Source organism: Wolffia australiana, chromosome 3 (genome assembly GCF_029677425.1).
Source record: "Wolffia australiana isolate 7733 chromosome 3, ASM2967742v1".
NCBI classification, from domain to species: domain Eukaryota; kingdom Viridiplantae; phylum Streptophyta; class Magnoliopsida; order Alismatales; family Araceae; genus Wolffia; species Wolffia australiana.
This window is the reverse complement of record NC_135837.1, coordinates 21,627,542-21,770,673: the sequence shown is the minus strand read 5'-3', so window position 1 is coordinate 21,770,673 and position 143,132 is coordinate 21,627,542. Positions and strand designations below refer to the sequence as shown.

At 40.2% G+C, this 143,132-nt stretch overlaps 8 protein-coding genes, 3 long non-coding RNA genes and 1 other non-coding gene across 23 annotated transcripts in view; 7 read left to right on the top strand and 5 right to left on the bottom strand.

Moving 5' to 3' along the window:
* The first annotated feature begins 35,298 nt into the window (after window positions 1-35,298).
* PANK2 (pantothenate kinase 2) lies at window positions 35,299-61,187 on the top strand. Of its 2 annotated transcripts, none has more exons than XM_078573080.1 (22): window positions 35,299-35,653; window positions 37,216-37,428; window positions 37,670-37,728; window positions 38,181-38,297; window positions 45,669-45,788; window positions 45,881-45,975; window positions 46,044-46,137; window positions 48,237-48,368; window positions 48,717-48,829; window positions 48,909-49,101; window positions 49,468-49,661; window positions 49,792-49,836; window positions 50,708-50,756; window positions 58,283-58,365; window positions 58,603-58,719; window positions 58,789-58,852; window positions 58,916-59,062; window positions 59,156-59,302; window positions 59,356-59,439; window positions 60,459-60,653; window positions 60,720-60,791; window positions 60,854-61,187. In XM_078573080.1, the coding sequence occupies exons 1-22, from the start codon at window positions 35,356-35,358 to the stop codon at window positions 60,938-60,940; spliced, it is 2,718 nt and encodes a 905-aa protein (XP_078429206.1). In that variant the 5' UTR covers window positions 35,299-35,355; the 3' UTR covers window positions 60,941-61,187. The 2 variants fall into 2 exon arrangements, with proteins under 2 accessions (XP_078429206.1, XP_078429205.1); XM_078573079.1 differs by having other exon boundaries at window positions 49,450-49,661.
* LOC144701302 (uncharacterized) lies at window positions 39,691-41,934 on the top strand. Its single transcript, XR_013580985.1, has 2 exons — window positions 39,691-41,337; window positions 41,679-41,934. It is a non-coding gene; the product is annotated as an uncharacterized LOC144701302 (long non-coding RNA).
* Window positions 61,188-63,228: 2,041 nt separating the features above from the next.
* LOC144701300 (proteasome assembly chaperone-like protein) lies at window positions 63,229-66,838 on the top strand. 10 transcript variants are annotated; one of them, XM_078573085.1, is made up of 9 exons: window positions 63,238-63,334; window positions 64,004-64,150; window positions 64,235-64,319; window positions 65,063-65,110; window positions 65,247-65,293; window positions 65,366-65,432; window positions 65,516-65,559; window positions 66,416-66,473; window positions 66,702-66,838. In XM_078573085.1, the coding sequence occupies exons 3-9, from the start codon at window positions 64,266-64,268 to the stop codon at window positions 66,750-66,752; spliced, it is 369 nt and encodes a 122-aa protein (XP_078429211.1). In that variant the 5' UTR covers window positions 63,238-63,334; window positions 64,004-64,150; window positions 64,235-64,265; the 3' UTR covers window positions 66,753-66,838. The 10 variants fall into 10 exon arrangements, with proteins under 10 accessions (XP_078429214.1, XP_078429211.1, XP_078429217.1 ...); XM_078573090.1 differs by having other exon boundaries at window positions 63,256-63,334; window positions 64,028-64,150; XM_078573087.1 differs by having other exon boundaries at window positions 63,259-63,408; window positions 64,028-64,150.
* A 429-nt stretch (window positions 66,839-67,267) lies between these two features.
* On the top strand, window positions 67,268-74,541 carry LOC144701296 (phosphoglucan phosphatase LSF1, chloroplastic). The gene is made up of 10 exons (XM_078573077.1): window positions 67,268-67,683; window positions 67,757-67,866; window positions 68,323-68,767; window positions 69,477-69,548; window positions 69,625-69,746; window positions 73,355-73,570; window positions 73,656-73,767; window positions 73,902-74,014; window positions 74,090-74,240; window positions 74,329-74,541. The coding sequence occupies exons 1-10, from the start codon at window positions 67,360-67,362 to the stop codon at window positions 74,446-74,448; spliced, it is 1,785 nt and encodes a 594-aa protein (XP_078429203.1). The 5' UTR covers window positions 67,268-67,359; the 3' UTR covers window positions 74,449-74,541.
* On the bottom strand, window positions 74,465-77,506 carry DEG1 (DegP protease 1). Its single transcript, XM_078573078.1, has 8 exons — window positions 77,029-77,506; window positions 76,824-76,946; window positions 76,083-76,254; window positions 75,862-75,899; window positions 75,198-75,396; window positions 74,964-75,116; window positions 74,761-74,895; window positions 74,465-74,631 (listed from the first exon to the last, which is right to left on the bottom strand). Exons 1-8 carry the CDS (start codon window positions 77,463-77,465, stop codon window positions 74,554-74,556), a joined length of 1,335 nt encoding a protein of 444 aa, XP_078429204.1. The 5' UTR covers window positions 77,466-77,506; the 3' UTR covers window positions 74,465-74,553.
* Window positions 77,507-84,017: 6,511 nt separating this feature from the next.
* Window positions 84,018-89,183, bottom strand: LOC144701295 (glutathione S-transferase zeta class-like). Its single transcript, XM_078573076.1, has 10 exons — window positions 89,033-89,183; window positions 88,813-88,906; window positions 88,591-88,647; window positions 88,331-88,416; window positions 88,191-88,262; window positions 85,227-85,280; window positions 85,080-85,155; window positions 84,781-84,842; window positions 84,509-84,568; window positions 84,018-84,313 (listed from the first exon to the last, which is right to left on the bottom strand). Exons 1-10 carry the CDS (start codon window positions 89,048-89,050, stop codon window positions 84,209-84,211), a joined length of 684 nt encoding a protein of 227 aa, XP_078429202.1. The 5' UTR covers window positions 89,051-89,183; the 3' UTR covers window positions 84,018-84,208.
* Window positions 89,184-102,847: 13,664 nt separating this feature from the next.
* On the bottom strand, window positions 102,848-103,008 carry LOC144701523 (U1 spliceosomal RNA). Its single transcript, XR_013581028.1, has one exon. It is a non-coding gene; the product is annotated as a U1 spliceosomal RNA (small nuclear RNA).
* A 6,453-nt stretch (window positions 103,009-109,461) lies between these two features.
* Window positions 109,462-112,227, bottom strand: AOR (Oxidoreductase, zinc-binding dehydrogenase family protein). The gene is made up of 4 exons (XM_078573074.1): window positions 111,806-112,227; window positions 111,414-111,737; window positions 111,183-111,342; window positions 109,462-109,923 (listed from the first exon to the last, which is right to left on the bottom strand). The coding sequence occupies exons 1-4, from the start codon at window positions 112,148-112,150 to the stop codon at window positions 109,658-109,660; spliced, it is 1,095 nt and encodes a 364-aa protein (XP_078429200.1). The 5' UTR covers window positions 112,151-112,227; the 3' UTR covers window positions 109,462-109,657.
* A 543-nt stretch (window positions 112,228-112,770) lies between these two features.
* LOC144700441 (uncharacterized) lies at window positions 112,771-114,602 on the bottom strand. 2 transcript variants are annotated; one of them, XR_013580770.1, is made up of 5 exons: window positions 114,400-114,602; window positions 113,769-114,335; window positions 113,664-113,691; window positions 113,382-113,595; window positions 112,771-113,064 (listed from the first exon to the last, which is right to left on the bottom strand). It is a non-coding gene; the product is annotated as an uncharacterized LOC144700441 (long non-coding RNA). The 2 variants fall into 2 exon arrangements; XR_013580769.1 differs by having other exon boundaries at window positions 113,769-114,468.
* Window positions 114,603-116,474: 1,872 nt separating this feature from the next.
* LOC144701293 (bZIP transcription factor 44-like) lies at window positions 116,475-117,449 on the top strand. Its single transcript, XM_078573073.1, has one exon. The coding sequence runs from the start codon at window positions 116,865-116,867 to the stop codon at window positions 117,285-117,287; it is 423 nt and encodes a 140-aa protein (XP_078429199.1). The 5' UTR covers window positions 116,475-116,864; the 3' UTR covers window positions 117,288-117,449.
* Window positions 117,450-118,620: 1,171 nt separating this feature from the next.
* Window positions 118,621-125,172, top strand: LOC144701292 (uncharacterized). The gene is made up of 3 exons (XR_013580984.1): window positions 118,621-118,812; window positions 124,165-124,251; window positions 124,934-125,172. It is a non-coding gene; the product is annotated as an uncharacterized LOC144701292 (long non-coding RNA).
* A 10,812-nt stretch (window positions 125,173-135,984) lies between these two features.
* Window positions 135,985-143,132, top strand: part of LOC144701291 (HECT-like ubiquitin-conjugating enzyme (E2)-binding protein) — an 8,231-nt gene continuing 1,083 nt past the window's right edge. Inside the window, exons 1-4 of the mRNA XM_078573072.1 lie at window positions 135,985-136,470; window positions 136,790-136,865; window positions 141,956-142,642; window positions 143,087-143,132. The exon at window positions 143,087-143,132 is cut by the window's right edge and continues 212 nt beyond it. Coding sequence (XP_078429198.1) covers window positions 136,056-136,470; window positions 136,790-136,865; window positions 141,956-142,642; window positions 143,087-143,132 — 1,224 coding nt within the window. The 5' untranslated portion in view covers window positions 135,985-136,055. The remainder of the gene's footprint in view (window positions 136,471-136,789; window positions 136,866-141,955; window positions 142,643-143,086) is intronic.

The following is a 143,132-nucleotide window of genomic DNA, read 5'->3' as shown; positions in this document are numbered from 1 at the left end:
AATTCGTAAGGGGATGAAACTACGTGATGCAATGAATCCTAAGCGGATGTACGTGCAGACCCCAACTCGTGGAGTTTTATCGAGCTCCAAGCTCTGGGGCAAGCGACCGGTGATGGTGACGGTGACTACAGTGACCGTCGTTGGAGCGATAATGGCGACTACGGTGTCAAGCGGAATAACTCTGTTGGCACTCGCACGTCATGGACGGGCTTGAGCTGTACCTAGGAAATCACTCAATTCATATTTTTTGATAATTAAACTCTCACCTAAACTGACCCAAGCGCGGTGGATCACAATCGACAATATACTAAAGAAGGACCTCATCGATGGTGTCATTCGTCGTTGGGGTCTTCGTCGGTGCAATGGGTGGTGCGGATGAGTGCGGTGACAAGTGTGCTAGAGACGAGTCCGGTACAGATCGATAGGCAGTGGATCGTGGCAATGGAGCAGTGGTGAGGGAGGGGATCAGGTACGGGAGGGCGGGGTAGCAGTGGCATGGCCCAGGGAAGTGCAATGGTGTGGCTCGGCAGTGCGGCAGTGTGGCTCAGTTGCACGGAGGATGCAACTGCGCGGTTTGGCTAGACATGGCTTTGCAACCGACTGCACAGCTGCATGGCTAACGGTTCGACCGGCTGTGGTTGGTAAAGCTGCCTGGTTGGGTCGTGCGGCTGGGCGGCTCGGCTGCACGACAGACAAGTCGTATGCACTGGCTGTGCGGCTGCGGTTGGTGTGACTGCGCGAACAGGCCGCGCGACAATGCGCCACGGCTGCGCGGCCGGTGCAGCCGGGCTGTGTGGCAGCGGGACTCAAGCAGCGCGAAGAGGGAGGGGGACGGACTCAAGCGGCGGTCCTGGTTGGCCGGCACTGGGAGCTCGCGAGAGAGAGAGATCGTGGGGGAAGGAGTGCGGCGGCGGAGTTTCCTTCTCGCCTCTCTTCTTCTCCTCCCACGTCCTCTTTATTTTCTTTCGTGGGAAGGCGGGCGACGGCTCCTTGGTGGAGTTTAGAGGGGATGTAGAGGGGAAGGCCACGTAAGGTAGGGGATGGTGGAGGTAGAAGGGAAGGCGGTCTGACGGTGTTTCCTCTCTCTTCTTCTCTTTTTCCCCAATGTTCTTCCTTCTTCTGTTTCTGCGGGAAGATGGACGGCGACGGTGGCGGAGTGCGCGTGCGCACCGGATTTGAAGAAGGAGAGAAAATGGGAAGGGGAAGGGAGAAAAAAATGGGCGGCACTTTCCTCTATTCTTCGCTTTCCTTCCTTCTTCTTCCTCTCTTCTCTTTCTTCCTTCTTCCTCTTCCTCTTCCTCTTCCTCTTCTTACATTTATCTTCTTCTCCTTCGTACGATGAACGACGGCGGTGCTTTCTCTTCTTCAAAAAAAAAATACGTCGTTAACTAAGATGGGTGCCCATCATGCCCTTATATAAGGGGGGGGGCATGATGGGCCCTCACAAATTGTCCAATATCCCTTTAAAGGGTCCAACATGGGGGGGGAGGGGGTCCATTAAAACAAGGACCCCGCTTAAAACATTAATAAAAATGTTGCAAAAGACGGGTGTCGATGATGAGGACAAAAACAACGATGGCGATACAAAATAAAAATGCGAGAAAGATATGGACGTGCTTTCGCCCACGGTATTTGAAATCGGGTGCCTTTATTTTCATCTTGGTGTGCTGGTCGGGCTGGACGCGAACCAGTGGGGCTGTCGATGATGAAAAAAAATGTCTCCGGTGGAGCGGACTGGCGCGCTCCATCAGGAGTGAATGGTGGATGGCTCAAAAGAATGGGTAAGAATAGGTAAGGGATGTCAGGTGTATAGGTAATACTTAGATAGCTTACTCCCAATAACAGATGAATGAGCAGATTACACCAGACATGCGTAAAGGATGATGATGATGATGAAAAATAATCTTCATAATGCTGGACTATTTAAGTGCTTCTCCACCTAAGCATGAGATGACACATCTCCTGATCATTAATTCCTCTAATAATATGGATATATGCTTCGGAACCAAGAAACCCACCTTTTTTCTTTGTATCTCTCTCTCTGTCTTCTGTGTACAGTACTGAAGTAAAATAATGGAAGCTTTATAAGAAAGAGGGAATAAGTAATCCCATAAACAACTCTTCTCATGCTTCTTAGAAAAAATGGCGAGATGAGATGATGTAAACGAACACAAAGGAAAATATAACAATGAGAGGATATCTGGAAACAATGATATCACAAAGAGAAAGAGGAGAAAGATATGGGCGTAAAGCTAATCATAAGTAATAAGGGATGTGATAAGCCAAAAATAGGAGGTTAATTATGCAATTTTAGACTCCCTTATCGTTGTTGATTTTAGCTTATACAATAAAATTTATAAAACTCTAACTTAAGATGTGTACTGATAAGTATAGGTATCGTCTAAGGGAAGCTAGTATAGTAATTCAATTGTGATCTGTGTGAATATTTTGACCCTAATTAGGATTAATTTAATTTTCAATGAAGATCAATCACCCTAGTTAGATGAAGACATTATAAAGGAGGGTAGAAGAGATGGGAAGACTAGAAGAATTATGGATCTCTAAATTGACTTCTTTGATCTAATAAAAAGGATCGGGTTGTTTTGGGGTTGAGAAGAAAATTTGATCTTGGTTGTTTTGGGGAAATTGGGAGTCCAAATTCACTAACTAGTATCTCATAAAAACAATCTAATCTTCCTAGAAATTAAACTTTAAAATTTTTTTGTTCTTAATTTGAAATTGGAAGAGTTATATCAATTCGATGCTTACTCCTCTTAATCCTAATAAGGAATTGTACATCTAGCTCAAGTCTAGCGATTTAGAAATTCAGACCATGATCAAGAAGAATAATAAAGAATTTCACTAACTCTTAATCCCAAATAACACTAAAATTCAAAAACAATTAAGTAAAAGGTACCAAATGGTGTAAATCCAGGATGTAGATCCTCTCTATCTTGGAGCTGTGAAAAATCCCCTTCCAGAATGACCTCCTAAACTTGAAATTCTGTTTTTATACTTAGGTTAAATGGTTAAAATTATAATTTAATCCCCAATTATTAATTAATTTTTATCCCTCATTGTAGGCTTGATGTGAATGATCCAATCATACAGAGAGAAAGAGGAGATCCAGACGAGAAAATCCATAAAATTTTGACCTCAATCCGAATTCAGGATCAAAAGTTATTAATAAAGGAAAATTGACCCATCTGAGCCGTTCAATGAATTTTCATTTATTTAATTTAATTTTTATTTATACACGCAATCGCGTGTTGATCGTTGATTGGATGTTACATTTTAAAATTCCTTTGGCTCCTCCTCTCTCAGCGTGCCATGTACCCCCTGCTAGAAATAAGAGAAAAAAAATACACGCAATACATTTGAAACTCACTTACATGTGTGTTGTTACTAGTGCTGCCCAATCTGAGTTTGCCATGTCACCCCCTGTGCACGCGCTTTGTATGCGCAGCATGGGCGGTGGACTTACCTTGGAGAGAGATTTCTTCTGATCTATTCAGTCCATCGGATTCTTTTTTGACATACAAGATTGCACCAGCTGTCGCCATGAGATTTAGGTCTTGGAAATTTGCACAAAAATCCCTGAATTAATACGGATGCGCAAATTGATGCTGACCAAAAAATAATTATGTGTATGCCCCTCTGATTTCTCTCTCCTCCTTATTTCCTAAACACTATACAAGAATCCCGATTAATCTGATAAAAACCCTACAAATATTTTAATCAGATCTTTACGCCTGCAATAGGCGAGCGGGAGCTGTTTTAAGGGCATATTTGTAACAAAAATATAAGGATAACCCTCCATCTTTAAAAATAGCTTTAAATTCCTTTTTTCCTCACAAATATGTCTTTTTTCTATTTAAATATTCATTTCTTCCTTCAATAAATTCCCAAAAAATCCAATAAAATTCTAGAAAAATCTATACAATTCATTAATTCATTCCCAAATTAATTAACATGAAAATTAATATCTAAACCTTCAATTTTCATTTAAATATAATTATTACAAGCTTAAATAAATTCCATAAAATTTAGAAATAAACAGGAAATTAGGAAAAAATCAAAAATTACTTGGAAAAATTAATTAACATGTAAATATATGATAACAATCCTATTTTGATCTCTTAAAATTCATAAAATTGTGCTAATTAATTGAATGAAATACCGAATTCAGGGTGTTACCAGAATAGTATAGAAGGGTTTCTGTATGGATAAACTAACAATCTTCCCCCCCTCCCCCCCCCCCCCCCCAAACTAAAATCTGCATTGTCAAAAATGATTCTTTAATCTTACATGCCACAAAGGTAAAGAGGAGAAATACATGGGACTAAAGCATATCATAAGTGATAAGGGGTAATGGTATAGATGGGTTCCTTTAGGGCTAAACTAACAATCTTCTCCCCCCACAGCTAAAATCTGAAAAAGTAAAAAGTGATTCTTTAATCTTCAATGCCATTATTGCATTGCTTTTTGCGATGCCATAAAGGCTTAGCTAAATGATTGGCTGTTTCCAATCACTAAGTGGGCTTAATGATTGGATGTTACTAATCATTATCACATGATTAGTGACACGTGGCATCGCAAAAATAAGGACTTAAAATTTTTTTAAATTCATTTTAAATAAAATAAAGCCCAAAATATAAAAAAATATCTTTTTGACTTATAAAACTAAGATATTTATGCATTTATGTTAATAATTTCCAAAAATATATATTCCAACTAAAAAAATTATATTCTTTCAGAATTTGATGTCAGAAAAGTCCCCAAAAAACATAAAATGTATAAAATTAAGAATATGTTTAAAAGAAATTTTATCATCTAAAGCTTGATATAGTGCATACATAAATAGTTTAATAAAAACAAACATGTAAATATGTTCAGATTAAGATACTAAAAAAACATGCTATCATAGTTCTTCCTCGAAACAATCAACAAAGATTTGACCTTTTATTTAGAACAATCAACAAATAACATATTTTCCTAGTTGAGTAGAGTTGGGAAGTTTGGTGTTCGTTGGCAAATAAAATATATATTTTGATGAACAATAGATCTCCTTGAATGAAAGAAGGACAAAAAACATGTTTGCGTTGCTGTTTGATTCATTCAGTAACATTAATGAACATTCGACTGTTTGGTGAGAAATTCTGAGTGAACATTCCTCTTATCAGTTCATAATCTAATCAGCTCAATATTGTTCATGCCTCTTATTTTGACAATTGCTCATATATTTATTGATATCAAATTATATGGATACTTATGTTGGTAATTCAGAACATCATACAAGGGTTATGTACTGACCTAATATAAATGTCAAAAATAATCACACATTAGAACCTAAAGTATGGAAATATTTAGGACAGATAAAAATGAATAAAAAATAGTCCATGCATCAAATGTAAAAAAAGGCGTACATTACCCCTACAAAAAATGCGTCGGCATTTCTACGTATTACCTTTCATTCCATACTATAAAAAAATTATAAACTGAATATTTTTATTGAATAATTGTAATGTTATCACTGGATTCCTCAAAATGTGGACCTATCATCAAAGTCCCTCTGTCCATACACAATCATTTTCACAAATTATTGCCTCTTGTTAGTGAAAATTGTTCACATGTTTTTTTTGGCCTTTTGTGTTCATTCTCCAACCTTCCCATACAATCGAATTCTCCAACCTTTGCATGTTTGAAAAAAAAAGCATAATTTTTCCCCTCCCTAGAATCAATGATATGATGAATACCTGGTAGTAAAGATATATTAAATAAGGAAATCATCATATGTGAAAGCAGGTGTCCAGGAGAACAATTTTGGAAATCATCATATGTGAAAGCAGGTGTCCAGGTGTCCAACAACAAAAATGTCATAGCTTCAACCTGGAGTCCTTAATTAAAATAGATGAAGCAATCAGGGGGATGTGTTCCAGAACTAATGGGATTTATAAATATTTTTTTCTTACTTGTTTTTGATAAAAATTCTAAGGTGTGTATCATAAGGATCTATAGAGTAAAAAATGTTCATACAAATTATAATACAGCTAATTAATGAATCTCTAAACAACCAGGAGAGGGGTTGAGTTAGGTGATTAAGTAACTTTTTGAAATTTCATTATAGTTGTGTTGTAAAAAGTCTTATTATGTAATCCCAAATGATGAAATAGCAATAAGATGGCAGATATATTTTTGACGATCAACATTATTTTATTTGTAACCACATAAATTTGATTCTACCTGGAGAATTCGATTATCAGAGTTCCTAAGATTGATACCTTAATGAATTTGGGTTTCTAACCTCAAGATTTATCTTAAATAAATTTATAAAAAATGTACATGAAGAAATTTTCTATAATCTATGGGTTATTTTTCTTATAGTATCATCTGCCATCAAGAATATGTTGCAGTTTCAGAATATTTGGTGCCTTAAAGAGCGTGCAATTGATAAAGTGGTTCTTTGATAAAGAATGTAATTGTCCCATAAAAAAATGGTTGGACTGAACCAAACTGACAAAGTCAGTTTTGGCTCTTTTGATCTCATTTTGGTCCCAACTTTTAGACTGTATTGATATTGGACTAAGCTATTTCTTCTAAATTTGTAAAATATCAAAATATATCTCTCATACTGTAGTGTTTATCTCTTTTATTCTGGTATCTTCTGTCCTTTTATAGTTCTATTCATTATATCCTTCTCTCTCCTAGTCTCATGATTTCCCTCTTAAAAATTTATCTCTCTAGTTCTAATCACTATCTAGTATTTGTCTCATTCTTTCTATCTCCTGATCTTTTTATTATGATTCTTCTTTCTTTATTCATTTATATTATTACATTTTTGTGCTATAACTCCTGACATTTCTGTATTGTGTTTGTTTTCTATCCTGATCTTTATCTCTTGCTCTCATGATATCTCTCTCTTTGATTCTACTATCTCTTTATTTATTTTTATACTTCTGTCACTGTAATTCATGATATATTTAATTGGATTATTTATATTTGGCATCTGATATACTTATTAAATAATTTTAACTTTTATATTATTATAGTTTTCTCTTAAATCATTCCCTATCATATATCTCTATTTATTAAGTCCAATAATAGAGATATATGATATGTGGGGTTCTTTTTTAAGTCATCTCTTTATCTATTTTTAATCTTTTTTTTTTTTGGTTTTTGAAGTTCTTAATAATTATTCCCCAAGATAACAGGTTTGAAGGCAGGTTTGAACCCCACATATCATTTTTAAGACATGCTAATTCATGGAAGGCACTGCCTTGTTATACACCATATTTTCGTTAGAATTGGGACATCAACATGGAAAGCACTGGTCAACATGGAAACATGGAAAGCATTGGTGCTGATAATACAAAAGCACAAAAAATCTCAAATTTATTTCCAATTATTTATTTGTATGTGTGTTTATGTGTGTTGGTAACCATTGAAATACATGGATATTGTGATGTTTTCCTTAGGCTTTCTGAAAAGATGAAACCCACGAATTTTTTTTTAAACACACAAATTGGTATTTATTTAGATTTTAATGGTTAACAGCACCTTAAGTCTTTGGTAATCTCAAACATATGAATGATTATTCATAGATAGGAACCGATGATAGTAAACGTTCCATGAGAGATTTGATATACTGCTTTGTATTTTCCAGCAAACAAGTGCAGCCTGACACCCCACAGGCTGGAGAATAGACCATCAATATGGTTCACTTTATCCTTAAATAATCAATCCATATGATAATATAATTAATTAATAATTATATCAATATATATTATTGGGATGTAAAAGTTATTAACTAGTCTGAACATTATCCTAGAGGATAAGATGTTTGGACATTAGAATATATACACGTTTTTTATCACTTAATAATTATTTTATGGAAATTATTTAATTTTTTTGGTCTTATTTCCTGCCTTGCCAAGTGGAGCCATTCGATCAACAAATGATTGCAAAAGGGTGCCATTAAGGCATCATAAATTGTGATTGCATACTAACAGCTAATGACTAGATAATAAAAATTGATTTTTAATCACAAGGGAGATATGGACCAATAGAAAAATATGTGACTAATGTTGTAATAAATGAGGATGCAGATAGTGAGAAAGAAATTCTGTAATATTCCTAACTTTATTAAAGAAAAAACAATACTTGTGGCAATGCTACATCATGTGTATGCAATACGCACACACGTAACCATTGCGCACATGCATATATGTGGCCCTCATTTGCACGCACATGAATGAAGGAAAATAAAAAAGTATACATGGGCACGCGTTGACACATTTCCACATCGCGCCATTATTCATGTAATCATTGTGTGCCTCTCTTTTTATATCGTAAGAATGATGTTCATCAGGATCCCATGAACTAATTTTTTTAACCTACTAGCATGGAGTGTGGTGAGACGTCACTACCTCACACATTAATTACTATTCTAAAATTCCTTTTTCCTTTATTTGTGAAGGACAGTTATTGTTCTCAAACAAGCCAATCGTGAAAATATTGTAATGAAAAAATCATTAAAAATGGATTTATAGGAGTTTGAAAATCATTAATAAAAAATGATGAATGAAAATGATGTAGAGGATGATAGAGAATATTGAATCAAATGGACAACGATGATTACTCCAACTTCAAGGCCTTATATATGACAATCGGGAAGGCCACTTCAGTTGAATTTTTAAAAGGTATTTAGATGTTTATCCCATCTTTCCTTTTGTTCAGATCTATCAACTGAGACATGGATGTGTATAAAGATAATCATTAAGATTGATTCCCACATTTGTGGCCTGATTGAAAGAGAGTGAGCTTCTGATATCCATAGAGCTAGTTCTTGGTATCCTGGGTGTTTGAGAATACACAACAGAGAAGAGGGGAGCATACTTGGACTTGCAAAACACCGTGGACCTGGCAGAATGTAAGGATGTATGGTAAGTATCCTCACCATACATTGTTTCTTTTCAGCATCATCGTTACCCTTCCTACTTCCATCATGACAACTTACTATCATCATTGAAGTATTTAATTTCCTTCATGATCATGTCTAATACCTTTCACATCAGTAAATGATCACCATCTCAAGGGAACTCCATGACGATACCTCCTTACATCATCAAATCTCTATGTAATTATTTATCTTCTTATCACAATATTGTCCCTTTCTTCTCTGTCTCACTCACTATTTCCTATACTGGATAACTTATTTTTAATGATGTTAATATTACCACCTCCTTGACTCATATTTTCCTCATCTTTCTATTTTTTTTATTGGTATCTCCCCATATCTCGTTAATCATTATTAAGGAATATTACATCTTTAGTTACTGTTCCCTATGGATATGATCTATACTCATCATTAGATAAATTAATTTTGTGAGTACAGGTTTATTTTTTTTAACTAAGCTCAATTGCCAACAATGAAAAATTAAAATCGATTTCAGTTAAGGAACCCCATATCTTCTCCCCTCCCCATAATACCACCATTTCTAGTTTCCCTCAATGGTGACAAGATTTTAAAGAAGATATTCAAGAGAATCAATAGGATGACCATCACTTAAAAGACCATGTGGATACATATAGAGGCCAAATACATAAACGGCTTGAGAAACTCATGCGATGAACCATGTTGTTCTGGAACCCGTTTCACATTAGGTACTGCAATCAGTCATGATTTAGAAGCCAATCTAAATAAACTTGTTCATGTTTCCGCTTCCAATTTTTTAAGAGAATAAGTCAAGCCAAAAGAACTCAACAAAACAATCATCTGGAACAATCTTAAATATTTTTTAATGACAATCATGCTTTCATGCAAAATTTTAGTATTTTTTAATGAGGATCTTGTGATTGATATCATTTTATTTTGAGAGAAACTGTGACATATCATATTAATATGTAATCCCTCTTAAAGTAAGATAAAAATTTCCCGATTGAAAATAATCTGCACTTGTAAACTAATCTTTGACCTAGGCCATTTCAAATAGACATTTTCATCAATATTAACAAAAAAATAGTGTTTAAATGTGGTGTTTTGTTGAGTTTAAAATTATTTTGGATTTTTTAAAAATCTTTCAATTTCTTTATATAAAATAAAGTAAGCATGAAAGTCAATAGGACATTCATTTTCATAATTTCCCTTTTTAATATTTTTTTAAAATAAATCCTGCGCTATATCATTGGAGGGTAATATTGTGCCACCATTGCCTATGTATTCCAAAATATTGCACAACTGTGATATTTATGAATTAAAAATTATATTCTCCGTAATAATCTCACATTTGTGTTTTTTAATATCCATAAATATGTCTTTATATAATTACCTCCTATTGAAAAATGCTTACTATATCTTTAAATTATCAATTTAAATCCACGTTTGTTTGTTTATCTTTAATTAAAGAATTTCTATTACCATCTATCATAACTCATTATTATTACATTATTTCCTTCATACATTAATATTTTAAATTTCTAATACCTATGAATGGTTAATCCTCTATGCCTATTTATTATATCATATCTTAGTTCATGTTGTTCCTATTACATACCACTAAAACAATCTTACATAAATCAGTCATGTCTAAATTATATCAACTACTACTAATTATCGCTCATTTGAAATATAAGTAAACTTTATAACTAATACAAATCATATCTTATATAGTAGACATTTTATTCTTAAGCCTATGATTTGTTGGTCAACACATTTATTGACACATGTTTAGGTTATTCACGCCATGTTATCCATAAGTTATTCAAAAAAGGAATTTATCCTCATTTTTTTCTCATATCTTTACGTTCACAAGGTGAATGGACAATCCAATTGTAATTTGAGGGGTTTGAAAAATAAAATAAAAATTGTATTGTAATATGATTTTTCTTGAATAATCTAACAGTAACTTAAAGAATATATCAGTTTCGTAAGTCTTAAAATATTCATTTAATATTTTTCAAAATTATATTTAATTTAATTTTTAGGTTTTGTAATATGGCGTGCCATACGTCATCATTCTATTCTTTGAGTGACAACCAATCAAAAATTCTGTAATGATCAACATAGCTAATTATTGCAAAAGTACCATTATTGCATCACAAATCATGACGTCAGAACAGCCAATCATTACTTACACATTTGGAAAAAATTTAAAGAGATGATGGGACCCAATTAAAAAATAAAGGATTCAAAAATTCAAAAAATCTGTTGCAAAATTCAAGAAAAGGGAGATTAAAATATTCATTCATTTATTATTTTAAAAGTCAAAATTAAAAAGCTACATGTGGCAGAAGTATTTGTTTTGTCTTGATTGGATTAAAAAGAAGAGAAGGCTGATGTGGCACGCAAAAGGGGTTGCTGCAGTATGCTGAATAACAGGTTCAATGATTTATCTTGTTTTCATTGCTTTCACAGGTACAGCTGGTAGTCTGCAAATAGACCTCATATTTGACGCGATGTAGTGCATGGAAATAATCTGCCACATTATGCATTTAACATTTTATTTTTGTCTTTTCGGTGCATGGATATGTGGTATGTTGTGAGCCATCGACGTGATAGAAGAAAAATATCACCAATGATTGGATCAATTTTAAAGACCCTAATGAAGAAATCTCATATGTGACGTTAGAGTGATGGGGAGGGTGAGGATAGAGAAACAATTAAATCAAATGAATGTCTAGAAATCTCCCAAATAGAAGCTTGATATCTAAGAATCTAGAAGGTTGGCTAAGATGAAATGTTAAGGAAAGTTTTGTCTTCATCTCCTGGATCCATCCATATAGCTGTACAACTACCAATGGATCATCCAAGCTAGTAAGTACAGAGGTTACGTTGGGTAATGATCTGAGATCTCTTCCCAGATGTTTCACTCCCTTGGCCAAGGTCTTCATCACATCATATATCTTGAGCTTTCTCCTCTTACATGAATGGTATACAATCCCATATTGACCACTCAATCCTTTTTCTAAGCTTCTTGTTGCTCTCGAGATATGAAAGCTCGGAATTCTAAGATTAGGAACTTGTAGCTCATTGTCAAAGTATAACTGTGCACCCACAAGATATATTTCATCTCTCAACTTTAAAGACCATTAAACTGTTGTAATGCATCAATCAGATTGATAGTTTAGTATAATATCATTTGGTGATCTATATGGATTAGTTTATTTAAATATTTCTCCTAAGCAACACTCCTTGTCTGTCCCGAGTGTGTCCACACCAGTGGCTAAAGGGCTGGATATACTCATCATTTTATTTCGATATTTTGGTGTCATTCTCAAGTATCAATCAAATAAGTTTATTTAGACCACATTTAAAGACCAGGGATTCATGTATTATGATCTCATTATAATTCATGGAAATTTTATTTATGGGCCTCATGTTAAACACCACATATGCATTATAATGGATATATTATTTTCGTGAACATTTAATGAGATATGGATTGTGTGATTCACTTGCTCGATAAATATATTTTCCATCATTTTAAGATTTAAAAAGCTTAAAAACACTTATCCAAGCTCAAAAACTTGTTATGCATAAAATGGTATAAAATATCAACTTATGCACTAAATCGAATAAAGATTATAACATGCATTATAAGCTTGGTCTTGATAAATTAAAATTACTTAATAATGATAGGATTGAAATTCAGGACACATGTTATCAGTAATTTAGTTGTACTATGCAGCGATTTTATTCTTTTTTTAATATTTGGATGTAAAACACCACTAATAACTCTCCATTCCATATTTAACATTTTTGGTTTGTCCATAAAGTTCTAGATGGTATGATGTACTTAACTTGAGTTGAAAGCCTCCTAAATAATCTCATTCCTTCAGGAATTAATTAGTTAAGAGACTTCTTATGTATGAATAAATGGAGTTAGATATAGCACGTAACCTCACAAATTATTGAGTAAAAAATTATGAAATAAATTTGGCAGAATAGATGTTTAATAGTTAAATAGTGGCATATTCTCTGACTTAATTAATAATAAACATAGTGGTATTTCACCCTTCGGACAATGGAAGACCTTTAATAAAGTTCAAAATTATTTCTTCTCCTATTTGATCCATTATTGGTAGGGGTTGGAGTAATGCTGTCAGGGTCAATGTTTTTCATAACTTACCAAAATTACTGTTGGTAGATAAGTTTGAGTGTAGAGTGAAATCCCCCATGTCTCCTCAATCTGGTATCATAAAACTCCTTCAAAATAACAATGGTTATTCAAGAATATGATGATACGAGCGTATGAACTTTGTAATAGACCCCATACTTTGCATTATTATTGATTTTGTAATAAAATTTGTATCCATAAAAATATGATTTATAATAGAATTTCAAATTATTGCTTCCTCCTCCGTTGATTGAGATAACAAGTTGAAAACCATATTTATTTTAGGAGACTTCTGGTTGATGTCAAGGTCAAAACCAAGAAAGTTTTCAAACCAGTTATGGTAATTTAAGGGAATTTGACTTAATTCTGATAAAAAACTGTTATGTTAAGATGAATGTTTCCCCCTTTAAACCACACACTCCACATAGATCAGTTGTATTTCATATGCCGGTTCAAGTCTTAATATTGATGCAAAGCTTGGCAAAAATAGGCATTAGGTTGCAACTTTTGGAGCAGCATAACTCCCAGTGCTACACGAGAGCCATCTGGTTTAATTTTGAATGGAAAATAAATCAGGTAAGATCAAATTGGGCAAAATATTACACCCATTTAAATATCAAAAAAACTATATCTGTTTCATCATTTAATAAAATTGAATTATTTTTCAATAATCTGTTATTAGCTTTGCCATGAAAAAATGCTTTTCAAACAAATTGTCTATACCATCCTGTTAAACCCCCTAAACTACTATAGTGTAGACTTTTCCCATTGTATACTGGCCTCAATATTTGGAGGAATTAATAAAACCTAATTGTGATATCCCATGACCCAGATATTTGGTGTATTAAAAATACATTATTTTGGATTCATATGAAGTTGATGCTTGGAGAGAAGTTCTAGAAAATTAAATATTTTTGTCATGTGGTGATTATATATCAATATCTCGTTACAATACTACAAAAAGTGGTCGTGACTGTTGACTGAGTATATAATCATTAGACACATGAAGGTGATGGGGCATTTGATTATCCAAATTGCATTATTTTGAACTAAAAATTGTATGTGTTTTAAATGATACTGTATGGGCACATTTTGGGAGCATCCTCAATTGAGAGTACACGGATATTAATCCAATTTCAAATTATGGACATTTCATACAATTCTTCCAATAGCTCATCCACAATGGGAATTGATAAACATTTTGGTGTGATAATCTTATTAAGGAACCAAAAATGCTACAAAGTCAAAACCCAACAAATAACTACTTTTATTGTACAGCAGGATTAGAGAAATAACTATAAAAAGGCTACATAATGTTTTGTTCTAGTATATCTTGTGTCAGACTTTCCACCATATATTTAATGAAGATGGGACATTGAATGACATGAAAGAAATTATAAGATGGATCTGAAGATCACAATACTTGAATGAACTTGATATAATATAACCAAGACTTGAGATCAAGGGAGAGTACACCCCAGCTTTTCCTTCTGTTTGATAACAGGTAAAAATGCGTACTCTTTGATAGATAAATTCCACTATTTGTGAGCATGATCCTTATCATAATACTAAAACTTTGGGTTTTTTAGTTTATGCTCAGCATGAATTAAATGAAAAATGTTTACCCTACAACCTTGATCATCAAGTATTTTCATTTCAGGAAAAAAATTCCAAGGTCATTAACCATAAAATTCCAAATATAATAACAGGATTACCAATAAAAGGCATACAGTTTTCATCAACTGAAATACCTTCAAGTGAAAATGTCATTGGTACAAATGCCTTTCCTCTTTATGTGTGCCCGTCCCCTAAGATTATGGAAAACTTGTGACAACAATGAAACAGAATACATAAGGAATTTTTAAATTTCTGGTTCGATAAAATTGTACATCACTCCCCTATCAGTTAACACCCTTGTCTTAAAGTTTTACATTTTATCTCCATAATGTGGAATAACCATGTGATCTAATAGGGGTAGTTCGGGTGAAAGCATTCATTGAAAATAATATGTATTCATGTGATACTGATTCATCAATCTGCATCAAAGCTTCTCTATGATAGGGTGGGTTTATTCCTCATCTTCTTCATGGAAGATATAGATGCAAAGATTCATCTAGCATCTATGTTCAATCAAATTTTTTACATTACAGTTATAACATAACCCTGCCCCTTTTCTTGCAAAAATTCCTTATTTGATGAATACTTGAATCTGTATATTTGAAATTCCAAAATTATTTAAAATATGTGAATTTCTCTCAGCCTCATTGAACATTCCATGATTTCTTGTATATCTGAAGTTCTATACTTATTGATTTTAAACTTTTATTTCGGAAGGTAAGTGCGAAAAGATGCAGCCAGATCGTCAAATTCTGACCTGGCTTTTGACATGAAATTGGTTTTTTGACAGTTCATAAGCTTCATACATAGTGACTTTGATGCAAAGTACAGCACTTTTTGAAAACACTGGCATAAAACGAACCAATTCAGAGCCAAATATACATTTGGTGCAAATAAACAAGCCATGGACAGACCCATGTGGAATAATAATAAATGTAATCTATTTGAATCTACCATTTGATCTAATGTAATCAATTTTGCGCTGCATGCTATTGGAATTGGTAGGTCAACTTCCCACAAATTCAGTTTATGATTAGTCAGCACGTCTTGATTTACTTGAATTAATGCATATCTTTGAGCTCCGTGAATAGTGAGTGTTGAAAGAAGGAATAACACCTAATAACTTTAAGTTCATTTCCTTCAACTGTCTCAGATATTGGGTAGGACTTCTCATGCATCTTTCAAGCTTTTCCTCGCTGCATTTCCATGGTTATACATATCTTAGGCAGGTGTAAAGATGTTTTACCCTCAGAATATATGATTAATTTTAAGCTTAGTCAAGTGAAATCTGAGCAAGTGACCTAAAAAATGTTGTAGGAATAACAATTATGATTTAATACAGGTTCAAATATTATTAAACTTGAAGGTAGAGGGTTGGAATTAAATTTAGACATACATAAAGATAGACAGTTAGGATCAAAGATAGAAGGGCTTTTTGTGATATACGATATTTTTATTAGAAATAAACATTTTTGTCTCTGAAAAAAATGTTTATTAGAAATAAACATTTTGGAGAATACAGTCTGAGTAATGATGGTCCTCTTGTCACTCCTCTCTCTTCTTTATTCTCATACTATTTTATCTGGTTCTTGACATTTTTCAGAGTTTTTTCAGCAGAACCTTTCAACATTGGTACCCATTTGATGCTTCTAATTTGTATCAAAGATCAACAAAATTCTATGAGGAACATCTTTATAAACATGGAAATTTAACTTTGGATATAAAATATAATCACAATTTATTGTGTAAAGATTGTGGAAATTTAACTTTGAAAAAAGCTGTAGAAATAAAAGGCAAAATCCGATCTATAGAGAGATCTTCCTCTCGACTACAGCTGCTCCGGCTCATCTGGTATCTCAATTGCGTGGAATGACTCCAACTATTTTTTCAAAAATTATTTTCCTCTTTTCTCCCACATGAGTTTCAGATAAAAGCTCCCGCACCACGCATATGGGTTTATGCACTCCTTTTTCTAACTAGGCACCCTGCTCTTGTGGCTCCTTTGACTCATATTTGAAAAAAAACATATCACCTTAACTATTTGATGTTGCGCAAACTAAAATCATAAAAATAAAACTCTACTAAACCCATGGTGAACCCAAAATAGTTATTATTTACTTGGATTGTCAGCTAATGATTAAAGGCATCAGAAGTAAATTTTTTAGAAAATGAACATAGAAATTTCTACCTTGTTTGTAAACACATAAAATATATTATGCTTGAGAATAAACACTGACAGAAGTATATTAATAAATGAATGAATCACAAACACAATGAAAGTGATCCATGAACTATCGCAATACCCCAGATCTTGTCACGTCCTTGAATCATCACTACCAAGAGAATATCCAATGCACAAATGGAGAGAAAGAGTCTCCTAGTTCAAGGAATAAATTTCAAAGGAACGCTAATAATAGGGTTTAAAAACAGTATGAAACTAAGCCTTTAAATAAGCACAAACCAAGACCTTAAACCCCCCCCCCCCACACACCAAAATAGGCATGTTCCTCTTTTCTAAGACTTCAGTATAGCAATTTATTGGTCAACCCCTCAATCCAGTAGTAGCAGGCTGGAGGGTTGAAATATCCAGAATGTAAGAAAGTCATAGCAGAAGAGAACAAAAAAGAACGAGTTGACAAGGGTAAATAATAGAGAGAGCAGAAGAGAACACAAGAGAGAGCAGACAAGAACACAAGAGCGAGAACACAAGGGGAAAGAATAGAGAGAGATCAGAAGAGAACATAAAAAAGAGAGAAAATGGGGAAAGAATAGAGAAAGAGCAGAAGAGAATAGAGGAGAGAGAGCAGAAGAGAATAGAATAGAAGAAAGAGAGAGAGCATAAGGGAATAGAATATAGAGAGCGCAGAAGAGAATGGAATAGAAGAGAGAGAGAGAGAGAGAGAGAGAGAGAGAGAGAGAGAGCATAAGGGAATATAATATAGAGAGAGCGGAAGAGAACAAATGAGAGAGATGTCAGATCCGCAGGATGCTTGTGCATGTTGTTGAGGATGAAGAAAATCATACATGAATGCAAATGAATGTAAAACATACCTTGATCCATCCCTTTTTCCTCAATGCAATAAAACAGTCATAAGGAAATGCCTTTTGGATTAGGACATGATGACTTTCTGAAGTCTATCTGAGTAATGGGATACTTAGGATAAAAGTCAAATAAACCTTACGACGCAATGACATGGGTCCTATTTTATCAGAAGAGGTAGGTCTTAATCCTCTTTAATCAATCTTAATAAATCCCATCATTATAGTTAATACAGACTTAGCCTCAGCACATTTTATAACCTTACTTACCGTTAGAAACATCTTAATGCCATCATTATAATAACATCACTCATATTAATTGGGATTTTCAATCGATAGCTTAATAATATGCAGTTATACTCATTTGTACGTGATTCTCCACCGATTAAGAATGTGAGGTGAACAATTTTCACATTAGGTCATCAGCTGACAAACCATTGGCTGCATGACAGGAAATAAAAAGGTGAGCTCTCGTCGGTCTAGACCAACATCATTTATTTTGTATCTGTCCTTTCTCTCTCTAACCACCTCTGTCTATTTGATTTTATATTCTGCTCACACTCACACTTACTGTCTCGTGCTAATCATCTCTACCTATTTTCTCTCTTTCTCTAACTAATCTTCTCGATCTGACTTTTTAATCTCTATTTAACTACGTATATCCATCTCTATCTTTTGCTAACTTGGGAAGAGCATGCATGATGATATGATGGCGTGCGGCAGGCAGAGTCCCTAGAGGCATCTTTGGAGATGCTGACATCATCGCTAGCACCACCGCCGGTTCGCGTTCAACCCGTCCAGCATGCCAAGGCGACCGTGAAGGACCATTCTCCCCTCCATCCCCTCTCTTATGGTCTTCCTAGGGCCCACTTACCTCTCCTTTATAAGGGAAGGAGGGCACCCTAGAGAGGTCGGACTTGTTTTTTTGAAGTATCGTATTAACCTTTCTAACGCATATTCTGTCGTACCGGCATGGCCCCACTGATTTGTTTTCGATCGGAGCATCAAGCAGCGCAACCCGGTAAATAAGGAACGAGATGAATACAGAAGTTAAACGAGCATCCCCCCCTTGAAGAAAGAAGAGGAGGGGTTTGAAACAGGGAGGAGGCGCCCAAGGTTGGCGTTCCAAGAATAGATCTCTCCGGCTGTGAAGAATTTCTGGTGCGAGATTGATCCTCCCTCGCCTACTCTGAGCAGGCCCTCATCCACCTTGCTGCACTCCACCGTCAGTCATCATCTCAGCTGTGGAGTTCGATTCGACGAACCAGACCGGATCCATTGAACTGTGTCGAGATGATCCACATTCCTGATCATTCTTCACTACAGTCTACGGTAACATATCTCATTTTTCTGACTCTGTGGGCTCCGACGACCATCTACTGGGTTACTCTATGAAGAGCCACCATTAAACGGTCTTGCACCGACCTTGGTCAACGGCGCCTTTGGCCCAACCGCCACCGCATGCGAGATGAGGCCAGGTTGTCGAGCTGACTACGAGGGGCTCCGTGTGCCATCCCCGGGTTGGATCGGGTGCACCCATGGACTCCCAGTAATCCTGACCTCCATCTTGAGTCCGTTCCTACGGTGCTGTCGATTGGCTCAGCGCGTCGCGAGCCGAGCCTTGTTTTGGACCACCGCGCCGTGCAATTTTGGGCCAAGAAGACTCCACCCGAGGAACCCCTGACCGTGTGGCCTCCTAGGTGCCTCAATTTCCAGGTGCTGCTGCGCAGCGATTGACCGAGCCCACCTCACGCGGCCAAGCGACCGCCCTGCCAGAGCCGCCACAACCCGGCGTCCCCCCGCCTGGTCTCGCCCCCAACTCCACTATGCTCCTGCCTCAACTCTCCATCGCCTTGCGACCCGTCGGACCATCCCCGACTGGTCCCTGCTCTCGCCGCCCTCCAATTGCGCAGGCCATCTTTGACGCAGAATTATCCCGGCGAGCACGTGCCAACAAGGTATGTCGCCTCCCCTGCTCGCCAATTATTTTTCTTTCTACAGTCTATCTTCGGTTGCCTCCACTGCACTCAGGCTAGGTAGGTGAGAGAAGAATTGAGCATAAATTATGAGAACTTGAGCATCTATTGGTACGGGCCGAGCCCACCTGTTACGTGTGGGCCACTATAGACAGAGTTCCATTCTGCGCCATACTCATCTTCACCCCTTTGAGGAGGTTCGAGAGGCCATTGTCATCGTCACCCCAGTGACCCCTTCGAAGCTCGAAGCTCGGCATCTCCCTCGAGTCGGGGCCTGCAAGTACGACACGTAGGACACATTCATTACATCGTAGTTACATTACCCGTTAGGGTTTATCTATCCGTCAGACGACAACACTGTCGACATCCGACATCACTGTCAAGGTACTGAGCAACCGACACGACACCGACCAAACGACGTCCTAGACGACGTCCGGCATCATGATAGCTTAATAATATGCAGTTATATTCATCCGTACATGATTTGCTGCCAATTAAGAATGTGAGGTGAAGACTTTTAACATAAGGTTCATTAGCTGACAAACCTTTGGTGAACACGTAGGGGGAAATAAAAAGGTGAGCTCTCATTTGTCTAGAGTAACATCATTTCTTTTATATCTGCCCTTTCTCTCTCTAATGACCTCTGTCTATTTGATTTTATATTCTGCTTACACTCCCACACACTGTCTCGTGCTAATCATCTCTACCTATTGTCTCTCTTCTCTCACTAATCTTCTCAATCTGACTTTTTAACCTCTATTCAACTATGTATATCCATCTCTATCTTTTGCAAACTTGGGGAGGGCATACATTTTTTGAGACTGAGTTTGTCACATGGATACCACATGCCAGACTCTGATCTTGAAAGCCATAGTCCACTAGGTGCTCATGCTTTCTGGCACGCAAGCGCGGTAGATTTGGGCAGGCCACACGTGCAATCCATGGCCGCTGCGCACATAGGTAGCCGAGGATGCATGGGTACGGACGCTACACACTGTGTTCATAGGTCGCACAAGCTGAACAAGCAGGCCACAAGCCACACGCCCACGGGCTGTGGGACGGAAGCTACACACTATGTGTGCATAGGTTGCACAGGAGACTAAGGTATGATGTAGATAGCACCAAAACAGCTGTAGGGAGTGGGACTCCCTACGAGTAATGATGTGATGCACATGCACAAAGGCTTGGGGCACCAAGCACAGAACCAATGCACACTAAAGCATTCGAGGTGTAAGCATGGGTGTCGGTGGCATGTGGAGTTTCAAGGACGGGACCAAGGACAATAGGGGTGCGGCGGATGGACGTCGAGGTCTGTGCTATGGCTAACTGACAGATGCGCTGAGGGCCAAGACCCACGGTTACACGACACCTGGCTTGGAGGCAAGCTTGTAGCGGCAGTGCCTACAAGTGTGTGTGTGGGGTTGTGGGTCTCAAGGAGTGGGAGCGCCACTAAGTAATGACCATTGCCTCTGATGTAATCATGTTTATGTAATGTCCCATTGATGCTAATGGCCTATCCTTTCCCTCTCTCCTTAACCACCAAGCAATCTAAAGCTACCCAAAGTGACTTCCGCTGCACAAGTGAAGACTGCTCAATGTTCCTGCCCAAGTGTTGCGGCTGACACATGTTCAATCCAAGCATTGTTCATAGCTTCAGATTTGACCGTGTGACACTAGCCAATACATAAACAGGGAATGTACATTAAGGTGAAGATGGGATAGCATTGATTTTTTTCATTGCAAGAAGACAAGTTAGGACTAAAAATGAGCTAGAGATCCTTAGCTTTTAGACAGTAACTAGCCAATTTAGCTAGATCCACTTTTGGACATTCTTCCCCTCTTTCTACTTCTACTCTACTATCTCTAGTTTGAACTCAACTAGTATAAGAATTTGTGCACGGAATTCTTTTGATGCAATGCGCCTTCGGCTGGGATCGATCGGCGCGCGTTGCAACACAGGGGACGTCAATTTCAATTCGCAGAATGGTAATGTTAATGAAAAATGCGCTTTGCCAAATAGACAACGAGAAAACACAAGCTAGCCACTAACTTGGGAAGAGACTCCGCTAACCCGTCGGGGCGGGACTAGAGAGGGCCAAGCGTCCTAATGATCCGAGGAATGTCTCGAGGCCTCCAGAGCAGATTTCCCAGGACAGGATTGAAGCCTTCACTCAATGTTAGATTGGGTAGTTTAATTCCCTTACCGGAGTGATTCCATTCCAACAGGTCTCTAGCCACTACCCAACTTGGCTAGCCAACGAGGGAGGGGGGGAGGGGCAAGGAGAAACAAAAAATGGCTTACGCTTAGTTGGTGCGAGGAAGGAGGTAATAACGCGAGAGTTAAAGGGGGAAATTGCAAGCTGACCTGGGGGGACTAGGTCCCGGCGGTTGTGGTGCGAGGTGAGACCACGTTGGAACAGGGTCAACCGTCGACTTCCCGTTGGGCAGACTGGCGATCGGTGTCACCTACAGCTGAATGCCGGTAATGGTCCAGGGGAACTCCAGGAGATGGCGACCGTTGGCCGGTGAAGGGATCATAGGCTCCTAGGGAGCTTCCCTTGCTCTTGTCTCAGACTCAAGTGGCCATGGAGTTGCCGCGCTCTAAGGAAGCACGCCGACAAGGCTCAGCCACGGCGCGTCCCAATCAGGGATCAGATCAATCAGACCAGAGGATCTCCATGGAGAGGGTCGTGAGGGAAGGCCTGGGCGCGGGTCCTGGTGTGTCAGCATCGACACCTGTCTACGAGAAGACCTGCGGCCGAAGGAGTGAACCGCAAGCCTGGATCAATCTGAATCAGAGACCTGGAGCAACAGCGAATCAATTTGGAATGGAGACTAGGATCGGCTGAGTCGGGAGTTCTGGTTTGATAGCAGAGCAGCTTGGGTCGGAGATCGGGGCCAGCCTGATTTGGAGTTCCGGGCTGCAGCAGTTCAGCATGGGACGGAGGTCTGGTTTGGAATTCTAGAGCTGCAATAGGTCAGCTTGGATGGGATCAAGATCGATCTGGGCTGAAGAACATCGAGGACGACCCCTTTCGACAATGAAGGGTCGTCCCTCCCTGCCTCTAGCGTCGGTAGGGCCCTTGATTCCTCTCGGACGACTGAGCGAGGTTCCTCGATTCTCTTTCTTGGTGTTCCACGCAACGGATGGTGGTGGTCAGTTAGGGTGTCAGTGGCTTCCTGCTTGATGAGACAAGGGAAAGAAAGGAACGGCATAAACAACAGCACATGCACTATCCCAATGGACGAGGATTGAGAAGAGAGGGGAGAAAACGATGGATCGAAGATAGGGAAGGAGGAGGGAACTTCTCAAGAAAACATTCTTGTTCTTCTTCAAAGTTCCCTTAAAAAAAAACGTAGGTCGCCTCTTCCCTCTTATAGGTGGGGAAGGGGTTGCCCTAATCTGGCCTGTTAGGGTGTCTTTTAAAGTAACAATGCCACCATAGTGTCGACATCGGTCCTGAAAATAACAAAGAGGAAAAAACGTGCGCAGAACCCTTGAAGACACGCGGGTAGTCCTAGAAATAAAATGAAAATAAACATAAAGTGAATGCGCAGCACCATAAACATAAAGAAAACAAACCTCACGCCTTGTATTTGAATTGTGGATCCTTTGCGTCGGCTCCGGTTGCGCGGTGCAGTTGCTTGGAGCCTGGTGCTGGTTCGCTAGGATGGTCCTCCATCAACTAGCCAATTTAGCTAGATCCACTTTTGGATATTCTTCCCCTCTTTCTACATCTACTCTACTATCTCTAGCTTGAGCTCAATTGTATAAGAATTTGTGCACAAAATTCTTTATTTCTTCTTTTAAGCAACAGAAAGAAATTCAAGTTAGGACTAAAAATGAGCTAGAGCTCCTTAGCTTTTAGACAATAACTAGCCAATTTAGCTAGATCCACTTCTGGACATTCTTCCCCTCTTTCTACATCGAATCTACTATCTCTAATTTGTGCACGGAATTGTTTATTTCTTCTTTTGAGAAAAAGAAAGAAATTCACATTTTCTTTTAATAGTCTTTTCTCAAATATCTAGTATCTTATCATCTTCTTGGGCTGATAACCTACAGACTTTTCCTCCATTAAAGTGAACATAGTGTCTGAGGTACATTATTCTCCTTATCCTAGTCCATTAGTCCTAAAGTGCAAAAAAGATTTCACATTTCTGTTCTCTGATGTTGCATTCTGCTCGTCCACCATTTATATGAAATATCTCAGATACCAAAAATAAATAACTTAAAAATCCTCAATTATGGATCCAATCTGGATTCTTCCAATCATAAAAAAAAGTATGGTGATGTGGAAGACCCTCAGAGTGTAAGTTTCAAGATCTGAACTTGCACGAAAATGATCATTTTCTAAGTGTGAATTGAATCTTCCCTCTTGTAATAAGTAATTTGATATGGGAGCCCGTAGATGGATAAACCTCAAGATCAGAACTTGGGCAAAAAATTTAATTTCTCAGTTAGATTCTTAATTAACTTGACTGTGTTTGGGCTCAGGAGATTCCCTTAATGTCAAAACCAGATGAGACTTCTTGAGAGATGGATTTCCTCTATCATCTTATTTCTCTTCTTCACTCATGACTCTTGATGCTCATGGTTATAAACATTACATTGTGGATGTAATTCTAAGAAATCATTAGAATTCCATGGATATCATCTCACAGTTTCACTTATTCCCTTGCTTATCTAAGATTCATTTGGTTATTAGCATATGTCCCAAGAGGATTCCCATGGTCCCACCAGATTCAGCTAAATACATGGGAACAATTACGGTGGCTATGTTATCACTTATGTATTTTTTAATTATTTTTAATGATCGCTATTGTGTATGAATTCTTATTTTCTTGAAATGGCCTTCCAGAACACCTCTTGAAATGATGGCACATGACTCCTTTGAAAGAATAAGGCAGTTTGTAGATTTACAATTTAGGATTAGGGGCTAGGATTTGGGATTTTAGGTTTGATGAATTTAGTATCCGGCTACTTTACTTTTGGAACTAAAAGGTCGTCACATTCTAAAGGTAATGTGATGCATGGTGCCACTTGGTATCCAAACTTTAAAATGTGAACCTAGATTTGCCTAACATTCGGTATTCCCACATATTCTAAAAGCTAGATAGGAATACCTCATTCCATTCAAAGTAATTTTATTAACACAAGTGGTTCCTACAAAGGAAAATAACAGTCTCCAGAAGAAAAATCTTTATGGCGGCCTTGTTTCCTTTTTGATGTGATTATTTCTCATAGACTTTGAGGCATGATTACTCTTTGTTTTTATAAGTGGATTTTTGTTGGTTAGCATGATTCATATTTATGTTGGATTAATTTTCTCAAAATTCAGGTCTCATGCAATTCATCATGAGACAAAAGTACACTTACTCAATTAGGATTGCTTCCACTATACTTAGGACTATGATATCCTAATCATGACTCATGGATAACTATGAACTAATGTTTGTGAACAGAATTATTGGTAAATTAATTATGAATTTTATTTTTAGATACATTGTATACCTTAATATGCTTAAATATGATGGAAATATATGTGGCCGGCAAGCCAATCACACATTCCACATATCGTTCGATGTTCATTGGTAGAACATATTCATTATAGTGCACGTGTGACGCTTATAATGAAGTCCATGAATACATGATCAGACTTAGTAAATTATGATAAAATCGTAATACGGAGATCACTAGTTTTTAAGCATGTGTTCTAAACATTTCTATTCGAAGGATACGGGAGAAGGACATCAAAGTATCTAAATAGAATAGCACTATCTAGCCTCACTCATATGATGAGTATGGCTGGTCCCGTAGCCATTTGTGTGAAGACACTAAGGATAGATTGTGGGTGCTCTTTAGTGGAAAGAGTTCACTGAATTGATCTGTATGAATCCCTGAATGGTATTATACCAAACTGTCAACCAGGTTGATTCACGTCACGGTTGTGTAAGTGGTCGTTAGACCTGAGACACCAAAGACGTCTTGTGGATGGACGGTTGCACTTTGACTATGGCCAACGAGTCTCTAATCATGGGATTCTAAACGGTCTTAGTTTGGGTACATCACAAAGTTTATGAAGATGATTGAGTGGTCAAGATGGGACCGACCACCCTCGGTATAAGAGGTGACAACTCAAGGAAGATGATGTGATGAAGTCCTTGGCCAATGCAGTGAAATATCAGAGAAGAGTTCTTCGATGATTTTTTAATGCATTAGTACTAACTCGGATGACCGATTGGGATTTGACAGTTGACCATACCCTAAGTCATCTAAGGAGCATCAAGTGGATGAGGGATTATACATACATGGTAACCAATGACGAACAGGTTCCATGGAGTAAGTCAATACACACTCCTTTGTATCTTCTATAACATGAGGTGTAGCTTGGCACCCCACGTGTTGGAGACTCGACCTATCTATTGGGTTAGATCGATCGGACATTAATTAATCTATATGATGATATAATTAATTAATTTGGAAGGCCATTAAAGGTTATTGGGCCGTTGGAGTCGTTAACTAGACTGATACATGGGCCTAGAGGGTCACACACAAATGATTTTTTGGACGGCAGAAGATATACTTAAGTTTTGGGGGTTTAAAGAAAAATACCCACTTAGTACAAATAGGGGAAGGCTCTGAACGAAATTCACCCAAGACAGAAGATCGCATGGATACATCTAGATCCTCCTCATTGACGCACCCAGAATGAAATTTCCCCTTCTTCTCCCTTCTCCCACACCCCTCTCCAACCCTGATGCGATCAGGACGTCATAACGACGACGGCGGAAAAAGAATGAGGCTCATCAATAAGGAGGAGATTCAACTTGCCAAAGATCGCATGGATACATCTAGAGGCTGCACACTTGAGCATCTTGATTCGTCTCACACCGGGATCCAAGAACTCATGGATGTGATCCGTGCAGAGGTACTTCGTTTCATGTTTTAATGATGTCGTATGATTTCGCAAAAGTCTTCCGCTACGGATCGTTTCCATTTGTTCACTCAGATCTAGGCCTCGAGAACCAAACAAACTCATGGATAACTATGAACTAATGGCTGTGAACAGAATTATTGGGAAATTAGTTATGAATTTTATTTTTAGATACGTTGTATACCTTAATATGCTTAAATATAGTAATTATCTTTTATGTTGGTATGATTGAGTAACATGAACATGAAGTGTGACTTTTAGTCTTAAAAAATTGTGAATGACTTACTCTCATCAGCATTGTAATTGTGTTCATCTTGGGTCAGTATTTCTATAGGTCCATCTTTACGTGTGGTTTATCTAATCCTCATAGTAGATCCATCAAGATGGGTGAAATAATTGAATGCAATAATAACTAAAGAAGGTGAAACTGGCAGGAATTCAGACCGAATGGAGTAAATGCTGATATTGAGGACAAACAGATAGAAGGGAGACGTTCAAAGAAATGAACACTCAAGTAACCTCACAAATAAAGCACCACGGGCAGTAATTGGAGGCAATGTGTTATTTTGAAGAGTTCAAAATGAACCACTACGAATCTAGGGTGGAGATGGAGAACAACCCTCCAACCACTACTACTATTGAGAGAAGCAATAATGTCATACCATATATGTTTTGGAGACAGTTGCAAAAGAGGCATCATGACCTTCACAGCTGTTTCAAAGAGAAATGAGTCTAATGTGATGGAGCCCGCCAGCCCGATCCACCAGAAACTGTGTCATAGCCACCATCGTCATCACTGAAAGCCCTGTCGATTTGCATCCAGCCCGATCGACACGCCAAGGCGCAAGTAAAGGCACCCGGGTTCAAATGCCCGGGTGAAATCATGCTCGTATCTTTCTCATATTGCCTTCATTGTTTTTTGTCTTCATCGTCGTCTTTGTTATTTTCATCTTCGTCATCACCATCTATCTTTTGAATCATTATTATTGTTTTTCTAAAGGGGGTCCTTGAATGGACCCCTCCATGTTGGACCCTTTTAAAAGGGCTAATGGACCCTCTTGTAAGGACCCATCATGGCCCTATAAAAGGCCATGATGGGCGCCAGACAGATCCAGATCTGGTTGTTTCATTTGGAAGTTATGTTCAACCTAGATCTCAAGAAGAAGAAGAAGAGGAAGAAGAAGGAGAGGAACAAGAAGGGAAAAGGAGAAGGAGCAAGGAAAGAAAGAGGAAGAAGGGAAGAATAGATCAAGAAGGAAAAAAAAACCTCGTCAAACCGATCGTCAAGCACCGCTTGCCACCGCCAGTTGCATCGACGGTGGATTGTTTGCCATCCTTCGATAGCACAACGTGTGCCTATTGCACCGCGAGTTGACCGTCCTCCGCCGTCCTATTGATCCGCTGAGCACCGCCACCGCTCTGTAGAGAATGCTTTGGATCACCGTCGGGTGCTCCGTTTTCTCCCCGAGACCTTCACGGACCACCGTCGGTTGTTCCATTTGCTCCCCTGAGATCCCCATTAATCACCATTGACTGCAGTTCACTACGTCGAATCGACCACATCAAACGCATCCCGCCCGAGCGGGGTGTTGCCATGCGCCCCGCCCGTCCGGTCTCGCGCAACCAGCACTCAGCACTCCACCGTGCTCGGGTTAGTTTAGGTGAGAGATTATATCGTGAAAACTATGTCTCGAGTGAATTTCCTGGTATAGGTCGAGCCAGTCCTTTACGTGTGAGCGTCAACAGAATTATTCCGTTTGATGAGATAGTCATCGTCATCACTCCGACGAAGGTCAGAAGGTCACCGTCACTATCACCGGTCCTCCACCTTGGAGCCCGGAGCTGGGTGAATTCCCACGAGACGGGGCCTGCACGGATATTTTGCCTAGGAATTATCACCTCACGTAGTTACATATCATAGGGATTTATTCGTTAGATGACGTCATTTGACGATGTCCAACATCAAAAAGATTGAGGACAAACTTAGTTTCGGAGGTGAACAATCTATTTTTAAACTATTAGTTTCACCATTAGGCGTGAAGGAGTGAATGTGATATTTAAACTCAATATCACATTTCATAGAACCAAGGAGCTGCTGACAGAATATGTTTATCTTACCGATGAAGCACAAACTATCATCGATGACAAAAGTTTTAGAGAATTGTTGCTTTATTGTGCACAACATAAGATGAGAATATTATTTTTGAGGACCATTCATTACTATGCTAAGGTATTCTTCATCAAAGAGAAGAAAAAGTTGGTAGAATTTCTCTCAATAGTTATTAGTATTTACCTAACAATTGACCCGTGGACAAGTCATAACATGACTCTCTTGATGGAAGTTACTATGTGATGGGTTACTAACAACTAGTGAATAGAATAGTATGTCTATCAACTGTAGGATTCACTTTTCTTATGCACCCATCAATGCTGTAATCATCAACCTATTGTTGTTTGTGTTGCTCGTGGTAAAACTGATAAAATTTTCCTATTGGAAGTCCACCAAGACCTTTGTTCCTAGTTGTGTGAGATACATCTTGCTATGTGGACTTCAAATTTTCTATATCTCCAAGACATGTTATTTTGGTCTAAAGGAATTGGGAATTCCACCACCACTTATCCTCGATGAGGCAACATAACTAGTGGATCAGAAGTTTGAAGATGCATCTAAATGATGGCTTGGGAAGTCTAGGTCCTTAAGAGATTTGTTTACAGGGGTGTGTCAAATTGTTGCAGAAATTCATGTATAAGATGATAGGTGGAGCTATGTTCAATGGTGCACACAACTGAAGATGTGTGCCAGAAGAAAATTGTTGTTAGATGTGAGGACTACATGGAACTCCACATATGAAATGTTTTAGGTATCATATCAAAAGATGAAAGTGTTGTACAAGATGACATTTTTTGGTTGGCCTACGTGACAGAGAGAAGGTTCATGAGAAATGAAAAATGAATGGTAGCTGGAGGAATATTTTATTTGAATTTTAAATACATTTTTGTGAAGAAACATATATTGTTTGATGTTCAAGACGTGTTCTGGAAAAAATAGTTCTATCATTGATCAAGGTTCTTGATGGAAGCCTTTTCAAACATATTGATGACACTGACCAATGATGCATTTTGCCCAATGGTTCTTTTCCTCACTATGGAGCAACAAGCAGCCATTCAGATCACATGTAGAGCCATTAGAGTGAAGATGTCTAAGTACAGGGCTAATGTTTAAAGAAATAATGCATTTTCAGCTGCTTCATTTAAATGTCGTGAAGCCTTGGAGGCATATGTTTTAAGACTAGTGAATGCCATTAATGAAGAGGAAGTTTGGGATTTGAGAATGAGGAAAAATATATGATACAAAGGTGGCCGACAAACCCTTGTCGAGGATGGAAGGGTCGAAAAAAGCTTCCATCGTGACAAGGTTTGCATGGGTGTTGCGACGTCTTAAAAATGCCTGATGTGTCAAACGATGCTCTGTTATGGTGGCAAGGTGAAAGATGTAAGATATTCCCTATTATTTATATTTTGGCCCGAGACTTCCTTCCTACTTATGCCTATTGTGCAGCAGTCAAAAGATTCTTCTCCACTAGCCAAGGAATTTGTATGTACAAACTGTCAAGGCTTTCAGGCAGAGCATATCATGCATGACGACAATAAAATGTTGGTTGAGGCAACATTATCCTGACAGAAACATGCTGGAGCAATTTCTTGAGATTGAGGAGATCAAATTGGTGGAAGGAGACTTGAATAATGATTCTCCATGCAAAGGAGGGTAGACCAAGAGGTACAAAAAAAAGTTTACATATCTCATGCTGATGGGGACGATTATTAACCACTTTTTTCGTCTCTGAATGCACACCATTTTGTTATTCGAGGAGCGAAAGGAGCCCCAACCAAGACAATGAGTTATAGTTGTAAGTTCTTTTCTCTCTCTCATGAATTATTTTCATTTTTTATTAAAAAGTATGTTTCATGAATTGGACATTACATAATTACTTTTTAGTTGTTATGTTTCTGTCTGGACTTTTTTCCTCTTTTATGTAAATTTTCCGAAAGCTTTTTAGCTCATTTTTATACAAAGAAAGCTTTGTAATAGTTAAATGTTTTAACATATTTATCTAAACTTTATTTAATCTCTATCATTTCCATAATATAGTATTGGCTAAAAAAGGTTTTCCTTTCCAAAAAAATGCAGGCTTTTGATAAATGCCATTGGAAAGGGCACCATTTTTCAGAACAAAAGTTGAGTACTGAACTTTGTATTTTACTTCCATACTCTGGACGTTAGCAACAGTTGGGAGAGTGTTAAGGATGAATATTTTATTGATTATATTTAGAGGTTTGTTGTTAGAGTCATTTCACTGCCAAAACTAAGTTTATGAATAATTATTTCTTTTCATCAACCTGACTTCACCTAAGATTAATGTTGAGATAAAGCATGATCCTCATTCTTTCTGATTCTTTATTTTTTGCACAATTTAATTCATTCCCGAAGCTTCCAATGAGTTATTTCACTTTAATGCATCTGCTTGATTCCCCATGATTCTCATCTTTTTCATTGGATTTTATTCATGCTCCATGATTGCGATCATTTGTTTTTTAGATTTTTTAGTGCATTCTCAGTGACTTAAATTATTTCTATTCACTTATTTGATGTTACTATCATGGGAACAATCACTTGGATTGGTCTGACATGAGTTTTTTTCGTAATTTATTACCTAAAATGGTAAGAGCATTACTGTATTGGTTGATTAATCAAGAACGATGCAAGAAAAATAGCAGATATCAAATTTTATCTGTATTTTCTCTGATCACAAGAAAATGAATGGGTCTGAGATAAATAATGAGAAGTAGATTCATATTTTCATTTTTTTCTTTCATCGGCAAGGGAGATGCTTTGGAAAGAATAGAACAAAATTATAAAAAAGGAATGGAAGATCTCGAAAATGTATCTTAGAAGTCCATTAGATCTGATTAATGATATTTTACAATATGGAAAAAACTATTCGAGATCAACACAAAAATCTTTATAGTATACGGTGCAAGGAAACATAGTCATGAGATCTTCAATATAATAATCAAATTTAATACGTACTTTACATCTGTAAAATAGTTATGAACCCCTTTTGTCAGTAGAGTAGAAGTAAATGAGGGGTATGGGAGAAATAAGAAACGAAGATAAGATGACTCCTGCAACCTTATCTGCACTGATCATGTAAGTTTTTTCGATGCATCTAAAGGCAACAGAAGAGGGAAAAAGAGAACAGAAGAGAGAAAGAGAGAGAGCAGAGAATAGATGAGAGAGAAAGAGAATAGAAGAGAGAGAGAGCAGAGAAAAGAGAGAATAGAAGAGAGAGAAAGAGAACAAAAGAGAGAGAGAGCAGAGAAAAGAGAGAATAGAAGAGAGAGATAGAGAACAGGAGAGAGAGAGAGCAGAGAAAAGAGAGAATGGAAGAGAGAGAAAGATAACAGAAGAGAGAGAGCAGAGAAAAGAGAGAATGGAAGAGAGAGAGAGAAAGAGAACAGAAGAGAGAGAGAGCAGAGAAAAGAGAGAATAGAAGAGAGAGAAAGAGAACAGAAGAGAGAGAGCAGAGAAAAGAGAGAATAGAAGAAAGAGAAAGATAACAGAAGAGAGAGCAGAGAAAAGAGAGAATGGAAGAGAGATAAAGAGAGCAGGAGAGGGAGCATAAGAGAGAGCAGAGAAAAGGGAGAAAGAGAGACAATGGAAGAGAGAGAAAGAGAACATAAGAGAGAGCAGAGAAAAGGGAGAAAGAGAGAATGGAAGACAGAGAAAGAGAACAGAAGAGAGAGAGCAGAGAAAAGGGAGAAAGAGAGAGAGAGTGGAAGAGAGAGAAAGAGAACATAATACAGAGCAGAGAAAAGGGAGAAAGAGAGAGAGTGGAAGAGAGAGAAAGAGAACAGAAGAGAGAGAGCAGAGAAAATGGAGAAAGAGAGAGAATGGAAGAGAGAGAAAGAGAATAGAAAAGAAAGCAGAGAAAATGGAGAAAGAGAGAGAATGGAAGAGAGAGAAAGAGAACAGAATAGAGAGCAGAGAAAAGGGAGAAAGAGAGAGAATGGAAGAGAGAGAAAGAGAACAGAAGAGAGAGCAGAGAAAAGGGAGAAAGAGAGAGAACGGAAGAGAGAGAAAGAGAACAGAAGAGAAAGCAGAGAAAAGGGAGAAAGAGAGAGAATGGAAGAGAGAGAAAGAGAACAGAAGAGAGAGCAGAGAAAAGGGAGAAAGAGAGAGAACGGAAGAGAGAGAAAGAGAACAGAAGAGAAAGCAGAGAAAAGGGAGAAAGAGAGAGAATGGAAGAGATAGAAAGAGAAAAGAAAGAGCAGAAGAGAGAGAAATGACGATGACAGAAAAGATAGCAAAAGAGAGAAAGGAGAACAGAAAAGAGAGCAAAAAAGAGAAAAGAGAACAGAAAATAGAGCAAAAAAGAAAAAGAGAAAAGAAAGAGCAGGAGAGAGAGAGAGAGAGATGATGATGATGACAGAAAAGAGAGCAAAAGACAGAAAGGAGAACAGGAAAGAGAGCAAAAGAGAGAAAAGAGAACAGAAAATAGAGAAAAAAAGAAAAAGAGAAAAGAAAGAGCAGGAGAGAGAGAGAGAGATGATGGTGATGATGATGACAGAAAAGAGAGCAAAAGACAGAAAGGAGAACAGAAAAGAGAGCAGAGTGAAAAAGGAGAAAAAAAAGAGCGAGATAACACAAAAGAGAGCAGGAGAGAGAGAGAACACAGAAAAGAGAGAGACAACACAAAGGAGAGCAGAAGAGAGAGAGAACACAGAAAAGAAAGAGAGATTAATGCAAGAGGGGAGAGAGAGGTAGGGAGGTAAATGCAACATTATCCGTTCAGTTCGGTGGGGACAAAGTGGGATCCCAAGTCAGGATCGTCGTGACCTTTAAAAACCGGATAAGGACCCCATCATTATCAATTCTTTCACACCTATCTATCACATTCGGTTCACTGTTTAGTCCAAACCAACTCCCCTTGTCAACGTCACACAGTATCCACACAAAATAAAATCCAGCAAGGGCAATAAAGTGATAAGTTGATCACTCTGGACGACGGAAATCAGTGATCCTTTCGGATGACGATCCCTTGTCCATTCTGTCTCCGACCGTCATCTGTTGATTACACTCCCTCTTTACCATCCGTCCCATCCAGCCCTTGAAGGTAAACTAACAAAATAGACCGAAGTGTCCTCCCTTCCCTTTCCGTTGGTCACGCTTGGTCATCCGTCTAACTGAATTTTAGTGGACAGACATAGACAGGACGATTTTTTCATCCACAGACGAAAAACCATCCGCGGCTTCAGACGTCAGACGAGATGAAAATTAGAAGATTTATTTCGGGACGAGAAAACCATCCCGTCTGCTGGAGTTGGACAGGACACGGGAGCAATGCATTAAAATATTCATTTTATGATTTTTTTCTCGAATTTTAAAACATCCTTTATTATTTTCAATTCCTGGGTGTGACTGCTTCCTAAATGGACGGTTTCTAGACGGGACAATTACGGGCGGGATAGTCTGTGAGGGGCCGGTTTCGAGGCCTGCAGTATAGTTCCGGATCGTCCGGAACGTGGACGTTGGACGGGACGGGACGACTATCGTCCCGTCCGGCATCCGTATACTTCAGAATCGTCAGAACTGTCCCGTCCAGGAATTCGTCCGCAGACGAAATAGTTAGTCCACGTCCCGAGTCTGCCAGATTCGTCCCGATTTCCTCATCCTGAGAAAAAATCGTCCCGTCCCTCGTCCTGGACGAAAAAAAATTATTTTTTTTTAAATTTAGGCATTACTCTGGCTCTCTGGCCCTCCCCCTCCACCCAGGAATTTTTTTCGTCCGACAGTAGAAAAACCGTCCTTTCCGTTCGTCCCAGGACGAATTTCCGTGCCGGTTTTCGTAGAATCTCGCGGACGGGACGATTGTTTCGACCTGGGACGAATTTCCGTCTCGATTTTCATAGAATCTCGCGAATGGGACGATTGTTTTGTCCTAGGACAAATTTCCGTCCCGGTATTCCAATCTCACGAACGGGACGATTTTTTCGTTCCGGGATGAATTTTCGTCCCGGTTTTCTTCCAATCTCGCTGACGGGACATTTTTTGTTCCAGGATGAACTTCTGTCCCAGTTTTCCTCTAATCTCGCGGACGAGACAATTTTTTCGTTCCAGGACGAATTCCCATCACGATTTTCGTCTAATCTCGCGAATGGGCCAATTTTTTCGTTCCAGGATAAATTTTCGTCCCGATTTTCGTCCAATATGATGGACGGGACGATTTTTTCGTCCCAGGACGAATTTCCATCCCGCTTTCATGCAATCTTGCGGATGGGACAATTTTTTCGTTCCGGTACATATTCCCATCTCAGTTTTCGTATAATCTCGCAGACGCGACGATTGTTTCGTTCCGGGACGAATTTCCATCCCGGTTTTCGTCCAATCTCGCGGATGGAACGCTTTTTTCGTCCTCGGACGAAAAAATCTTCCCGTCTGCGTCCCAACACTAAACCTGCAGTTATCACTTTATTCGCCCGGACAGATTTTATATTGTAGAAAACCCTGAATAGAACCGACAGAATTCGGTATTTAGTTAGCTGCGGAGAGCAGAGATTGGGAGACAAGTGTTGGGGGTTGTTGGGAATTGGGAGAGGTTGGAGAATTCAATGGCATCAGGAGCAGGCGATTCAAACTGCAGCACTAAATCGGAGGACAGCGCCGACGGGACCGGTACAGGGGAGGCTGGGAGGTATATAAAGGAATTGGATGGGGAAGAAACGGATCGCAGTCCGCAAACCGCCTCGGCGTCTGGTAGTTCGGCGGTGATCATGCACAGGTCCGGATCTCGGCCGCAGCTGGACCTCAGCGGCGCGGCGATCCAGGGGAATTTCGAGGAGCGGAATCCGACGATTCTTCTGCCGAATCAGTCTGATGATATCTCGCATCTCGCCGTTGACATCGGCGGTTCGTCCTTGCTAGATTTCTCCTCCGTTTCTGTTGAATGTCTCAGTCCTTTTGCATTGTCGCGGATTTTTCGGTTCTTTGAGCTTTCAAGTTCGGAAGTCAGGAAGTTTGTAGTTAATTTTGCGGACAAAGAAGCTACGATTCTGTTCTACGATCTTTCTACACTTGTATCGCCGCCGTTTTTGTCGGTTCTGTTAGGTTTAGTGTTTTTTTTGTGGACGAAGCTTCAATGCTTGTTTATAGTCTTCCTCCACTTTGATGTCGCAGTACTTTGGCCACTGCAGTTTAGTCTGCTGTGTAAGAGTTTGAGTTCTGAAACTTATCATAAAATTTTTGGACAAAAGTACGATCATATTCAACGATGGTTTGTAATGTCGTTTAGCCACTTTGTGAAAGTCTCAGTACTTTGCGTCGCGGCAGATAGTCGGCTGTGTAAGAGTTTGAGTTCTGAAAAATATCATAAAGTTTGTGGACAAAAGTACGATGCTATTTTACGATGGTTTGTGTGATCGTTTAGCCACTCTGTGAAGGTTTCAGTACTTTGCGCCGCGGCAGTAGTCGGTTCTGTAGGATTTGGAATTCTGAAGTTGGGGAAGTTATAATTAATTTTGTGGGCAACGCCACAATGCTGTTCTCTTGCCAACTTGATCTCATAAAGAGAACGTAACGTTTTTCTTGTTCCGTTTAAATAACCCACTAGCTTAATTTCAAGGAGATATTATGCAACATTTGCGGCCTTGAAATTCTGGATATAGATCCTACTGTGGAGCATTTTGTTTGAGATGAGAATCAACGAGGGTAACGGAGAGCTGCTCTTCTGGATAAATATAAATATTCAACATGATCAATTTCGAGTTCCTCGCTAAGTTGTGTCTCCAGGCTGCAAACTATCGTTTCTGCTCCAGTTTGGACGTGATTCTTGTCCTCTTTTTACCATATAACAGACAATTTACGGGTTATACCTGATTTAAGCCATGAGTTTTGAGACAAGATGGTAGGCCATCTTTCAGTGGATAAGCTGTAGCCCATGGCTATGACTTAATCTCTAGAGATTCCGATCCATGTAGCAGATCTATGCTAGATATTTAACTGTTTGGCAAGGCCTGTAATAATATATCTTTGTTGTCCACGGTGACAAACGCAAGTATGTGTTGTCGTAAATATTCCTTGAACCCGCAGACAAGATTATATTCAAGTCCTGAGACGTCACTTTGAGTAAACACCTTGAGCGAGTTTATTATTGTCCCAAGATTATTTTTATAACTTTGTAGGTCAGACTCAGCATTTCTTGTCCATCAATATGGTTATAGAATAAAATTATCGACGTAAACTTTTTCATGTGAATCATTAAAGAATGGCATAAGCTGGTAGATCTATATTTAATCATAAGCTGTTTCATTCTGCATTTTTTAATGGAGTCATATTGTTCACTTATCAGACCGGTTCTTGCGTAGCTTTTCAGATTCACATGTAATTCATTATATTTTTATTTCAATTTCCAATAAATCGTCAAAACCTATGGTTCCATGCCTACAGATTCAATTTTTCATTTTATCTGCCAGGATCTCTCATAAAGTTGGTTTACTTCTCGAGACATGAGGAATCCCCATCAGATGACAAGAGGAAAAGTATCGCCAAGCAGAGGGCTAGATTTTCAAATGGTCTGGGAAGGAGGTTTCCTGTTCTGGGTGGGAGGCTCCACTTTGTGAAGTTTGAGACAGGAAAGCTCAATGAGTGCATCGATTTTATAGCATCAAAGCAACTTCATCGTGGAAGTGAGTTTTAACCTTTCTTGTATTCTGAGCTATTTGTTAATCCGTTTTGAAACTTTAGGTAAATATTTGAATTTACCTGAAGTTTTATTTTGTGACGTAGCAACTGCATTCCTAGATACTTTATTAAATAGCTACAGCATCAAACTAGCAGTGTTTATATGTTAGTTCTATCCATCTTTGGAGGTTGCTCTTTGTTTGCAGAATTGGTAATTTTTAAGTCTCTGACAGCATTTCTTATCAGGTGTAGATTCACCATCTTGGCGTTCTGGGAGTCGTCAAGATGATAACATAATAATTAAGGTACAAAATATTTGAATTTATCCTTGTTCTAATTCTACGAAAAGGTAAAAATCATGAGAGATCCTTCTTTGACGCTACTTTACCTTGACAGTGTCCTTTATACTTTTTCTGTCTTCATTGGCATCTGTGAATATAATTAATAGTGAGATTTCTGTTTAATAGAATTTAAGCCGAACAGTTTTATTATTCAATGCTAAGTAACAGTCGGTCCATGGCACACCGGCTAGGCCATCTATTCAATGTTAAGATATTTTTGACACTACTTTTCTTCCTTTCAAGTTAAACTGCATGTGTAAAAGCTCATTAATTTTTTTCTGTGATGAAAACATGGCATAATTTCAAATGTTTGGTTTTACTGTTTCGATGATTAGCTCCGTGTTCTAGAACTAAAAACATATATAACTTCGTTATATTTACATGATGGTATAATTCCTTTTGATTTTATTTACAAGGCAACTGGTGGAGGAGCTTTTAAATTCGCTGATGTATTTAAAGAGTGCCTTGGAATTAGTCTTGATAAGGAGGATGAGATGGGTTGCCTAGTCTCTGGAGCAAATTTCTTGCTTAAGGTTTGTGCTTCCTTGAAAATTATAATAGATTATACTCTTCTTCACTATGCTCTGCAATCAGAGATGTATGGCAAGTTCTTAGCTTAGTTTGTTTCCCATTTGCGAATAATCAAAAGAATTTCAAATTTCTCATCAATCTGGTGATTTATGTGGATGAGTTGAAGGTTACCGGGTTTGTAATTTTCATGCAAAACAAGATCAAAGTAAGACTGCATAATCCGTATGCATTGTTAATTTTTATTAATTTTTCAAGTATGAATATTATTAGGCAAAGAAGTTCATTTTTAAAAAAAATTAAGTTGGAAGCACACTCATGAACATACTGGAGATCATGAACAAAGGGGGGTGGAATGATATCACCACAATCGTTGAAGTTGCTTAAGGAGTAAAACCCTGAGAAAAGTCTTGGCAGTTCTTCAGATAGCTTCTGTGATCATTTGAGCATATATTGGCAAAGGAATGTAAAATAGTGAATCAGGAAGAGAGAGTCTTTGCAGAAGCCGAAGCAGCACCAGGAGCTTTAGGTCGCCATGAGAGAGAAGATTCCAGAGGAGAATGAAAGAAAAAGGCATAAGACAAGGACATATACACAATTACAAGTTTTAGGGTATAACTGTAAAAATCCCGTGAAAAGAGGTGTCTTTGCCAACAATTGATTTAATCATTGGCATATCATTTATGTGGCCTGTGAAAGCTGGAAATAAATCTCTGGAGAATTCTGGCATCTAGATCTCAGTTAATTTTTTTTCTATCAATCTTTCCAATTGTAATCAGCCTTTGAGAGTGTGGACATTGCGTATTTTATGTTATCTGCATGTTATTCCCTAATATAACCCTATTAGGGTTATCCCTATAAATACTTGTATCTTTCCTTTGGAGAGTGTGTGTGTTGTTTTTCTGTTCACATGGTATCAGAGCTCCAAACCTAGATTCGACCTGGGTTGAGCTACCTATTCCACCGCCGGAGCTTCTTCCTCCACCGTCTGCACCGTCGGATCGCCGGATCCTCTTATGCCATCGGACTCCCAGCGGCTTCCGGCGGCTTCTTCACCTTCCACGGCCTTTTTCACCTTCCGCATCGACTCCTGGCGGCTTCTTTAGAGCAGCTCGGTACGCGGACGCTCCGCATCAGCGGGTTCTTTATTTTTCGGCATCGGCAGCTTCTTTCTCATCGCAAGACTTGTGTCGGCAACTTATCGTCTTCGCCTGGAATATTTCCGTGCGCAAGACTTGTTTCGGGATTTCCTCGTGCGACTTCTCTCTTCGGGAGTCTCACCTTCCTCGACGGTCTACCCTTGACTGTCTTCGGGAGTCGACTCCACTTCCTTAATCCTCTCCACTTGTGGTCTTCTCAGTGGTCTCCTGCTGTGGTCGTGTTCAGACTTTGCTTTGCGATGAGCATGGAGACCCCTGAGACTGTCGAAGCACAGGCCTCAGATGTGACACCAGCCAGTTCTGTCTGGTCGCCTCCTGCCCCAGGGTCGTCTCCTGAGCTGGGGAATTGGTCTAATACCTCTGGACCATTTTCTCTGCCCAAGATGCCTCCAGATGGGGTGTTTACTGGCTTCAATTTGCTCCAATGGCGCCAGTACGTTCAGATTACTCTCAAAGGTCGTCTGATGCGTCATTTGCTTGAAGATGGACCACCCAGGACAGATTCCAAGTACTATGACTGGCTGGATGTTGAAGGGGTTGTTCACCGTTGGCTACTCGATAGTATTTCGCCCACCATTAAGGGCGAATTCTTGTCTCTCGAGTCGGCTCGGGCAGTGTGGGAAGCTGCTCTTGAAAGTCACTCCAAGAAGCATAACATCGCCACGTTGTATGAGCTCGTGCATCGGGCTGCCAACTTGCGCCAAGGGGACAGATCTATTATGGGAGTATAGCACCGAGCTTATGTCCTTATGGAATGAGATCGATCATTACATGCCACCTGATCCTCATTCTATGGACCGAAAGTACACTCTTCAGCTCCGGGTCTTCCAATTCCTTATGGGACTTAACCCAGAGTATGAATCTCTCCGTGCTCAACTTATTCACCGGGAGAAAGAGCTTACTTTCAAAGATGCGCTCCGTAGTGCTCGGATTGAAGAATCCCGTTTCCGGCAAACTCAAACCACGGGTTCGGCACTTGCTGTCCAGTCGTCCACCTCTACTCGACCTCCGATGACACCTACTTCCACTGGCGGTGGTGTTCCCACTCGGACTGAGGACTCTCCTAAAAATGACCCTTCGCTCTTCTGCAATTACTGCAAGAAGCGAGGTCACTCGAAGGAGACATGTTTTAAGTGAGAAATCAGTGGGGAGGAGATAAAGAGAGAAAGAAGAGAGAGAAAGTAGAGAGGGAGTGAGAGAGTGGAGAGAGGGAGGAAAAACTACACACAAATTAGGGGCCAAAAAAGATCATTTTTTAGATCAGAAAAAGACCCCTTATTTATAGCTTTACAATGAAGAATCAAAGGGAGGGAGGTGACCATACTAGGGAGGTGACCAGACCCCTTCTAACGGCCATATATTTTTAAAAATATGGCTGTTAGAAGGGCCTGTCCAACGGCTATAAATTTATAGCCGTTGGACAGGATGGATTTATTGGGTCATTTAATGACCTAATATCCACCTTTAGTGGGTTTAATATTGGGCCCATAGGGACCCAATATTAAACCCTAATCGGGCCCACTATTGGGCCCTTAGTGGGCCTTACGTGGACCCTTAATGGGATTTGGGCCTGCCCTTTTCCTGCATTTATCTTGGTCTTTTTTATATGATTACAATGGCCTTAGGCCCACTTAGTTAGTTGTTTCATCTTGCTTCTTGGGCTCATGATCTAACATTAAGCTTCAACGAAAGAGACTGCAACAAAGCAATCTTGCTACTGTCGCATCTTCTGCGAGCCAAGTGCCCCAGCCTGGTCAAGTACCTATGCCGTATGGTCTTCTACCAACCAACGCCTCACCTTCGAGCTTCACCCCTGAGGAAATGGAACGTCTCTGGCGGTTGCTTGATCCACCCGTCGTGGGCTCGTGTTCCTTAGCCCACGCAGGTACGTCCACCGTTCTTCCTATTCCCTTGTCATCCTCTCGGCATTCTACTTCATCCTCAACCTGGCTTCTTGACTCGGGTGCCACTGCTCACATGACACCCAATCCTCGCCATTTCTTGACCTATGAACCTGTTTCTGGTTTTTCCAAAGTCAAAACTGCATCTGGTGATCTCCTCACTGTCGCCGGAATTGGACGTGTCGCTCTTTCACATACTTTGCATCTTCCTAAAGTCCTTCATGTTCCTCGCCTGGCTCACCATCTTCTCTCTTTATCCAGTCTTGCTCGTGATCTAAACCAGGCCATTACCTTCACCCCTAATACCTGTTTTTACCGTGATAAGGTGTCGGGGAGGACGATATCCATTGCTGAGGAGCATGAGGGCCTCTACCTTGTTCGACCCCCGTCGTCTTCTCACTCTGTTGCTGCTGCCGCTGTTTCCCTTTCGGCGTCCCATGAATGTTTGTGGCTTCTCCATCGACGTCTTGGCCACCCATCTATTCACACTCTTTACCATTTATTTCCTAAACTCTTTCACGGTCATTCTGTTGATCGCTTTGTTTGTGACGCTTGTCGAATTTCTAAACATCATCGTACGACGTATCCTATCTCTTCTTCTCACTCTCACTCCATTCTCTCTTATTCATACCGATGTATGGGGACCAGCTCCTGTCCACAGCGCCTCTGGAGCTCGGTGGTTATGCATTTTTATTGATGATGCCACTCGCTTCACGTGGGCCTATCTATTAAAACATAAATCCGACATATCCCTTATGATCCTTCAGTTCTACTCTCTTATCCACACCCAATTCTCTACTCCCATTCGTCGCTTCCGCTCCGACAATGCTAGAGACTATGTCAATTCTACGTTAACCACGTTCTTTCAACTTAAAGGCATTATCCATGAAACCACTTGCCCATACACCCCCCAGCAGAATGGTGTTGCCGAACGCAAATTCCGTCACATTTTTGATACCACTCGCAGTCTTCTATTTCATATGCATGTGCCCAATTATTTCTGGGGCGAAGCCTGTCTTACCGCCATTCATCTCCTCAATCGTCTCCCGTCTCGGGCGCTTGCTCATTCTACTCCCATTGACCGTCTCCAGCAATCCTTTCCAACTCTTTCCCTTCGCACCAATCTTCTCCCACGTGTTTTTGGGTGTGTTTGTTTTGTCCCTAATAATGCTCTTGGTCGTAACAAACTCGCTCCTCGTGCTCTCCAATGTGTCTTCGTCGGCTACTCTCCCACCCAAAAGGGCTATCGGTGTTATCATCCGCCCTCTCGTCGCTTCATTGTTACCAAGGATGCCACCTTCGACGAATTCACTCCGTATTATCCTTCTTCTTCTTCTTCTCCCGACTCCACTTCCTTAATCCCACCGTCGGATCCTCTTGAATTTCTTATTTTTCCCCCGCTCCTTCGGCCCCCTCCCCAAAACCCTCCTTCCTTGCCAGTCCCGTCTGAAGGTGAACCTCCAGCTCCCACCGTGGATCTGTCATCCTCTGTTCCTGCTCCCTCTTCGGCTTCTCCGCTTAATCCCCCCGAGGATGTTCCTTTAGCCCCATCCACTCACCCCGGGGATCCCTCCTCCGACCTATCTCTTCCTCCTCGTGCTCCTTTCCCTCGACACCAATGCCCTCCTGAAAAACGGTATGGTCTCTGTAGAACTGTGGAAATTCGGAGGAGAGAGAAAGTAGAGAGAGAAAGTAGAGAGAGAGAGAGTGCACAAGATTGGGGCCAAAAGGATCATCTTTGCTTCACCAGAGTTCCCCTTTTTATACATATATTTTTTTATCAAAAAAGTCCTTCAGAAAGTAAAGTTAGGGGGCTTACTTGTAAAACAAGTAAGCTTACTTGTTTTACAAGTAGGCTTCCAACGGTCCTCTTTTTAAAAGGGACCGTTGGAGGGCCTGTCCAACGGTTATAAAAATAACCGTTGGATGCTGGGCCTGTCTGGAACAGGCCCAGACAATATCAGGCCCACTAATGGGCCTGATATCTCCGCCCCTAAAGGACCTGCACTAAGGAACCAGTCTAGGTTTCTTTGTGGGCCAGTAATGGTCCTTAAGGGACCATTACTGGGCTGCTAATGGGCCTGCAGAGGGTCCATTTGCAGTCTACTATAGGAGTTAGTAATTTTATTATTCCCCTAGGTTAATCTATTACACATTACATGGCTTTGGGTCCATGGTTAGTATAAGATAATCTCATCAGTCTCACACTCGCTCGTCGCAAATCTCATGCCACTTCCACTCCTCCTTTACCCTCCTCCTCCTCCACTACTCCAGAACATTCTCCCTTAGCCCTCGTCTCTTCTACTCGCCCCTCGCCCTTATATCCCTTAACCGCTTTCGTATCCTCCCATCGTCTCTCCCCATCCTTCCATGCTCTTCACACCTCCCTTGACTCCATCTCCCTTCCGAAGACGGTGGACGTTGCCCTATCGCTTCCTCATTGGCGTCGGGCTATGGAGGAGGAGCTTCACGCACTCGCTCTCAATGATACATGGGATCTGGTTTCGCTTCCACCTTGCAAGCACTTGGTTGGCAGTAGTTGGGTTTATGCTGTGAAGCAGCATTCTGATGGCTCCATTGAACGGCACAAGGCTCGTGTTGTGGCGCAGGGTTTTACACAGAAATATGGCATTGATTATCAAGAAACGTTTGCTCATGTGGCTAAGATGAATACTGTCCGAATTCTCTTGGCCTTGGCTGCCGACCGTGGCTGGACCTTGCAACAGTACGATGTCAAGAATGCTTTTCTTCATGGTGCCTTGACTGAGGAGATCTATATGGCTCTACCTCCTGGGTATGCCTCATTAGTTCCCTCAACCTCGAGTTCGGTTGTCTGCCGCTTGAAGAAAGCTTTATACAGCTTGAAGCAATCTCCTCGTGCTTGGTTTGGCCGGTTCACTATGGCCATGCAGACCCATGGATATCGCCAGTGTAATGGCGACAACACTCTCTTCTACCGTCATTCCACATCAGGGGGAGTTGCTATCCTTCTTGTCTACGTGGATGACATTATTATTACGGGTGATGATAAGGAAACTATCGCCCAGCTGGCTGCTTATTTTTCCTCGGAGATTGCTATTCGTCATCTTGGTCCGTTACGGTATTTCCTTGGGATTGAAGTGGCTTACTCGTCCAGTGGAATTTTCATCTGTCAGCGTAAGTACATGATGGACCTTCTTTCTGAGCTTGGCAAGGAGGACTCCAAGCCTATCTCGACTCCAATTGATGCAAATCATCGACTTGGTGTTGATGAAAATGAAACTCTTGCTGAGCCCGGACAGTATCGCAGACTGGTGGGAAGACTGCTTTATCTCACTCACACTCGCCCCGACATCGCGTACTCAGTGGGTGTACTTAGTCAATTTATGCAAAATCCTCGAATGAGCCATCTACATGCTGCTCATCGCCTTCTCCGTTATTTGAAGGGGACGATTGGCCGTGGACTTCTGTTCCGCCGTCATAGTGGTCTTCGACTCGAGGTATATACCGATGCGGATTATGCAGGTTCGGTGGTTGATCGCCGGTCTACCTCCGGGTACTGCACCTTCTTGGGAGGTAATCTTATTACTTGGAGGAGCAAGAAGCAGACGGTGGTCTCTCGATCCAGTGCTGAAGCTGAGTTCCGTGCATTAGCGCATGGCCTTTGTGAAGCACTTTGGATCACCCAGCTCCTCAGTGAGCTACGGTGTCCAGTTCCTTCTCCTGTTCAGCTGTTCTGTGACAACAAATCAGCTATAAGCATCGCTCATGATCCTGTCCAGCATGATCGCACGAAGCACATCGAAATCGATTGACATTTCATTAAAGAGAAGCTGGAGTCGGGAAAATTCTGTATGCCATATGTACCGTCAGCAGATCAGCTTGCGGACATCTTCACCAAAGGGCTTCATGCCCCGAGGTTTGAGGAACTCTGTGTCAAGCTGGGTGTGGAAAACATCCACGCCCCAGCTTGAGGGGGAGTGTGGACATTGCGTATTTTATGTTATCTGCATGCTATTCCCTAATATAACCCTATTAGGGTTATCCCTATAAATACTTGTATCTTTCCTTTGGAGAGTGTGTGTGTTGTTTTTCTGTTCACAGAGAGTTTTAACTGAATTATCCAGGTAAAAGTGTTTTGGCTAACTATTGTCAGAATGAATCAAGTTTTGGTAGAGATATCCGTGAAAAAAGCGGATCATAGTTTCCCATCTTTCCCAAAATGAGATTGAGGGAAAACACTTTTGACAATCTCTTTATTTATATGGTGAATTTATTTTTCTTTTTCTGGCTACAATATATATGGAAAACACTTTTGACTTCTATTTATATCCAGGCAATTCGTCATGAGGCTTTTACCCACATGGAGGGCCGAAAGGAATTTGTTCAGATTGATCAAAACGATCTCTTTCCTTATCTCCTAGTAAATATTGGCTCAGGTGTTAGTATGATTAAGGTAATTGAATGTCAGGTTATCTCTCAGATTAATACACTGATCAGTTATGATTCAGTTGATACTGACAAGTTTTGCTTCTTAATGTGAACTAGGTGGATGGCGAGGGAAAATTTGAGCGAGTTAGTGGGACAAACGTTGGAGGTGGCACCTATTGGGGCTTGGGAAGGCTCTTGACAAAATGCAAGAGGTAATTTTTTAGGCGATATTAATTTTATTACATTTTATCAAAAATAGTAAGGTTGTTTCTGATTTCAGTTTTGATGAGTTGTTGGAGCTGAGTCAGAGAGGGGACAACAGTAATGTTGACATGCTAGTTGGAGATATTTATGGTGGCATGGATTATGCCAAGGTATATCTTTAGAGGATTTAATCAATAACTATTACCAAAAATGGCATTCAATTCATAACTTTTGGTGCAATGCTGTGTACTCTTTAGGGTTCAACAGATACTGCTGGCATCAGTGGGTAGTTGATACTCCCGTGGTATCGAAATGCAATATGAACCAACTGAATATCAATATTTTGCAAGAGTTTTCCAAGAAGATGAAATGTATCTTGAAAATGTTGAAAACCACTGAAATGGATCTTGACGGCTCCCAGGTGTAGAAGCTCCTTCACGATCCCCGGTGGCTCCTCCTCTCGTCGGCGAAGCTCCTCCCTCCCGATTGGCAGCGGCTAACGATTCCCTGCCTCTCCCCTTTTCGACCTCCGAGCGTCGACTCGGACCTCAAGAGAACTGAGTTGTAGCTCAACATACATATAACCGAGTTGTAACCGAGTTGGACTTCAACCTGGTAGCCCTTTTATTTATAGGGGCGCGGCACCTCGCCCTTCCCTCCTTTCTATTCATTTGAACTGGTCAATGGACCGTTGACCAGTTCTTGCTTTCCTCCTTTGGTATTTCTTATAGTAGAGTTTATCAGTAGTATTATTTTAAAGTTAAATGAGAGATATTATTTCATACTTAGGTTGTCCTAGTAAATGAAATAAAACTAAAAAAATTGAGATTTTAATTCTACGTAGGTCGCGATTTGCTTTGTGCTTTTATGAGACAAATTCTCCCCACAGTTGCTGTTCTCAAGTTGCATGCAAAACAAATTTTTTTTCAGTTGCTAAATCTGTGCCTTTTCCTCCATTGGCTGTTCTTTCGTCACAGTTAGTGACTTTGTTGCATTAGTTAGGAGTTGGTTGCAGAGAAACCACTGTCATCAAAAAGCTGATTGAGCTATATTATTATAATTATGGCATATAGATGATTCCTATGATGGAGCTGAACTCTAGCACTGAAAGCAGACAAATGTGTGCTACTTATGCATTCCATTGAGTGTCATGATTGGTGGAACTTTTGAAGCCTTTGTGTCCGTAGACCTTTTAGATGGCAGCTTCATGTGTGTAATAGTCGCATAGATACCCTAAGACTTCTCAAATTCTGGGAAAAAGCTTACTGAAGAAAAGTGATAATACTACAATTGATGATCTGCCGTCCTCTCAAAGGAAGACAGGTTAATTCATGTGATAGAAATGGGCAGAGAGTTAATGATTCATCTCATCCATGGGTCATAGATGCAGCAGGGACTGTATGGGCAAACCCTTCTCCGTCAAGGTGCATATGTACAAATCAGACAAAGACAAGCAGAAGAGGAACCATCGATCAATAACGCAAGCCAAGTTGTGTGGAAGGTAAAGATCCCTTTTAAATGCGGCTATTTGGGTGGCTGCTCCTTAGACAAAGATTGGTGATGCAAACCATCAGGAAGAGATGGCTTTCGGAATCCCCGACAGAGTGTGTTATGTGCACGGAGGGTGAAGAAGACTGTTCCCTTGTTTTCTTTGAATGCATGCTTGCTGAGGTAGTGTGGGCCAGCCAATCTTTGACAAGGGTGACTGTCTCTACAGAGGAGTCTTCGGACTCACTAGGGGATGGGGTACCCAGGGGCGGAGAGGAATGGGGATGGTTGTTTGCTGTGAGCCATATGGCAGCACCACAACCAGGTCGTCTTCAAAGGATAAGAGACGTTGCTGGTCAGCATAGTGCATCATGTGGAGAACTTATCCTCAGATTGGGAGCCGTGAATGTATGGTGTGGGGACCCTTTGTGTTTAGGCTATTTATAACTTTCTCTTTATTAATCATATAGGGAGGACCACCGATCTCAGGTGACTTTCCTCCACTTTTTTCAAAAAAATCTTGTCCATGGGTATATCAATGTTGAAAGAATGGACAGTAAAACCTATCTTTTCTATCGAGAAATTAGCAGTAATAATATTTTATATGACATAGTACTTTTCATATTTACGTGTATCTTTCCCTCGATTTATAAATGTATAATAAACTTCCTTGACATGGTCATGATCTCTTTGAAATTTTGGAAAATCCCCACTAAAGTTTTTTAGTTGGAATAACCTCAGTCATCCTTTTTTCTGTGAATTGAAATTTTAATGGTTTCAGATTGGTCTTTCTGCCTTAACAATCGCATCAAGTTTCGGAAAGGCAATAACTGCAAACAAGGAGCTGTCCGACTATAGACCTGAAGATATTTCACTCTCCCTGTTGAGAATGATTTCCTACAATATTGGCCAAGTATGTTTTTAAGATATTAATATCTTGATTTCACGAGATTGCTCTTTCCTAGTGCATTGCCTTTTGCACTAATGACATACCAGAGATTTGTTACCTCATATAGGAAATTCACATCTATTGGTGTGCCATTGGTGACGTGTTTTCTGATTTTTTTTTTTGAAGAAGATTGTCTTCTGAATTGTTATCCTTTCACGATTTGAGAATTATTAAGCATTTTGACATTATAGAGCATGGGAAATACTGTTCTATCTCATTCAATTGCCATGTACAAGCCTTAAGTTTTGAAGAGTCTTAATTTTATTTTGTTTATTGAAGGCTAATTTAATTTAATGGAGAACACTGGTGCAGATAGCATATCTTAATGCACTCCGTTATGGACTCAAAAAGATCTTCTTTGGTGGATTCTTTATTCGTGGTCATGCTTACACAATGGACACAATATCCTTTGCAGTGCATTTCTGGTAAATATTCTTCACTTATAAATGTATGTTTCATTGGATTTTGTAAGGATATTATCAGCCGATAAATCTGTTTCTCCAGGTCTAAAGGACAGGCGCAAGCAATGTTTCTGCGACATGAAGGGTTTCTTGGAGTTTTGGGTGCATTTATGAGCTATGAGATGCATGGCCTTGATGATCTGATGGTTCATCAATTGGTTGAGCGCTTTCCCATGGGTGCTCCATACGTGGGAGGAAAAATTCATGGCCCGCCTCTCCAGGACCTCAATGAAAAGGTATGAAAATAGTAACTTCAACATCCTGCATAAGTTCCTCATGTTTTCTCTGCCGGACACTCTAAATACTCTTGAAGTGAATGTGCAGTTCACTCATCAGTGATCTATGGGTCTAACAAATACACATGTCATTTGTGGTTATTTCAGTCATTATGAACGATAATTCTATGGAATGTTATAAAGTTTTTTTTCTAGATATTTAAATTTTTCGGTACCTAATGTAGGATTTTTTGTTCAATTTAAAAATAAAACAGACGAACTAAGATTTTTGGTTTTTTTGGAGATTTGAATAATTCATATCTGATTAGTTTTTCTCTGTATCGATGGGGAATGTGATTTTCTTTAAAGATTTCGTGGATGGAGAAGTTTGTACAGAAGGGACCTGAAATTTTCGCTCCTGTCCCTATGTCACCATCTGGAACCACTGGCTTGGGAGGCTTTGAACGACCTTCATCTAGAGGGGAAGCTCTACGATCAGATGCTAGTGCTGCGCTAAATGTTGGAGTGCTCCATCTAGATCCTACTCTTGAAGTGTTCCCACTGTTGGCTGATCCAAAGATGTAATCAATCTATCTTTTTATCTTATTCCGTTGGCATTATCCTAACATTGGAATTGATGGGGTCTGGTTCCACAGATGTTCTTCCAATTTTGATTTTTCTATTGGTACTTGACATTTCTCTTAACTGCAGGTATGAACCAAATACCATCGATCTATCAGAGCCTGGGGAACTGGAGTAAGTTCATTTCCTTCTTTACAAAGAAAACACATTATGGAATATCTGTAATCAGAGGAAAATAAATGAAAACATGATAAAGTAGAGGTCTACATGTCAGGCATGTGTGATTTGTGGATTGAATGAAATACATACCTCTGGGCCTATAGAAGTTTACCAGCTTAGATTATTTTCTCTAGCATGGTTTTGATTTCTTAAATCAAATACCTGGAGGCAGCTATTTCATTGTATCCTTCAAAAAAAAAAATTAAGTATTCCGTTTTTTGGATGCCTGTATTGTTGACTTTCCCCAGGGACTTTGAGGGTTATAGGTTTAGGATGGGGAAGACATGTGATAGGATTTTCCAAGGTAACCCGGCCAGAGAGAAATACGAGCAGAAGGTAATGGTGAGATCTTCATCCTGCTGGATACAGCAGGTTATCTCCTGGCTGGGTGCAGCCTGGAAGATGTAGAAACCACCACCAAGTACTTCTTAAGCAAATCCAAATTTTTCTTGCGGGCAACTTATAGCCAAAATGAGAGAGAGAGAGAGAACCTATTGGCCCTTTGGCTGGCCCATGTCCAATGGTGATCCAGGCACAATCCAGTGAACCCACGCAAAATCCTTTGCCTTATTTATGATAAGTCCACCAAAAGATCTTATCAACTTTCATGTGGTGATTAAAGCTTATCCCTAGTTGAAAATATGGAATTGTAGGATTCTTGAACTTCACTTGATTGTGTGCTATCTGTACTGAGGGAAACAACATTGAGATATCAAATGCATCCAGCTTTGCTCTATTATGAATGCGGATGTGAATTTATTTTTCTTCTTTAGTTTACAGTAATCTATAAATGGTTGATCTGTTCATTCTCCATGCTCTTGTATAGGTACTGGTTGACTGTGCTATCGGAACATTTGCCAGACCTTGTTGATAAGGTTAGATCCATTGCCATCAATAAGGGACCTTCTGAAGTACAGAGGCCACTAGTCTGCTAAATTCTTGCCTGTAAATTTATTGTTTCGAGGTTTTAATCTCATTATGATATTAACATTTTAGTGTTCAAAATACAACCCCTGTTTCACTCTCTTCAACTACTATGAAATTCGAAAATAGTTCATGCGTTAGTTCTGAAGTAAAATACTAGTGTTCAAGAACGTGCTATGTTTTGTTCTTTATTTCTGATGGTCATTATTTTGTTATGAAAAGAAAGAAACTTACCATTTTTTTTGGTAGAATGCATGTATCCGGCATCTTTGATGGGTAGTGCCTGATCGAGCTCCTCTATCTCCTTTGACAAAGAGCAACACTTGATTCTTTTGAAGTTACTGTTGGAAAAGGGAAGACAGAAAGGATCAAATAATATGAAATTACTTATATTTTGCTAGAGTGTTCCCCCTTTTATACATCTTGGTGTCAGATACAATGTAAGCTTTTTACAAAAAATAGGTCCAATGTAAGGTGGTCAAGCCCATTTTACAAGTCTCATAAGGGAAATTTTGGAACTGTACGAAGAAATGGTTTAGACATAAATACAATAAAAGAAGTGATATCTGACACTCACCCTAAAGCAAGTGGGTGGATGTCCTCTGTTACCTGGTTGATAATGAGTTTCTGCCGCAGTGGACCATGGACCCATTTAGCATAGATGTCTGCATGCTATTCTTATGACTAAAAATGGGTGTAGATAAGATGTGCTATATCCCTATCGAATTCCACATGATTTGCTTCTTCATGCTTCAAAAGGGTTGTGGAATATATCAGCCTCATATCCCCTTGGGGGGAAGCTCAGTATTTTACTAAAAAAGTCATTGTAAAGCAAACAATTCAACTTCTCGAGCTGAAGATCGAACCCACTTTTACATCTGTTGCCAATTTGAAACGAAACTCTTACTCCATTTTTTAAGAAAGAGTGGAACTCTAGTTTTGGATCATATGGGCTTGACCAAACCGAGCAGTCCCCTGGCTCATTGCTCGACCTTGATTCCTTGTACTTTGACAAACTTGACCTTGACCAGGACGTAAATTGGATAAATCTTTAGAGATGTGCCCATAATGCTCAAGATTAGCAGTCTTTTGTTGGTGGGAGTAATGCGGGATCCAAGGAGCCACACAGGCGATGTCCATAGAGAATATTCTCCTATGTTCCCGAGAAGTGATTGTACAGGATACGAAGGTGAGAGTGTGGAGGTTGGAGGCGATATATGGCAGGTCTTGATGCTGCGTCACAACTGTGCAAAGGAGCAGGGGAATAACGTTGTTTTCATGGTCTTTGCTACTTATTTATACGGGTAGCTAAGAGCTGTCCTGGCATAAAACCCAATTAACTGAGGCCCATTTCAGAAACAGGTTGGTGGATGGGAAAAGTAATAAATAGGGTCAGATGATGTGAAATCCCCTGACAAATACCACAAACAGTAAGGTGATTAGACATGGAAAAGGTATTGTAATGTTTCACGGGAAGGCAAATAGCTCTCAGACTAGGCAAAAATTCAATCATGCCCAACTCAAGCAGCCGTTATGTTGGAATCATATTTCATAGGAGGATGAAAATTCACTTTCCTTCAAATGTTTTTGTTTGCCCTCCTGTGGTACAACTACTGCTTGTGTTGGGAATGGGTATTTTTCTTGCTCTCAAGGAGCTCCTCACTTTCCCTTGCTATACCGCAAGATTTTTTCTTACAGAATGGTGCTAATATTTTTCAGGGGTTTTCTCATTATGTGACTGTCTTCTCCAGTTTTCTCGCCCTGCCTTTTTTTGGAGAAGTGGGCCCCAATGAGTTGGGTTATTGATAAAGGATGTCTTGGCTCCCTCTGTAAATAGTCACCACTGTGTCCATGGAGAAGACATTATCCCCCTTGTTGGTACATGTGGATTTCATGCAGCTGTAGGACGTGATACAGTAGATCCTCCGGGCCTGGCACTCATACATTTATGTCCTCTGCAGGGACAATGCAGGCGTATCCTTGGCCTCTTCTGCTTCTTGGATCCTGCAACCCTCCTTGCTAAACAACATTGGACTAGAGGCACATTATTAAATGCTTAAACAATTAACATTCCAAATTAGCAAGCATTTTTTAACTCCTGAAAGACAGTTCTATCTGGAAGGTTCTAATCATCGAGGGCATATTGTTGAAAACTTACCTTATTTAAATAATGATCTGGTGAAGCATTCCTTGACTCCTCTAGCACAACTCTATCTCAAAGGTCATGGAGCTCCAACTCTAGCACAACCCTGATAATCCAATTTTTTTTCTGGAATCATATTACTCAATTTCCTCAGAAGCCATTAGGTTGTCTGAAATCATACAACCCTCCTTGAAATCCTTCAAGAAAACACAACATTGTCTTGTATTAAATCCTCCCAGAGACGTCCAAGGAAAGTGGCGGAGATAAAAAACAGGGATAGAGGTGGTAGGCAGAAGGAATGCTGGGAGGTGCATTCGCCGGACTTGCAGAAAAGATCTTTTGCAAGGAGGCTAAGGAGGGCTAGAGAGGGGAAGGGACACAGCTGTTGAGAGGGGAGGAGAGGGGAAAAAACCTCCAAAGGTCTGCACTATTTGAGAGGAAATGTCAATTACATAAAATAGTCATTGGAGGCAATGGGGATTTTATCCCTCACCTCTAGAACCTTTGACGATCCACCATTATCACGCAAGAATCTCATTTTGGTCGTCAGTTCCTAGATTTTCTTTCACACTTCGCTTTTCAGTAAATATTAGGTAGTAACTCACCTTTGAAACTTTACCATTGTTGTTCCAGACTACCTGCCCGTGCCTTCGAAACCTTGAGGTGCTTTCGTGATTGACGCGAGCTGACTTCATTGAACAACCTCTCTCAATTAAAATGTGGATCTCCACAAGAAGGATAGAGAGAGAGCTTCCAACGTATAATCAGGGCGGAGCCCACAGGCATTTTTACACCTCCTGGCCATTGTCCCCTTTCAAGTCTTGTCCAAAGCTACCCCGTATTCCGAAGTAGTTTCTCCTTTTTCAACCCTTATGTGGTCACTTCTTTTGGTTGTTGTAGGTCCTTGGTCAGGTTGTACCAGAAAATTTTACATGATCAATAGTTTTTACTATCCAATCTTTGGTCGATGAAATAGCATCTCTCCAAGGAAACACCTGCCTGAAAAAAAGAGAAAAATTCCCTTTTATTGATGTGATACAATCTTAGTGCAAAAGCTATGCAAAAACTATTAGTAATAGTGCAACTCCTCCCTACAAGTACTTCAGAGTGCTCACCCTCTGAGGATTCTGGTATTATGAAACTTTGTTGACCAACTCCTACAACAATCAGTGCCCTTTACAAATCTTGTATGGCCTGTTACAATTTCTATAACTCCATTGCTTACATAGGCTTTGCCCAATGGGTGTTACAGTACTCACCAGTATGTTGATCTTGAGATTTTCATCCAAACCCTGGCTCTATTACTATGTGGGACATTGCCACATTGAACTCGTTATCCCTTTTTACCAGACGGCAGCATTTTCTTCATGTGAAGTTGTATGCCTCCAATAGATGTATCAATAGTGAGAGTCAAATCGAAGGGGAATTGTACTGAAATGATCTCCACAGGAGTAGAGAAAGAGAAATAAATATTGAAAGAGGCAGAGAAGATAGTTCACGCAAGGAAGTTAGAGAGAGTTGTGGAAAAGAATTCGATAAGTAGATAAGAAAGCCAAATTATCTGCCTTCCCCTATGGAACGGTTGGCTCTCTCGGGCTCTAGCCATGTCACAGCTGTGATCACTCCTGAATGAACTCATCCTGCAAACTTCTTGGATCTGGTAATTTCTTTGTATGAACTTATCTTTTTGAAAGTCATGTTCCAATTGGTTGGCTCTTGTAGCTCCCAGTTTTGTTGACAGGTCCTGGTGAGATCAGCAGATGGAGAAGAGAAAAAAGGGTGTGATTCAAATAAAACTTTTTGTATTCCCGGGAAAGGATTCCTCTTCTTTTTATAAATACTGGTATCGGATCCAATGGGGGGAAGATTACTGCCTAGCTGTTTTTCATGGTATTTGCTTCATAATTGCAACTTCACAAATGTGAGAAGACAGGGTATGAATATAAATTACAGGAGAAAATATGTTGCAAGCCTTCAAAAGGCAGCATTGGATATCTGTCTTTTCATGTGAGACTGTGCTCTTCATGTCACGCATAGAATTGACCCTGCTGCAGCTCTACAAGCAGGAAAATGATAATCATTCTGGATTGAGTCTTGATGGGAGAGTGCATTCTAGATGGAAGTGAAGGTGTTTGGACTTTTGTGGAACTGGAGAATCCTATTTTATCTTTTCTTTTTCTTTGTGTTATGTTCCCCATCTTTTTTCCCCTGTTATAAAATGATTGGAACCCCAGAGTTCCTCTTGGCGAAAGAGGGATATGAGAGAGTGATAGAGGTAATGATCTGAGATAAAGGAGGGGGTTGATACAGAGGGAGCTGGCTGAAATTCCGGTGAGGCAATTGCAATGAGGCAGGTGATTGCTGGAAGGTCGAAGGGGGAAGGGACCAGGATGCTGGGGGGAGTAGATGAAGGTAGGATTGGTCAGGGACCCAATTCTCCAACTTCTGTTCATTCTTTTTGGCTACTCTCCTAAGGAGACGCCACCACTGGCATTCAGCCATCTGGATATCTGATGTCAGACCATATGATATCCAATATCGGACAATGTGATATCCGTATGCAGGTGAAATCCAGATGATTTCAGATGCCGATATTGGATATCGGACAGATATCGAATATGATGACAGATGCCGAGGGGTCAGGATGGTGGCAGATGATGGTACCAGATATCAGATTCCAATATTTGTACCACATGGAAAAATTTTAAAAAACAGTGCTCTATACATTGTTTTATTATCCAATTAAAGCTTTGTCACAAATGCGTAGTATCCCAGAACCTGCACATAGACCTGTTCTTGCCTTGTTTCTAGGATGGTCAAAGTCATCCACTTTTACATGTCCTCAGTCTATGGGCGTATCAATTAATTTAATTGGATTCCTTCTTAGACCATTTTACATTTAATGACCCGTAAAATAAGAAAAAATATTTAAATGATTAATTTGGATGTCAAAAAATGATATCCCATATCATCTTGCAACCCCACAAACGAAGGCGCATGCCTATCTTGGGACAGGTCAATATAAGATATCGGTATGGTAGCCACCGATATCCAATATTGTTATCTGTTATCAGATATTGGTCTTGGCGGATATCAGACTTCCTCTCTTTCGATTTCCAGTTCTGCAGCCATACAGATATCGATACAATATAGGCCTCTGGATAGGCGAATACTAGCTACCACTATTAAAGAGAAAATAGAGAAGGGAGAGTTGTAAATACCCGATCAGAGTAAATTACTAGAATACACGCTGGTAAGGACTCAAGAATCGTATCACAATCCAGGATCATAAACAATCAAAGATGGTTTGTAATAGAATCTTGCATCCATTGATTGAGGGAGCAACGGCGATCTTAGAGGGGGAGGAAGAATGAGGGACACTACTGTCCAAGAATTATTACGTTATAAAAATACTCTAAATTCCTCATGTTTGTTTTACTCCTTAAGAGAGAGCTACTCTATTCGAAGGGAATGCACCTTAGATATGAATGACCAAAGTGCCCCTAATGGGATAAAGTGGCAAAGATACCCTTGGAGGTATAGGATTGTGCCAGTATGGTTCAGAATAAGTAGACACCTAATTACAATGAAAGATGCAACGAGCGAAAGATTCATTCTTTCCTATGTGATAGGTTCCCATGCAAGAACTTCTTGGGATAGAGATTGATATTGGAAGAGAGATGAAGATAGAGGGCAGTCTTCACCCTGACAGATGCAGCGGGCCGTCTCCCATCCAGATACAACTCAGGAGATGGGAGATCAAAACCGCTGATTGAGTTCCTCCAAAACCCAATCATCCTTACTAGGTACTTATAGCATCCAAAATAAGAAAAGCAGATAAAAAGAAGGTAGATAGTGGGCCTCTAGGTTGGTTCTGGCCCAATGGTCAGATGGGTCCCATCTGGTGGGCCTGGATGTGCTTCCTTGCATTTCTGACGATAACACCTTATCAGAATGATTCCAACTCTGCTTTCAATGAGATACGATACAAAATTACGAAAACAATCTAAGGAGTAATGTGGTGATAATTTTACCTGGGGTGTCCAGTTCTTTACCTGAGTGCTACCTGAAAGACAGGGAAATAGAGGCTTTGCAATAATGAAAGTCCATGCCGTTCCTTCATTCTCCAGAATCAGAATGGCCTATTATTGTACTAGAACAAGAGAGAGAGAGAGAGAGAGAGATCAGAATCATAAGGATCAAGAGATCCTTCCCTCTGGATTCAGACTCCTACTCTCCTGCCTCTGCCCATATTGCAAGAATGGGAGCTAACCACTTCTTGAAAAATATGTCTTCTGTCTCTCGTCCCGTCCTACTTATATGCTCATGTGCCTCACTTACTCTCTGCGTGCTGACATGGACCTGCCTCTTTTCTTGGCTCATCTTTGGTACATTGTTGAGAAGAACGTATCAGGTAATTGTTTTAATCTCCCTCGTAGGATTAATATTACTTATTAAGGATAGAGACCTCCTGAGTTCATCGCGTTTGGACTTTATTTTTATCAACTTCCCGACTCCATGCATTCTCTTCACTCACTCATTCCCTCCTATACCTTCTTTTCCATCTCTCTCGTCTCCGCCTTTTCATCTCTTTTCCCAAAGTAGCCCAACAGATGTCAACTCTAGATGTGTATCATAACCTTTTTGCGGGTCATGTCTTTTCCCTATTGGAAATACTTTCTGTTCATCTTTACTGATTAAGTTCAGGGCAGATTGATTCCCTGTGAAAACCCTGGATGGTTGCTAACTTGCTATGCCCTTGTGATATTGATGTTGTTTTCTCTGACTTTGACTTTTGAAACATTCGGATGAAGTTATGTGGCCTGGAGGAGTGGAAAGAAAGAAATTAATATGATATAAACAATAAGAGCTACGGTTTTATTCAATATTATATTAATTAACCATAAGCGCATCCAACCGTGTGTATGTGTTACGCACGTGCGTGATATGATATCACATGCGCTCGAGTGAGCTCGTGCGTCATGCATGTGAGGGTGTATACATGTGCGTGTGAGCACGGTATACGTGTACGAGCCAGCCCTCGACCCCAGATTTGGGCACTCACCAAACCCCGAACATTAAATTTTGTTTTTACAAACTGCATCCAAAACCAGAGCTTCTGTTTCTAATGATACAAACATCATTTGGGGTCGAAAACGCTGGTTCAAAGATGCTCATGCTCAGAATCTCAAAAACTCGAGATACATTCACTGTTTGGTTTGATATTACATCCGGTGCATCTTTTTCCCCTTGGTTTGGTTTATTTTTTGGCGCCTGGTCTATTCATTCTCAACCCTTAATCCTTTGGCTAAGACATGTTGGGTCTTTATGCAGGCTGTTGCAAGTGAAGGTAGAACAGAAGATGCCCATAGAAGGGGTGACGCCTTTGCGCGAGCCTTCTCTGCCCATTTGACCAGGTACTCAACTTCAAAATTTTAGCAACCAACTATGATCTAATTGCCCAAACATTTTAATCCAAATTAATTATAAAATATGAATTCAGAAAGGTTTAAGAGAATGAATAAACTTTTTTTCATCAAAAAAGATTCAACTTCGTCTCGGCGGGTCCCACCGAATGACACCCTTATCCTTTGATCTGGACGAGCTAATTTCTTTCGGAAAGAATTATTTATTTATTTCTTCTTCTCGTGAAGGTTGATGGAAGAACCCGCGGCCTACGGAAAGTTAGGCCTAGCTAACCTGCTGGAGCTGAGGGAGGAATGCCTGAGGGAGTTTCAGTTCAAGGACGCTTACATCAGCATCAAAAAAAGGTAAAATCTCCGAAAATCGTAAATTCCGGAAATCCCATAAAAAACATTTAAATGGATGAGAAATCCCAGGGAAAACGAGGCGTCGCTGGCGGTCCTGCATGATCTTCTAATGGAGCTCGATAGAATGAACGAGGTGAGAATTCCACGTCAAATTTCTCCTGCCGCGGGCAAGCCCGTTGACCGCGCACGTGCGCAGGAGGAGAGGCTGCTCGCGCTCATCGAAGGCGTTCTGGCGGCCAATATCTTCGACTGGGGGTCACGTGCGTGCGTTGAGCTTTACCACAAGGGAACCATCATCGAGATTTACCGTATGAGCCGCAAGAAAATGCATCGTCCTTGGCGGGCAAGTCCCTTCTCCCAACAAAATAAAAAAATCAAAAAAATAAATAAATAAATAACCCGTCTTTTTTTTTTCAATTTTTTTGGGTTCGCGCAGGTAGACGACTTCGATACGTTCAAGAGGAGGATGCTGGCGAGCGATAAGCCGTACCGGCGGGCGCTGCTCTTCGTGGACAACTCGGGCGCTGACGTGGTCCTCGGCATGCTGCCTCTTGCAAGGGAGCTCCTGAGACGCGGAACCGAGGTGATATTACTAAACTGCCATTCGTGAAAATCAGAGAATGACGTCACTCGCAGGTGGTTCTGGTGGGCAACTCTCTCCCGGCCTTGAATGACGTCACCGCCCACGAGCTCCCCGAGATCGTGGCCGAGGCCGCCAAGGTGAGCTCCTCAAGTCGCTCCCCTATATCACAATTTTTAGAAGTTAGTCCCAATCGTCCCGTCCAGAGTTCGTCCCATCCCTAGTATTTTTGTCCACTTCCCGTCCCATCCAAGATGTTTTAGTCTAGTCCCGCCTCCGAGACGAAGCAATGCATTAGGCCGCTTGGACTTTGACACGTGGCAAAGCATGTGTCTAATTCCAGCTGGAGCTCTCAAGCTCAGCTTGATGCAGAAACCGTCCAAGGCGGCAGGCAGTTATAGTTCTGGATTGTCCCGGACATGGATGAGACGGGACGAACTCCGTCCCGTCCGACGTCCGGATTCAGTGTAGGGACGAAGGACAGGACGAATTTTCGTCCGACGGTACGAACACCAACCCGTCCAGTCCTCCTGGGATGAATTTTTGTCCCGTCCGGGGAAAAAACTGTCCCATCCCTCGTCCCGGGAAAAAAGAAACGTTTGATATTTTTAATATATTAATATAGATTTTTCTAGGTTTTTTAGTGAGAGAATCCAAATAGACATATGTACAATTATTTCTGAGCGGCGTCAGTTTGCACGTGCAAAAAAATACAGGGACTTTGATGCAAATTGTCATAGCGAGGCCACGTGGCTATATCTCAACCGTTGAATGTGAATCCGGCAGTTTTCCGTCTACATTTGCCGTTCATCATCCGAGACCTCCGGACAAATGGTTTGTTCGTCCCATGGGACGAAAACCGTCCCAGCCCGGAGGTCCCCGGGACGAATTTTTATCCGAATTTCATCCATATCCTTGGACACGACGATTTTTTCCTCCCAGGAGGAAAAAATCGTCCCGTCTGCGTCCCTGAACTATACGGACAGTATGGTTATTCCTTCCATGGACGAAACAATCATCCCATCTGGGGATGGGCAGACTATTCTTCGTCCCGTCAATCGTACGAACTCCGAGACGGGACAGTGTTTTCGATCATGGATGAAATTACCGTCCCCCCATTTTATCTCTTTAACGCTGACGTCATGGTTTGGGCATGCAGAACTGCGACGTGCTGCGGAGGGCGGCGGAAGCGGGGGGGCTGCTGCTGGACGCGATGACGAACGGGGAGATGGCGTGGCGGGAGAAGCCGGCGTCGGCGCGGTTGATGGTGGTGGAGAACGGCTGCGGCAGCCCGTGCCTGGACCTCCGCCAGGTCAGCTCCGAGCTAGCCGAGGCCGGGAAAGGCGCGGACCTGGTGCGTGCGGCTCAAATCACTGGCTTCCTCTTTGGGACGATGTGATTTAATTGGCAGGTTTCTCAGGTTATTCTGGAGGGGATGGGGAGGGCCCTCCACACCAACTTCAATGCAAGGTTCAGCTGTGACGCTCTTAAGGTGAGCTGGTCTCTTGCGCCTTCCCTCGTTGCGGGTGTTTGTTTCTCACCTTTCTTCTTCAGCTTGCCATGGTGAAGAACCAGCGCCTGGCAGAGAAGCTCGTCCAGGGAAACATCTACGACTGCGTCTGCCGCTTTGAACCCGCCTGAGTGTAGACACCCATGAGGAGGAGAGGATGATATTTGCAGGGCCTGATCTTGAGGAACACGATGGTGGAGATCAGAAGATCTCTGCTAGTGAAGATCTAGTAGTGACCTTGCGGAAAAGGAATAATTCAGTGTGCAGAAGTGAACCGATGAGCAGAGGTGGTGCGGTGCGGCCCAAATTATCGCCCCACTTGGGGTAAAATTATGAGGTGTGGTGCCAAGTGCGATGTGAATTTATGCACAAGAGAAAGAGATATGTGTGTGCGAGTGTGTGAGAGAAAGATAGAGAGAAGAGTGAGGGGGAGAGAGAGAGAGAGAGTGAGCCGGCGAGATAGAGAGCTGAGAATATAGTTATGGATTGTCCGGGATGTGGATGATGGATGGGACGGGACAAAGATCGTCCCGTTCGACATCCGGAATCAGTGCAGGGATGAGGATGGAATGGTTTTTTCATCCGAGACCTCTAGACAGGACAGCTTATCATTCCATCCGGACGAAAACCGTCCCGTCCGGAGGTCTCGGGATGAATTTCCATCCTGATTTTTGTCCAAACTCGCGGACGGGACAGTTTTTCGTCCTGGGATGAAAAAACCGTCCCGTCCACGTCCTGCACTATAGCGGAGAGTAGCAAACAAGAGAAAGAGGGAGAGGCGGTATTTTTAAATCCCCCATAATTTCTGGATAGCTCAAATTTGGGTGAAATTTTGAATCTTTTAATCCCCGCATTCTGAACTTGGGACTGTCCCAGCGGATATTTCTCCATTTTCAAGCAGTGTTTGCCCATCCAATATCTGATATCAGACAATCCAATATCTGTTATCCAAATTAAATTGAGATGATTTTTAGGTGCTGTTATCAAATATTGGGACAGATACTAAAGGGGTCGGGGCGGTGGCAGATGATGGCAATGGATATCAGACACTAACATCCAGATATCATATATTGGAACCTGTGGCAGATATAACATTGGAGATCCGGATATCAGTTTGTTTTTATAATCTGACATTGTCCTATGTGGAAGAAGACGAACAAAAATTTGCATAAGTATGATACGTTTGGAAAACACTCATGTAAAAAATAGCATCTAGAAAGTACATGTAAAATATGATGCGGTGAGGACCTGGCCTGGGCCAATAAATTCCCTTGTTTTCTTTGACCATTAGAGTCTTGCTTCCGTCTCTCGGTAATCCTTAAATGATTTCAACACGTTGGGCATAAACACTTGCAGAAGCGTACCTGTATGTGAACAAATGCACATATAGTGAGAATGCTCAATGAGCCAATACTAGGAAAACACCAGAGGCGTAGTCCTACACCTCGTCATGTCCCCCCATCATCACCGTTTAGAGAGCACTAACTCCAGGAGGGAGAGTGAGAGCGAGAGGGAGGGAGAGAGAGAGAGAGAGAGAGAGAGAGAGAGAGAGAGAGATTGGAGAGAAAGACCTCTAGTTCAAAGGAACTTTTAAAGAAAACTTAATTCAATGGGATCAAATAGAATGCAAGAGAGAATGAGAAAACAAAAGGAATAGGGGAACTTTTATAGGGACAACCAATGGCCTAACTGCCCCATTAAAAACTAGACACAGTCCTAGAAAGTAGGCACAATCCTATTTTTGAGGATCTGCAACTGAATATTGCATGTGCCAAGTCAACCCCGACAATCCCGAAAAAAAGGGCTGGGGGGTTTGACATTTCCAACACTCACTAGTCGAACTGCTGGCATGAGTGACCATCTCTCGGCCTTCACTAGGTAACACCTATGTACCTTTCCCTTCCTACAACATGGGCGTGGGCGAGTAGGGTTCGTGTGTAATTGGGACATGTACACTCGCTCCATGCCCAAAAACGATGAAAAACACTACATTTTATCAATAAACACCCTTGGGTGGCGTCCAGGGCATGGGTGGATCGGTCTACAGGCACAACCGCAGGGTTGGACGTACCCCGCACCGTCATTTTACCAATGAAAAAAAAAAAAAAAAAAACCTAGTCGAACTGAAGAGAAGAAGATGAAAGTATTATTTAGAAAGCGAAGAAGACAAAATATATATATATTATTTGTTCAAAAGAGAAGAAGATGAAAGTATTATTTGTTCAAAAAAAAAAAGAGAAGAAGACGAAAGCCAAAAAACTTAATTAAGAACTTATAGGTTTGATAGTAACAAGACAAATTATCTAAAATAATATTTCAATTTACATGTCAGATAATCAGAAAAGCCAGATACCTTCAGATATTGGCCTGTGGGACCCACCAAATTTGCACTGGACTGGGCCTAATAAATTAGTTATCGGGCTCTAATAGTCTCACATTTGGTATCTCCTAAATAATCTCTCTCGTATTCTGTAGGGGAAGCGGCCGAGCGCAGTAGAGATGGGAGTGGCTACTGTCTAATCGCGGTAATTCTCCTTACAATTCGGGTTATCGGATGTCGGAACTCTGAGTCGATACCGGGGATTGAGGCGACTAGCTCGTATGGTTTTGATCTTTTTACATTGTTGTTTACAAATGATTCTTCTGTCCGTCATCTACTCGACGCTGTGTTCCTCGTCATCGTTTATGCAAGGATGCGCTTTTTATTGATGTGTTTACGCAAGAACAACTTATGAGTATCATCGTATCTAGTGGGCGCAGAGTGATCTTTCTTAAAAGTCAAATCTGTCTCCGATTGTGCCAGTGAGCCTGCCAACAATGCGTTTCGCGCGATTGTCTAGATGCCACTACTCGATTGCTTATTCTGGAAAATGAAATTTAATATTTTTAGGTTAACCCTTTTCACTGGGTAGCGTGCTCTCTGATTGTTTCATTGGTGCATATATTACAGTTATCTAGGGATATTATGGCACTCTATTAATTTATACTTAAGATTTTTCCCGTGGACATAATGGATATCTTAGTTTTAATGTCTTCCTAATTTGGGTTAGTTACCTACTTCCATGTCTTAAAGCAAGAATAACTAATTTGGGTGAGTTACATAATGGATATCTTAGCTCAGAGTTCATTTTAGCCTTCAAGATTTGGCATTCTAGGGAACCAAAAGCTCGCAAGTGATCTCATGTTTTTTGTAGGATTTTCCAAATTTAAAACTGAAGCATACGTTGTTCGTCCCATCATCTATTTTCTCTTGGAGACCCGTACGAGTCAAAGATTGGTCTTCATCTGCCTGCGAGAGGGCATCTCTGCTGCTTCCTTTTTGTATATTTAGTTAAAGATTGGTAACTGATGACTTGTAGCATTATTTCTTCTTTACATTTGTGGTTTACATCTGAAATCTAATGGTTTGTGTTTTTCCTTGTCAGGCTGCAAATTTTTGTTCTGAAATTTACTTCAATGGAAGGCCACACATTTCCGGTGCCACACAAAAGCATTTCCTCAGATATCAATGTATATTCAGTCTCATTTTCCTCGTTGTACTTAGTATTTTTTTCAAGCTTCTGCAAAAATACTTCATCAACTATGATATCTTTTTACGTCTGGAATTTGTCCGCATAAAAATCAATTCTGCCTCTAATCACATTAATTTGAGCCAGTATATTTGTCGATCCTCCCTTGCTTCTGAAGACTACCTGATACGCAGATCTGTATTCATAAATGCTTTGAGATGAAATCTTGAAACAATAGTTCAATATAATCAAACCAAACTCCAAATCCTTACCAATCACATCTCCAATTTTATCCAAGAAGAAGGTACGAAAGAGAGAAATGCTTTAAGATGATCAGAAACTTCCACGATTGCTGCCTCCTCCGGCTGCGGTGGCTTCCCACTGCTCCAGTCTCCAGTTCTCTGACCTCTTTATTTTAAGAATTTTGAAGATATGCTTAATCCCTCTCCTTCACTCTCTGGTAATTTAATTAAAAGGGTGTTGCATGTGCAACCTTTCCCGAACATGACTCCAGCAATTGTGCTTTTCGCTTAAGTCTTCTTCGATCTGTTCTTGTAAAGAACATATTGATACTTCCCCCGTGAAAGTCCTATTTTAAGCGACAAAATGGTCCCCAAGATAAATGACTATTTTTCCCTTTTCCACCTGTATAATCCTATGAAATAGCTTCCCTCTTAAGTTATTCTCTTTCTTCATACCCATATGGTGATGGAATTTAATATTTTTGTTTAATCACTAATACAGGGAACTAAAACGGCCATCGTTATTTCCAGCTATGAAGATCATTTCTTGGTAACTTCGTGTTCTTGTCAGCAAAAAAACTAAATCTTTTTTATCAGTTTTTTTGTAAATCGGATAGTAGACATGGATTAACAAATTCCATGTCAAGGATATCTCGTTCTTAATCCTCCGTATCTGTTTTGTTCAGGTTGTAGTAACCCAGATTGGAAGCATGGGAACCATAATAAGGGCCAGGTAAAACTGATATCAACTTTATTCCACCTATATTGGATAGCGAACATTATCATGTGACTATTTCTTTATTAGAAAAGAGGAGAGCTTTTCGACAGATCCAACGTTTAATGTCTCCGTAGCATTGGGCAAACGAGATGAGGTTAGTCGATGATATTTAAATCTGCATGATTTGGTAAACTGTGGACATTGGATCCTGATCAGATGTCTATGGTACCTCCACAGCCATTGCTAATAGCATGTGCCCGCCAGCTGATCGAACACATAAGGTAAATAATCCCCCCCTCTATCTCTCTCTCCCTTGATCTGCATTTATCTATCTATCTACATTCCCCTCTCTCTCATCTACCTGTTGATCTCTGTCTCCTCTCTCTCCCCCATCTATCTATCAACCTCTCTCTCTCATTTCTCTCTATCTCTATCGATCTATCTATCTACCCACCTACCTTTATATATTTATCTCCCCCACTCTATCTCCATCAGATATTTATCTGTCTCTCTCTATCTATCTATCTATCCATCCATCTATCTATCCATGAATCTATCAATCTAAAGATCTATTTCGCTCCATGCCTCACTCTCTTTGTCTATATATCCATCCATCTATCTATCTATCTATCTATCTAAAGATCTATTTCGCTCCATGCCTCACTCTCTTTGTCTATATATCCATCCATCTATCTATCTATCTAAAGATCTATTTCGCTCCATGCCTCACTCTCTCTGTCTATATATCCATCTATCTATCTATGTCTATATTTCCCACCCTTTCATTTATTTATCTCTCTCTGTCTCTATCTAAACATCCATTTCACTCCCTGCCTCACTCTCTCTGTCTATCTTAATATCTATCCATCTGTACTTCTGTTTATACATCCGTCTATCTATATATCTATCTCTCTATACATATATACGTCTATAGAGTGATAGGGAGATGCATGTCCATCTCTATGTATCAAGGAGAACTAATCGAAGTCTGATTAGTCTTTAGAAATTTCTCACCTCATTTCTTGCTCCATTTTTGTCGATCTCAGGCCGACCGAAAAGAAGACAACATGCAATCTCCCTCTCTCTCTCTATCTCTCTCTCTCTCTCTAACATGATATTTTTGTTCTTCCCTTCCAGCAGCTCTGGCTCTCCCAAGCACCTCATGCTTTCCTTAGGCCTCAAGGATCATCACCCGGTAAAAATATTCTCTCTCTAGATCTCACTCTCTATCTATCTATCTTTATATCTATGTATGTATCTGTCTGTCTATCTATCTATCTATCTATCAGTCTATCTAGTTATATATATATATATATCTATATCTAGATATCTATATATACCAGAACATGTTTATTGGGCTCTATTTGATAATGTTTATCAACAGTGATATGAGTCATGGATGATGGCATGATGTTTGTTTCAGGAAACCGTCCGAGCCGTCGCCTCTGCCGTGATCGATAATCGAATGTGGTGAAGCTTTATAAGCATTGTCTTCATAGACTTATTTTAATATAATATGTTTTATCCGATGGGGGGCCCGGATGAGCCCAACCAACCATATATTTCCACGTGTCATCACACCCTAACAAGTAAATAACCGCATGCGTGAAAAAATACTCTAAAAGTAGATTTATAATATTTTTCTTGTATTTTAAATCCAACGTTGGGCCCGGGTGGTCACGACGCCTCATCGGCCCATTTTTCCACGTGTCATTACACCAGCTAATAAGGAAATAATCGTGCGCAGCGAAAATACTCTAAAAGTGGATTTTTAATATTTTTTCTTGTATTTTAAATCCAATGTTGGGCTTTTTTCGGGTGATGGCGACGCCTCATCGACCCATTTTTCCACGTGTCATCACACCAGCTAATAAGAAATAATCGCACCTATATTATTTTTTATTTATTTTCCACGTGGCGGCCAGCGAGTGGTGGTCCGTTCTAACGGCTTCCTGCCCGTGAAAAACGAGGGAATAAATAGAGAAGAGAAAAAAAGGAAAAAAAGGGGAGAGGAAGAACCGCGCCAAGCATGAAGAGGCGCTTCTCCACGTCGCGATCTGGTCCTTGGCTCTCTCCCAGCCATGTCGCTGCACAATTCCTTCACTCGTCCTCTCTCGCAATCCCCGATTTCGTCTTCGAATCGCCAGATCGTCGTTCGATCTCGATCTTTCTCCAATTCTCTGCAATCGATGCATTTCCGGAGTTCCTACGGCGGGGGATCGCGACTCGGATTCCGTGGCTGCGCCGGCCGGAAGGTTTTCAAGGTTTTTAAGGTTTTTGCGGTTTCTGATCCGTTGAGCAAGATGAATTTCAACGAGTACATGGTCACACTCGATAAGCCGCTCGGTATACGCTTTGCGCTCTCGCTGGATGGCGCGATTCTTGTCCATTCGCTGAGGAAAGGGGTAAGCTTTCCTGTGGTCGTGATTGTCGCTTTTGATGTTGACTGTTGGTTGTTTATGATGTGGTCGTTGTTAGGGAAATGCGGAGAAATCTAGAATCATTATGGTGGGGGACGCATTGAAAAAGGCGGGCCATGTTTCCGAGGAGGGTGCGATGGTTGACATCAAGAACCTTGCTGATACACAGTATGCACGGTCTAACTTTATTTGATGCTCGTTGTGTTTGAAATTTACGTTTACTGCCGATTCTTCTCAAATTACTTTCAATTCGTTGGACATCAAGAACCTTCATGATACACAGTATGCATTGCCAAAGTTTCCCAGTTCATTATGTCTGAAATTAATGATTTCTGTCAATTCTTCTCTATTGATATGACTGTGATTATTGTACAATTAATTCCTTGTATGACAGCTAAGTTGACACCAATGATCTCGCAGATACACAGTACTCATTGTCAAACTTTCTTAGATGTCCATCACGTTTGCATTTATGATTTCTCCCGATTCTTCTCAAATTGTATTACTGTCATTGATGGAGAATTAATTCACTGGATGATAGCTTATCGGAGAACTTATAAGATTTCAGCCTTTAAGTCATTACTCTTTATGACTTTTCTCTACGATTTTTGAATTATCTTTCAGGAAAGTGCTGAAGGCGACGTCTGGGTCCTTCAGCTTGATTCTCGAGAGGCCGTCCTCTCCCTTTCCCATTCAGCAACTATGTCTTCTCGGGGACCACGACGTTATATTTAACAAAGGTCGAGTTCCTCTTAGTACTTGGAATTCAGCGGTCCATGGAGCTGGTATGGGAAACCCTGGCTTTATAATTTTCTCGCCAAGACTTTTACAACCGAAAGGATGGGAGCTTCTCTCTAGAGAAAATCATGAAATTTCTGATTTCCAAACTTTGAACAACGGTTTCATGTCGAAGCAGAAGACTGAATTCGTTGGGATTTTTGCTGAGGAATGTTCCGAAGAAGTTGAATGGTCGTTTGGCAGCTTTCCTTTAGATGAATATCTCAAAGCGCTTGATCGATCAAAAGGAGAGTTGTACTATAATCACTCTCTAGGCATGCAATATAGCAAAGTAAGTGATTCCAGAGTGTAATCATAGATCATTGCTTTTTTTTGCATCTACGTGAGATATCGTTTATTCCATATACTAATTTCCCTCTGGAAGGTTGATTCTCGATTACCCGGTAGTGTTGATCTTTTTTAACCGTGGGTATTTAGAAAAATATGTCAAACAAGTGAACAGCATATGAGGAAGTTTCTTTAGGCACTAAAATGTCGAAAGATTAATAATTTTTTCCTTGATAAAAAGAAAATCAAAAATGAATTTATTCAATTTAGTAAAACCTTTACGAAATTCACGCCAGTAGGGCTGCCTGAAACTAATCAGTTTCAAAAATCGGAACTGGAAAAAGTTTATTGTGTATTCCTTCCCTTAGAACCAGCTCTCTTGTTCATGTAGATTGTGTTGCTTTTTACTGAATTTTTCAATGTTTGACCTTGGATGGAGAGGATCAAAGAGGCAGGAGAAGGAATAGACTCAGAAACAAAATAGACTCTTGTTTATTTCATTTAGGTCTAGTAATATATAAAGAGTTGTACTGGGCTGAGTTGGTCATGGCCCAATAAGAACTCGCGATGGCTAACTTAACTGTCAGTTGGTGCGTAAAACTGTATGGCACACGTGACCTATCCGTATAGGTCATAAATCGGTAACAAATTTATCAGTAGTTGTGCTGTAGTTGCTCATTTTCTTATTTAACGCATTTTCCCATTCTTTTCAGATCACAGAGCAAATATACATTGGCTCGTGTATGCAAACTGAAAACGATGTACAGACTTTGGCAAGTACAGTGGTAATCACCAATCTTTCTTTATGTTTGAGAGGTCTCTTGACCGTATATTTGCTAAGAGGGTGTCCCTCTTTGACAGGGCATTACTGCAATTATAAATTTCCAAAGTGAAAGTGAGCGTGTGAACTGGGGAATCAACTCGGAATCCATCAACGATGCTTGCCGTCGCTATAACATTCTCACAGTCAATTACCCGATACGGTAATTCCTAACCTTTTTTCGTTCTAATGTTGAATACCCTTAGCTTTGTCATGCGCACAGAAACGTTGTTTTATCAAATCCAATGATTTTTTCATAAATAATTCAATGGTCGAGTTTTTAAGAAAAAGATCTTTGTAGAAGTCGCTGATAGGGATAGCATGGACAAAATCTTATTGATATTTGTAAAACTAAAGTTGTGTTATGATGTTAAGAGCTGCTCTGTTTTCTTTGAATATTAAAAATGATACGCTCCTGAAATGTGTATCTTTGCCTACCAAGACAATAACTTGAGCAACGCTGAGCAAATAACATAACAATGTTAATTCTCTCAAGAATCCAAGAAAGTCAGAACTGTCGTCTCAAGAAGGTATGAGATTTACGGAAAGAACAGGTATACAGTAAGATAACAGTAAATCGGGGTTGGAATGACACCATTCTCCCAGGAGAAGCAAGGATCTCTTGCAATCCCGGCCTGGCCACAATGCCAATCTTGAAGAAGAAGTCCCTTTTTGACTTGTCCGGCCATGTTTTATTTGTATACAACAGGCAACTGATATAGTCCTCTTCAGAAAATATCGATATGCATTGACTTCAGAATTTCGATTTCAAGAAATGTCAGAATTACCGGATTTGCCATACTCAGAAATCACGGAGAGAATTGATCCACGTACAATGTAGCTCCAATCAGAGAGAGAGGTATAGAATTGATGGAAAAGAGAAAAGAGTAGTGATAGACGAGGCGGATCTCTCTCGTCTCCCTCTGAGGAGGAGAATCTCCCGCTCAGCCCGATGTTGACGCCAACAAACTTCAGAAGTCCCAGAGGACTTATTTCCCCCTTATTTATTGGCGGGGGCCTCCGCCTATTAGTGGCCTTACACGTTGTCAGGCGTGGTAGCGGTTAGTCTTCTTTTCTTCTTCCTCTTCTCCAGGTAAGTCTGAGGAATCCCCGTATCAGCAACCCACCATTTTCCTAGTTGAAATGTCGTGTGCAGGCCTGTAGTGGTTGAGGTCTTGTACTCTTACTCTTATGATAGGTCCATGATTGGACTCTATCAAAAACTGGTAGTCATGAATATTGGTGTATTCTTTACCAAATCAAATGATTTTAGAGACTTAAGTATTTTATATTTTTACAATATAAAATAGGACAGATCCATGTAAATATTTGAATGTCAATAGCGGACTAGGATTGTATAGAGAAAACCAAGCATATATTTTAATACAACAATAGTTACGCTGCGTTCTTTCAATGTGAAAAACTGACACCATTCATTAGTGGCAGTGTATTCTGATACAGTGTGGTACCGTAACTCAATGATTCAATCAACTTCAAGAAAAATAACCTTCAGTATTCTGGTACTCCCAAACCAGAAGATAGATCGGTAACAAGCGAACCTGGGGTTATGGAGAAATCGGTGAGAGATTAGAAGAAAATAGAAACGTAGAAGAACTAGAAGTAGAGAAAGTAAGATGAAGATTGAGAGAGGATGGAGATCCTCTCCCCCTTTATGGTCACAGGTGGCTCCCGCTCCCAGCCCTCAACCCGACTGCCCTCTGAATAACAGAATCTTGAAAAATGTCTGCCCCCGCCTCTTCTCTGCCTCAGTTGCTTATAGAATCTCCATGGACTGGCTTCCCACGTGTGAGATCTGGCACATGGCCCGACTTATCGGGCTCTCTTATTGGTATGACGCCAATACGTCTTTGAAAAGAATGTATCATACGTCTTTGGTATGATGACGGAAGCTCGTATTCTATCGGCATTGCTTGATCTCTTTGCTGACTTCTGGGGGCTGCAATTTAATAGAGCCAAGTTGTCTTTTGTGGGCTTAGGACTTTCTTCGGAGGAAGAGGCACAATGTGTTGGAGCTTTAGGCACACCTTGAGGCTCGATCCCAATGAGTTACCTGGGTCTCCCACTGACGGGGAGACGTATCCTAGCTGCAGAATGATAACCGGTGGTGGAAAAAATGGAAAGGAGGCTAGAGGGTTGGCAGAACTAGACACTTTCAAAAGGGGGTCGGTTGGTGCTCCTGCGGTCGGCGCTGTCAGCAATCCCAATATTCTACTTATCAGTATTTAAAATACCAGCAGGAGTGGTAAACCGACTGGAGGGGTTGATGAGAAGGTTCTTTTGGGGAGGCAATGGAGAGGAAGAAAGCAAGGGGGTGCTTCTAGTAGCATGGGAGATACTATGCAGACCTGTGAAACAGGGAGGGTTGGGGATCCTTCATCTGGAAACCATGAATATGGCATTGTTGACCAAATGGGTGGAACGGATTATGACATCAGCGGAGGGTCTGGTTTTCAGTGGGAGAAGCGTTGGGCTAGAGTCAGGGGAGAGTCCCCCTTCTAGAGCGTCTGCATCAAGCCATTCCTCGCATTCGGGAGTTTTTTGAGCCCAGATTGGGGGACGGGGCAAAATTTCAGTTTTGGATCGACAACTGGTCCAACCATGGCCCCATGAAGTTGAAGTTCCCAAAGCTATTTTCTTAAGCGAGGCACCTAGAGGTCACGGTCAGGGAGTGTTGGGACGAGGCTTGGGTCCCTATCCTGACTGGAGCATTAGCGGAGCCACAGTTCAAGGAGCTGTCGAGGATGCAAGAGACACTTCTACCAATCAGCCTGTCAGCTGAATTGTGTGATGGTTGGATGTGGTGGGGGTTGTCCTTCTCGGTGAAAGATGCATCTTTGAAGATCAGAGGGGAAGCGAGGGACGACTTGGTAATCAATAAGGCATGCCACATGTTGATGAAGCACAAAGTTCCCGTTAAAGTGTGATTTTTCAGCTGGTTATTGAGGCTGAGGAGGCTGGTCACACGGGTCTATCGGCGGAGATGGGCCCCCACGGCTCCCACTGATTGTATTATGTTCGCCAGGGGGGAGGAAGATTGTTCCCACCTTTTCTTCACATGTCAGTTCGCCCAGGGAGTCTGGGCATCGCAGCAGGTTCAGGGGGTGATTATCTCATCAGACGAGGCCTTTTGGGCTTCAAAGATAGACGGGAATTACAGAAGTAGACTGGAATGGGAGCGGTTACTCGCGGTGCTCTGGGCAATATGGCTACATTGAAATGAGGTTTTGTATAAAGGGAGGATGGCTTCGGTGGAGAATGTCATGTATGACGTGGAGGTGCTAGTGTCTTTCCGGTTTCGGGTGGTCATCCGTATTTTCTTTCAAAAAAAAAAATCATTTTCTCAACCAAATCCAAATTAAATATATGATTTTCTTAAGAAAAGATGCACAGTGATACAATCCCTCTCCTATTGTAGGGCCGCTAGGGGCCTTTTTGTATTTTCATTTCCCTTCTTGCATGCCCTTTTTAATTATTTAGTCCTTGTTGGATATTGAGTATTAGGTGAATCTACCTTTTGATAACAACGTCCACTTCGGTCCCCATCCTCCTTGGCGACATTTACTCCGTCGGCCTTCCTCATCTTCCTCTCCCTTTCTCATTCACGATTCACCCAGGCAATGGACTGCATCTCACAGATCCCTGTGAAGACGGCCGACAGAAATCTTATCGATGATCATGAAACAAAATAGATGTTCGTGGGTTTCTTTTGAAAATATTAATAAAACAGGTAATATTGATGGATTGTTTCAGGGAGGTGGACTCGATGGACCTGAGAAGGAAGCTTCCTTTTTGCGTGGGCCTCCTCCTCCGCCTTCTTAGAAAGAACTTCCGGGTTTTTCTCACGTGCACCACGGGATTCGAGAGATCCCCCACGTGTGTGATCGCTTATTTGCACTGGATCCAGGACACTGCTCTCCACGCTGCCCACAATTTCGTCACCGGTTTGCACTCCTGCCGGCCTGACCGGTTCGGTCATTTCTCCCCTTAAAACAGTATTAAAATTTTCCCTATTACCAAACTATGCACATTACCCTTTTTTTTTACATTGCAGGGCTGCCATTGTCTGGGCCACGTGGGATCTGATCGCCTTGGTAGAGCTCGGCATGTCCGACGGGCCGCCCACCCACGTCGTCACCTTTGTCTGGACCAATGGCTGCCAAGAGGTCATATTTTTCTAAATTTTTTTTTGAAGAAAAAAGAGAAGGTCACCCGGGATCGGTGATCAACTCAATATCTTTCTACAATTTGATAGATGTAAGCGAAGTAACACCCACATTTTTTTGAATTGGGTTTTCAGGGTGAGGAAGTCCATCTGGTGGGGGATTTCACTGCAAACTGGAAAGAATCTGTGAGGCTGGGCCATAAAGGTGGCCCCAGATTCGAAGCTGATGTCAGACTCCGTCATGGAAAGTACGGCCCCAGATCCCGAGTCTTGCCCGGTCAAACTCCCTTGATCGTTGACCAAGCTTTGCCATGTGTCCTCAGGTACGGGTACAAGTTTGTGGTCGGTGGGCACTGGCGACACTCCACGTCGTTGCCGACAGAGACCGATCAGGCGGGCAATGTTAACAACGTGATTAGAGTGGGAGATATTGCTCGTATACGTTTCTTCGGCGGCGGCCAGCAGTACATCAAGGTTAGTTAGTTAGTTGGTTAGTTAATTAGTTAGCTGTCTCTCCTTTTTAAACAATTACTTCGTTAATTACGTGATCGACCTGTGGCAGGACCCTACCGTGGTCAAAGTGATCGAGAGGCCGTTGACTGAAGACGAACGCTTCATGTTGGCTTTTGCTGCCCGGCGCATCGCATTCGCGATTTGCCCAATCACTCTGGCACCTAAATGAATATAAATAGAACTAATATCCATCTAAGTTTGCGCCTTTCCTTAATGTCAATTATCATTGAATAATCGGTGTGAGGACAATATTTACAGGAAATCCACGGCGAGATCACGTCTCGTCGGGCTTGGGCTCGAGGACGACGGGCACCTTCTCCTTCTGATCCCCCCGCAGCACCTCCACCGTCACCTTTATTCGTACCCCAAGGAAGAAAACAGAGAAGCAGTTGACTCGTCAGTGTTGACCAGAAAGTCAAACATGAGGATGAAGAGCATAGACCATAAAGTCAAGCATGAGGGTGAAGAACATTGACCATACCGTGTCGCCGACTTTGCACTGGTCCAGGATCCTATACAAGTCACTGCCGCTGGTGACCTTCTTGCCATTGACTGAGGTGATGATGTCCCCCAAGACGAGGCGGCCGTAGCCATCACGCTTGGTCGGCTTGAGGCCCTGTGAAAGGTTGACCTCTACGCGTCAGTGGCCAGTCAACAGAAGGCGGGGAAAGGAAGCGGATATACCGCTTTGCCTGCCGGCCCATTAGGGGGCGCATCGAGGACGAGCACCCCGCTGACCCCGAGCTGCTCCACGGACTGGTCCGGGGCGAATTTGATCCCTAGAATGGGCCTCGTGACTTTCCCAAATTTGACCAGCTGGTCCACGATTCCTCCAACCTGGGGTTGACATAAAAGTCAACAGTCAACAATCAAACGGCAATGGTCAACTAAATGTCAGTGAATTGAAGTGAAACCCACCGTGTCTACCGGGATGGCGAAGCCGACGCCGGAGGAGGCGCCTGAGGGGGAGTAGATGGCAGTGTTGATGCCGATGAGGCTTCCAGAGCTGTCAAGGAGCGGCCCGCCACTGTTCCCCGGGTTGATGGCAGCATCCGTTTGAATTACATCCTGGATTGGCCGCCCAGTTGCGGCGGAGCTGATTTCTCTCCTCAGTCCACTGCGCAACAACAAATGAACATGGATTGAGGAGACAAGTAAGTCTTTTTGATTTTTTGATTGCTGATGATGATGCTATGATTAATTTCATTCTAGGTTTTCATGATGATTATGCTAGTTCTGCTGTTGCTGCTATCATGATGCTGAGATTTGTTTTTGCTGTTGATGATGATGCCGATGATGATGATGTCGTTGAGGTTGATGATGAGGTTCTAGGTGTTTTTTTTTTTGAAGATGATGTCTGGGTGTTGTTTCCTATGATGACGTGCACTACTGTTGGTGATAATCTTGTTGATAATGATGATGATAATTGCACTGCTTTAATCGTGCTGTTGACGGAGAAGATGGCGCTGCTGTTCTTACTGATGATGATGATGATGATATCGCCAATGATACTACACATGATAATAGTTAAATGGTAATATTGGATAGCTCAGACTCCAGGTTAAAGATTATTCATTCTTACCTGATGACGCCTGTGGTCAATGTGTGGTCCAATCCAAACTGCATGCACACCCAAAAAAAATAGAAGCCATGACTCAGATATCCTACAACCCCATAATTTCCTCAAAAGATTTGTCCAAGATTGCGAGCCATCTACTCAAAATACTTATAAATCACGGCCAGCGATCGGTGGTCGATCATGTCTGATTGAAAGATTTGATGGATATGAAATGGCACACTCACAGGATTTCCAATGGCGAATACTTTCTGACCCACGAGAAGATCAGCAGACATGCCAATCGGTATCGGCCTCAGTTTATCGCTCGGCGCATCAATCCGAAGCACGGCCACGTCTTTATCTTGATCATATCCTACGATGGATGCTTCGTACGTCGATTGGTCAGCGAGCGTGACCCTGCATGAAGCTAGCCAGTCATTCGTCAATTTCATAACAAAATATTGATCACGAGAATCAACCAATAGATCAAGAGCACCTATCAAGCCTTTCAACAATTTGATTCCGGATGATTGATCATGAGAATCAATCCATTTTTTTGTCAATTTCATTACAACCGACTGACCATGAGAATCAATCAATTGTTTAAGAGAATCAAACAAGCCTTTCTTCAATTTGATTCCGGCAGACTGATCATGAAAATTAAGCCAGTATTTAGTCAATTTCATTACAAAATATTGATCCTGAGAATCAACGAATTGATCAAGAGAATCAAATAAGCCATTTGTCAATTTGATTCCGGCAGACTGATCATGAAAATCAAGCCAGCCTTTCGTCAATTTGACGGCAGAAGATTGTTCATGAATATCCACCCAGTGATCATGCAAATCGAGCTAGTCTGCCGTCGATTTAATTGCGCAAGATTGATCATGTCAATAAGAAAACTGCTGCTTCTCCCTTTTATTTAGTTAACTTCGCATCATCCATTTTATTCAGCTACTTTTGCAGAAGGAAGAAAGCAAACCAACCTGAGATCTGATGCCCCCCGGATGACGTGATAGTTGGTGACAATGTGACCTTCCTTGTCCCACACGAATCCAGATCCAGACCCTTGAGGCACCTCGAGCACATCAAGAGTGAACGCATCTTGCCTATCCAAAATTTAGCCCCAAATCAAGCAAAATCAAGACTTGATTTCCGAAATCCGCGCCGAAAATCACGCGAACCGCGTACCTGACGGCGAGATTAGTGATGTAGACGACAGAGGGCGTGTTATCCTCGAACAGCCGGACGGTGGCGAGCTCATCCGACTGAAGCTTCCGAGGAGCATTACTCACGAATCCCGAGGCGGCATCGACGTCGACGGCGAAGATCGAAAGGGAGATAGCGAGCGAGGCGGCCAACGAAAAGAAAGAATTCACCGCAGACGAAATCAAGCCTCTGTTCAAGCGCATCGGATCGAACCTCGCGATGAACAATCTGTCGATCTTGCTGCTGCCATCACGGCCGGCGCAGCGGATAAGAACAGGCAAAGATCTGGACCGGAGAATCACGGATCTTGGAGGGATGGCGGAGATGGCGGATGCGGAAGCGAGGCGTTGTACAGCGAGGAGCTGCGGCCAGGGCGAAACCCTAGGCGAAGGTCCGCCATGGAGAGTAGCCGAGATCATCCTCGCCCACACAGACGCGATCAAGGAGGTCTACTATTCTGTGTAAGACGGCTGAAGCTTTTATACTATCCGTTGCCCAAGCGATTCCCACCACTCACAAGAGGCAACTCCAGTGACGTGGGGCCCACCCTAGACCTGCCTTTTCAAACGGAAATACTCCATTTTGTGTGGAATGTGGTGGTGTTGGGCCCACCCGTTGTTCGTCACCCCTAGGGTTGGATCGTCTCGGTCCCGTCCCGGTTTCTAGCAAAGACCTAAACCTTACTTAAAGCTCGGACTAATCATTGTGTGGGATGTGGCGGTGCTTGGCCCCACCTATTGTTCGTCACCCCTAGGGTTTGTTCGTCCTGGTCCCGTCCCGGATTCTAGCAAAGACCCAAACCTTGCCTAAAGTTTGGGCCGATCATTGTGTGGGATGTGGTGGTGCTGGGCCCCACCTGTTGTTCACCACACCTAGGGTTCGATCGTCTCGGTACGTCCTGATTTCTAGCAAAGACTTAAACCTTACCTAAAGTTCAAACCCATCATTGTGTGGGATATGGTGGTGCTGGGCCCCACATGTTGTTCGTCATACCTAGGGTTAGATCATCTCAGTACTGTCCCGGTTTCTATCAAAGACCTAAACCTTGCCTAAAGTTTGGACCGATCATTGTGTGGGATGTGGTGGTGCTGGGCCCACATGTTGTTTGTCACACCTAGGGTTGGATCGTCTCGGTCCCATCCCAGTTTCTAGCAAAGACCTAAACTTTACCTATAGTTCGGTCTGGTCTTGGTCCGATTTCACATGCAAAGTGATAGATATTATGTGGTCGTCAAGTCAATCACACTACCATGTTTACTTAAGTTCATTAAATAAAATATTTACGTTCATTATTATTCCGACTGATATTTATAATGAAGTTCACAAATACGTGCAATGATTTACTGAATTATGATGAGATCACAATACAGTGATCACTATTCTTTAAACATGTATTCTAAATATTTCTATTCGATGGATAGTCGAGAGACATACATCGAATTATCTAGATAGAATAGCACTAGTTGATCTTACTTATACGACAAGTATAGCTGATCATGTGGCTATTAGTGTGGCAACACTAAGGACAGATAGTGGGTGCTCTTTGGAGAAAGAGTTCACAGAATTAATCCGTGTGAATCTCTGAATGGTATTATACCTAAACGTCAATCAGGTTGATTCAAGTTACTGTTGTATAAGTGATCTAGTGACATGAGACACTAAGGACATCTCGTGAGTGAACGACTACATTTTGACTATGACTTACGAGCCTCTAATCATGAGATTCAAATAAGTATAGATCGGATGTAATAAGAAGCTTACGGAGATGATGGAGTGGTCAAGATGGGATCATCCGCCCTCGGTATAAGAGGAGATTGACTCGAGGAAGACGATGCAGAAAAATTCCTGGTCAGGGTAGTGAGGATATTGGAGAAGTCGTTCTCCAATGATCCCACTTACGCATCAGTATTAATCGAATGACAGATTAGGGTTTGACGATAAACTATACCCTAAGTCGTTCGAGAGTCTCACGCAGATGATGGATTATATATATACGGTAATCAATGACAGTAAAGGTTCCATGAGAGAGTTCAACACTACTCGGTATCTTCTAGAGCGCGTGGTGTAGCTTGGCACCCCACGGGCTGGAAACTTAACCTATCGATTGGGGTAATTTAATCCTTATTTAATTAATATATATGTTGATATAGTTAATTAATAATGTTTGTCAATAAATGTTATGGGCCACTAAAGTTATTAAGTAGAATGATACATGGGCCTAGAAGGTCACACGCACAAATTCATAAGAGCATTGGTTAATATATTTTACTTTGTAGGGTTTTTGAGAAAAAACCATAAGTAAAATATAAAGAGGGAAAGGGGTCTCATTTTAAGCACCCATACAAGCCTGATTTGAGAACCCCTCCCTCTCTCCACTCTCTTCTCCACTCGACTAAGGAAGAGAGTCTTCATAATGACGAGATCTTCAAGATTTTCAAGAAGAGTAGAAGAAGAAAACGTGGAGATCTAAGCGCCGAGTGATCGTGTGGATACTTCTAGAGGCCAAACGTGTGAACGGCTTCAGAACGATTTCAGAGCGACAAAGTCAAGGGTGGAACGAGTTCCCCAAAAGGTACTTTCAATGTTTTGTATTAAAAATCGATTGAGAATCCAACACTTGAACACTCTTCACTCTCTAGCTTGTGGCTGGCTTGAGTGCTGTCAGCGCCTCTCTCAGTTGTTGACTCTTGGCTTCTTAAATATATTATATATGTATATATATATAATTTACATGCCAAGAAATTTTCATTCAAAATGTGCTTTAAACACATCCTTTGTGATGAACTCCATTCTCATTATTGTTAGTGTATTATTTAATTGCAGGGTTGAAAGTAAATATATGTTTATTTTTTTCAGCCCTATAATAAAATATTAAAAGGTGTTATTTTTATACAATGGGGAAATTATGTATGACATGAGAATTCATACAAAAAATGAATATTTATATTAACCAAATTTTATCTCAAATACATAAAAGAACTTGTTTTGGTCCATTCATTTAATATCACACATATAGACTAATGAATTTAAGTGATCAAATATTGATTCATTTTATATATAATATGAAATTATCATAATAGCACATGCAATTAATAGATTTTATTTTTTTAAAAATTCAATATTTATAATTCTAGATGCAATTGTATATAAACTATAGTTTGATTATTTTATAGATGATTTCTTTATATTTGAATAAAAATTATGAAATTTTAGCCATTAAATATTATACCTGATAATTTTTAAGGAAAGTAAAATAGAAAATTGTTGTAGAATCACTAGAAGGGCAACTCCTCTTAAGGAGTCAGCAAGTTTGAGGAGACCACTGAGAGAAGCCACATCTGCCAACCTATCAAATGGTATGCTTAGAGGAAAAGCCCAAAGAGAGAAGGGGACTGCATAGAGGGAGACCATAATGCATCATGTCTCCCGATGGATGTTGGTGGATGCAACTCAGAAATGTCATAGTGATATATTCTAGAGCTAATAGGGATCCTTCCCTATGCATACTTTTGCCATCCTTCCCTAAGGAAGATGATTGTCAAAAAAATTATAATTTTGGTTTATAATATTTATTGGGGCATTTTTCTATTCAATAAAAATATATTTCATCTATCTATATAAAAATATATTTATGAAAAAAAGACTCACATCAATTTTTTAACATGTTTGTGAAGTCATCCAACATCAGCCAATTTTTTGTTTAGATTTGAAAATATACTTTCACACTTTTTCACTTAAAATAATTTATTTAGTGACATTGAGTTATGTAAAGTATATTAATTGAAAAAAATATGTTGATCCGCTCTGTTTAGAACTGCAAAATGATCCGTGATAATGAGATGATATATAATTTTACAATGAAAAATAGTTCTAAGATATATTTCTCAAGTATATATATAAATTTCCTAAGATGTAATTGGGTGATTTTTCTCTTTTTACAATAAAATTTTTAATTATAGGATTCAGCACTCAATACCACTTACTTGGGTCCATTGGTGAGATAAGGTAAATCTAATTTATTGGGTCCAAAATATGATGGTTTAGATGAGGTTCGCATATAGGTTTAAATACCTTCTTAGCCAGAGTTTGGAGTTTTTGAAATATAAATATATATATTCCATTTCACCTTTGTGCATTGACTTCATAACACTATATGGAGATGCATTAGGTGATGACATTTCAGTGGACTGATAACTTCAATCCATACTAAATTTAGATGTGATTGGTCATCATTTCATGCATTTAAATGATTAACAGAATGCACATTATGCTTTATTATATTTTTATTAGAGCTTGAAAATATTGTTTAATGTTTTCATTAAAGTTTTAGACAAATGAATTTAAATAATTAATCCAAAAAATTAAACCAAATAAATTTATGATAACTACCTTTAGTCATTATGTTTATTATAATTTTAAAGGAAATTATAGAAAATTTCTGGATTTATTTCACAAATAAATGATTGATTTAAGTCATTGTATATATTTAAAGGTTTATTTATATTTATTTCACATTTTTTGGGCTTACTAGATGCATGAATCTGATACTTATGTCATCAACAAGTCGACATGCTGCCCAATTGCAAGAAATGACCAATGGGCTTAACATGAGTCAATCTAGGTGTGGATCAGATTAACATAACAACGTGTTGTGGATTTTTTACCATTGATTCAGCTCAGAATGAGTCAATATGGGTCATATGAAAAAACATGAAGTGTCTTTATTACTCAGCCCAAACTGAGTTAATTCTTAGATCATGAGGGTAAGGGGTTGTTGGGTTCCAAGGCCTTGATATGGATGAAACAAAATGATTCCATGCATCGTAAGAGTGACATTTGAATCATAACGACGTCAATGAAAACATGAAATGAATGACTTCGGTACAGATCACATCAGTAATTCATTCGACCCTTGAACGAGTCATGTGCAGCCTCTAGAAGTATTCATCTGATCCTCAACACTTTGAATCTTCTCTTTTGCATTGATGAGCTTCATTCACCCCCAATAGTTGTCGTTAAGCCATCCCCATTGCATCGAGAATGAAAAGGAGTTATGAGGAAAAGGGAGAAAAAGGGGAAGGCTCCCGAACAATTCTACCTAGTTGAATTTCATTCAAGGTGTTACCCTTCTTTACTATGTGGGTAATTTTCATAAAACCCCCCTAACTTTAAGTACATCTTCCAATGTCCAAAAGACCATTCGTGTGTGACCCACCATATGAGAGAGGTTAAACAGTGTTATTATATTTGGATTCTTCAATTACTCCTCGAGTACCCGTTGAGTATGAATATTTAGAACACATGCTTAAGAACTAGTGATCTCTGTATTATGGACTCACTGTAATTCCCTAACTCTGACCATGTATTCATGGACTTCATTATAAGTATTACAAGCATATTGTAATGAATATAAATTCTACTAAAGAACATGGAGTGATATATTGTGATTGACTCCTTGACCACATATATTTCCATCAAGGGCTACAATTATCAGTGCACACTGTCGTTGTTAGTCAATATTATAATTTGTGGCTGTTGGATATCATATAGAAGGTTCATGTACCAGAAATTGGGTTTAATTTAAATCATTTAAAGCTTCTGATTTATACACAAGCGTGGAGTAGTGATTTCATGTCTGATATCAGTCCGATATTCGATATCGGACAACCGATATCCGATATCCGGTAGAAATCAGGGCAGTTTCTGATTTGAGATATCGGATATTGGACGGATATCAAAATATCCATCCAACATCGAATATCCGGACAAATAACGTGGGGCTCCAGATGTGGCAGATGCCGGTACTAGATATCAAATCCAATATTTTGATACCAGATATCATTATCCAGATACTGGATATCGTTATCCAGATATCGGATATCAAAATCCATACCGATAAACAGTATCCGAATAACGATATCTGATATACGGATATTAATTTAAACGAAGAGGAATATTGTCCCTTATGGAACAAATTAAAAAAATGGTAGTATCAATAGCTTTGGTAAATGAGTTACTAAAAAGTCCATGCAATGTACCAGATGCTAGGTCTTTAAAGTCACTAGGCCTATAATGTGCTCCGCTGAGATAGAAATATGGCCCATTTTGTACTGGGCTAGGTTTAGTGTGATATCATAAGTGAAATATAAATTAAAACCTTTAAAAAATCATAAAATACTTTACGAAAAAGTATATTTGACGTGCAGTGGCCTAGTTGCGTATGAAAAATTATTTTTAAAACATATTTTGGATTACTATTTCAGATATTGTCAAAACCAATATCCAACTTTGATATCCGATATCATTATCCAACCTTTGAGATTAGGATGGACGCCGACATCGGGATGGATCACTGTATCGGATATCGGAACTGCAGCAACCGAGATCTGATATCGACATCCGGTATCAGGATATCGGTATGGACGGATATCGGCATGGCCATTTCTGAGATCTGGTTCAGCATCCGTCCTGATATCGTCATCCGATATCGGGGTTGGGACGGGCAAACACTAGCGCAGAGCCAATAAGGGTGGAATGCACAAGGAGAAAGTACTGAACAAGTGAACTTTAACTCAAATTTCTATTTTTGGATTTTTATATTATTTATTCACTAAATATAATTTAATAAAAACAAAATGGGAAAAAATAATTTAAAATAATTCTAGGAATTAATGAAAAAGATTTATGCTACTTAACCTAATTATCTTGATAATTAAAAACAGATAGACACAATATTTTAACCAAAATTCATGGAATAATTTTGTTACTATTCTAGAATTTTTATAATGAAAAACCTTAATTATTTTTAACTAAATACCTTAGCATGCACTTTGGCAGCGCCAGGTGTTGGATGATAGTGGAGGCATGAATGAAGTGAGTGGATGAGTTTTATCATTGTGTATTGTGGGGGAGATGTCTGCAACTGCAAAGACGCCAAAGTACAGAGAGAAATTTAAGTCATCCTGGTGCAATTGCATCAAATAAAATTTTTTCAATAGCGATATAATCTTACAGTGAAATTCAGAAAAGCACTTTAGTCATCATTACATATTTTACATGCAGCAGCTTATTCAAAAACCACTTAAAGACAATATGCAAAAGAAGAACAAACATTCTTTTAGATCGCCACCAGGTCAAGTTGGATGATGATTTATTGTTTTCCTCAAACAGATGGGGGACAATCAGGCTGCGCCTCTGGCCGAGCCAATTGGAATGCAGGTATTTCATCGTATGCAAGCATCAGCCTTGAGAGGATGGGATAGCGACCCTACAATTTGAAGAAAACAGAAGAAAAGCGGCCACATTATTAATATACAAGAAAAAGGACCTGGCATTGATGGGATTCTGGAATCAGCCAAAGAAAAGAAAGAGGCCCATGATAACAAAACTAAACGGGCCAAAACTTAATTAAGAAGCTTGGCATCCAAATGTATAATTTTTATTGTTGTAAGACTTCAATTACCATGTCAATGTTGAACCTGATGGCCCCTGTATAAATCTGAGGGGCAAGAAAAACATCGGCCTGAAATTCGCAACCATTTAACCATGTCAGATTCGTGCTCTATGTTAGGTAACAGAGATAAATGTCAAGCAAAAGCCATCCCCATCTTTATAATAAAATATATGCAGGGCAACCCGGAACTTTAAGTTACTACGGATTTGATTTAAGATACGCCTTCCATGTACGATCATAAATAAATGCATTGTGAATGAAGTAACAACATATGCACATACCAGATAGATTTCATCTCCTGTGGCGTACTTTCCCGCATGCTGCTTCAGAAGCTTTTCAAGGGCTGGAAATCCCAGATGGCTGAGTTAGAAGATATTCCAATAGCGTCGAGCTTATCCAAAGAGATACAAGAAAATCATATGCCTATAAAGTAGTCAGAGTTCACTTCTGCAACAGAGCCCCATAAAGATGGCATACTCTGTCGTCTTACTTTCAAGCAAGAAAAGTGGAACTTGGGTAACAAGAGTCTATGTTGAATAGACCGTCTAAGAACTAATTATATGACTAGAAAAGCAATGACCTTCAAAACCATTCACAATATGATGCTGAGCCCATTCCACTTTTTTTTCAGATTCAAAGTGCTCGCCGACATAATTCTACAAGTAAAAAAGAGGCCAGTAAGCATCAAATCTGAGAACCCATTCAAGCTTCTGTAGTAGAACTTTACCAGCACACTAAGATTCTGAAGGGGTTGTATGCTCGAGGAGACAACATTTGCCACCTGAAAACATAACACAAAAGATTAATAAGAGCCTTAGCATAGTTTACCCCATGCGCAGTATGTACAACCATTGAATATAAAATAAGATACTAAGACTAAGCACTAATCAAATTCGGAAATCTTGGCATGCCAGGGATAATTTTCAACAATGAACCTATTCATCTTGCCCACGGTAGAGAAATCTTGGCATGCCACTAAAAATATGAGCGACTTTCTTCTCCGTGACTGTTATGTTATTATATAATGGGCTCTGATGCATTTGGGCATGGGTCCATTTATCCTCTCACCACTTTCGTCTGTCCTCTTCTCTTTTGAACTGTGATCAGCACATTGTTTTCAAATGAAAGAACAGGAAATTTCAATTTCAAGGTATCAGAGACAGGTTGTCAACCATCATCTTGTCATCCAAATGTTGCTATTGGAACTTCCATTATCTCTGGAATAACCTAGTCATAGATCTTCATCTGCGATCGACACCTGTTATTCTCTTTCTCTCTGTTGCCAAGTGATTGTCGCCACCATCATCATTTGCCACTACCGTGCCACTACACATTGGTGTGTCCAGCATCCCCATTCTATGCCATCATTGCCTTGATGGCTACAACCGAGCAAGGTCATCATCCCTGTTGTCCCCACCTTTTGAGTCCACTTCAGGAGCAGCATCTGTCACCACCATACCTAACTCAGAGTAAGTGAGTGGCTCTCAATTTGAATAAGCCGCCTACCGGTTAGGGTTGAGCCTGTGCTGATTGTTGACTTGAACTGGACCAGATCCAGTCTAGAACAGCCAACTCAGTTAAGTTGGTTCAACCAAGCCACCCAGCTTAGATGTTGGCCATCGTATTCAAGCATCCTGGGATGGGAGGCAAGGACAGGACAAGACTAGCGCCATCTTGACCAATATCCAATGTCCCCAGAAAGGATACGGAATGCCTCAATTGACGCACAGTCCTTGAATTGACCCCCCATTGTCCCACCAAAATCAATCAGGGCTTTTACCGTTCCACCATGCGCTCCATGACCTGCGTACCGGGATGCATACAAGGATGCAGTGTGCGTCCCAGCCCACATCCTGATCCTTCTTCCCTTCATAAGCTGGATGACTAGGAGATGATGATGTTTTACTGATGGTTCAGCTAGGGAGCCAAATGTTGTGAATGTCATGCCTCATTTGGAGCACATATGTTATCTCTCGTGCGTGTATGATTTGACAGGAGAGTACTAGAGACTGAAGAAAGAAGACAAGAGTTTGATCATTTTGGCTAGTGTTCTCTGATCCAGAAGGATCTGCGGGACAATTCCTCTTTAGAATGATACATAGGATCAGGTCAGCAATCTGAAACTCCTCTAGTGCTTACCAGCCGAGTATGAGGATGTTATTTGTCAGATTCTCTCAGCTATGGATCCTGGAGATTTTCAGTGCCTGGTGTCTATTTAAATCAGATCCTAAGTGGACCAATTTTGAGTGCCCCAAACCCACCGATCCCTGGACGATCCAAATTTGGGGCCTACCTTTGCACCACCCACTGCCTCAAATGCCCCAAATGGAGGGTGACAGGGATTCTTTTGATTTAAACAATAACAATAATTTTAGATACAATAATCTACTCTCACAAACACTGAAATATAATAAAATTTAAAATCGATGAAGTTTGTTAGAATCAAACATTCAACGAAAATTTATCAGCACAACACCACATAATCACTCATAAATATGTGTGGGATGGGGGGAGGAGAGCTCGCATTAAACGCAAATATTTTCTAAACTTTGACGAATATCCAGTGACGACTTTTGAGATGATCGGAAGAAAGAGAAGAGGATGGATAAAGGGAGGAGCCCACTGCCCTAGGATCGAGGGGAAAAATCCTGGAAAAACAGTAGAATTGTTCAGCTTTTATTTCACTCTATCTGCCTTAAATAGACTGATAGAGACGTACACTTCTACGTAAAACCCCATAATTATATAGGGAGTGACATTTTAACCCTACAGTCTGACACCCAGGTCTTCGGTTGGACTTGTGGAGAAAAGTCTCAGGACAAGGCTTCAAAGGAGAGAAGAAAGATCTGGATGCCTACTTCAAGCACACTTCCCACTTTTGAGTGTAAGCACTAGCAACCAGGCTGAGGATGACAAGCAGTGGATGGTCGGGGAGGAAGAGGAACAGAACGCACTAAGAAGCAATGACAGACAGGAGCATGCGCGAGGAAGAAGGGATGGGACAAGATGGAAAGACCAAGTGGCGATTTTCTTATTTTTCAATAGCAAAAAACTGAACCAATTTGCCCAAGTGGCCCGGCCCCCGGTATGTGTGATGAGCGGGGCAATGAAAGTTTGAATGCTAGAACCAAGCAGCCCGAACCTTCAACCGCCCACTGCATTGCGTGAAGGCCATGAAAAGTGCTAGTGGTCATCTCACCTCTCCTCCAGTATGCAAAGCTACAGGTTTGGCTAGTGCCACCATGCCATCTGAAGTGTCTGATACAATCTTAAGAACAAAATTTCGGTTTATAAGAAATTTTTACTTTTAGTTTATCCCAGATCCTGCATACCTAAACAAGAAATCCACTCTTTTAAAGTTTCTACAACAATATCGCCAAATGTTTGGGAGTTAGTGCTTTTCATATGCATGACTGAACATGTGTCGTTTAGCACTCATTAAGGTTGTTTTCTTCCTTGAATTCCCGAGGTAACTAATGGAGTAGAATTTCATGTTCTACGGAAGATGCTTTTGCAGATTCTACGAAAAAAGCTTTCACAATCACAACAAAAAAATTCCCTGAAAAAAAAAAACAGAATAACAGTTGACCGATTGTTTTTTCCCGATAGCTAAAAAGAAGGCACAGATTCGACGATGACAATACAACTCCATATCGAAGCAATATTTCTAAAGAAAGCGGAGCTACCCAACCTGATAATTAATCGCCTTCTTCAAAAGATCCTGAGGAAGCAGGGGATGCTGGGGATACTTCTCTTCTAAATACTGATCAGAAGGCAAAAGTAAGTAAGCTGATAAATTATTAATTCAATCAATCAAATAGTTTCACCAACCAGTATAATTGCAAAAGAATCTGCGATGGCTGATCCACCGTCGACTAGAACTGGTACAAATCTCAGAGGGTTCAACTTCTCGAACTCTACATTTGAGATTTCAATCGATTGTAAGAAAAATATTTTACATACGATCCGTGTCATTATCGCCGACCAAAGAATCAAAATTTCATTCCATGCCCATAAAACTGAAGAACGCGAGTAAACGAATTCAAAAATTTTCGGAAAAGATGATAACTATTAGCTCGACGTATGCTCACCCGGAGTAAACTGCTCTCCTTTGACTAGGTTAACAGTCTTGTGCTGGTATTCCAACCCTTTTACGCAACGAAATGATGAAACGAAACCGTCAAACATCGTCAGCTTCAAATTTGAGAGAGAGAAAAACTGTGGCAGTATGCGACAAGCAAATCACGAATAACAGCAAACTGCAGAGTGCAGACAGAATGTATATTGAAAGAGGAGAAAAAATAGAGCATAACCCTTGAGATTGAGCGCGATGCGAACACGGTACGAGCAAGAGCTTCTCCAGTATGAATATAGCGTTAATTTCTTGGATTCATCTGCTCCGGCGGACTAAAAAGTGCCCAATCAAGCCGATTAGTTGAGATATACATAAAAAAAAAAAACACACTGTATGCGCAATTCCATGGAATGAAGACGGGTACGAGTTGTGGAGAGGATGAAAAGGAAATTTTGAACCTCCAAGCTAGAACTCATGCCAGGCTTGATCGCCGGAATTGAAGAATTGCGTAGAGACAAAATCAGTGCGTTTTGGGAGAAAGGGGAATTGGGAAGAATGAATAAATATACTGAATTCAAGACTGGTGGATCGAAATTGGGGTCGTGATAAATAAACAGTACAGTAATAAGTATCAATTGCATTGATTGGAGATTAAAAATGTGATGTCTAACCAGAATGAACCATCATAATATGTAGAAATAGAATATTATAAAGTTGACAAATGGTCGTTTGGCAATCATTTATTTCATCTGACAAGATTAAGACTGACTCAAGATTAGAAAATGTAAACCCCAAGTCTCTTAGTTTCAGGATTGTGGGAGTTGACTAGACATGGTCGCTCTGTTCCGTTGGTGCGAATTGGAGCGAATTGCGCAAATTGTTCGGATTTCCGAACTGAACAATCTTGAAAACGAACAGATCTTCGCACAGACGGCTGTGCGGTTCGCATTGTGTGAATTGTGCGATTTTTTTTAAGGGCTTTTTTTAAAAAACATTTTATTCTCATTCTCTTTCTCAGAGTCCCACTGTCCCAGTCTCTCTCCCTCCGTCCCTCGTTCTTGGAATCCCGTCTCTTCTCTCCATCTCTCTCGAGTCTCGACGACGGCCCATAGACACCATCACGGGGAGAATCACCGCGCTTGAAATCATCAAACTTTCTCCCAGCCGATTTGGCAGCTCTACTCCGAATTCGCATCTCTAGCGTCGGATTCGGACGAGGGTCAAAGTGGAGGCGGAAAGAGGAGTCGGGATTTGGTACGTTTCTTTGATTCTCCTTTCTTTCTTTCTTTCTAATTCTCTGATGCTATCTTGTTCCCTTCTAACTATCTGATTCTCTCTTACTTTCTCTCTGATTTTTTCTCAATAACGCTCTTATTCTCTCTTTCGCACTCTGTAATTCTGTATGTCTCTCTCTAATTCCCTATTTATCTCTTTCTCTCCCTTAACGTCTAAATTTCCCATCTCTATATCTGATTCTCTTCCTATTTTTCTCTTTGCCTCCCTTGCTAATTATCTGCTTCTCTGTTTGTTGCTCTCTAATTTCTCCTTCCATCTCCTCCTCTCATTCTCCAAATTTCTCTTTTTCTATCTCTGAATCTCTTTTACGGTCTCTTCCTAATTCTCTGATTTTCTCTCGCCCTCTCACTAATTCACTATCTCAAAACCTCTTTTCTTCTATTTTTCTCACTGGCTCTCTAATTCTCCAATTTACTCTCTCTCTCAAATTCTCTATCTTTCTAATTCTCTGATTTGTTCTTCCTCTATCTTTGAATCCCTCTTTCTCTCTCTCTCTAAATCTCTGATTTGCTCTTCCTCTATCTCTAATTCGCGCTCTCTGTCTCTGTATTTCTTCAATTGTATATCTCTAAATCTCTATGTTTATCTCTCTCTAGTGCCCCAATTCTCTTTATGTAATTCTCTATTTCGCTCACTTTCTAATATTTTCTTTCTATCTCTCGGTCATCTCTTCCTCTCACCCTACTAATCTCTTTATCTCTTTCTATCATTCTCTGTTTTTCTCCTTATCTATCTCTAATTCTCTCTCTCCCTCTAATTCTCTGATTCTCTCTCTCTCTTTTATTCTCCCCTACTCTCTGTCTATCAAATTCTCCGTTGCTCTGACTTTAATTCCCTCTTTCGCTTTGTCTCTCAGATTCTGTCTCTTTCTAATTCTCTGATTTTCTCTATCTCTATCTCTGAATCCCTCTTTCTCTCTCTCTAAATCTCTGATTTGCTCTTCCTCTATCTCTAATTCGCGCTCTCTATCTCTCTATTTCTTCAATTGTCTATCTGAAAGTTAACTTATTCTGAAATTTTATAAGGTTTAAATAGAGATCCAATTTTTTTGCACGGACAAAAAGTTGGATAAGTGATTTTTCAGAGGTATTTTGTGATGTTGTATTATTTAAGATAGGTGATGGCATTCGATTGACCAAATAAGTTGCTCTTGTATCTGCTTCATCTCATAATTTCTCCAGCGCTATATCATTATGTAGTAATGATAAATATGTCTCAGTAATGTGACAACGGGGTGAATAATTCTTTTTTTAAGATGCTGATGAAGCTATTTTAATTCTCTACGCAATTAGATTCTCATAGAGGGAATCTTTTTGCTTGAAAGCATATTGAGGACGGGATAATAATTGCTCAGATTGATCATTTAACCTCTCGATATGTTCATCCGATAGTATGTTACATTTTCTGGATTTATTAGTCAACCTCTCTCTCTCCCCCTTACTATCCCTTACTCTCTATCTATCAAATTCTCCCTTGCTCTGTCTTCAATTCCCTCTTTCTCTTCGTCTCTCTAATTCTGTCTCCAATTATAAGATTTTCTTTACCTGTGCAGAGCAGGAGTGCTGGTCATCGAGCTGAGGGCGCTACTCAGGATTCAACCATCACCAAAAGAGCATACTCGGGCAGGAGGAGGAAAGCTGGTTCTGCAGTTAGAAATACCCAGCCATAAATCTGACTGGAATTTTGAAGTTTTGGGTGAGAAGAGGGACTTCAATTTTGAAGTGAGTTATTTTTCTTCAAAAATGTGTCCTACTCTTCAAAAATATTAAGTCGTACCCCACGTTTTGCAGTTGGTGTATTAAAATACATATATATTCAAGGAAATGTTCTCCACACAGTGTTTAATTTATTTTTCAAAAATTAAATTTCCCATCATGAGGAGGGATTGCGGCCTCTGAAGAAAAATTGTTGCTCTCTAATTATCTGATTCTCTCTTTTCCTCGCTTTCTCCTCTCTACTTTTCTCTCATTCCCTAACTCTGTCTCTAGTTTTCTCGCGGTCCCTAATTCCATCTTTCTCTCTCCCTAGTTATCTCTTTCTCCTTTTCTATCATTCTCTGATCTTCTCTTTTTCTATCTCCGATTCTCTCTCGCCTTCTAATTCTTTGATTCTCTCTCTCTCTCTCTCTCTCTCTCTCTCTCTCTCTCTTATTCTCCCTTACTCTCGATCTATCAAATTCTCCCTTTCTATGTCTTTAATCCCCCCTTTCTCGTCATCTCTCTATCTCCCTATCCCTTTCCTTCCCCAATTCTCTGTCCCACACTCTCACCGTCGCTCTCATTCCCTCTGTCTTCCTCTCTCTCACTCACCCTCACCCTCTCCCTCTTCTTTTCTCTTTCACTCACTCTCTCCCTCTCCCTCTCCCTCTCCTTCTCTCTTGCTCTCTCTCTCTGACAAAACTAGGAACCCTAACATTTGATTTCAAAAATGACATCTTGAATTCAATACGGTTTGGATACACCCATCATACGTTCTTTCTTAGGTATGCGAAGTAAAAAAATTTATATTATCATTGAACAAATACCTAAATATATTATTATTGAAATCTAATCATTCCACCCTCTAACCAAATTCGAGAAAAATATGGAAGTACACTCCATTTCATGTAAGTCATTTTAATGAAATTAATTCTCAAAAGTTTATTAAATTAATTAATTCCTTTCCGTTAAAACCGAATGAGTTCAGTTATGTCACCCAATGAAATGAAATGAATTACCAAAGTGAATTCAGTATAATCCCCTCTTCTGATTAAATTGCCAAATTAATTCATTAAAATAATCCAAACTTTTTTCTTAAATCTAAGCGACAACAATGACATAAACCTTTCACATATCAGCTACCATTAAAATATAAATGCCATTATCACTAGATTCAATGACTGTTAGATTTGTACTGATAGAATTATATTAAATATGGTGTTTTGTGACATGTGAGTTGTGAATTAGTATAACGTCATAATAAATTAGAATATTCTTAGTATGATATACTTTGGTAGATGCATAATAATTTTTTCCAATTTAGTGCATTTACGCAATTTCTGAAAAATTATGTTCTTTTCGTGCCAAATTTGTTTGTTTTGTGCAAATTTGTTTGTTTGTGCGAATTTTGTTCAGTTGTGCGAATTTGTTCGTTTGTGCAAATTTGTTCGTTTGAGCGAATTTTTTCGGTTGTGCGAATTTTGTTTGGTTGGGCGAATTTGTTCGTTTTGTGCGAATTTGTTCGTTTGTGCGAATTGTTCGAACATCTGTTCGAATTTTTGCACATAAAAGAACAACACACCGAATAGACCCCTGTGCGATTTGGTTGTGTGAATTTTTTGTTCGTTTTAAACGAACAGAACAGAACGACCATGTCTAGAGTTGACTTGGTACATCCTAGAAAGTAGGATGACTTGGCACATTATTGAAAATAATATCTTGCCTAATTTTTAGGGGGCATTAAGACCATAGTTTGTGCCTATAAAAGGCCCCCAATTTCTCGTTTTCTTCACCCTTGATGTATTCTCTTTTCTCCCTTTGAGTTAAATTGAGCTTCTTGAAAGTTCATTTGAACTAGAAGTCTCCCATTCACTCTCTCTCTTGGAGTTGGTGCTCCCTTAACGGTGACGACACGGGGACATGACAAGGCTAACGACTACGCCTCGGTATTTCTCCTTGTATCATCTTGGGATCATCCTCGACATCTTCTGTAGTTGTTCACGTCCAAGTATGCTTTCGCGAGAGTTTGCGGCCAACAAGTGGTATCAGACCTACGTGTTTGAGGGGACGTGTTACGGCTTACGAAAATGGCAACTTCCATTATTTCTCTATATGACGTTGAGAAATTGAGCAGCTCGGTCAACTTCAGTCTGTGGTAACAAAAGGTGAATGACATATTGATTGAAAAGGATGTTATTGAGGCGTTGGATGATTCAAAACCTGACGATGTCAAGGATGATGATTGGAGACGAATGCAAATGAAGGCCGCCAGCACTATTCGTTAAAGTTTGTCGGATGTTGCAAGATATCATGTTTTTTATCTTGAAGATCCTGCCCAGATGTGGAAGACATTGGCTCTATGATACGCATGGAAGACATTTATGAGCAAAGCTTTATTGAAAGCAAAGTTATTTGGACTCTGGATGGCTGAAGGTACCAAATTGTATGCTCATATTGTCGGCTTCGGACATTCACTTTGGCCAGAGGTGCCAAAGTTTTCTGATACCACTTGTCAACCTTGGACAATCACGCCTTAAGTGCCCATTGGCATGACACTTATGGCATTCCTGGTTTTTCAACCAGTTGGCCCTTGACTTGGACCGTCCCTTCTTGCTCTCCTTAGACAAGTCGTCCTCAAAGTTCTGCAAATCAATGCAAAAAGCTTTGGAAATGATCAATATGAGCATGCAATTTGGTACCTTCGGCCATCTGGGCAGGATCTTCAAGATCAAAAACATGATATCTTGCAACATCCGACAAACTTTAACGAATAGTGCTGGCGGCCTTCATTTGCATTCGTCTCCAATCATCATCCTTGACATCTTCAGGTTTTGAATCATCCAACGCCTCAATAACATCCTTTTCGATCAATATGTCCTTCACCTTTGTTGCCACAGACTGAAGTTGACCGAGCTGCTCAATCATTCAACGTCATATCGAGAAATAAAGGAAGTTGCCATTTAAGTACTAAAATCATTGATTCAATTTGTCAAGAAGATATCTATGAGGATTGCTTCATTGATCTCCATCCTATGTTAAGATGAACTCAAGATGCCTCAAAGAAAAAGATAATAACTGTAGGAAATTGATAATTTATTTTTTGTAGATTAATTACTAGTTTAACTATCCATATGATATTTTGTTTTCTCAGGTAGAGATCATTGACTAAAAGGTATGTGGAATTAGGAATGCACTAAAATTTTCCATCATCTTAGTTAGTGCATACTGATTAAGTCATTATTTGACGAAGGTTGCATTTTTACCTATCATAGGCCATGTTATCAAGGCCATTCCCCTATGAATAATGCAAGGAGAACTTAGGTATTAATACAAAAGCTAAAAAATATTGGAGAATTTGGAGGTAAATACCATTTATTTTTGTCACCAATGCCTCCACTGTTGAGAGCTGTCTCCTTCAATCATCTTCTTCTGTTGAGAGCTGCCTCTTGGATCGTTCAACACACATGATTTCCTTCATGATATATCTCTGCTAAATGATTATTGGTAAAGTAATTCACAAAAATGATATTCAACATCAAGTGTAATTAAATTCCTCCCGCTTTTCATCTATCCATGCCCATGTAAATATCTTTCTCAATTCATGACTCAACTTAATGTCCTTTGTAATAAGATTAATCATCAATGTCAATACATTGTCTTCTAGTGGAATTATGTGTATTCTCTATAGAGTTTGATCCAAATTTATATCCGTGCCTTCAAATAACAAGACAGTCAACGCTAGTTATTTATAAATGTATACGATTCACTATCTTCACCAAATTCAACATAATCAATAAAATTCAATTTAATGAATTAAATCCTTTAATTTATATCTCAACATAAGTCATTTCATTCATGCCTATCCTTTATAACGACACATTCTATCTTAGTCATTATGACTAATTTTAAATTTTGTTTCACATATCAATATAATCCCTATACCCAATACAATAAAAACCATTCTCTCGCATTATTTAAGTCCTATTGCTCAGTTTAGTTTTAATAAAAATATTTCATTTACCTTTTTCCTTCAAAAATTTTTAGATATTATCAGAACCTCTTGATAATTTCCAACATTTACTGATTGTTAGTATATGAATTTATGGCTGGCTTGTTTGATATCTATCCCAAAACCAGAATAAGCTCCTTTATCTCTTCCTCTTCTTTTGCCTTTCATTATGTGTCTTCATAATTTAATCAGACCCAGATGTTAGCTATAACTTTAAATCCAAAATTAAAAATATAATACAGCTGAAAAAACACCTATACATCAGTATATCCGTGGGACATAAAAAATTGAATCCATCTTGTTGACCTTAAACAAAGTTATTACCATTTGATCCAGATCTGCATGGAAAGGTGGATTCTGGGAATTTTGAAATACTAAATATTCAATTTTAGCTTATCACAGGACTTTCGATTCCTTACGTATTCCAGTGAAGTTTTTTTGAAAAAGTATTATTTCCTCAACCTAGGGTTACCTAACTTTGACCTAGATATGTATGATTACTATACAATACAATAAAAATATGGATTCTTTAGATTTAGAAATAATTCATCTTAAATCCTTTATTTTAATTTAATTACTTCTCTATATTAGTGCACAGTAGATTTTTTAAGACGAATTAAAATGGACTCTCATAATAATAGAGAGAGAGAGAAGAACAAGAGACAAGGAAAAGTTGATTCACTCATAAGGCATATATTTTTATCAAATCACTCATGAAATGCCATCCAAATTTGTAATGCCCGAGGGCCATTTCCCATCCAACAATTTTTTAGGTTGAATCCCCAGCCATTCAATGTGTTACTTTATCTAAAGGCTGACTGAATTTCTAAACGAACATTGTCATCCAATATTTAACTTACTTTCTCATATTTTACATGTAGGTAATTACTTAATTTCTATAAAATAAGGCTTTGGAACTATCCTTACAAACGTAATATTTTCTGTAAATAACTCAAAAACACCTCAAATCAGGCCTCAAATAGTTTCCATAAGTAGCCAAAGTAAATTGCATATACTTTCTAATTATCATGATAATAAATAATACATTTCTATCATTATTATCTGTTAAATAAAGTTATGAAGTGAATATATCAGAATGGACTAATTAGACATACAGATTTACTCATATGGATCAAAAAAATTCTCAAATTTCATTACAGGCCTAAGTTTGTCTTCAAAATTATTTTGTAAACGCTTACTTTGTATCTTCAAATTTAGATACTTAAATCATCACATATGGACGACATTGAGTTTTATAGGATGGAACAAAGTATAATTAATCAATAATTATGAGTTGGAGTTTATCTAGGATTCATCATTTAGAGAATATTTCAATTTTACAGAATATTTTAATAAATTCCTAAGTTCTTAACATGCCTAAGCTTGTATCTTCAAATTTGTTTTGCAGTGGCAATTCAATATTTGAACCATGCTAAAGAATTTGGGGGCATGAAAAAGGGGACATGTCCTCAGTCACTATAAAGTTGTAATCCCATATTTGAAATCCTCAATGGTGATATGAGTTCAAAAACTCCAGGCCTAGTGGTTTTATAATGCATAATATTTGAGCGCAAGTTCCACTCTTGCGGACCTTACCTCATTTTAAGTTCCTAGATGAGTGGATATTATATATGTTTATAAATTTATTATAAATATTTTTTTGCAACACATACTAAATTAGATCACTAAATATTATTATCATTCATTAGATAGGTAAAAGTCAATTAAAATTATTTATAATCAGCTAACTATACACTGACTTGGGTAGCTTTAAGGAGCTATGAATTTTCTAGGATGGATGATGATAAATGAAATGATTAGGAAGGTTTAGATGGGGAGATTTAAGGAGTAGATATCAAAAGAGTCATTTTAATGGATCTGATAATTCAAATCTTATAAACTCTAAATAATCACTTGAGACATATTTACTTTAAAGTTGAAGAGAATGTTGGGTTCTAGAGGCCTTGATATGGATGAACACAAGGATTACATGCCGCGGAAGACTTATAGCAGAATCGTAAGATCATCAACAAAACTATGAAATGAATCACATGTGAATGGATCACATCTGTGATCTCTTGGATCCCAGAGTGAATGTGTGCAACCTCTAGATGTATCCATGTGGTCAATGGCACGTCGAATCTCCTCCTTCACCTTGATGATCTCTCTTCACCCTCTATCGTCATCGTCACACTTTCCTAATCGCATTAAGAGTGGAGAGGAGCCATGTGGAAAAAGGAAGAAGGGGAAGGCCCCTCAAATAATTCTTACCTGGGTGAATTTTTTTTAGAGCCTTCCCTTATTTATATTAAGTGGGTATTTTTCATAAAACCCCCAAAACTTAAGTATATCTTTTGACATCCAAATACCATTTGCGTGTGACCCTCTATGCCCATGATTAGTCTAGTTAATGACTCCAGTGGCCCAATAACCTTTATTGGCCTTCCAAATTAATTAACTATATCATCATATAGATTAATTAACATCAGATCAATTGAACCCAATCGATAGGTTGAGTCTCCAACACGTGGGGTGCCAAGCTACACCTCGTGCTCTAGAAGATACAAAGGAGTGTACATCGACTCACTCATAGAACATGTTCATCATCAGTTATTGTGTACATATAATTCATCATCCACTTGACACTCCAAAGATAACTTAGGGTATGGTCAACTCTTAAACCCTAATCCAAGTTAGTACCAATGAGTTCATAAATCATTGAAGAAATCTTCTCTGATATTTCACTAGCTTGACCAAGGACTTCATCACATCATCTTCCTTGAACTGTCTCCTCTTATACCGAGAGTGGACAATCCCAACTTGACCACTCAATCATCATCGTGAACTTCTTGATACTCTTAGACTAAGACCATTTAGAATCTCATGATTAGAGACTCGTAGGTCATAGCCAAAATAAAATTGTCCTTCCACAAGACATCTTTGGTGTCTCAGGTCTAAGGACCACTTACACAATCGTGACAGTCCTAACTCAACTTGAGTGAGTATAACCTATTGATTTTTGTTCATTAATGGAATCAACCTGATCGACAATTTGGTATAATACCATTCAAGAATTCATAAAAATCAATTCAGTGAACTCTTTCCAATAAAGAGCACCCATTATCGATCCTTAGTATCTTAACACTAATGGCTACGGAGCCGGCCATACTCATCATATGAGTGAGGCTAGATAGTGCTATTCTAACCAGATACTTTGATGTCCTTTGAATATGAATATTTAGAACACATGATTAAAAACTAATGATCTCCGTAGTACAACCTCATCATAATTCACTAAGTCCAATCATGTATTCATGGTCTTCATTATAAGAATCAGATGTGCAATATAATGAATATGTTCTATTAATGAACATGGAACAAGATATGGAATGTATGATTGGCTTGTCACCCGCATATATTTCCATCAGAGAATACAAATCTCTTACAAATTTTTGTCTCACCAACCCCTTGAGTCAAATCTTTTCCAATATGGAATTAGCCCACACTGGCTAAACTCTTTCTAGCCATTCATCAATAGAACCAATATAATTTAATAAAATTTCAGATTGAATTGATGAAAATCAATAATTATAAGAGGGGGCATTGGAATGGTATTATGCCTATCCAATCTCAAGATTCTATTGTAGTTTGGATGAGCTATATTTTGATAATCTCAAAGCTTTGGGAATCTTCCAAAATGAGGGGTGTGAAGAGAAAGATAGGTGGGGAGAGAAAATGATATATTTAACATTTTTTACTCAAAATATTATCATATGGTTCTCCCTTATTATTTCCATGACACTTAGAGCACCTGGACCAAGTGGACCAATCTATTTATTCGGTAGGTGTCATAATCTATAGCTTTCGTACACTCGTCTTAGCTTGAACCAACAAATCCTAGCCATAGTATTAGCTTCATATTTTTGCCTTGAGTGATGAAGAAAAGCTGTTTTATCAGTTTCATGAAAATTTTATGACATTTGGCACACTCATGGAGTGGACCTTTACATTTTAGGCGTGTACCATGTAGCTCCATCCATTGCCACTTCACTTATCCCATATCTAGTGGCTCTTTAATACCAATCTATTCCACCATTTTTTATCAAAAATCTAACTATTTCATGCATTTTTTGTATACAGACATGATTGTGCATGGGGTCTATGAAAATAGAGTAAATAAATGATAACATGCATATAATATTCTAAGTATAGATAGATAGATAATGATCAAGCAATTAATCAATGCACACACTTAGTGCATGTTATATTATCGAATGTCAAAGGCCTATATGATCATCGGCTGTGTAGAGAATATCAATGAAGTAATTTATGTGAGAGAAGATTTATGTGTATACTTTTATATAAAAAATTACAATGTTATTTCATCAGAATGAAATAATAAGACCAATTAAAAATATATATGGTTTAACCTGAAATTTGTAACAGGTATAAAAAGACTTTAAAATTCTATTGTGATGCCTAACTCATTGTCAGAATAAAATGTCAAATCAGAAATATTATGTATTTTGGAGATAATAAAAATAGTCTCAAAGAAGTAAAGCTATCCTGATTTTGGTATCTCCAGCATAATAATTAATATAAAAATCAATACAGACAACAATGTTAACATTTTGTATTTGACAACCATTAAAATATTGTTAATTGCATGTTCATAGGAATCCTCAACAATGGACATTTCTACGTAGCATCCTGGGGACATTTATATCCGTCATGTCTAGAGGACCGCAAAAAAAATAGAATTTGTTTGAAAAGAAACAAAAATATACTTAAAAAATTGTTGCTCAAGTCTACTACTAATCAAAGACATTTCTTTAAAAATTCAATAATATGGCTTTTATAATTATCTTTACTAATAGAAAGTGTCATCCTGAGTTTGTAATACTTTTAATCCCATTTTCTCACAAGCCACAAAGTCGACATGAAAAGTCACTGCCGTTCCATGATAAATGTTTGTTAGATAGGATGATATCTAGAAACTTTTGGGACTATTAAAGATAATAATATATATGAAAAAAACTCGGAGAGGAGAGCGAAAAAAATTCTAAATTTGATAGTAAAAATACAGGCGAGAAGATACTTGTGGTATCAAATTAACTGATGTAATTTTTTTATGGAACTAAATTTATCCACATTCAGAGTCCTACGCCAAGCTATGAAAAATTATTACCAAACAAATACTTAAAAAATGATCATTTTGTAATTAAACTTGAGATCTTCTCATTATGTTTGATCAAACATATGTTGGAAGGTCGAAGCATTCGTAATTATCTGATTCTCTCTAATAATCATACCTGTTTCATACAGAAAGAATCAGCCCATTCTGGGCACTGCACACAATCCTTATTCTCCTTATACTGTCATGCCACTATAGACATTATTTTCCTTCCAAGCGGAGATCATTCTCCACAATCTAATTTCAGTTATGAGGTTCTTTTTATGCTTGCAGATGATCTTCAATAGGCTCATGAAAGAAGATTTCTAGTCATCATAGTTTTTGATTTATGTCTTAACTTAACTCTTGAGAATTGACCGAAACCATTTTGTAGGGCCTGAATTGGACTGAGTTATGGGATCAATATAGTTCAGGGACGTGGATGGGACACGACAAGGATGGTTCGGGATGAATTTCATCCCGTCATACGTCCTTTGTTAGCATAAGGACGAAGGACGGGACAGTTTTTCATCCGCCACCAAAAAAACCGTCCCATCCAGTAATGGCGGGACGGTTTTTCGTCATGTCCAGGCCCAAAATCATCCCGTCCAGGCCCAAAATTGTCCCATCCTTCGTCCCGGACGGAAAAATATAACGTAGGAAAGTATTTTAGTCGGAAGAAGTCTCCCGCACCAGATTTAGGGCTTTCCTTTGAATTCTCCACTCTCCCGCGCCCGGCAGATTTAGGGCATCCGCTGGAACTCTGAAGGAAGAAGGAAGAACTCTGAAGTCTGAACTCGGGAACTCTCACCAGGCATCCAATTTTGAAATGTGAAGTCTCCCACCAACCGCAGAGCGCTCCTCCACCGCTTCTTTGACGTCGAGGTATGTTCGCATCTCTTTCTCTTTCAATGGCTTTATTATAATGTCGCTGTGTTGCACCCCGTTTTTCTTAGTTCGATTGATGCCATTCCTTAGCGCCATTAAGTGCATTTGTGTCGTGATCATCGCCTTTGTGTCGTGCCTAACGCTTTTCTGTTGTGTAACGCGTTCATCTTCCAGAAGCCGTGCTCTCAGTTATCAAATCCATTGTTCTCCTGCATTGGCCAGAAAAATGGTTCGACATAGCTTAGAATGGTTGCCTATTTTCTCGACTTATGCGTTGATTATCAATGCCGAGTTGAGGTTTCTTTCTCTCTCTAGAACTACCTCTTTCCTGGCATAAATTATCTGTCTCTGTTCAGAAATTCTGTTATTATCATCACCTTAAATTAGATATGTTCTCTAATCACACGTCCAGATTGATTCACGCATTTCCTTGCACTTTTTACTGTCTCACGCACTCTCTATGTCTTGTTTCCTTGTTAATTAGGACATGGATCTCTCTCCTCTTTCTATGTCTCTTCTCTCTCTTCTCTTTCTTCATCATTCTATATTCTCTCTCCTCTTTCTCCCTCTTTTTCTTCATCATTCTATCTTCTCTCTCCCAGCATTACATCTGCACCTAATTTCCTACCCGTTCATCTCCAAGGGCGAGCGACTAACACACACCTCAAAATCTTCTCTCTAGAACACTCTCTCTCTCTCTCTCTGTCTAATAAATTCAAGATTGTAGCCATGAGTCAAATTTGCAAAGGGGGGAAAACTCACAGGCTTCTCCTCTAGCTTGTTGGGGCCAAACTGTCCCATCCTGGCCTCGGCGTCCTCCGAAGAAACCTCCCTTTGGAAGTTCTTAGTAGCTCCAACACTTCATCCAATGGAAGGCTCTCCTGCTCATCAGTTTCACCAAAATTAGTCTGTTTTACTCTATGATCTCATGAAATCCTTAGTTATGGCCTCGGCATATCTTTTTATATATATGTCCAGGTAATAAAATATTATTCCCCCTACAAAAGAAGTATCAATATCTTCTATCTCTCCGATCAAACAGGGAAACTATATTTAGATTCCCAGTGGTAGAAGAAGTATCTAACTAATCTCTCCCTCCCAATCGCCTCTTCTCTCCGAAGTATTAACTCTCCGTCATATGAATAGACCACAGTAAACCCATAAATTTTAAATTTCTGAATTACACTTCAACGGTTTCGTTTTGAGTTGGGTGGGGGCCGCGTGCACGCAGGCCCCTGCTACCACAAATTATGATGTCCACTCTCCCACTTGGGGAGATGGTAGCCGAGCGCCCCTCCCAAGTGCAATGGTGGTCACGCGGCTAGGCCACAGGCCTTCTTGATCACCCGTAGACCCCGTCCAGGTAAGTATGGCGCTCGGAGCAGCCCGCTCTTTATTTTGAGCCACTGGGCAGGCCATCTTTTACGGCGGAATCGTTAGTGGAACGCATCCAGTCTCTCCACATCGTTTACGGCTGATGTTTTAACACTTGCTCCCCATTTGTGGGACGAGTACTTTGCAGGTACACAGGAGTCGCGGGCTACACTAACAGCTATGCCTCGATCATCATTGACACCCCAACATCACGCTGAGTCATGCGAGGATACCCTGCGTCATAGTCAACGTGTTCCATGTCGTAGTGTTCGTATGTTCCTCCAACGCCTGGCCTATCATCACTCAAATGAAGACGTCATCGACATTACCTCGGATTTGGACTCCAACACCCCGAAGCCTTCCTCAAAGCCACCGGCTGAAATTTTCCTTACGTCCCCAACAATCATGCTTCCACATTGCACACCCCGACAGCACGCGCTAATCATTGAAAGTTCACACCGCCTTCTCTCCCACCTACGGCCCTTCCTTTTCGGGGTTCCAGATCCCCCTTAGAAGGTACCCGAAAATTATTTCACAGATACAGCTTTTGGGAAGCCCATAACTTTTCTCAGGAGATGATCGGCCAAGTACGAGCAATGGTAGCCCAACCTTTTCTCGACAACCATGTCATCACGGGTTCACGTACAACTACAGGCCCCTTGGCGGATAGCGGTGGCAATGGATGGCTAGTCGAGTAACAACCATGACATGTTCAGAACCAAGCTGCGCTGAAGCCACTCTCTTCTTCAACGGAGTTGAATCTTCTCAACCCCGTGGGAGTTGACGTATTGCGTGTGACGCATACGTCGCATACAACGAGAGTTACGAGTTACGACTCTCCATTGGGGCCTTACCGGTTGGTAAGCCCCCATGCTTAGTTGGTTAAAACATTTAAGACTCCTGTTTCTTTAAATATCTCCAGTAATGGGGAAGAACACAGTTGTTGTTGAAGTGAATGGGCTTTCCTCTGTCTAGCGTTTCTCCTCTCCTTCTCTAGCATTCTCTCTTCTCTCTATCTTTATCTCTTTCCCTCTCTATATACATCTCTCTCTCTTTTTCGGTGGGTGGAATGTTGGACACACTGGCGGCCCGTGATTTTATCCTCTATGGATTTTTCCTGATTAATAATGTAGCTTACAAAACTGATCAAATTTTCTCTGTCTAACTGCGTCTAAAATGTGGTTGAGTCATTCATTAATCGTTATGTATATTACGTTTGTCTCACTACCCATTCTGTATCTTTGAAATGTTTTTAAAATATTCCATTGTGAGAGAGACGAACTCGATTGATCAACCTTCTCACTAGATCCCAAGTTTCTGTTAGGGGTGACCTCTCTATCTACGTATGGTTTATCTTTCCATTTCTTCTTTCTGTGAACGAAGAACTGAAGGTGAGGACAGCCCAGATTTTGATCCTCTAGAGACCTATTCAATTGAGATCAAACTTCACGTGGCGTGGCAATTCATTATATCAATTCACTTTGTCTCATGCAATCTTACCCCCCCGCAAGTACGGCCGGGGCTTGGTCACGCTCTTGAGCAAGCTGAGTCTCGTTGCCCCTACATCCTTGGGGCCTCTATAGGATTGACATTGATTTGTAATCAGGTATACACATTCTTCTTTGCGTTCTTTGTTGGTCCGTATGGTCTATGGTTGTTTGTATGTGGGGCGAGTTTTGTTTGTTTTAAATTAAGTTACCTCTTGGGATAATGATATAATGGTTAATTTGTTCAAATATTTTTGGTCCTTTACTGCCTTTGATGGATTGCGACTATGAATTTTTTACTTGAATATATTATTCGACTTTATTGATTGCAGTGTTTGAATTTGGGTAAGGATTTCTAGGGATTTCTGTAAATGTTGATGAAGTAACCATGGTAATGGAAAATGTATTTCTGTACGAGGAAAATATCTGCAAGATTTCATGTGATTGCAATTATTTACTGAATTTCCTGATTGACTGAATTTAATCGTTACTGTAACTGACACGTATTTTATAAATGATTTCGTCTTGTTAACTGCCCAGGTAGAGTAATGGAATCCACTTCTCCTACCACCCCAAAATCAACGGCTAAGGCTACATCATCGATGTCCGCAGATTGCATCGCAGTCAAGGTTGATGACAACCTATCAACTCGTTGCGGAAGACGTAATCGTTCAAAAGTTTTAGATCATTTTGTTGAAGTTGGCCTGGACAAGTATCAGTGCACGCTATGTAAAGCAGAGAATCCCATCCGTAAGGTCGTTATCAAGAGGAATAAAGACAAGAGCACAAATGTATTTTGGAGACATCTGGAGAAGGTGCACCGCAAATTTCACGACAAAATTAGGGGACGGAAGCTGAAGCAGAGAACCATTCTCCACTACAAACTACTCTCCCGTAAGTTATACTTACGCGGCATCACCATGGAGCAGACAAAAGAAGAGTTTGTTAGGTTCATCTGCGACAACGATCTTCCTTGGCATCTTGTGAAGAAGAAGTCTTTCCAAAGACTGTGGTTCTATGGGACACAGGTGGTGGGGGACATCCCTGGTCCGGAGGCGGTCAAGGCGGCGGCCGAAAGGATGTACACTGATGTCCAAGGGAAGCTGGTGGAGATGTTTGCAGACGTCTCCAGCGTATCATTTACCGTGGATTCTTGGACATCCCAAAACAACATCGCTCTTTTAGGAATCACAGCCCACTAGATCGATAATGACCGGAAGCAATGCGAGCTTCTTCTAGGACTACGACAGATCAAGGGACCCCATAGAGGCTCGAACTTAGCGATGATCATCGTGGAAGTTGCATATCATTATGGCATTGAGTCGAAGATATGTGTCATCACCACGGACAATGCGTCCAACAAGAACAATGATTGCTTCCATTGTGGATCAATTGAAGACAGTAAACCCCCAATTCACCATGGACCGCCATGTACCACGCTTTGCCCATGTAGTGAACCTCGTAGTCCAGGCCAGACTAAAAGTCATTCGCAATCCAGAACCCCATACAACTAATTTGCTACGTGTCCGAGATCTTCACCCAATAACACCGTCGGACACGGAAGACCTAACTTATTCAAATGTCGAGGAAGATATTGCAGAACTAGTTGCACCTTTGGGGGAAGCCGTTTCATGTGTGAGAGCCATTGTGAATGCCATTCAGGGATCCACACAACGTATGGAAAAATATGTTGATATGTGCAAGATGTTTGATTTACCAGTTTCGAACAAGATAAAGATCGTTTGCCTAACACGCTGGAACTCCACTTTCACAATGTTAGAGTGTGCTCTTGGTGAGAAAGATGTCATGGACCACATGGCTATGCGGTTGCTTTCCACGACCACCAGAGATTACGGCCTACGCCAGGACTGGGAGTTGATAGACGAATACCTGGGCATCCTTGGGCCACTATGCCACGGAACTGACTCTGTGTGCTCGGCGAAGAAATTGCCAATAATTGAAGTAACGTCATTAGTCGCGGAGCTGACGAATCACCTTGAGCATGCTACAAACAATGCAGGGGCAGCATTGGATGCAGATCAATGGAATGCCCTACGGTCAGCGTGTGGTGCTATGCATAGCAAATCGATGCAGTATGCAATGGTACTGTGGGGCAATAATACCGTCGCTATAGCGGCGACATTAGATACGTTCTCAAAATTAGATGTGGTTGATCCGTCGTGTAGACAAAGTGTGTTATCTTGGCAGTCTATTGGATTCTACAGCTACGACAAAAGCAGATGAATGCAACCCAGAGCGGGGAATGTTGTCTGTAAGTCGGCGTCCAAAGCAATATCCGTCCAAGTGGCAATATATGCGTCTGTGTACTCGTCAACGACCACGTTCAACGCCAAGGCAAGAGCTGGATACGTATCTTAACATCCCATGCAGTGAGGAGGAGGACAACCCTCTAGGTTGGTGGAAGGATGTCGGGATGCGATACTTGCCGAATTTGACAGTAATTGCTCGCCAATTCCTCGCCGTTCTGACCAGCGCACTGGTGGAGCGGCTTTTTTCAGTCGGTCGAAGCATCACAATGTACCGAAGATCACGGCTCGATGCGGAGAGCATTGAGATGTTGATGATCCTTAGCGCATGGTTCCGTTGTGTAGAGCGGGACTCCGACGACTCCGATGATGACTCTGACGATGATGACAGCTTGGATGCTGGTGGGTTACACTCTATCACATTCCATTATTCAGAAACATGTTCCTCTTTTACTAACTCTCTCTACATAACATGTTACAGAGTAACGGGGGAGAGAATATGATCGCGCTGTCTCATTCACTTCATACGTTCATTGTAAGTTCTTTTTCCTCTTCCCTCTCTCTCTCTCGCTACCAATTATTATTTCAATTTTGGTTAAAGACAAATACCAAGATAAACTTGACTCAGCTTTTGCTCTGGAAATTTTGCCGTTGACATGTTCTTATTATTCTTGGGCTCTTACGGTGTATAGCAGTAGAATTTCCTTTCAGTAATGTATTGATAATGATAAATGCTGTATTTCTTAGCAAAAAATGGAGACTAAGAAAAACTTGAATCAGGTTTTGTTTAATTTTTTCTGAACAATTAGTTGAGATATGTTGATGTGTCTTATTGCTCAAAGTTGATATTTCTCGCCATGACTGCATGACCTGTGAGTTTTCGTTGAGATATTCCAGCATGAATTTATCGCTCAAATAAATTACCCAGTTTTCCTTGCAATGAACAACCTCCAATAGAAATACAGAAAATCTATAGAAACAACACATCATCATGCAATATTCATATAAATGTAACGAGAACAATATACTGGTCTTGTTTCCCCAAGCTGGTGGAATGATAAGGGCTCCAGATTCAATCAAGAAGGGCACAAGCTTCCCCCCACCTTGTATGGCGGTCAAAGCTACAAACAAGTCAAAGGCAATGCAATAAGACGTGTCAAAGTTAACAATCTGAGCACATAATAACATAGGGGGCCAACGGTGCTTATTGTCACAACCACCGATGTGCTTCCCTCCGATGAACACATTCCAAACCGTTGAGATATATTTTGGTTCAGAATTATTTTGTCATACATTTTGGTTCTTATTGAACAGTCGATTATAACTCACATCGATCACTCTATTTACCTTCAGGACGTGGCTGGCCTTAGGTCGTGGGGAGGTGGCTATGGTGTGGCTACGATGCGGCTACGGTGCATCTATGGTGCGGCTACCGTGCGGCTCCGGTGCTTACCGGCCTTCTGCGTCGTATTGTTCTGTTCCCTTCTGCGTCGTATTCTTCGTCTACTTCCTTTGTACTGAAAATACTTTAAATACTTGTTGAACATTTAAGTTGATGTCTGCAACTTATTTGAATTTGAAAAATTAAAATTTTGCCTTTTTTTTTACATACTCAGATCGAGTCATTAACCTCAAGAAAGAGCAATATAAAAATTACTAGGGAACCACCCTTTTAGGTATCTGTTTTCAATATTAGTTGATTTAAGTAATCAAAATTGAACCCATGAACATAATATTTTAATAGGTTGAGAATAATAAGTAATAGTGCAATTTCTTAGTTTTTTCATCAATGCTACAATTAATTTCACCGTATATATAGTTAAGCAATTAAAATTGAACCCATACACATAATATTTCTCCATATCTATAATTAATGTTTATTTAGTAAATTACCCAAATAATTTCGATTGAATAAATGGAAATGAACTCAATTCTAATAAAAAATTAGTTACCATGTAGTAGGAATTTTAGTTTAATTCAGAAACCTTAAATTTCGTAGGGGATTAAATAATCATTTTTTCAATTTTTTACCGTTCAAATTCATCCGTCAACCGTCCAAGCCTATCAGACGGACAAATTTTTTGTCCTGTAGGATGAATTTCGTCCCGTCCCAACGTCCAGCGGACGATTTTTCGTCCTAAAAATCGTCCGACCCTCAGGGACGGGACGAATTTCATCCTACGGGATGAAAAATTCGTCCATCCGCGTCCCTGCACTATGGGGATCAACCCAGGTCCTTCTTTGAAGATCAGATTTTTTAACTTATCCACGCCAAGTCAATCAATCGAAAAAGCCAAGGTGACAGTCTACTTGTCTAAGATAGCTAATCCAAAATCACAAAGGCTAGTCAATTTAACGTCCAGCGCCCAAGGTGACTAAGTCATTTCTTTTATAAGCCGCTACTAGCCCATTAAAAAGGCTAGTGAAACGAGTCAGCTAGCCACTACTTGCCGATTAAAACCATTGAAAACTTTCATTTCTTTACATGAATCCCATCAACTCATTAAACAGAAACATATAATATATTATAGGCACGAGCCAAAGAGCTTCTTCAAACTCAAGCCAGACATGGATTATTAAAATTATTTTTTATCCTTTTTAAAGTGTAAGTCAGTAAGAATGAAATCATCATATACGTCATTTGACAGTACAACATGAAAAGAACCTCAAAACATAACTATTAAAAACTGGATCCGTTGAAAATGTAAATCGAGACTTTGCCTCTTTTAGTTTAAAATGTAACCATTTTTAATCCGTCATCCGAGAAAACAAGATGAAAAGAAATTCAGAACATAATTATTCAAGACGCGACCCGATTGAAACAAAAGCGAGACTTGCCTCTTTGAGTTCTCACCTCGGCGCAGTACAGGTGGCAGTATCTTTTCCTTGGGCTCAGGGGACGGGGTGGATGACAACTTTCCCGGTGGCCCGTCCCGTCTCGAGGTAGTTGAAGGCCTCCACCACCTGAGAGAATGGGAACGGGCCGTTAGGGTCCAGAACGGGCCTTACCTTCCCGTTCTCTATGAACGGGTTCAGCTTCGCCAGCGCCGCTCCGTCCGACGTAACCACGAAACGGAACCCCGGCGGCACGACGGCCCCTGTCAGAACCACCAGGCTGCCGCCTTCCTTAACCGCTTTCGCCGCCTTCTCTCCTTGCCCTGAAACAAAAATCCAGACCATGAAATTACCCGGGCTTGAAAAAGAAGAAGAAGAAGAAGAAGAAGCAGAAGCAGAAGCAGAAGCAGAAGCAGAAGTGGAAGCAGAAGCAGAAGAAGATGATGATGAAGATCAAGAAGAAGAAGATGGTGATGATGATGATGATGAAGATCAAGAAGAAGAAGATGGTGATGATGATGATGATGAAGATCAAGAAGAAGAAGAAGAAGAAGAAGAAGAAGAAGATGATGATGATGATGATGATGATGATGATGATGATGAAGAAGAAGAAGATCAAGAAGGAGTAAAAGAAGAAGAAGACCAATAAGAAGAAGAAGAAGAAGAAGACGAAGATTGTTGTAACTCGTTGAAGAGAAACAACGACCCAAGACGCTACGGTGAAATGCGGAATCAACTCGGACGTGATAACTGTGTCGGCGTATAGAGACAGGAAACAAGAACCTCTTTACGTCACCGACGTGACGTCAACGTGCAAGGCTTTTGGTGCAGGGCAACGACTTCTCGTATGGTGCTGCGGAGCAACTCCTCAAACTCCCAAGACAAGGGAGCGGCCACCGAGTGATGAAGACAAACCAAAGGAGAGAGAGAGAGGAGAAGAGAGGAAGAGACAAGAAGAATGAACAGAAAACTCATATACCTTGCATTTCAGAATAGATTTGCCCTCTATATATAGAGGGCCAATTACAGTTTCAGGGAATTTGAAAGGTCTGGAATATGAAAAGCCAAGAGACTTTTCATATTATCCAAAGAAGCCTCTTCATATTCCCACAAAGAGACAAGAGGAGGGGGGTTAAAACTTTTCAACTCCCCCTTCCTTTATTGGGGTTTGACTAGTCAAGCCCTCCCCCTTCACATTCCCGTAATGGGGGGCTGACACACCCCAACAAAGATGATGATGATGATGATGATGATGAAGATCAAGAAGAAAGAGTAAAAGAAGAAGAAGACCAATAAGAAGATCAAGAAGAAGAAGATGAAGAAAATCAAGAAGAAAATCAGGAAGAACAAGAAGAAGAAGAAGAACAAGAACAAGAACAAGATGAAGAAGAAGAAGAAAATCAGGAAGAAGAAGAAGAAGATCAAGAAGAAGAAAATCAAAACGGATATCAAGACGAAGAAGAAGAAGAAAATCAGGAAGAAGATGAAGAAGATCAAGAAGAAGAAAATCAAAAAGATCAAAAAGAAGAAGAAGAAGATCAAGAGGAAGATCAAGAAGAAGAAGAAGAGAATCAAGACCCACCGACGGCGTCGTAGACGACGTCGAATTTCTCGGGTAGCTCTTCGAAGTTTTCCTTGGTGTAGTCGATGGCGAGGTCGGCGCCCAGGCTCTTAAGTAGGTCCAGTTTGCCCGTGCTGGACGTGGCCGCCACCCTCGACGAGCCGTACACGTTCTTCGCCAGCTGAAAAACAAAAAAAAGAAAAAAATCAGAAAAATCGATCAGATCATACGGCGGGCCACGACTGACTCCACCTGGATGACGAGCGAACCGACGCCGCCGGCGCCGCCGAGGACGAGGATGGACTTGTCGGAGGAGAAGCCGGCCTTCTCGAGGCCCTCCAAGGCCGTCTCAACGGCGAGGGGGAGCCCCGCGGCTTGCGCAAAGTCAATGCTCTTCGGCTTCAAAGCCAAGAGCTTCTCCTCCACCGCCGTGTACTGCGCCAGCGACCCGAACTTCTTCGGATTCTCCAGAGTCTTCTCGTTCACGTCCCCGTACACCTCGTCCCCTTCCTTGAAGCTCTTCACCGCGCTCCCCACCTTCACCACCACCCCCGCCACGTCGTAGCCGGGGACCGTCTGATGCCAATCCTACGGTCAGCATTGCAGCAATCGAGGGTGGGTTGGGGGGGGGTCAGAATTCTCACCGGAGGGGAAGAATCGGAGGCCTTGAACTTGCCCTGGCGGCGCTTGAAGTCAACGGGGTTGAGCGCGGCGGCGACGACTTTGACGAGGACCAGGTCGTCGTCGACTTCTGGGACGGGGAGGTTCTCGTCGAGCCGGAGCGCGTTGGCTGGGCCGTAGTCGTCGTAGATCCAGCCCTTCATGGAGGATGGCACGGCGGCGGCGACGGCGGACACTGCGGCGGAGCGGCGGGAAGCGTTGCTGGTGCGCCGGCGGAGGGCGACGGGCCTGCAAGAGAAGAGACTGGAGGAGAGAGCGCTCGGCGAGGCCTTCCAAGCCGGAACTGCCACGGATAGGACGGCCTCCATTGCAGCGGCTTCCAGCCACCCACCCACTTCTGTTCTCCCTCTGAGCTATCCGTTTTCCCCCCGCTCCCAGTCGGGGGGACAGGAAGTCATTATTAAATATTTATTTTTTATTTTTTTGGGTAAAGGTCTAAAAGTCATCCCTGCCTGGGCTGCCAGAGTCCATCCCAAGTATAGTTCAGGGACGCGGACGGGACGATTTTCGTCCGGGACGAAAAAATCGTCCCATCCAAGTGTATGGACGAAATTTGGGACGAAAATTCGTCCCGGGGATCACTGGACTGGACCATTTTCCTCTTGTGCGACTAAAAAACTGTCCGTATGGAGGTCTCCGGCGCGATGGACGGACGAATGTGGACGAAAAACCGCCGGATTCACATCCGAGCATTTGAGATGTAGCCATGTGGCCTCGCTATGACGCCCCTGTGTACATATGTCCATTTAGATTGTACATATGTCCATTTAGATTTTCTCTCCTCCATATTTTCCTAAAAAACTTAGAAAAATCTATATTAATATATTAAAAATATCAAATAGTTTTTTTTCGTCCGGACGAGGGACGGGACGGTTTTTTTCCGGGGCGAGACGGTTTTCGTAGCGTCAGACGAAAATTTGTCCCTTCCTTCGTCCCAACACTGAATCCGGATGTCAGACAGGACGAAATTTGTCCCGTCCCGTCCATTGTCCATGTTCAGGATGATCCGAAACTATAATATTCCCAAGCTATTTACAGGATATGTGCATCAGAAAACAGGTTATGTAGATGGTTTCCTTTGACTTTGACATTAACTAGTATTGGGACGTGACCAAATGCAGAAGATAGTGAGTATGATCAGTAAACAGATATGAGGAAGACACCTGAGACGTTGTCATTAGCTTATCATGTCCCCCTGTAATCCCCATCTGGCGAGCACTAACTACATGAGAGAGAGAAGGAGAGACTTATTGTAAAAAGGAACTTTCATAGAAAGAAACTCAATGCGATAAAAGATAATGCAAAAAAGGGGATGAGAAACTAATAGGAACTGGTCATTTTATAGACAGTAGAAACTACGCATCGAAAAACTAGGTACCATCCTGGAAAGTGGGCACTATCATATTTTCTAAGCTCTGCAACTGAATGTGCCAAGTCAACCCCTACAGTCATGTAATCCAGGGAAGGGATTTGACTTTTTTAACAACTAGTCAACTTGACTAAAGCAGACAGAACTTTAGGTAAAGTTTAGGTACTTACTTAAACTGGGACGCATTAGCAATTGATAGATTGGTTGCCGAGTCACCTGCCAAGCCATCGATGACCGTCTCTATTCTGGCCAAGAGATCTGGCACGTCAAAGAATAGATACAGATGGTCAGCCAGGAGATCGGCGCCGCCGTAACGAAGGTTCCGCGACGCAAATGCGCTCAGTAACAGGCATTTGATCACGACTACTACTCCAGCCGGGCGTCCTACGTGCCAAACCGCACGTGTAAACACTCCGCCGGCCGAGAAAAGTCAACGCGTTGGGTAGGCGTACCTTGGAAAGAAGCGTCCGCCAGGCATGTCTGCGAGAGACGGATGTATAATTATTGATGAGCTGTAGAATAACTTGAAATTACCAAAATACGATTTATATAATTACTTCGATTTGGGATTTGAGGTCGGCCTCGCCCGCCTTCATCAGTTGCTCCAGGCTGCGGATGAAGTCGCCGACGCTGACCGCTGTATGGGACCCACATATGAGGGCGTTGACTGTGGAAGATAGACTAGAGACGGGGCTCACCGTTCAGGCTGTCCCGCAAAGGCGTTGACTTTGCTGTGCGCTTCTACGTTCAAGTAATTCTGGTAAGCTTTGGGAATGAAGGGCTATGGGGGGAGTTTTTCAAAGGGATGACGCACCTCCGTTTTCTTGTACGCATGATTGCCTCTCGTTTCTGGGGCCAGTTGACCTACGCAATGGGAAATAATTCGCATTTATGACTTAATTTTTTATCTAATTTCGATTTGAAGAGAAAGAACAGTACCGATTTGGATTGAGCATTCGTTGAGCAGTTGCTGGAAGCTGGGGGGCAGCCCGGGGAAGGCTTCGGCGTCGTCTAAGAGCAATGTGCGTGGGGAGAAATTGTTGTCCTGATCAGCGATGTGAGAGGGTGGAAGCTCCGGCGTGTAGGGAGAAGGAGGCATGCTCGAGCCAGAGTTTTCTTCATTTCTGTAAATTGAGGAGATGAATGAAATATCGGGCAAGAATCTTCAAAGATAATGCCCGAGGTTACCTGTTCTCCGGTCCGTTGGAACCAATTTGATCGGAAGTTGTCGGGTCCTCAAATCCGAGAGCGCCAAGATCCGGGTTGGTTTTATAAAGCTTGTGTGAAGAGCGAGGCGTGATTGGAAGAATATGTTAAAAACTTTATAAGATGAATGCGAAGATGAAGGGAAAATTTACGATGTTTAACGGACCTCAGCCATGTCAAGAAAATCCCGCACCGTGGAAGATGCATCGAACCGTGTGGCAAACTTATGCATCTGAAAATTACAGAAGACGTGCTCCTTTAGAAATTCTAAGAGCTATCATAATGACGAGTATTTAAAGGAAACAAAAATTGAAAAGAAAACAATGATCTGTTCGGCGTCACGCTTGCAAGTCATGCGCAAATATAGTTTTGGACTACACTTGCCTGGCCGGAGGAGCCAATATAACTGAAAAATAACACTCGACTACCCCGGGTGGGGCACTCAGGTCCACACGAAACCTGAGGCCACGTGATCGTTAGATTGCAGAGGTAGTGTTCTTCCTGCGACAATAATTTAAGGAGAATAAACAGTTATCACGTAATTTATAGAGGGCATAATGGCTTCCGACGAAACAGGAGAAGGATAATAATACGATTGTCAAATTAAAGGAGAATGAAAGTAGAAATTCACGATAGAGCAATAAAAAAGAATGAGGAATAAACTATTGCTCAGTATCCATAAAGGCTATAAAGAAACAGTCCGTATAACTTCAACACTGCCGTGGAATCCAGATTAACAGTACAACGAAGAAATCGGTAAGCGAAAGATAGCGACACTGACAAGAATGCTTCCTCGGAGAGAAACGGAAACGACGGGATCGACATCTTCGCGAGCTCTGACAAGCTGAAGGATAGCAACGGATGATGCCGGAAGCCATGTCCCTCCGCCTGGCTTGATTTTGCCGATCGGGATGAGATCGCGCTCGATAAACAACTCGGCGGCAACAAGAGGAAGATTAAAAAACCTCGCGAATTCCACTTCCCAGCACTCTCTCAATCTACAATTCTGCGATTCATCCCCAATTCTCCGAGAGTTCATCCCCAGTAGTGCGAGAATTCCAGATCTCTCCGACACCTCCTCTTTTCCTACTGTTTCAGCTCTCCCGCGCTCTGGCGAGATTTAAATAGACGGTTACGGAGAACTCTAACGGAATTCGGTGAAGTTACCGCCTAAGCTGAAGGCTGTTTTCTAAAATATCCTCGGTTACTGTGCGGTGTCCCGACCCCGACCAGCCAATGGGCTTAATGGGCTTTAGGCCCATTAAGTATGCCCAGGACAGCCGAGGGCCCACCTACGAGAATCTCCTCCTGGGAAAAGCGCACGCGGCCAATAAAGAAGCTGCCAAAGGCTCTAGAGAGAGAAAGAGATAGAGCGATGGGATTTCCTGTGGAATCTCTTATTCAGGAATTCAGCTTTTCCCTGTGCCGTATTGGTGAAATGAATGAACTGCCATGTTTTACTAAAACCTTGCCCTCAGTGGAGACCCCTCTTTCCAGAGAGAGACAGACACAGAAATAGAGAGAGAAATAGAGAGAGAGATAAAAAATATGGTGGATTCCTACCAACGTCGCCCAGACAAGGGGCAAAGTAGAGATGATAGTACATCATCAAATATATCAGAAAGTATACCCCCTCAATCTTAGAAATATCCAATTACCCACTTATAATTTGATTTAAAGTATGTTTGACTCTAGTTTAATAAAAACCTTGGCCCTCCGGACGCCACGTCACCAAAACCCTAAAGCCGTAGGGCCAGACTCTACGCCAGGGAGATTCCTACCTGATACGGGCTCTGATTTTTTTATTAATTTACCCATCCGATATTTTCACTTTTAATTCAAAAAATATAAACAAAAACAGAATAATCTGGTCACCGGGGGATCACCATCCTTCAATTTCATATATTTCCTGTCGCTATATATGCGCGAACATTATTGAGAGCGGTAAATAGTCAAAGATACAAATAAGGGAGCAGGGGCCCACCTCTGAAAGCAGGGGCACAAGAGAGAATAAAATAACTTAAAGGCGTATAAGCAAAACAAGAGGAGCCTATAAAACTCGGCAATCGGCTAACTCCCCAACTCCCCCCTCTTCCCTCCCAACTCCGTCGTGGCTCAATCTCCGCCGTCCGATGCCCATGAGCAGCCTCGTCTTCCTTGATTCTTCAGACTGATGTCGCCGATCCTCAGCGAAGTCCTCCTCTCCGGGTTTATGATAAACTCCGCTCTCCGGCGAAGAACCCATCTCGTTCAATCCTTCTCCGTCGTCTTCCTCTACTGGTTCTACGTCTTCTCATGAAAATCCCCTGAAAAACAAACCAAACCCATCCATCCATCCATCTATCTATCATCCATCTGTGCAGAAACATACCAAACCCATCACTCCATCTATCTATCTATTTATCATCTATCTGTGAAGAAATTGAAGGAGAGAGTTGGAGAGAGAGATGGCGAGTTGCAGTGGGAGTGGGACGTCTTACGGGTCGGAGGAGGACATGCAGCAGCAGGCGACGGACATGAGGAAGCAGAAGAGGAAGCTGTCGAACAGGGAGTCGGCGAGGAGGTCGCGGCAGAGGAAGCAGAAGCATCTGGACGATCTGACGGCTCAGGTTGCGCGGCTGAGAGAGGAGAACGGTCAGATCCGCGCCAATCTCAAGATGATCACGCAGCAGTGCGTGGCCGTGGAGGCGGAGAACTCGGTCATGAGGGCTCAGGCGGCGGAGCTCGGGGGCCGGCTCGGCTGCCTAGCCGAGGTGCTCCGGTTCGTGAACCATGGCTCGGGGTTTCTAGCCGAGGACGGACCCGGCCCGAGCCCATGGTCCGTCATCTCGGCTAGCCCGGCCCCCATCTCCGCCAATTTCCCCTGCTGAAGTAAAACTGCAGTCTTTTTCGTGTGGCTGGGCTGCCCGGCTAAGCTTATCTTTAATGGGGGCTTCTTGGCCTATCTCTGACCGTTTTACCCCTCCCCGTTTGTAGTCTTTCTCTTGCGAGTTTCCCGTTTGGAGTTTCCCCGGTTGAGGGTGTTCATGTCATTTGGAGATATTCTAGGGAATCTAGTAGAGCCGCGTGAAGGTTTGGATTGGTCGGTGGCGGTTGGAAATCCTCGTTGACTTGGGAGATCAGCGGGCAGTGAAGAACTGATGGGTTTGATTCGAAATGGGTTCATCTGATTGATTTCGGGCCTAGATCGAGGTGTGGTTGATTAACCGGGGTTGGTAGGATTGGAATCCTGATGAATCACGGAAATGTTGTCTGGTCTAGAGCGGAATCGCTTCGATCATGCGTTCGATTGCTGAAATTCTGATTTGATGATACGGATTGGATGGCAGGAAACCCTAGTTACTGTGTATAGAGCAGTCGCCTGAAACCCTGATTAAAGACACTTCGAGCAATGCTCAATTTTATGACCCGAAGCCCTAATTAACCTAGAGATTATGGAAATTTTGAGCAATCTAGAAAGGAAGATCATGTAATAGTTGCCGAAAGGATACCCTGAAACCCGAATATTCACGTAGAGGCGTCTAGATCACGGAAACGCCGACTAATCGACGCAGATGAATCTGCTGAGACAATTTTTAATCCACTTCGAGCGAACACTCAATTTGAGGAAATTTCGACTGATCGATGTCAAAGTTCAAACCTGAAATCCTGATTCATCAAGTGGAAGATGCGTCTGGATCACGATAAGTTCAACCGGGAAATCACCATCGAAGAAGAAAGCGACGTGACTGTGCGATCGCTTTTCGTGCTTCTCCGGTTCTGATTGGATTTCGTGCCGGCGACGGCGACGCGATCGAGAAAAAAACAACAAGGCGTGGATTCGAGAGAAGAATTGGGGCCCTTTTTCTTCTCCTCTCGCCTCTATCGCTTTCAACGCCGCCTTCGGTAATTTCTTCTTTTCGTCCCCCCCTGGAACTGAGGAGAAGAGAAAGATATTATTTTTACAGAAAAACCCAGTGTTCTATACATCTTGCATTTTTACCTGTTTTGGGGTAAAATAATTTTTAGCTATTTCCGTATAATGAAACGTTGCTTCCATCATTTTACGTCATCCGTTCCGTCCACGCCTTGGACGGAAACGCCGAAACGGTACGAAATCCGTTCCGTCCGTCCATATTATTGCGTCACTCGTCCGCTCGCTTCTAGAGAAGGTCCGTTTGTCTATTTTCGCACACTGCACCGCACACAGGTCTGTGCTGTGCGGTTGTGTGCGCAAAAAATTTGGGAACCCCCCCCCCCCTCTTGTCTGAAGGCAGTCCGGCCTCTATCGTCTGAAGGATTCCGCCCCCCCTTCCGCACGCCGCCCTCTGTCGTCTGAAGAAGACGCTGCCCTCGCCTTCAAAAGAACTGAAGAAGACGCCCTCTATCGCCCTGCGTGACTGTGGGAAGGTGAAGGTACCTTCTTCATTCTCTTCCTTTCGTATAAACTCTTCCTTATTCCTTTTTGTTTCCTTTCTGTAATTTCGTCCCTTTGTGTTACGCGGATGAGTTGAGGAGCTTTTGATTGCTGTTAAACTTGAAAGTGTTATATGTTTGTGTTAACTTCTTACATTTGATCGATGTTTGTATGAAGTTGGAGATCTGGAGAAATCTAGAAAGCTCAATAAAACATTGAAAAATGAGAGCTTTTTTTTTATTTTCTTCCAACCCATTATAATACATAAAAGATTGTCCTAACATTTAGCTGAAATATGAGGTTATTAACAACATTCCGTGGTTAATCTATTATAAAAAGTAGATCTAACCTAGCCAAACATCCATCACTAGTTTAAATCATTGTTTCCTCCATCAATATTGTCACTTCACTCATAATATGATGCTTCCAAATGCGTTAAATTTGAACATATCATGTGATCGTGTTTGTTTTTTACATTTAATTGGAGGTGAGGATTGCCGCCTTGATCCACGAGGTTAAGCTTTTTGCTAAACATGCATTTAAGAAGAATATTGAAGCATTGAGAAGAAGTAAAATTCTCACCTTCTTCTATCGATCAGAAAGCTTAAAACACTGTCCGAATGTAGAAGTAGAGTAGCGCGTTGTAGAATTTGCGATTTAATTGAAAGAAACGATGATAAAGTCGGGCAATGCTCGAACAGCTGTGATACTCGTTACTCGTGTGAGAGACTCAAATGCAGACAAAGTGGCCTTGTTCCACTGAAAATTTCTTTTGAAAAGCTATCGTCTAGGATGCCTGATGCATAGTCCTTCATAAATATTCAATGGTAACCTGTTATTCTAAGGAATCCTCACAACTCTTTGATGCTGGAAGGGGGTCATCTCAACATTGCCTCCACTTGGACTATGTTCGCCATTAGTTCTTGTCAAGACACTACCCTAAGAACTCCAACTGCTTACATCCAAAGTAACACTCCATCATGTTAGCAAGTAGAAAATTCTCTTGGAGGACTACAAAGGCTTGCTTGAAGTGCCCATTGTGCTGTCACCAAGAACAACAATAAAGCAAGTACATTCAAAGAAGATTACTAAAAAATTCTTGAGGAAGGGTTAGAAAAGCTCAGTCAGAAAAGTTGCTTTAGGAAGGGTTAGAAGGGTTAGAAAAGTTTCTCTGCCAAAATGGTGTGATTCTGAACTTTGAAAAAACCTTGTCAGTTTTGCATGCTATATTCATGATATCCCTTTATGTTAGAAGTTGATGGTAACCTAATATGGGATAAAGCTTTGAGAAGACTACTGTTACATGAAACTCATCTAATTACTCGTCCACTACCAGGATATGATATCTACTTGTACTTAACTTATTAAGTGCTCAATTTCCAACATTAAACCTCCAAGCATCTTTGTTCGGCCATTTCTTCTTCAGTTCTTCTTTCTTTTCTTCTTCTTCTTTCTTTTATTCTTCTTCTTGTTTCTTTTCTTCTACCTTTTTATTTTCTTCTCCTACCTTTTTATTTTCTCCTTATTTTTTCTGTTCTTCTTCCTTTTTCTTGTTCTGCTACTCCTTCAGTTCTTCTTTCTTTTCTTCTTCTTCTTTTTTCTCTTCTTCTTCTTCTTCTTCTTCTTCTTTATTTTCTTCTTTTTTTGTTTCTTTTCTTCTTCTTTATTTTCTTCTTTTTTTTGTTTATTTTCTTCTTCTTTTTGTTTTTTTTCTTCTTCTACCTTTTTTCTTCTCTCCTTTTTTCTGTTCTTTTTTCTTTTTTCTTGTTCGGCCACTTATTCTTCAGTTCTTCTTTATTTTCTTCCTCTTCTTTTTTCTTATATTCTTCTTCTTTCTTTTCTTCTACGTTTTTCCTCTCTCATTCATTCTTTTAACTGTTCTTCTTCTTTTTTTCTTGGTTGGCTACTTCTTCTTCAGTTCTTCTTTCTTCTCTTCTTCTTCTTTTTTCTTTTCTTCTTCATCTTTGTTTTCTTCTTCTACCTTTTTCTTCTCTCCTTATTTTTCTGTTCTTCTTCTTTTTTCTTGTTCCACTACTTCTTCTTCAGTTCTTCTTTCTTTTCCTCTTCTTCTTTTTTCTTTTCTTCTTCTTCTTCTTTCTTTTATTCTTCTTGCACGTAAGTAGCATGTTACCATTTTTAAGTTGTCACTGGTGTTTACTAGTACAGCATAGGATTGAAATTTCATTTCAAAATAAAATGACAAGGTACAAATTTGCATATGTTTATATACTAGGTTTGATATCTGATTTGATTAATCTGGTTTGATGCTTTACTATTTTTGTCTGTTAGGTTAGTAATTTGGGGATTCAATGCTTTTTGTGTCATTGATGAGTTTAAATGCATGTACATTTGTTGCATAGAATACCATATGATGCATTTCTTTGCCTCGTATACATTAACACTTAGGAAAACATAAGATTGAAATTTGCGTCAGTTTATAGATTAGGTTTGTTATTTGATTTGACACGACCATTAAATATTGGATTGGATCACGTGTAGCAGTGCATTACTGTCAAATTTGTTGCCACCTTGGTTAACTTTTAAAATTCCACCCAATTTTTTTTTGATCAAGTCATGTGATCAAATGGCTATTATTGTTTCTCCTCCACATTATGAAACTGCACATGTAGGATGGAATTTGGTACGCCCTCACATCAACCGAACGCTGCAGAAGTGTCTGCAGAAGAAGAAACTCACAATAGCCCAACCACGAGAAAGAAAAAGCCTCGCCTTAATGCATGTGACGCAGCAAGGTACTTTACAGACATAGGCGGAAAAAATTAAAATGCAACTGGTGTGGTATCACAATAGACCGCAACAAATACCAAAGCAGTACACCTGTATGGAGACACTTCAAAAGTTCCATCGCAAATTATTCCAGTTTTTGAAAGCAAAGACAAGTCAAGTCTGCAGGAGAGATCAGTACTAGACATGTTTGCCTGTGGAGATACGAAGAAACAATACTACACTGAACGTATCGCGGAGAATACCAAAAAAGAGCTGGTGTGGTTCATATGTATGTCTGAGTCGCCATGGGCCATTGTTAGCAAGAAATACTTCATACGACTTCTTCGTTATATTGCGCAAGAAGAAATATCAGTCCTGTCAATGAAGGCTATCAAGGCGAAAGCCTTCTCACTCTACCAAGATATGAAGAAATTTGTTCGAAGAAAAATTCGCATCCGTTGCTCTAGTGTCGTTGACACTTGACGCGTGGACGTCGGAAAACAACATTGCTTTCCTTGATGTGACAGTGCATTGGGTGGACTCTGAGTTCACATTGTGCCAGCGTGTTCTAGAAATACGCCAACTGACTAGGTCCCACACTAGTGAAAATATGAGTGTATGCGTCATTGAATTGTTGGAGGAGTTTGACCTGAAGAAGGTATGGGTCACGACATAAAAAATTTGAATTACTGTTATTTTTCACCGTTCCTTTATATTGATGAATACAAAATACGCAGGTGTGCGGAAGTACCACAAACAACGCATTGAACAACAGAAAGATGATGACAATTCTAGAGGAGCATCTGAAGTTAGAGAACCCTCAATTTAGTGCAAGCCGATGCGTGCTTTGCATAATGCATGTGCTAAACCTTGTGGTCAAGGCCGGGATGAGCTCACTACATGTGACAAAGGTGCCATTAGAGTCATTGATTATAGACGAGGACCGTATGGCCGGTATGAACGATGTAAAGCAAGGCACCATACTTGTTGCGTTCTCTACATCTAATTTAGGTGATATCATACTCTGGCTCCGTGAGATAGTCACCAGAATACGTGGTTCAACCCAGCTTGAAGAACACTATGTAGCATTATGCAAGCAATTTGGGCTACCTGACCATGAATAAATTCTATTGGACTGCCCAACAAGATGGAATTCTACTTACGCCATGTTAGTGGCCACTGTCACGAAAAAGGATGTTGTAGATATCATTGCATTGAACGTCTTACAGAAACAAGTCTTATGTGACGAGGAATGGGCAATGATCAAGGAGTTTGCATGAATATTGCAACCCCTTCAATTGGCTGTTACAATAGCATGATGTTCAAAAGCACCCACCCCAAATGAGGCAACTGTTATCATCAGAGAAGTGATGAAACACTTGAATGGTACAATGGCTGGTATTAGAGAGGGAAGGATGTTACGAATGAACAGTGTTATATCCATCAAGCAACAAACATCAGTGTACAAGGCTTGTGAGGCGCTTAAGAGTAAGATGAGCAGATGTGCATCAGTCCTCACTCGCAACCCGGCCTTCACCGTTGCTGCCCTCGTTGATCCCTCCATGAAGTTACAGTTATTAGACCACGACCAACACGACAAAAAAATCGCGTATGTGCAACGTCATTTGTTCAGATTCCTCTGCATGCATTCGACCTAAGCGGACGTCTACATCATTCTTTAGTGAAGCACTCGACGAGTTGTTATCGGACAGTGAGCAGACGCCAACCCTTACTCCAGGACACGAGATAGATGTGTACATGAGCTCGCCTCCTCTCAAGGGGACTGAACCATTGCACTAGTGGACAATAATAGGATAACATTCATATCCAAGGTTGGCAATGGTTGCGAAGGAATTCCCATCAGTCTGTGCGACGAGTGCTCCATTGGAAAGATTCTTCTCTATTAGTCATTCAGTCATCAAGTACAAACGTTCAAGGTTGACGACAGAGAGCATTGAATTACTTAACACAAAAGCGTTGGTGGCGAGCGAAAGAGGGTGATAAAAAACACTGATATGAAGCAATCAGACGAAGATAGTGACGAAGATCCCATGTTATGCTTTATCTCTTGCTATTTTATTATTTGATACCTAGAAGTAAAACATGATTTGTGTAATTAATATTTTTATGAATTTTCATTTTATTCATGTGAGAAATGCTTTTTGAAATTAAATTAAGAATTTTCAAGAATATTAATGACTTCTATTAATTATCTTTTAAATTTAGCGGTTAATTTAGTACTTTTTTTGCTAAGATATATAAGTTAAAGATTTGAAAAGAGTAGTTGAAGATTTGATACATTTAGTGAGATCTTTTCTAGTGTTGTTAAACCATCTGAAAAAAAAGACATTCATGAAAAATGACCTCTCCTTATCTTTATTTAGATGGCTAACCAAAATTTTTAACTCACTTTAAATTTCTGAAAAAAAGACATTCTTCTCCCTCTGTTACCTTTGAAGAACTAACCACCTCTCCCTTTTTCTGGACTCGGAATTTGCTTTTCACCATTTGAGTTCTGAAGAACAAGTCTATGTTTCTCATTGATGATCGTGATTCCTGCTCTTCTTCACGATTTTAGTTGGCATTGGTCTAAATCTTATAATGATATGTTGCTTCTGCCATAGTGTTGATCTCTTCCTCTCGGTCTGAAAAGAGAAAACAAAATTTGAGGGAGAGGAGTATGATTCGTCCTCGACGAGTTCTCAGAAAAGGTTCTAGGTTCTTCGCCCTATAACAATGATTTGTCAAAAACTTCCTCTGTATTACCATAATTGTGCTTGCTGTCTCTATGTTTTTTTATGCATATGTTTTCTCATGTTCTTCTTTCTATTATTTTTTAAGAATTTAATGATATGTGTTCTGGTGGTGTTTTTCATTATCTAATATATGTATCAGTCTTCTGCTCTAAAGTCAAAATTCTATCCCGTCAATATTTTTATTCTGAATATCACCTACAACAAAAAAACTTAACTCTGAAATTTATACATCTGTAACTTCACACCAAATTTCTCTTAAATTTCTACTGATGTACTTATGTCATATCTATCTCCAAAGTTTATCAACAATACAAAATCATAAATCTTAAACTTCTCTAAGTTTTCTTGATATTCGTCCTTGATAACTCTGAAACTACCAAAATTAAAACAATATTGCTTCCAATTTTTCTAGACATGTCCTTCAGCATTTTTCACTGCAATAAATTTGTCTTTTGTTAAGTTTCATGAAGCATTGAACTCTAAATATGTTGGTGCAATTATACTGGAATTGACCTACCATGTGTTGAAAGATATTTTTAAAACAAATGTTTAGAGATGAAGGCTCATCCAAGAGCTGTTAACATCTTGACAAATCCTGTTATTTGGAGATGTTAACATCTTAACTGTCCTGTTACAGTTAAAGGTGCTTTTGGAGAAGAATCAAAGAAAATAGATGAGGGTCGCTCACTGGAAGGATGCCACCACGTTTGGCTTGGGGATTCAAATAGAGGGCTTGTTCACAAGGGAATTCAAAAGAAATTGAGGAGCATACCACTCAAAAGTTTGAGTCAACTGGAAGCTCCTTAGTTTGACTAATATTCTCCGTATTGGATTTTGTATTTGATACATAGACAATATATTGTCCATGTTGATCTCCATAGTCTCCTTACTTTTCCTGTTATTTTAAGTACTACTTAGAGATCATTAGATCTAAGTGGAAATGGCTCGACGCATTGGGACTCATCATCAACTCCTATAAGAATGTACTCGTCCCCCTCAAGAATTGGAAATTATCCCATCGGCGAAGATTATTTACTTAAGAATTTTCTAGAATTTTAATGACCTCTATCAATTATCTTTTTAATTTAACGGTTAATTTTATTTTATTTTTCACCTTTAAAAAGTTTTTAAAAAATAATTAATAATTTTCTTGAGCTTCGATGAATATTATCGGCTATCTTTTGAATTTAACGGTTAATGTTTTATTTTTTTACGCATTACAAATGATTTATAAAATTAATTACAAATTTTCCAGAATTTTAGCGACCTATCGATTATCTTTTGAATTTATCGGTTAATAATATATATCATTTTTTCTGTTATAAATGATTTTTAAAATCAATTAAAAATTTTATAGGATTTTAACGACTTCTATCGATTATCTTTTGAATTTATCGGATAATATTATATTATTTGTCGCTTTAGAATTATTTTAAAAATTAATTAAGAATTTTCTAAAATTTTAACGACTTCTATCGATTATCTTTTCAATTTATCGGATAATATTATATTATTTTTCGCGTTAGAAATGATTTTTAAAATTAATTAAGAATTTTCTAGAATTTTAACGACTTCTATCGATTATCTTTTTAATTTAACGGTTACTTTTATAATGTTTTTGCATTAAAAATGATTTTTAAAATTAATTAAGATATTTCTTGAACTTTAACGAATTATAATTGATTATATCGATTATCTTTGGAATTATCTTTCACATTAAAAATGAACTTTAACGGTTAATGTTTTTCTGCATTGAAAATGAATTTTAAAATTAATTTTTTTTACAAAAACTGCAACTGCAAAATGTACAAAATTGTGCGATGTGCAGTGCGGATTTCCGGCACGAAACCGCACCGCACATCACACAACACTTCTGGTGCTTGCCCAAATTCACGCTTCTGGTGCGAAATTTTGCACCGCACAGCATGTGCTACTCTACTCGCTTCAAAATTTCTGTCATTGTGAACGGAACGCGAGATCCATGATGATGTTAACTGATTATGGATGACATTAATGTTTGAGGGGACGGTTGGATGGTTGACGGGACAACCTTAGGAAAACGTAGACACGTGTGTGCCACAGGCTCTGCACGTGCAGGAGGCACATGCAATCCCATGCACGGCTATAGTGCAAGGACACGGACAGGACAATTTTTTCATCCTAGGACAAAAAAATTGTCACGTCCGCAAGGTTGGACAAAAACCGGGACGGTTTTTTCGTTCGAGACCTCCGAAAGGTATGGTTTTCATCCACGCAAACAAAAAAATTGTCCCGTCCGGAGGTCTTGGACAACAAACTGTCCCGTCCGCATCCCTGGACTGATTTTGGACGTCGGATGGGATGATCTTCGTTCCATCCATTCCATCGTCCACATCCCCAACGATTCGGAACTATTAGTGCAGGGACGCGGATGGGACAGTTTTGTCATCTGAGACCTCCAGTCAGGACGGTTTTCGTCCAGTCCTACGAAAAAACCGTCCCCTCTAGAGGTCTCAGACAAAAAAACTGTCCCCTCCGCGTCCGTGGACTGATTCTAGACGTCCAACGGGATGATCTTCGTCCCGCCCTGTCCATCGCTCACGTCCTGGACGATCCGAACAGCACACACGGTGCATGTGTACGTGGTCAGCAAGGTTTGATGACCAGAGTAAAAATATCTTTTTTAAAAAGAAATGAGACACATTTAGAGCCACTGAGTTTCTAGAGAGAGAGAGGGGGTCTCTAAAGGAATTGCCCACATTTAGAGCCACTGAGTTTCTAGAGAGAGAGAGGGGGTCTCTAAAGGAATTGCCCACATTTAGAGCCACTGAGTTTCTAGAGAGAGAGAGGGGGTCTCTAAAGGAATTGCCCACATTTAGAGCCACTTGAGTTTCTAGAGAGATAGAGGGGTCTCTAAAGGAAATGCCCACATTTAGAGCCACTTGAGTTTATAGAGAGATAGAGAGGTCTCTAAAGGAATTGCCCACATTTAGAGACTCTTGAGTTTCTAGAGAGAGCGAAGCCTCTAAAGGAATCGCCCACATTTATAGACTCTTGAGTTTCTAGAGAGAGAGAGGCCTCTAAAGGAATTGCCCACATTTAGAGCCACTTGAGTTTATAGAGAGATAGAGAGGTCTCTAAAGGAATTGCCACATTTAGAGACTCTTGAGTTTCTAGAGAGAGCGAAGCCTCTAAAGGAATTGCCCACATTTATAGACTCTTGAGTTTCTAGAGAGAGAGAGGCCTCTAAAGGAATTGCCCACGTTTAGAGCCACTTGAGTTTACAGAGAGACAGAGGGGTCTTTAAAGGAATTGCCCACATTTAGAGACCCTTGAGTTTCTAGAGAGAGAGAGGCCTCTAAAGGAATTGCCCACATTTAGAGCCACTTGAGTTTTGAGAGAGAGAGACCTCTAAAGGAGTTGCTCACATTTAGAGCCACTTGAGTTCATAGACAGAGAGAGAGAGAGAGAGGTCTCTAAAGGAATCGCCCACCATCTCCTCCCTTGTCCTCGAGCCCTTCTTCCCACTCTATCTCTATCTCCCCCATCTTATTCTCTATCTCTGCACCTCTCTCTCTCTCTAATTTATCTCTATCTCTTCTGGGTAGATACTTTTCTCCAATTTCTGCCCCAACTTAATGTTGAAGAACAAGCGTCCATAGCCCTCTTCCTCTTTCTTCTCTCTTTGTGTTCTCTTCCTTCTTTTTCTCTATCTTGATCTTCTCTCTCTGAGTTGTCTTCTTTGTCTATCTTTCTCTCCTTTCTCTTCTCTCCCTTTTCTGTCGTCTTTATGCTCTCTCTCTCTGTCTATATATATATTCTCTTTTCTTCATATTCTCTTTCCTTCCTAGCTTTCTTCTCTTCTTTTTTTCCCTATTTTATTTATTATTTAAATCTTTATTCTCTCTTATCTCTGTCCTTTTCACTCTCTTCTCTCTTCTCTCTTCTCTAGCTATATGTTCTTCTTTTATTATCTCTCTCTTCTCTTTATATCTATCCTCTCTCTCTATCTCTTCAAATCTGGCTGAATGTTACCTCAATCTACTTATAATACATGGTTAGGTAAACGGCCTGCTCAGTTATCCTTTGTTGGCATTAATAATGGAAAATTTTGTCTTGGTTCTTGATGGTTTTTTTGCATTTTCTGTCAAGTAAATACATATGTTGCCCTTTTCTTGTCACCTTGCTCACCCATTACCCTTTTCTCTTCACCTTGCCCACCCATTGGCCTTTTCTCGCTTAAGATGTTGTGCCATTATTAGGAAATGACCTTATTAGATAATTAATTACTACTATTATTATGTCTAAAATAAACAACCTAGATAACAATTAATTTTATGCAAATAAGACCATGTAAAGCTAGGTAATTCAATACCTAATCACGTTGTCTCCCATTATGCTTTACATAACAAACACATATAACGATGTATTATAAATAGAACTTTGCAACATTTCTTTATTGAAGTTATAAGAAAAACTATTTAAGATACATTGGAAAATAATGTGTCGGAAAAACAACATCTAGTAAAGGTTCCAAACCCAAATGAAGGTGTATTCTGATATTGGCTGGGTATTGATAATGGATATTAGTACTGTAGCAACCAATGACCAACTTCAATTAAGTCTGAGCAGGCTTTCTTAATATCGGCTAAGAACAACCAAACGAAGGTGGATGCTAATCTGGGCGCAAATTCAATGCTGGATATACGTATTGTAGCAACTGATAAATGATACCACTTAATTAAGATATAGGATTTCCTCCTTTCAGTGTCCCATTTAGCACCTCATTTTGGTATCGACGTCCAAAAAGTAGACATCACGATGTGATGACAAGAGAAATCAAGAACAAGAAGAGGGACAGATGACAAGGAGATAGAAAGGATGGGAGAGAGGGAGGAAATAGGGGCCAGTTGAGGAGGTGATGATAAACATTAAATTACAAAGATTATTTTGCAGATTTGTTAATATTTACAATACATTTATGGAAGTTTCTCTGTTTTAATATTAGCCGTTATAATGGATTATGAAATATTGACCCCTATCTTTGGTTTAATCCTAGCCCTCCATATTTGGTCATGTCTATGTTTGAACTTATATTTAATCATAGCCATTACTTCTCTAAAAAAATATAGGATATGTGTAAAGTTTTATTATCTACTATTTATTTAAGTCCCCAAATGGTCAGCATGGCTGATGATTGGGTTAGCCAGTTGCTGACTCCTCTTCTTCAATACAGGGATCGAATCTGTAGAATTTTGGTTGAATGATTAAATTAAATAAAAATATAACTCTATTTGATCGGAAATGAAGATCAAACAGTGTGTGCAATGAATATTGATCTACAAGTTTCATCTAAACATATCAAAAAATATGAATTGATCATCGAAATGTCTGAACATATTCAAAAAGTTTGAACAAATTCAAACTTAGAGAAAGTGACTGAAAGGGAAAGCACGGGGCAAGGGCAAGCAAGAGACAGAGAGAGTGCAAAATTCTAAGAGGAAGAGCGAGAGGAAAAGAGCGAAAGAGGGAGAGTGAGAGACAACAAGAGAGAATGATATAGATAGAGATTGACAGCTAGAGAAAGAGAGAGATGCTGTGTTATGGGGCTATGGCTTGGAGAAGGAAAGTACTTTTTCCGTGTAAGTTGAGATAAATTCTCAATTCATCTCTAAATCAAAGTGAACTTTATACACCTTTTGGGGAAAAATTTCTACCCTTGACTTTCTCCTTGGGATAGTGTCTTAAAATTGTTAATGTGCTTGGTCTCTAAAAGTATCCATGTGAATGAGGACTGTTGAATCTCCCCTCTTCCTTATTCAGCTCTTCTTGAAGGCCTTGTTGATCTCCACACTATCAAGATATATTTGTGAAATGTTTAGAGGATGAGAGAACGAATAAAGGGGGGTTTCCTAGATCAAGCAGGGCTCGGGCACCTGAACTAGGTGTCCTAATTATTTTAACTTATTAGGAACTTTTCATATCAGTCCTTATTAATAAAGTGTATCTTCCAACATCTTTTCATCTTAGGCATATGACACTCTAGGCTTGTATATCAATCTAATAGATAACTTTAATAGCCCAATAGTATTCTTAATTAGCATAATTAATTAAAAATATCAACATCGTCTGATAGAAGTTTGATCAGCCTGGACCGAACTGGAACGTTGGTCAGCCTTTTTAGGGCTGACCAAATGTTCAGTCCCGGTTTCTGTTAGCGCATAAATCCAGACAGAAGACTATCCCTCTCCCTCCCCCCCTCTCTCCCTCTAGTTCTGTCTCCCTATCTCTTTCTCACCCTCTCAGTCTCATTCTCTTCCTCTCTCCCTCCCTCTCTCACCTCTCTCACTCTCTTCCTCTCTCCCTCTCTCGCTCTCTTTCCCTCACCCTCTCTCTTTCTCTTTCTCTTTCTCTCTCATTCTCTCTCTCTCACCCTCTCTCCCACTCTCTTCCTCTTTCCCTCTCATTCTCTCTCTCTCCCACTCTCTTCCTCTTTCCCTCTCATTCTCTCTCCCTTTCTCTCTCTAGTTCTCTCTCTCTCTTTCTCTTGTTCCCTCTCCCTCTCCCCCCCTCTCTCTCTAGTTATCTCTCCCTCTTTCTCTTGTTATCTCTCCCTCTCTCTCAATATCCCTCCCTCTCTCCTCTCTCTCATTATCCCTCCCTCTCTCCCGCTCATTCTCCCTTCCTCTCTCTTGCTCGCTCTCTCTCCCTCTTTCTCTTGTTATCTCTCCCTCTCTCTCAATATCCCTCCCTCTCTCCTCTCTCTCATTATCCCTCCCTCTCTCCCGCTCATTCTCCCTTCCTCTCTCTTGCTCGCTCTCTCTCCCTTGCCCTCTTGGTCTCTCGCCCTCTCTCCCTCTCTCCTGCTCTTTCTCTCTCCCCCAATCTCTCTCCCTCTCTCCCACTCATTCTCTCTCCACCCTCTTTTGTGCTCTCTGCCACTCTCACTCACTCTCTCTCTCCCTCTTTTCCACTCTCACTCTCGCCCTCTATCTCTCTCCCTCTATCTCTCTCTCCCCATCGTTTTCTCTCCCGCTCTCACTCTCTCCATCTCGTTCTCGCCCTCTCTCTCACCCCTCTCCTTCTCTCCCTCTCACTCTCTCTCTCTCTCAACCTCTCTCCCTCTCTCTCTCTCCCTTTCTCCCTCTCCTTATCATTTTCTCTCCTTCTCATTCTCTCACTCACTCCCCTCTCTTTTGTTCTCACTCTCTCCCTTTCTCATTCTCTCTCTCTCATTCTCTCCCTCTCTCCCTATTGAACTCTCTCTCTCTCTCTTTCCTTCTCCCTCTCCCTCTCTCCCTCTTTCAGTCCACATCGCATTCTATCCCTCCCAGTCTCCCCCTCTCCATCTCTCCCTCTATCGCTCCCCCTCTCTTCCTCTCTCACTCTCTTCCTCTCTCCCTTTTCCTCTAACCTGCTATCTCTCTCCCTCTCGTCCTCTCTCATTGTCTCACCCTCTCCCTCTTGTATTCTCTCCATCTTGCATTATCTCAGTCTCACTCTCTCCCTCTCTCATTCTCACGCTCTTTCATTGTATAATTATATTTCTCTCTCTCTTTCTCTCTCACTTTCTCATTATTGAACACTACTTGAGCATCGGAGACGAGATGAAGTCTACTTAGATGAAGTGAGGCGACCAAGTCAACTTGATATTAACTTTCACATTGACTAGTCAACATGAACGACCAAACTTCAAGTTTGGGTTAAGTTTTCTGTAAAACCAGAATGAGACCAGACTGCGTCATTACTTAGTGCCAAGCTATGCCTCGTGCTCTATAAGATATGTAGTAGTATTTGAACTCTCTCATGGAACCTCTCCATCATTCATTACCGTACATGTATAATCCTTCATCCTCACAAGACTCTTGAATGACTTAGTGATAAGCCTGAAAATGTACGTAAAATACGTCGTCGTTGGGCTTTTAGACTTATACAATAAATTTATAATTCCCTTAATCACTAAATATAAATATAGAGCAAGTAAGGGGTCGAACCACAAGGAGGCAACAGATCAGAATTTTTAGCCAATTTAAATGAATTAATTCAAATATGGATGAATTTTGCAATTATTAAATCTCAATTATCGTTAATAATATTCTTTAAGTAATCAAAATTAAGTAAAACTTAATTTTGATTTTTTTATATTTCGGTCAGAAAATTCAAGATAGGAATATTATAATTTTAAGCTCAGATTAATTCAGATTATTAATTTCCCAATTATTATAAATTTTAAAACAATTTTATGAATTAAAATTGGGAATTAAATAATCAAGAAAAGGATTTTAAATTGGAGTTCAAGATAGATGAATTTTCGATTCAAATTTTATTTTTAGATTTTTTTATATATTAAAGTAAATTCCTAAACAATAAAAATCGAAATCTAGAGAGAGAAACTTAGCAAATCAACCTAGAGAGAGAAAGTGAAGAAATTGGGGAAAAGATGAAATCCAACCCTAAATAAAAAATCTAATGAATCAGAAATGTTTTAAATTGATCTAGAATTAAGGATAAAAAGCCAGATCTTGAATCAGAATCAAAACAAAGTGCTAATTTCATTCAAAACAGACTTCTAGGGCATGTACATTTCGCCCATGCCTCGGCGTTTTAGAATCGTTCAAGAAGATGATTGAAATATAAATCAGAAACTTACAGTTTTGAGTGCAGAAGCAAGATTTGTCGACTTCAAGAATCCCTCCTGTGTCCTTCCTGGCCAATTGCTTGGGGGAGAGCATCCAAAAGTAAATTTCGCCCTTTTTCAGACCTCCATTTAAAGATCCAACCGTCTGGATTGTATAGGAGGAAAAGACTAACCTACCCTCTAAATTTCAGCCCAATCGGACTTGTAAATCTCAAGATATCAAGGTTTTAGTGAGGGTAATTTTGAGCCATTGGATCTCTTGAATTTGCTTAAAAATCGGATTTATTTGGTTGGCTGGGTTGATTTCCTCGTTTTCCCCGTCCTCGGATCGCGTGCAGGCTTCGTTGTCCGCGTCGGCCGCTCGTCATTTGAACTGCTTTTAAGAAAAAACACAAAAAGACAAAAAAAGAACTTTTGTTCTCGGTATTTAAATGCCACGTTCTTCTCTCTCTCTTCTGCCGCTATTCTTTTCTCTCTCTTCTCTCTTTTATATTATTTAAATCATAGCCTTTAATGTTGACTATTCCTCTCTCTCTCCTCTCTCTATATAATAATAAATCATAGGCGCTATTCTCTTCTCTCTCTTCTCTCTTTATATTATTTAAATCATAGCCTCTAATGTTGACTATTCCTCTCTCTCTCCTCTCTCTATTTATTATATAATAATAAATCATAGGTGCTATTCTCTTCTCTCTCTTCTCTTCTTATTCCGCAGCCGTTATTTTTGGCCATTCTTCTCTCTCTCCTCCTTCTATAATAATAATAATAAAATATCCTCCTTTCTTCTCTCTCTCTCCTCCGCTCATTCTCTCTCTCTTTTCTCTCTCTCATTTCTTATTTAATAAATATATCCCTTGATTCGCCCGAATTTCGGGCGAATGACGTGGATATTCATAAATAAATATTTAAATAGATTTTAAATGCGAAATAAATAATATATATGTTATTTAAATATGTAAAAAATCATTTCTTGGCTAAATAATGGTCAGAAAAATATCTAAAAATAGTGGAAAATTCTAAAAAATCATGAGATCACTTACTGACCTTAAACCAAGCAATTAAAGCTCTGTAAGAAATAATTCTTCACTGAAATGATGTTAGATTCCATGTAAAAAATGATAAAAAATCTGAAATAATAATAAAATGATAGATTAACTGATTTATCTTTATTTTAACATGATAACATGCAAATAAAATCATTAAAACACATAAATAGAGTGTAAAAATTCATTAATTAATCATATTAATTTGCAAGTTATCACTTAGAATATGGCTAGCCATCAAACCCTGATGTGCCATTTGTTTGAACTAATGTGTAATATCAATTATTAGAGAACATCTTCTCTAATATTCCTACTACCCTGGTCAATGATTTAGTGCATTTTCTTCCTCGAGTCAATCTCCTCTTACACTGAGTGTGACAATCCAATCTTGACCACTCAATTATTTTGTCTACTTTTTATGTATGTATGAGCTAAGACATGTTTGAAACCCATGTTTGAACCTTCCATAAGAAAGATGTCTTTGTTGACTCTGGTTAATGGACCACTTAACATAATTGTGATATATATGTATATATATTGAGGATTAGGTACAATATCATCAATGGATTCATCTGGATCACTTCTGTGACTCTTTATCTAAATAACACCCACCATTTGTCATTATTGTATGTATGACATCATTATAAATGTAACATGAGAATAATAATGAATAAATGTTTATTTCAATGAACTAAATCATGGAAGTTTTATTGCCTTGATGACCACAATACATCGCGAGATGTGGAGACCGAGAGGGAAAGAGAAGGCGAGGATTGAAAGATATAAATTGAGAGAGATAAACTATGTGTTAGAGAGCGAGATACCTAGAGGACTGATGGAGGGAGGGAGGAGAGAGAGAGAGAGAGAGAGAGAGAGAGAGAGAGAGAGAGTGAGAGAGAGAGAGAAAGAGATAGAGAGAGAGATGATGATGATGATGATGAGAGATAGAGAGACCAAGAGAGAGGGAGAGAGTGAGTGAGAGACAGCTATATAACATAGAGGTTTCCCATTTATTTTTTTCCAAATACAAAATAAAAAATTAATTTAGTTTCTAGTTTGACCTATTCAATCTTATCCTATTTCAACCTGACTGTTCAAATCAAATTGGGTCGGCTAATTCGATTCAATCATTGGATCAGTTGATTTGACCTAATGGTTGGATGGTACCTGAATCAAATATTGGGTCTTGATGATTGACAACCAGTTTTCGTCGACGGAATGCTTGATCCAGTCGACATTTGAACTATCAAATCCGATCGATGCTTGTTCCAATACTAGTGTAGCCGCACTGTCCGAATCCAATTGATCAGGGTTATTCGATTCAACCAGGGGATCAGATCTTTTTAGTCAATCCATCAAAAAGTTTGGATTGCACACAAATCCAAACATTGGTACTTGATGATCGAGGACCAACTTTGGTCAACGGAACGCTCGATCCCATCAAACATTTGACTGATCCAATAGAATCAATGCTCAATCCAATCTGAATTGATTCAGACTTTTTAAATAGAAGTGGGCATGGCCATACAATATGATTATTGGCCCATATCATTTAAGTCCTCGACGATTGAGGATCTCAATTCGGCTGACCGAAAGCTCTATCCGATCTAACATTCAAACGATCAGATCTAATCCCCGATGTCCACCAGATATAGTTCCGGATCATCCGGGACGTGGACGATGGACGGGACGGGACGAAGATCATCCCGTCCGACATCTGGAATCAGTACAGGGACGCGGATGGGATGGTTTTTTGTCCGAGTGGACGAAAACTATCCTGTCCGTTCATCTCGGGACGAATTTCTGTCCCGGTTTTCGTCCAACCTTGCAGACGGGACAGTTTTTTCGTCATGGAATGAAAAAACCATCCTGTCCGCATGCCTGCATTATACCACCAGAGCCAAACCCTACCTAGAAGGCTAAAAACCTAGAACTACTTTGGTCAGTGGGGTTCCTTAATGGGCTATTAATGGGCTCAAATGGGCCCTTCCCATATAATCAGGGTAGTATATATAGTCTGATTTTGTTTAAATTCATACAAACCGCGGGAGAGGTCTCTAGATTTTGCTCGAGGATCGAGAGCTCGTCGGAGAAGAAGAATGGCGTCGGTATCTTCCTCAGCGCGCCGGAGCTCCAAGCGATGGCGCTACACCTGGGAAGCTCTTGCACACATTCCCACGCTGAGATTGTTCCTTTTCAATCCCGAGGTCGATCCATCCGTCGCGTGTTTGAACCTTGAGGCATCGCTGTTCTTGAGGGAATCTCAACTTGTCGTGAAGTGGAAAGATGAAGGGGATGAAGACGTCGTGCTTAGAGTTTCAGTTCCGAGGATTCTCATCGATCCTGGTTCTTCTGTTCAAGCTTTTTGTATGAAGGACCATATTGAAGTCAAACTTGCGCTGGTTCTCCCTCCCGATCATCCGATGTCCATAGACTCCCTTTCCGTTTTAGACGAGGGTTCAGCAAGTCGAGGAGTGGATCGTCCTGGCTGCCCTCCTCTCTCCGTTGAGTCTGGTGTGCAAATTTATTTTGATTGTAAATCTTATCGTTTTATATTTCCTTTCGTGACCTAGCCGCCGAAAAATCATAAATGTTTTTTCTATGATAAAATCAAACCATACACTGACGTATATGATGGGTTAAAATCAGCTTAGACTCTGATTAATTTTTGTTGATGCATCGGATGAAACACGACCAGTCGATCCAACATTTTAACCTAATAAATTTTATGTCATGCTGTCGCTTTTCTAATTTAAGGATCTTACTTTCAGTTATAAAATTTGACGAATCTCATGTTTTTTATGAGTCTGAAGTTTCCGAATTTTTGGGCCAGATTTAAAGAGTCTTTCTGGAGATGTGCATTTCTATTGCAAGTCCTGCGGCACAAAATTAACGGGTAAACCATCAAGGTAGCCATTGCATCCATCTTTAATCCTAATTCTATTGCTTAGAAATTCGTATGAATGGACTTATTTTTTGGAGCTAGAATTTATTATTCTGCTCTTCCAAATAGATATTCAATCCTTAGCCATGTACATGCTTGTTGACCCGGTATAGTCAGTACCTTTCAGAAGCTGCTGTTGGCTTTGAGAATTAGTTGACCCGGAAACAGTGTTAATTGTTGATAAAACTTGTATCTGTTGTAGCAGTCCCTTCCATCTACAGAAGGCAAATCGATCAAGACAATGTAGAAGCAAAGATCGATCACGTCACTGAGATCAAATCGTAAATATCACTGCGTCCAGCTACTCTTGCATGGCTTTAGTTTTTTCTGCAGGTGCCAATTCTTCTCTTTAGTATGTTCACTCTATGTGCAATAATTACAGAATGGAATGCCTCCTCTTGTTTTATCTGTGTGTTTTGTTCCCCTCCTGCATCTGATAGCTCTTGGGAAGTTTAGCATGGACCGTTCTTGAGCTTCAGATCAATGGCCTCAAAGGCGAGGAGTACACCTGCATGTTCCGACGAGAAGACCAAAAAAACCAAATTCAGCTCCATGTAAGCTTTGGCTGGGCGGCCCAAATCACGCCTGACCATAAGGCCTGAATCAACTGTCCCCTTAGGAGACCCATCTACTAGGGACAATCTTCTATTTCCTCCAATATGATTTGGATGATATTTTGCAAATCAGGGATGGTTTCCCTATTCAGGCTTGGACTTCTTTTGACATGCGTGGTCAGCATTAAGTCCCAAAAGGAATTTGTAGTGCCTGTCCTTCATTGTATACTTCAACAGCATATATTCTTGTTAGATCATCACGGCCCAGTTAGGGCTAATTTTACTAACTTATGGGCCTGAGGCCATGTACGTGTAATAGACTAATCCTAGGGATCTAATGGAAAAACTAACCTAAATGGATTTAAATAAAGGCCCAATAAGGGCCCATTAAGGGCCCAATAGTGAGGGGCCCATTTAGGGAATATATTAGGTCCATTAAGGACCTAATATATGCTGGGCCTGATTTATATCAGGCCCAGCCTCCAACAGCTATAAATATAGCTGTTGGAAGTCCTTTTTGAAAAAGGAATCTCTTCTGCAGCTTTTTCCAACGGTCAGTTTTTGACCGTTGGACAAAAGCATTAACCTCTCTCTCTCTCTGTGAAAAATTGTATAAAAGGGGCATCTGTTCAGTAATAAAGATCAGTTCATTTTTGCCCCAATTTTTCTGTCTCTTCTCCACATTCTCAGAAATTCTCTCTGCAGTCCACTATCTCATCTTTTCCTTCAATTTATTACAATTCTTCATCTTTAGAAGATGATGAATATCCATCTTTATAATGGTCCAACTCCCTTCAGATATATTGATGTTCACTTACATACTCCATTACTACCTCCTCCCATTGACATACGGTTGTTGTCCAGGTCACCAATTCATAGATTCGCCAATCATGATTCTTTATGGCAGAACTCATATGTACATAAACCCCATATCTGCGTGCAATTTTAGATAATAAATTTCATGGACCAATTACCAGTCGTGTGGTCAAGAATTCAGGCATGAAATACTTATCGTCTCCTCTCTTGAGTCAGTTGACTGCTTCACTTGAAATAGATGATTCTTACGTCCATGACCCTTCAGCATGAGTTCATCATACTGACTCCAGTTTAGCAGGTTGAATGCTGTAAAATTAAGAGATTCTGGTTGTATAGGCATGTCGAGCTATATGGAGGCAAAAGATACCACTGAAGGTACAAATATTTGGGTGGCTTCTACTGTGAAAAAGACTCGTGACATGCGTGTTTTGGCAAAAGATGTACGCGGAAGCATTGGTGGTGTGCATGTTATGCTCAAGAGACAATGATGATTGCAACTATCTCTTTTTTGAGTGTCCTTTCACCCCTACGATCTGAGCCACCCAAGTGATAACATTGTTGGATATGACATTGGCAGACACCTTATGGGAGACCATCCGGAGAGGCAGTCTAAAGAGGGAGGAGGGGGGACGAGTGATGGCGGTGCTATGGGCAATATGGCTCCATTGAATTGAAGTGCTATTTGGAGAGAGGGATGCTTCTACAGACAGGCTTGCTCACAAGGTGGAGGGTGTCACGGCAGCATGGTTTCCTCGAGCTGTCTATGGAGGGGAAAGGGACTGATTTATGTGCGGATTGGTCCTTAGGGGCCTGTTTGTGAAGTTTGGTTGATCATCATTTTGTCGGGTGATCGTCCGTAGGTTGACTTGCACACTGTACTTTGTGTCAGACAATTGAGGTGCTTGGAATTACCTCAGTCATGCAGTAATGAGTGGTTCAAATGATTGCTGATAATGCTGTAGGTATCCCTGAAATAGAACTCTAGCGACCACAGATAATACCCACAGTTGGTCAAAGTGGCTTTTGCTTTGGGCCTCATTTGTCACTTTGATAAAGAGTCACTTTGACGCAGAGTCCCTTTAAGGCCCTATAATATGGACCTCACAGGGTTATGTGACGAGAAGAAAGAAATGCATCGCAGGCTGATATACTCTGTAGCCGAGTTAGTATAAAGCTGGATAGGAAAATACATGACAGGCTGAAGTACTCATTAAAGACAATACGTGACTGGAGGATCAGCTTTTCTCATGGTTGATGCTTGGCTTGCACTGTTTTCCTAAAATGCTTTTACTGTTTGTTAACAGCATAAATGAGGTGGAGGATTGACTTAAAATTCTAATAGTTAGTTTTTGTTCCATATTCCTACAACACCCGCTAAAGAGGATATGTTTCTCTTTATAGGAAGGTAATCTTTTTTCATGTCGTTATATCATGGCTCTAATCCACACCAAGTTGAGATGCAATGAAAAATGTTTTCATTGTCATCGATGCATGTTAAAAGATAATGAATACAGACAGCCACATAAATCCATCTCTTGTTACCTCTTTTAGACAGCCACTCTTTCTAAAATTTCTTGGATATGTTTTTGTTAATATATATATATATATATATATTTGTATATACAATTGCTTATCTTTCCCGAAATACTTATTTTTGTGATAAAAGTACTTCCTCCCCAAGAGCTATATCGTCAGGTGACTGAGGGCAGCCATTTGTACTCTAATACCAATACTTGTAATTTTTTTGCATATCTCTTGTCAATTAAAATACCACGGACAATACAGAGTTATACACACCAATCGCTCTAGAACTAAATTACGAGTACTTTGGCTTGGGCGACATATTTCTGAAGAGGGGCCTTGACTTAGGAACATAGCTGAAATATGTTGATGTTTCTTGTTTTTCCTTCATTATCATCTTCTGTAATGTGTATTATTTTCTCAAGTTAATTTTTCTTGGTGGATCTTGCTTCGTGCGGTTTGGATCTAGATATTTTTCCTTGACTTTTATCAAGTGCTTTCCCCGTGTCCTTTTCCGGCATCATACATAAAATTTACTTCATCAATTGATTATCGTGAATCCAACAAATCGGAGAAATATGCCTTTGAACTCAAAGCATGAATGCTCGAATGACCAGATTGTTGTCTCTATTTAATAATTTGATGCTGATATGATCCTAAAACCCCGTTAAGGGCTATTTTGGTCATTTCTCATACAGGGTGCTTTGCCGTCAAAAAGAGCTGTCCTCTCGTTAAGAGTAGGAATTGTCCATCCGATATCCAGTATCGGACATTCGATATCCAATATCCGGAAATAAATGGGACGGTGTCTGATATCGGATATCAAACGATATCCATCCGATAGGTGAAAACGAATATCGGAGACGGATATATTGAATGGGTAAGGACGAGACGGATATCGGATTTCAATATCCGGATATCGGAACCGGTATCCGGGATATCGATATCCGGTATCAACAGAAAAAATCAGTATTGATCATCATTTCAGATGATTTATGTTAACAACACCATGTGTTTTTGATATATATCCTACCTCGTTTAATACGTATGGCTCAAACTTTTTGCTTTCTTCCATATGGGATAACAGGATTCGGAGTTTAACATTAAACTCTGAATCCTATTGTCCCATAAGGAAGAAAACCAAAATTTTGAGCTGTATATATTAAATAAGGTAGGATATATATATTAAATGATTTTTAAAATTTTTTAAAAAGTAATTATTATATTATTACCTCATTTAATAGGTGATATATTTAATAAGTATATATATTTAATATATTATTACCTCATTTAATATATACAACTCAAACTTTTTGTTTTCTTCCATATGGGATTACAGGATTTGGAGTTTAATGTTAAACTTAGAAAGCTCTCTGCTTACCCGAGAATTCTTGGTTCAGTTCTCCACCTTAACGCTGGCTCACATATTTCCTCTCCAAACCGTTAAACGATGACGACTACCACAATTGAATAATACTTTACTACCCTTCTATGTTGGATATCGAAATCCGATATCCAACTCCAATATCCAATATTGTCATCCTTCCCGAGAGACGGAGGCGGATGACGACATCGAGACGGATACCGATATCGGATATCGCTACTGTAGCAACCAATATCTGGAAAAAACGGATACTGAAAATTTGATTTCCAGTATCTAGTACAGCATCTGTCCCGATACCGTAATCCGATGTTGGTATCAGGACGGGCGATCCCTAGTTAAGAGGTTAGCAGATGATGTGAAATATGAATATGCTTACAGCATTTTACTGTTATTTTAGACTAGTGGTTTTTCTTAAAAAAAATGTAGACTAGTGGTTTCCCTCCTATTTCTTTTCCTCTTGTATAGACCCTATCTTCTAATTGAAGCTCACAGGCTAATCTCAAATAGGAGAATAGTGGTCAACTGATGCCGAAGAACTCAAACCATGAGCGCCTGAATGGCTAAATTGTTGGCTCTTTTTGATAATTTGGTGCTTACTGTTAGACAACTGGGGAAGCTTGATCTTTTATGTTCCATTAAGGTCATTTGCGTAAGTATTTGTTGTGACAACAGGACTTCTTTCCTTATCTGGATTCTCAAAACTTAACACTTGTTGCATCTGTGTGATCCATAATTTGATCATTGTTCCTTTTTTCTCTAGTTTCATAAAGTTCCTTTCAGGAAGTTTGTGGCATTGCCATCAGCTGATTGGCGTGATGTGGCGGACAATTGGTTTGGGGGAGGTTGCTGCTCATTTGGGGGTATCAGCGAAAAATTAGTGCGTGCATATATTGAGACCTACAGCTGCGCTGAGTCCACATGTCTGTTGGATGTCCCGTCAGTCACCATTTCCATCGACGATCTTGAAGGATACGAATTTTCTCCTCAGCCTCTACTAGATTCTGGTCACAGCAACATGAATGAAACCGATCCCAAAACTTATGGATCCAGTCATTTTAATCACAATATGAACGACACAGTTTCTGGTATCGCTGCAGAGAAGAAGACGATCAACAAGTCTGATATTTTCCATCCTGCTTGCTCGGATGAAGTCCTCTTAGAAGAGTCAATCAGTTGTTGTGCAGAATTGAGGATAAATAAAACAAAGCGGACACTTGGAGCAGTATCAAGCCAAGCGGGTCTTGGCTGGTTGCATAATGTGGTCCTAGGGAGTGGTTTTTTGGTTAATTCAGCCAATCTCATGGAGGATGTGAGGTGGAATGAATTTTCATGCAGAGACTGTTCGTCAATGCTTGGATGTTTACCGGTAATGAACGAGGCGGATTTTCCAGTTGATGGCGGGATTCGGTTATTCAAGTGCTATATTTCTACTAGCAGGGATAATTGCGCTTCGGACAATGTCTTCAGGTAAAAGGAGTCTATCATTATTACATTTGATTTCGATCTCGTCTGATTGTGGAGCTAGGTTTTGCTGTCCCAGGATGAACTCCTCATCATTGTCCTCTGAAAATCATCATCGTTGTCAACCAAGTTTGTGTCACGACGATGATGACGAATGATGATAATGATGATGACCCATCTGCAAGGAGGGCAACCCTTATGTAGAGCCAACCATTCGTTTTTACATTAATGCTAGACATCTTTTTTTTTAAGAAAAGTGTTTTGGTAATGTTAACAAGATTTTGTTTTACCAATTATTTCATTTGAATAATATTTCTCATAAGAAGCCTTAAGTGATTATTTTCAAATTAATGTTTTACGGCTATTAGTCACGCATTTCGTCAGAATTTTTTGATGTTCTTTCCTCTCATTATGGGAAACTGAGGTGTGTCCGGATTCTATGATGAACAGAGACTACACAGTAGATCGGATCTTTGCAAGACTAATTGTGGATAAT

What these genes read in the sequence shown, in the direction of transcription:
- PANK2 (XM_078573079.1), top strand. Translation starts at nt 35,356, where the DNA reads ATGGCATCAGGAGCAGGCGATTCAAACTGCAGCACTAAATCGGAGGAC. An exon ending in TTCTCTGCCCATTTGACCAG is followed by an intron (nt 58,366 to 58,602) that starts GTACTCAACTTC and finishes CTTCTCGTGAAG; the next exon opens with GTTGATGGAAGAACCCGCGG. An exon ending in TCCTGAGACGCGGAACCGAG is followed by an intron (nt 59,303 to 59,355) that starts GTGATATTACTA and finishes CGTCACTCGCAG; the next exon opens with GTGGTTCTGGTGGGCAACTC.
- LOC144701300 (XM_078573081.1), top strand. Translation starts at nt 63,541, where the DNA reads ATGAGTATCATCGTATCTAGTGGGCGCAGAGTGATCTTTCTTAAAAGT. An exon ending in GTATATTTAGTTAAAGATTG is followed by an intron (nt 64,151 to 64,234) that starts GTAACTGATGAC and finishes TTTCCTTGTCAG; the next exon opens with GCTGCAAATTTTTGTTCTGA. An exon ending in GGAACCATAATAAGGGCCAG is followed by an intron (nt 65,294 to 65,365) that starts GTAAAACTGATA and finishes TTTCTTTATTAG; the next exon opens with AAAAGAGGAGAGCTTTTCGA.
- LOC144701296 (XM_078573077.1), top strand. Translation starts at nt 67,360, where the DNA reads ATGTCGCTGCACAATTCCTTCACTCGTCCTCTCTCGCAATCCCCGATT. An exon ending in TCCATTCGCTGAGGAAAGGG is followed by an intron (nt 67,684 to 67,756) that starts GTAAGCTTTCCT and finishes GGTCGTTGTTAG; the next exon opens with GGAAATGCGGAGAAATCTAG. An exon ending in GTCAGACTCCGTCATGGAAA is followed by an intron (nt 74,015 to 74,089) that starts GTACGGCCCCAG and finishes ATGTGTCCTCAG; the next exon opens with GTACGGGTACAAGTTTGTGG.
- DEG1 (XM_078573078.1), bottom strand. Translation starts at nt 77,465, where the DNA reads ATGATCTCGGCTACTCTCCATGGCGGACCTTCGCCTAGGGTTTCGCCC. An exon ending in TTGACCACAGGCGTCATCAG is followed by an intron (nt 75,397 to 75,861) that starts GTAAGAATGAAT and finishes GTTGTTGCGCAG; the next exon opens with TGGACTGAGGAGAGAAATCA. An exon ending in TCGCCATCCCGGTAGACACG is followed by an intron (nt 75,117 to 75,197) that starts GTGGGTTTCACT and finishes TGTCAACCCCAG; the next exon opens with GTTGGAGGAATCGTGGACCA.
- LOC144701295 (XM_078573076.1), bottom strand. An exon ending in CATCGCGCTCAATCTCAAGG is followed by an intron (nt 88,648 to 88,812) that starts GTTATGCTCTAT and finishes GTTGCGTAAAAG; the next exon opens with GGTTGGAATACCAGCACAAG. An exon ending in ATTCTTTTGCAATTATACTG is followed by an intron (nt 88,263 to 88,330) that starts GTTGGTGAAACT and finishes CCTTCTGATCAG; the next exon opens with TATTTAGAAGAGAAGTATCC.
- AOR (XM_078573074.1), bottom strand. Translation starts at nt 112,150, where the DNA reads ATGGAGGCCGTCCTATCCGTGGCAGTTCCGGCTTGGAAGGCCTCGCCG. An exon ending in CCTCCGATTCTTCCCCTCCG is followed by an intron (nt 111,738 to 111,805) that starts GTGAGAATTCTG and finishes GATTGGCATCAG; the next exon opens with ACGGTCCCCGGCTACGACGT. An exon ending in CGTCGTCTACGACGCCGTCG is followed by an intron (nt 109,924 to 111,182) that starts GTGGGTCTTGAT and finishes TTTTTGTTTCAG; the next exon opens with GGCAAGGAGAGAAGGCGGCG.
- LOC144701293 (XM_078573073.1), top strand. Translation starts at nt 116,865, where the DNA reads ATGGCGAGTTGCAGTGGGAGTGGGACGTCTTACGGGTCGGAGGAGGAC.